This window comes from Microtus pennsylvanicus, chromosome 12 (assembly GCF_037038515.1).
Source record: "Microtus pennsylvanicus isolate mMicPen1 chromosome 12, mMicPen1.hap1, whole genome shotgun sequence".
Classification (NCBI taxonomy): domain Eukaryota; kingdom Metazoa; phylum Chordata; class Mammalia; order Rodentia; family Cricetidae; genus Microtus; species Microtus pennsylvanicus.
This window is the reverse complement of record NC_134590.1, coordinates 65,625,940-65,770,054: the sequence shown is the minus strand read 5'-3', so window position 1 is coordinate 65,770,054 and position 144,115 is coordinate 65,625,940. Positions and strand designations below refer to the sequence as shown.

Below are 144,115 nucleotides of genomic sequence, written 5' to 3'. Positions count from 1 at the left end.
TTGCTGCTGTAACAAACCCACCGTGCCGCCAGGATGTAAAAACAGTGGCATATGCAATTACACACACTGTGGAATACTTCATGATAACGAACAGCTGTGTTACTGGCTTACGTCTTACAGCCTGTGGGTACCACACCCAGGGCCTCCCATGGGCTGGACAAGTGTTCTACCATGGAACCATATCTCCAGATGCTCACTTTTTTTTTGTTAACTTTTCATTTTAAGACAGGTCTCACTAAATTGCCCCAGCTAGCCTTGGACTTGTAATCCTCCTGCCTTGGTGCCCTGAGTCGCTGGGATCACAGATATGTGCCAGCATAGTCAGCCTGGATTGCCTTTTTCTTCCTGGCTTTAGGATCATTACATATTGGAGTTGTGGACTTAGAAAGTTTTGGTTTTAGTGTGCTGGTGTGAAAATAATACCCACTGAGTAGCAACTGCTCTCTTCCAAATGTTAGACACTCCTGCGCTAGCGATGTGAGTATGAAACTCTCAGTCATTTTATACAGGTCCCAATATTGTGATATTTTTATTTATGCTTTAATAAATAAAGCTTGCCTAAAAACCAGGAAAGCAAAGCAGCCAAGCTACTAGAGAAGTCTTACCTCCACCAAGGCAGGATGACCGCAGACTAAGCAGCTAGCGCCTCTCTTTCCTCCCATTTTATATTCCCTCTAGTGCTGGGATTAACAGTGTGAGGCACCACCACCTGGGTTTGTTTCTGCATTGATCTTGTATAGCCCAGGATGGACTTGAACTCACAGAGATCCATCTGCCTCTGTCTCCCAAATCCTGGGATTAAAGGTGTGTGCCACTACTGCCTGACCTCTCGTGGTTTAACTTTGCTCTTCTGATATTCAGGCAAGCTCTATTTATTAAAACATAAATAAAATATCACTATATCCCAGGCATCCACATAACATGAGGGAAACCAACCATGCATTAAATACATTTTTGATTTAGGGTATTTTCAACCTAAAATAGATTTCCTGAGACATAGCCCCGCTATGAGACGAGAACACTGGTGTCTTCGTTTGTTACAAAGCGATGTCATTCTCCCAGCCTGCCATTCTGCACTCTGCTTTGCCACACAAACCTCCCTGTATCCAGCTGGCTTCTTGATCTGTCTTACAAACTGGGAGCAGTAGGAAGACTGGAAGACAGGAGGCCGGTAGGAGCGCTCGTCCCTGTTTTCCTTGGCGTTCCAGTCAATTCCCATGAAGACAGCCTGGTGGCAGTTTTCAACCCCTTGCAGCCATTGCTGTCTTAGTTAGGGTTGCTTCTGCTGTGAAGAGACACCACAACCACAGCAACTCTTTGCATTAATTGGGGCTGGCTTACAGTTTCAGAGGTTTAACCCATTATTGTCATAGCGGAGAATCATGGCGGCACACAGGCAGACATGGTGCTGGGGAAGGAGCTGAGAGTTCTACATCTGGATCCCCAGGCAGCAGAAGGAGACTGTACGCCACACTGAGAATAGCTTGAGCATATGGAACCTCAAAGCCTGGCCCCAACAGTGACATACTTCTTCCAACAAGGCCATACCTGCTCCAACAAGGAGTACTGGCACTCCTAATAGTGCCACTCCCTATGGGCCAACCATTCAAACACGAGTCAAACCACCACAAACACCATTGCAACCCAGGATAATACCAGTCAGGCTCTACCTGACATAGTCAGAATCACAGTCTTCCAAAGGGGACCAGTTCCTAATCCTCGGAACCCTTTGAATACGCTGTTTTACAATGCAGAAGAGACTGTAGCGATGATCGAGCAAGGTGCTGGAGACAGGAAACTATTTGACCAATCTCACTGCAGCCTTAGCATAGAGATGATGTAGCGGCCCAGAGAGGAGCCCCACGCAAGGACTCTGGGGGCCATCTTTGGAGATGAGGAGGCGAGCAAGCCAGGAAACAGCAGCTTTGTGAAGGGGGTGGTCCTCTGGCAGCTTCAGCAAAGGCTCATAGCCTGGTCAAACATTTGGGTTTTTTCCCTTAGAATGGCTGTTGCGGTACGAGGGAGCAGCGTTAGAACACTGCACAGAGTTTTAGTTAGACACTGCCATTAACTAGGTGACTTTGTGGACAGGACCCCTTTCTGGGCTTTAATTCCTCACTCGCTGTGTGGGCACTATCGTCTCAGAGTGGGCATAAGACACCCCCACCCTGTAGGGTTTTACGCAGGACAACGGAATCACACTTGGGCTGCCGTGTAGAACAGGATGGGCTCTTGCTTCTTATCTGCAAACCTTAGGCAGTATTTTCAGGTCGAGATGCTCTCCCCACCCTGCTCATTTCTTAGTCGGAATCCTTCTATACCTGGTGTCCCCCATAAAACACAGCTAGCGACACTGCAAACAATTTGGACCTGGGAGGCACGTTTCTCGTCCACGTGCTCCCAGGGAGAGGTCTACACAAGGACATCACACACGCGCCCAGAATGAGTCTCAGCACTAAAACACCACTTCAGTGGGGAGTAAGTGGGCCACTCGACATTCATCTGAGACTCAAGCCTTCTCTTGATGATGGAGTTTATCTCCAAGCCTGGAGATGTGTATGATTACGCACTATGGGGCGTGTTTTCCCCGGTTCTGAAAGGTTCTGAGCAGCCTGAAGTGCAGGGGTGGAATGTAGCTGCCTGAGAAACAGACCTCATATCTTGGGGCTCTAGTCACCCTCCAGCAACTCGGAAGCCCCCCAGCTTCCTTCTCACTGCCAGACACCGTGCCCTGGGTGCCCACTCTCACCGCTTTGCTGTGGAAGTGAAGAGTGGCAGCCTGCTTTTCTGTCTCAAGGTTCTTCCTTAGAAAGCGGCAATTAAGTATTATGAAAATAAAAGGTTTTTGTTGAATAAAAGGTTTTGTTTGAAGATCTGTTCCCATTTCACAGTTTAAAATAATTTTTGAGGAAAACACCCTAATGTATCTATTACCACTTATGGGGAAATTGGAGAACAGAATGTTCCCGACTTTGACAGAGTCAAACCAGTGGGTCTAAGTAGTACAGAAATTTCCCAAATCATTTACAGACAAATTTCAGGGGCTGGCTGGGGAGATGTGCTGGCGGTTCAAAGACTTGCTCCTGCAGCAGTTCCGCTCCTAAAACTACACTGGGTCACTCAGGACACCTGATGGCTCGCAGGTGACGTGAACACAGTAAGTGGGGTGTGGTGGGGACAGTGTTTGAGACAGGACACAAGTGGCCTTTCTACACCTGTGCTTTATAACTGGATATGGAACACACAGAAGAACACACGAATTCTAGCTGTGCCACCAGGTGATCAGCGGGCCTAGGAATGTCGGGAGAGAGGTCACCTTGAGACCGACTCTGCCGTGCTGTGCTTTTGTCTACCCGCTGTTCGGAACACGGTCTCCGATGGAAGAAAAGACTACAGGAAAAGACGTCCTGTGTACCAAAGTCACCGAACCTGGAAAATGTCATGGAGGGAAGGGAACGGAGGAAAACCTGGGCTGTACTCGGCATGCAGACTCCACTCCGCATTTAATTTCTTCTCCAGCCACGCACGGAAGCAGCAGCCAAGGAAGCAAGGCAGAGCTGGGGTCAACGTGCCACAAGGGGAGACATCAGTGCTTCTCTGAGACTCGGGAAGGTCACGAGGTCCAAGCTGTTTTCCTAATGATTCTGACCTGCTATTTGTCTTTTCATTTGCTTTCCCCCAGGTACATACTGGAGTTTCCAAAGGCTGATTAATATGAGGTTGTAAGGAATTAAATCAGACGCAGGCTTTGAACGCAGCTGTCTTCTTTTAAGCCCGACATTAAAGAAAGCTTAAAGAAGGGCAACACTGTCTCCCTTCTCACCAAGGGAATCAGAGTACCGGTTTGCTCAGGAATAGTTTTGATTTTGGTTTCAGAGACAGCCTTGTGACTAGCCCAGGCTGGCTTAGAATGCAAACCTGCCTCTGCTTCTCAGATGCTGGGAACACAAGCACGCGCCAGTGAGGCTTGATGGTTTTATTATCATTATTAAGAAAATAGAGTTATTTTTCATAAAGACATTATTTACATAATATGTAATGAATTTAATAGTATTTTAATGACCTAATATTTTAAAATTTCTTTTTTTTTTAAATATTTATTTATTATGTATACAATATTCTGTCTGTGTGTATGCCTGAAGGCCAGAAGAGGGCGCCAGACCTTTTTACAGATGGTTGTGAGCCACCATGTGGTTGCTGGGAATTGAACTCAGGACCTTTGGAAGAGCAGGCAATGCTCTTAACCACTGAGCCATCTCTCCAGCCCCTAAAATTTCTCTTTCAATTCCTAAAGTGCTAAAATTTGATAGACAGAAATAAAAAAAATAGGCCTTTGGGGATCCTCAGCAATTTGTTTAACTTAAAGTTTTAAAAACATTGTCTTATAGGGCTGTGTATGGTGGCACACACCTTTAATCCCAGCACTTGGGAGACACAGGCAGGGGGATCTCTATGAGTTCAAGGCTAGTCTGGTCTACATAGCCAGTTCCAGGTGGCAGACAGAGTTACATAGTGATACCTTGTCTCATAAAACTTGGCACACAGTTTATATATAGTAAAGTACACAACTCTTAGACATACGCCTTATTTTTAACATATACGCACATGGCATAACCTGGGCCCGAGGAACAGGTCACTGCTGCCGCTTCAGAAGGGCGCCTGCGTCCTACCGAGTCAATGCCCAGTCCACCAGAGGTGACCAGTCCACCAGAGGTGACCAGTCTGATATGTATCTCTACATATTAATTTGGCTTAGTTTCTAATGGCTTATGAATCAAACCGTATAGTATATATTTCAGGGTTTCTAGCCAAACCATCATCCATTTTTGAGATAGCATCTTGCTAAATTGCCTAGGCTGGCCTTGAACTTGAGATCTCTTGACCCAGTCTTCTGTGTCGGTGGGGCTTCAGGTGTGTGCAGTGCACACAGTTGTCTGTATTGTTCTGTGGTTTTCTTTTGGGGGTTGGTAGGAGGCTGACTCCAAGGCATGGTTCAGGATGTGCCCCGCCAGGAGCTAGACCAGCCCCGTATCTGGCTTTTCCCCCAGCATGTTTTCGAGATTCATCTGCGCTCTGTATATTAGTAGTCCATTTCTTTTATTACTGCTAATCATATTACATTATATGGCTACATCACAAACTGTTTTATTTTCCTCTTGATACATATTTGGATTTTGTCTAATTTTAGTCAATTAAAGAGCTGCCATGAACATTTTTGTGGGAGTCTCTCGGTGGGTAATGCACTAATTTTTACTTATTGATTTGAAGGAGTTTTGTTTTTTTTTTAATTTTGTATATGAATTCTTTAACAGTCCATAGCTGGTCTATTTTTCTTTCCTTTCTTCGAGACAAGCTCTCACAATGTGGCTTGTGGCTGACCTGCAATTCAGAGTTTAGCTGCATCTCGCACTGTAGGGCTGGATGTTTACTGCCACGGTCACATGACTGACTGGACACAGCTCACTGCTCTGCCCCATCTCAACACAGCACTGCACTATACATTGCTATTCTAGAAAAAGATACAAAGTCTGATTTCTACTAGAATTCAAAGCTTTGGGCATCTGCTGGGGCTGCTGGGACATATCTCCCCTATATTATCAGGGGGTGGGGGTGGGACTGTACATATCAGAGTCTTTCTCTGAGTTTTTTTCTTTATTCCTCTACCCTTGACCCAGAGGTAAACCCTATTTTGATCTGAACCTTAGGGCAAACACTGAAATCTGATGGGCAAGTCTGCCTTCTTTTCTTTTCTTTTGTTTTCTTCTCTTTCTTTCTTTCTTTTTTTTTTTTTGAGACAGGGTTTCTCTGTAGCTTTGGAGCCTGTCCTGGAACTAGCTCTTGTAGACCAGGCCTCAAAATCACAGAGATATACCTGCCTCTGCCTCCCACATGCTGGGATTAAAGGTGTGCGCCACCAGCTCCCAGCTGTCGGCCAACATTTTTGACAGTATGCAACCACCACGCCGCCTCTCTTCACACACACTTGGGCTCAGTCATTGCTAAGACTATGAAGGTGTCCAAACAGCAAAAGGTCTGAGGACTTCTGATGTCTAAAGCCAGGTGCCAGAATTAATCCCAGGCCCAGCCACGTATTCTCGGTGGGATGTTAGCAATTAATTCATTGTTCCAGGTTTCTGTTTCCTCATCTCTAAATTGAGCTAATAACAATACCTATAATATGGAACTTTTGATTGTCAAATATTAAGCATTACATGATGTCTTTGTGTTGGTTAAATAGGACAGACATACAAAATCCACTGGACTTCTCCACTACAAAGAATGATTGCAAGTTGAAGTGAAAAAAGAATAGTGATTGCAGCCCCAGCCAGCGGACAGTATCTAGGTCTTAGTTAAACAGAACACGCACAAGACCTGCACAATGAGAATTACAAACCACTGCTGAGCGGAACTGGAGACGACCTGAATACGTGGGAAATAATCCATGCTCATGGATTAAAAGGCTTGAATTATTAAGATGTTAAATGGTCCCAATTGATCTAAAGATTCAATGCAATCCCAACAGGTAATTTTGCAGAGATTGACAAGTTGGTTCTAAAATTATAGTGAAAAAACAAAGTCAAATCAATCTGAAAAATAGAACAAAATCAGACAAGTTAAATCACACACTTTCAAGACTTACTGTAAAACCATGGGAATCAAAATCAGGAAAAGCATAAAGGCAGACATATAGATTAGTAGAACTGTACATAGGACAAAAATGGCCCACACATTCAGGGACAATTAGTCCTACAAAGGTGCCAATATAAGTGGGAGAAAGGAAAGTCTCCTGTTTCGTATTCTGACACAGGGTTTCTCTGTGTAATAGTCCTGGCTGTCCTGAAATATAGAGATCCGCCTGCCTCTGCCTCCTGAGTGCTGAGATTAAAGGCATGCACACACCCATCGAAAGGAAAGTCTTTAAATAGCCGCTGCTGGAAAAATAACACATCCATTCGCAGAAGCTACCCTGGGCTCTGGCCCTTACCTTGGGTCAAGGTGACCAGAACGCAAGTGCTTGAAGAGTGAAATGTTCTTACTCAAACTAGAGCCTGCTCAGCCCAAGACATCGTCAGGAAAATGAAAGCAGAAGCCACACACTGGGAGAAGCACCTGGAAACAGCAGGGCACCACGGCCTGGGATCCTAGACTCTGAGGGCTACGTCAGGCAAGAGGACTGCACATAGTGATTCCAGGTCACCCCGGACTCAGAAGGCAAGCCGTGTTTGGGGTAAAGGGCTGGTGCTCAGACCACGAACAGCCTCATAACAAGAGGTGTGCACCTATAACCCCAACACTAAGGAGACAAAGCACAAGACTGCCAACAGCAGCAAGCCAAAGAAAAAAGGCAGACATAAAAGAGCTCATACCATATAATTCCAATGCCATAGTGGCAGAAACAAGACAGTGGCACCAGGGGCTACTGATACTGTTGAGAAGGGTCTGGAGAGAAAAACTGGAGAAAGAGGTTAACGGGGGCGGGGGTACAGGTGAAAGGTGAAGACTCTTGAGGTAGCGAGTAAAGAAAAATAAATCATATGCTTAAAGCGGGAAGCTGCTAAAACTTCTGATAAGGGCAAACTCTTGACAGAGTTGAAGTACGAGGAAGCCCGTGCTGGCTTTGATGCCTCCAATAGCAAACACAACGGTGCAGAAGGGGAGGTGGTGAGTCGCCACAGAAGGCGCTGGAGGTGAGGTTCAACAGTGCCTCTGCTTCAGGTATCCACGGGTGGCTTCAGAGCAAACGCCCTCAGGTGTGTGTGTGTGGCAGGTGGGGGTGGGGGGCGGTATGGCAGAATGCTGTGCTGAGAGAAACTAGAAGCAGCAAGAAGGCTAAGAGACCAACCCACATGCAGGCATTCTACTGAGATTTGGGGAGCTGGGGAGGTTGATGCTGAGGTCTGAACCTACCCGCCTTGGAATCCTTGGACTTTTGGAGCATGTGGAAAGTGACATTCTGTTAGGACCAACTTATACACGCTGAGAGTGCTGAGTGACAGGAGGTCACACACTGCCATGGGCCTGGCAGGCTGGCCGCGTCAGCATAAGCAGCTTAGAGCAGGAATGCAGGAATGGTCCCCAGGATGAGGTAATTTGCTAGTGGACTCGGAAAATGTGGCTATGCTCACAGTTAAATCACAATGAAAGGCTAGAGATCAGGACATAAAGGGAAAAGGTGCATGGGGCAAAGTCCAGGAGAAATCAGGAGTGAGCATCCAGCTGCTGTTCCAGAGAGAGTACGTCTCTCAGCAGTGCTGTCCAAAGTGCCATGAAGGAGGAGGCTCTCGTAAGCTCCAGGGTCCAGGACTTTTATCGCAGTTCAGTCACACACTTAGACAGACCTCTGTTGAATGACCAGTGCGCACAGAAATCAAACTGATATAACGAGGCCTAGGATCTCCGGCACATAAAAACAGCTTATCACTGTAGGTCTCGGCATAATTCCTCGGCCCAAGGCTCCAGGCAGATAAAAGACTGTAGGCAGGATATTCAAAGCTTCAGAGCCCTTCCTCCGCCGCCGTTCTCTTGTAAATGTGCAGTCTGAGTAGCTCGAAGTTGCTTATTTAACTCTTCACTGCACAGACCATCAAGACTTTTGAATTAGGGCACATGCACAGGAATACAGTCATGTGTATATAAATGCAACACTCTACAAATGCAGCCTCTGCCTCCCTGTCTCCTCTGTCTTCCTCTGTCTCTCTCTCATATATGCATATACATGTACAAACACAGCAGTGGGGGACCACATGTACCCCAAGCTGACCTCTCACTCACTCTGTAGCTGAGGAGGACCTTGAAATCCTGATCCTCCCGCCTCTGTCTTCCCAGTGCTGAGGTTACAGGCACGAGCCACCATACCTGGCTTATATCTCATATTTCGTGTGTATTTTTTTCTAGGTAGGATTTCACAGCTTCTCTCATATAATCAGCACACCACAATTCCAAAAAGTTAAGAATCTAGATTGAGGTTGGCAAGATAATGGACTAGAAAGTCATAGGTCATAGACCATAGACCGACTTTATATCACAATATACAGTTTATAAAGATTTAACAAAAACTCCAGGAACTAACTGAAAGTCACCAAACCCAACAAAGTACGTAGGAAAGAACGAATAGGTAAGTCTCCATGGCTTTCACAGTCTTCTACGAGCCAGACAGCGCTGTGTGACCAGGAAAGGTGCCCAGTTCTTGTTTCTTCTTTTGGAAGGAAAGAATGGAAAGTGTGCCAACTTTCTGTCTTTCTGGGAATCTTCCCAAGGACTGGTTTTTATCTTGTCTGATTCTAGTTGTAACTAGTAAAGTCCAGGAGCCCCTGGGAACAAAGGAGGCTCCTGGTGGCTTTGTGCTCAGCAGAGAACCTACCTACCCATTTGCAGTACTGCATGTAGACACCAGAGGGAGCGAGAAGCTCGAATTTGCAGAACCTCCCACAACGGGGACAGGTACGGACAGAGAAGAAGCTCCAGAGAAAACCAGAGAGGCACAAGGAGTCCCTACCTGGGCCCACAGTGGAAGTCTGTGAAGACTAGGTCAAGTGTTTCTTCAAATGCTTATGTGCCATCAAAATAACACTGCATACAGTATAACGGGGAAACACAGCCCAAAGGACCAAGATAAATCTCCTAAGATCTACTGTCTCTAACACATAATTCAAAAGACTTGTTTGAAAAGAGCTCAGTGAACTATAGGAGAACTGAGTCAACCAATGGAAATACAGATACCAGTGCAAGACTTAAATGAGAATATCAACAAAAGGGGACACCACAGACAGGAACCAGACAGACATCCGGGCCCTGACGACTGCAATAGCTGAAGTGAAGACCGCACTAGATGGGATCGGCAGCAGCGTCCAGCAGGTAGTGGCCTCCAAGAAAGTCACTGGATGGCCAAGTAGAGAAGCATGCCACTTCTCACTGCTGGAACCAAAACACCCACTGAAATTTCAGCCGAAGGGAGGATGGTGTATTGTCTCTGCGTGCATATGCTTGCAGGAGACCTAGTCTACTGTGGTGGGAAGGCATGGTGGACCACGGCAATTCTTATGGGGTGGCACCACCAGGAAGAGGGCATCCTGGCACTTCCCAAGCTTTCTCCTCTTCCCCATGGGAGGGCACCACCTGCATTCTGGGACTTGTCCTCTCAATCCCCTCTGGAAATTCCCTCACAGATAAACCCAGGGCCTTCCTGCACTGTCTTCTAGGTTTCTTGTGGATTTTTTTTCCCATTTGTTTTTGTTTTTTAAAGACAGACTGAGCACGTGGCCCTAGCTCGCCTAAAACTTGCTAGACAGACTAGGTTGGCCTTGGAGTGGGAATCCTGCTTCCTACCCCTGAGTGCTGAGATTACACACACACACACACACACACACACACACACACACACACACATATCGCCACACCCTGCTTTTCTTGGTGATTCTAAATCTAAGCAAGTAGACAGTGCAGAGTGAGTTCAAGGCCAGCCTAAGCTAAGTACCCCAGTGAAACTAGGTCTCAAACATTAAAAGTCAGATGGTAAAGCATTTCTACACAAGCATGAGGACCTTAGTTCAGATCCCAAAACCACCGATAAAAAGCTGGGTACAGTGGCATGCACCTTTAATCCTAGCACTGGGGAGCCGGCTGCAGGAAGAGTCTTCCATCCCAGCAGCTTGCTAGCTGGCCAGGCAGGCACTGAGTGGGTGGATACCCTGTGTCAAAACAAAAGGAGAGGAGTACTTGAGGAAGACATCTGACCTCAACCTCTGGCTTCCACATACGTGCGCGTGCGCACACAGACACAAAAGTATAAAAGGCCTGGGAATATAGCTCTGCAATCAGTGCTGGCTTTGAATGTACAAAGCCCTAGGTTTAGTCTTCAGAAGTGCAAAAACAAACGACTACCTAAAAAATAATAATAAACAACTCAAATAGGACATTTATGATATTTCTTTTAGAAGATAAATCTTACTATGCCGAGTTTGAATACATCCCAGAAAGTTGCTTGGATAGTTTTTAGGATTCTCCCAACAACAAAAACGTGTCAGTTCAACATGTCTCATGTCTAGGCACTCTTCATAAGAAAGTGTGGCAGAACAAGCTATTAGAAGGCAGAGCTCTCCTCCTGAGCCTCCCCTTCTTGCCACAGCATACCCTTCCGCGCTGAGTGCTGGCAGGCATGGCGCTAACGAGTCCCTGGCACATTTGAAAGCACAGTTCTTGGGATTGGGAAGATAGTCCAGTTCAGTAAGGCGACTGCCACACAAGCACCCCAGTTCCGTCCCCAGAACCCACATAAAAAATTCAGGCGTGACATGTATGCCTGTAACCCCAGTGTTGGACAGCAGAGACAGGCAGCTTCCCTGTTAGTCAACCAGCCTAGCCTAACCAGAGTCCCAGACCAATGAGAGACCTTGTCTGAGTAAACAAAGGAGGTGGCTCCTGAGGAATGGACGACACCTGAGATGGACCCCTGGTCTCTGCATACATATACACACAAAGGCACCCACGTGAACACACTCACACCTGAGATGGACCCCTGGTCTTTGTATACATATACACACAAAGGCACCCACGTGAACACACTCACACCTGAGATGGACCCCTGGTCTCTGCATACATATACACACAAAGGCACCCACGTGAACACACTCACACCTGAGATGGACCCCTGGTCTCTGCATACATATACACACAAGGGCGCCCACGTGAACACACTCACACCTGAGATGGACCCCTGGTCTCTGCATACATATACACACAAGGGCACCCACCAGCTTTCCGGGAAGACGACTGCCCATCCAGCAAACATCCGAATAACGCCTTTGTCACGACCTTTTCCTCCCACTGGAACGTGAAGTTGGTAATTTGCCTGTGATGGCTCATAGTTCCAGCTGTTTAGCTTCCTTCCTGGCAGTGAGGAACTAATGTCGTTCTCTAATCAGAGATGATCTTTAAGGAGCCTGCTTCACATTTCTTGCATGATTATGTTCTGCCTATGCTGCGATCTTAAGAATTTTACGTCTTAAATTACAGCCTCTCTCAATCGGAGACTATAAATTTAATTATCACCTGTTAAGAGTGAATTAAGGAAAGCAAAGAAATCTCCCAGGGCTGAGGCTGCAATATGGCCTTACTGGAGCTCTAAACCACCTTTTGGTAACTGCCATCTTCTGTTACCTGTGCTATTCTTGGTTTCAAACTGGAAAGCCAGTTTCAAAACTATTTTTTTTATTTGAAATTTTCCACATTAAGGGATGATCATTAAGAAGAATAACATCATTTTACATGTCCCCAAAACTTGATACTCAGTGGAAAACAGAACCAAGTAGCCAAATATTTCTATAATGCTGGAGTACTCAGCGTTTGCCTTGATGCCATTTCTTAGTCCTGGGCACTCAAGCAGGCAGCAGAGCAGCCTGTCACTCAGCGCCCGTCACTTCCTGTTCCAGCTCATTAGACCTGGCTTTCCTAGAAGCAGACAAGCCACATGGAGAGCTCTGCCAGTCAGAAATCGGCCCCCAAGGAGGCAGGGGTTGATATGCACCTCTGAGCGGGCATGAAGGCCACAATAAATTGCCACTTACACAGGAAGCCATGTTTTGTAGGTTGACAGGGTGAAGGCAGAAGGAGCAGGCATTTGTGTTTAGACCTTACAGTTGGGAGTTTGTTTCATATCGATCGGCTTCTCTTTAGCTGCCAGAGGATGAAGAGAGTTCAGAAGTTCAGCCAAGTTGGCAATCATAGATATATATCGTACATACATATGTATGTATAATTGCATATATAGATGTACACATACATATCTCTCTCTCTATACACACACATATATCTATATTGAAGTTTTTCTCTCTCTCTAAAGGAAAGAAATCCCAAGTAATCTAACAATGTAGTCAGTTTCATTCAGAACTTCGGATCTCACAAGCAATTTGCTTCTCTTTCTTTACTGCTAAAACTCCTGCCGGGCGGTGGTGGCGCACGCCTTTAATCCCAGCACTCGGGAGGCAGAGGCAGGTGGATCTCTGTGAGTTCGAGGCCAGCCTGGTCTACAAGAGCTAGTTCCGGGACAGGCACCAAAACTACAGAGAAATCCTGTCTAGGAAAAAAACAAAACAAAACAAAACAAAATAAAACTCCTAGGACTCCAGAATCACCTCATAAATTCACCCAAACCTCGAGGGCTCTCGCTCCAAGCCACACAGCCACTTACTTTAGCTTTCCAGTGCCATGGCTAAAATACTGGAGAGAAACAACTCGGGGACGTACTTTGGCTCATCATTTCTTTTTTTTTTTTTGGTGCCGTGACTCGGATACGAACCGTGGCTCATCATTTCAGCTGTCTGGTTGGCGCTTTTGTTTCTCAGCCCGAGGGGAAGTAGTGCATCACAGCGAGGACCATGCAGTCTGCTCACCTCACTGCTACTGGAAAGGAAAGAAGCAGAAGCAGAGCTAAATCCACCCCACAGTGACCGTCCTCCCTCCCTCCTTCCCTCCTTCCCTCCTTCCCTCCTTCCCTCCCTCCCTACCTCCCTCCCTCCCTCCCTCCCTTCCACCTGTCCTTGCCTCCTAAAAGTTTTACCAACAGTGACAGGCTGGCAACCAAGCTTTTAGTAGATGGAGAACATTTAAGATTCAAACCACAACACTACTGAATGCTCCCATGGAAACCAAAATAAAATAACATCCCAACAGAAATGAGAGCGTTTGAAGCGATACAGCTGGCACGGAAGGGCCACATTCACCTTAACCTTGTCGAGGAAGAAAACACAGATGAGAGGGGTTTGTCCACTCAGCTCTGCTCCTAAGCGAGCGAGACCCTTGAGATGGCAGAGGCTTCATTTAGCTTTCGGGAGCATGCTGCCATCCGTCGACACTGGGAAGAGCTCATGCCATCTTTTCTCTCTTGGTTCTCAAGTGGGGGTAAAATGCCTGCTGTTATCGGGGTGACACGAGCTAGTCATCACCCAAGAAAGGGACCGTGCGCGCTCTCCTAAAACGCCTTTCTCTGCCATTTGGACAGCGCCTGTGGAAGGTTTTTCTTCTTTGCCCCACGTCACACCCTTCTGCCCCATCACTATATACAAACTATGTTCTGGGTTTCCAATGTGTTTGCAGCTCCCCCTTTCTCACCAAGCTCTAAACTTCCCAGCCCAGGGTCTGAGTCATCCTCTCCCACAGCCCCACAGCTAATCAGCCGGCTTGCAGAGGAAGGACCCGCGACAGTACCAGCAGCAGGACTGGAGGCTGAGGTGATGACAGCCATCCTATGAAGGTTGGAAGCAAACATGTTAATAACTCCCCCTTCCTATCTGGCGGCTAACCTCTGCCCTCTGGATTTGGTATCAGTTCTGTACACTGAGAGGGACATGCCTCTAGAGATGTCATCCTCTTTGGGATATAGTTTGTCTGCAATATGATGTCTACTGTGATAGCCCTCAAATGGTTCCCCAGATTAAACTAAATGTAACGTGCAGCTTCGCCTGGTCTAAGTAGCAACCTTTTGGTAACTAGCTGCTCTTCCTGTGGTACAGTATGCCATCACAGGCCTTGGGAGAAGACTTTAAGACCCCATGCGATTCTGCTAATGCCTTTAATCCCAGCACTCAGGAGGCGGAGACAGGTGGATCTTTGAATTCAAAGCTAGCCTGGTCTACAGATTGAGTTCCAGGACAGTCAGAGCTACACAGAGAAACCCTATCTCCAAAAAACCAAAACCAAATAAAACCAAACAACAACAAAAAAACAATTCCCCCAAACCACAACAACCAAAATATAAAAAACAAACCAACCCTCGTCAGCATGCAAGGGGAAGATTCTGACTAGCGACTGAGGGATGAGTCAAAGGAGACAAAGGCTCCAAGCAGGAAAGGTTGGGCGGTGAAGTCCTCTCAGATAGGATTTCTCCCACTTCTCTTTTCATGTTTCACACGCCATTTTACTTCCAGACGTCAGAACGTAAACAACTGCCGATTTCTGACAAAGATAAAAGTTCTGAGAATGTGGATGTTTCTACCTGTTGGTCAGTCTCTAAAGCGGTAAACACTTCCGTCCCAAAATGAACCACGTACTTTGCTTTGGTAGAGACAAATTCCAGTCTTTATTACTGAAAGGAAAGAAAAAAAGAGGAAGAAGCAGAACAGGAAGAGAAGGAAGAGGAGAGGGAAGAGAAAAGAGGAAAGGGAAAGAGGAGGAAGATGAGGAGCAGGTGTCGGTGGCAGGCACAAAATTGAGGGTATCATATTCCACTTTTGGGCTCCCTGGGTCATTAGCCTAGTGTGGACTTGATCTAAGAGCACCAAGCTCAAGCCTTTGGTAGACAAGAAGCACCTTGGTGGGGATTTCTGTTTAAGTTGCAGGTTGGGCTCACAGAAAAGTAATTAGAAACTAGCTTGGCTAGGGACAAGAAAAAGCCTTGCAACGAGAGATGGGAGCCAAGGGTTGTGCTTGCAATCTGCTCTCCTAACAAGCCCAGGGACCAAGAACAAATACTTAAACCCTCATCTGTGAAGCAAAGGAGGAGACGAGGATGGTTTCTAAGGCTTCCCCGAGCACAGCCAATTTTGATTATCTAAACATTTTTCCTTAAGTCGGTGATCAGTTCATTCAATTATCTACTTGTATGCCTTCAATGAACATGATGCAAGAAGTAAAATTAACATCCCCTCAAGAGTTTAGCAGCAGTGGGCACCAGGCAGGCTTTACTCACGACAGCTGCTTATCCATCCACTCACGTTCCACATGGAATTCCAAGGAGCCAGCAGTGGGAAAGAAGAGAAACGCTGATGACACGATTAGGAGGAAGAGAGGGCCAGTTACTGTGTCATCTCACTGATGGTGCAATATTTATTTCTTTGGGGATATGGGGGTTTAGCTGAGGGCTGCATGCTGAAGAGGCAGGTGTTCTACTGAGCTATATACCTACACTGCCTCTCCCACCCACCCGCCCATCCATCTGTCTATCTATTGGCGGGACCTTACTTACTAAACTACTCAAAGTAGTTCTCCTGCCTCAGCCTTCCAAATGGCTGAGAATTATAGGCACCCACCACAACCCCTGGCTCACCAATATTTGCCAAGTGCCTACCATTTGCCAGGGACTATACTGAATATTGGAGGACAGGTCCTCTGATGAAACTTGTTATCTCATGCACATCCTAGATAGAAAGGACAGGTTAACAAGGAAATGAAACCCATATTAAGTTCTGGGAAGAAAACAAAACAATAAAAGTGAGAAAAAAATAACTGAATATGATAGACAGCCACTAGTGGAAAGGCAAGGAGGAAGGTCTTTGATCAAGGTGGTGGTTGGCTGAGCTCAGACTGCAAGGTAGATGACAATTAGAATAGTGGCCTGGTTACACACACACATACGTACATACACACACACACACACACACACACACACACACACACACACTGGTCTAATTGACAGAAGCCAGCATCATCCTCTAGGAGGGAACTTCAGCTGAGAGACTGGCCCGTGGGCAAGGCTGTGGAGTCACCCCTGGGTAGGCTGTTTTGGGTTGTGTAAGAAAGCAAGCTGAAACAGCAGTCCTCTGTGCTTTCTGCTTATCCTGCCTCTAGGCTCCTGCCCTGCTTGAGTTCCTGATTTCATTTCAAGACAGAGTGGAAGCCATGTTTGGTGAAACACACCCTTTTTTCCTCCACGTTGCTTTTGGTAATGAGGTCTGTATTACAGCAACAGAGAACAAACTGAGACAGACCCCAGCAGAGAGAGGAGGTTAATGGTCCAGTCAGGAAGCAAATTAATTTTGAGACTGGCAAGGGCTGTGGTTGGAACTTAAAAAGAAAACAAAAGGTTATTTCTGGAAAGTAAAGACCCAAGCAGAACTGAATTGAATGCGATTTTGCCCCTTAGGGGACTGCTGGCAATCTAGAAACCATTTTGATTGTCAAGATTGGAGAGAGGGGTACCACCGCTGAGGTTGAGAAAATCCCGACTATTTTAACCCAGATGGTGGTTTACTCATTATGTTTTAAACCCGTGTTCTTAAGAACCTCATTTTTTCCTTTCCCGTGGGGATAAAATAAGAAATATCAAGTATTTCATTCATTTACGGCCTTGGGAAATCCCACCACAGCGGTTTAAGGAACTTCGGATAGTTCTGGAAAGTTCCATAGTACACAGACAGGAAAGGTCTGGGGAGTCTTGGGTTAAGATAAGCGCAAAGTACGGTTAATATAGCCGTGTTTCAGTTAAACACCAACACAAAGAAGAATCCCAACGACGACGAGGTCAAAGCCGCCCTCCAGGACTGCAAAGCTCTGCTCCTGTGGAGTCCAGGCCTTTCGGGCTCTAGCCAGGGCACCACGGCACCAGCTCCACCCTCGGACCCCAGGGAACCCTGGTCTGGCGTCCTGGCCTGCAGCAGCCGCTCACTCACCTTGGCGGGCCAGCCGTACAGAAGCCCCGCCCCCTCACGTGGCCCCCACGCAGTCCCTGGGCGTTCCCCACGTGTTTTTCGGGGCACAGCACGTGGTCCCGCCCAGAACCAGGGTGGGCGGGAATCGCAGGGCTTATTTGCATATTCATGAGGTGGAGCTGCGCCTGAGGGGTGAACCTTGGAGAGTTGTCCCAAGAGACCTGCGGCCCTGCCCGGAAAGCGCCATTGGTTACTTGTAAGCCCGAGGGGCGGGTTTTCCTAGCAAAAGCCGTTGGCTGCAACTACTGGCTGAGGTGAAGGAGGCTGAGGCAAAGGAGCCTGAGGTGAAGGCCAAAGCCTCCGCTGTCTGTTCACACCCGAGGTGAAGGCCTGAAGGCCGAAGCCTCCCGGGGTCGCAGAGGAAGGCATTCGGGTGGGGTTCTGTGGTCTCCATGTTGAGACTTCTCTGTTGCTCTTTTTCCTTGAGAAGCCTGATTTGGAAGTATTTCGTGGAAGTGGAAAGCCCTCTAAGGAGAAGTAGAATCGGGGCCGAGAGCGGAGGAGGACCGGAAGCATCAGGTAACACGGTTTTCTACCCTGGATGGTGAAAATTTTCACACGTTAAAAACAAAGAGGAGAGAGCAGGGAGAACTAGACTGGTACACCTTGAGTTTCCACCATGAATAGCTCTTGGTAGTTTTAATTGGAACAGGAGACCATTATATTAAGTGAAATAAACCAGACCCAGAAAGATAAATATTATGTTTTCCCACATACTGGAACCTAGATTCATATATGGCATGGAATTTGGGTTGACACCTTATCCTTTTCCTCTGCCCTGTCCTCACTACTCCTGTGGTTGTTCCTGTGTTCCAGCACCAGTTTTTGAAGAGACTGTCCTTACAGCAGGCAGGCAGGCAGGCAGGCAGGCAGGCAGTCAGGCAGGCAGGCATGGTACTGAAACACTAGTCAGAACTTATATCTTGTTCTACAAACACAAGGTAGGATGGGGGAGGAAGAGGGAGGAGAGGGGAAAGAAGGAGGAGGAGAGAGAGGAGGGGTAGGGATGGGGAGAAGGAAGGGAGAGAGGAGAGAGAAGCATAGGGCACAAGTGCAAGAGAGTGAAATAGCTCCCATGAGACAGCAAGACAGCAAGTACTGGGAATGGCCTGACTATTTGAAACCTCAGACAGCCCAGCCCTCAGTGACACACCTCCTCCAACAAGGCCACACCTCCTGATCCTTCCCAAAGAGTTCCACCAGCTGGGGACCAAACATTTAACTATAGGAGCCGATATTCTCATTCTCACCCAAATTATCACAGATAATGAGTCAAAACAAAACAGGTATTCTCTGAGAGAGGATGATCTCTTAAGTTCATACTTCCTGGGGGCTCTGGGCTTGTGAGCTCAAAAATTAATTGGGTTGAACTTGGATAGGAGACCTCCATAAAACAGTCGTTCAAAGAGAGAGAAACAGCAATAACAGAGTAATTAGAAGTTAAAAGGATTTTGTCTGTTTTGAAAAATCATTTGGGTCTTTTTACTATCTTGAGATAAACTTCTAACCCCAGAAAGAGGCTATAATATTTAGAAACAAGGGAGTAAGTCATGTGCATGAAGTGAAACCAAAGGAGAATTTCATCTGGGGAGTCACTATTATAGTGCTCTTTTATTGGGTGTCCAACTTCCTGTGTTTTAGACTCTGGGAAACCAATGATTTCTTGGGATTTTGGTTTTCTAATCTACAAAGATAGGTATTTGAAATAAATTATATTTAATGTTCTCTAACTTAAAATTTTATCATTTTCCTGGAAAATTAATTCTTTTTCTAAAATACTTATTTTGTGTATATGCACATGTGTCTTTATGAGTTTATGTGCACATGTGTGTTTGGATGTCCATGGAAGCTGGAAGAGGGCAGAAGGACTACTTGGAGCTGAAGTTACAGCATGCAGTTGTGTGAGCCTAAAGTTAGGATTTAAACTCATGACTGAGCAATAAGTACCTCTTCACTGCTGTGCCATCTCTTTAGCCATTTTGCCCAAGCTCTTTCTGTTCCTATAGAGTTTCCTCATTGAGTCAGGAGATATTGAGTAACTAATTTTGTTGCAGAACTATAGTGATTCTAAGAATTAAAAATTCATCTAAACAAGACACAAAAGTCACAATATTATGTGATTTAACTAATGTTCAGTATATACAAAACAATAAACATGAAAAGTGGATTAGAATCCAAGTATATTGGCACATGATTGAAATCCCAACACTTAGGAGGCTGAGGCAGGAGGATCATGAATTTGAAACCTGCCTTGGTTGCATGGTAAGGCCTTGTCTCCAAAGCAAAACAAGTATATTTAGTGGTTACCAAGGACTGATAGAAGGCAAGAATGGGAAACCTCTAACAGATATGTGGCTTCTTTTCGAGGTGAAAAATTAGTGTTGATGATTACATGACTTGGTAAATACACTAAAACCCTTTGAATTGCACTTTTAAAAACCTTTAAAGCCAGGCTGTGGTGGCACATTCCTTTAATCCCAGCATTTGGGGAACAAAGGCAGGCGATCTCTGTGAGTTCAAGCCCTGCCTGGTCTGCCAAGGATTGCCAAGGCTACACACAGAGAGAAACTCTGTATCGAAAAAATCAAGCCAAAACATAAAACCCTTTAAAAATACCAAACACTTGGCGGAGGTGGTAATGGAAATCAGGGTTTCCTTGGGAAACTAAACTTATCAGTAGATAAGTTTTAAAGTAGAAGAGGGTGTTTCTGACCAGGAGAATATTGTTAAAGCCTGAAAGTCAGAGAGAGTAGAGGTTAACTATATACTAATGGCCAGTGCACAGAAGCACAAGGGAAATGACTGACGAGGTTGGGGAGGCATGAGGCAGGCAGATCTTAACCGTGGTGAAGAGTTTTTTCTGAGGACAGTGGGAGAGCTATGTAAGGACTGTAGTTTGGAAATAATATATAATCAAGGTTGTGATTAGAAAAGTCTGGCTGTAGTATGAGACAACAGAGATGGCAGAGTGAGCAATGGGTAGATGGGTTGTTGGAGGAATTCAGGCAGGATCTGAAGTAGAAATGTCACGCCTAGCATGGTGGCACACACTTGTAATCCCAGCACTTGAGAAGTGGAGGCAGCAGAACCACCTCAAGTTCAAGGCTGTCTGGGCTACATAGCAAATTCCAGGAAGTTGGGGCCATGTAGTGAGAGCCTATAAAAACAACAGTAGGGGCCTGGAGAGATGGCTCAGTGGTTAAGAGCACTGACTGCTCTTCCAGAGGAGCCAGGTTCAATTCCCAGCACCCACATGGCAGCTCACAACTGTCTGTAACTTCAGTTCTTGGGGAAATGATACCCTCACACCAGTGTACATTAAATAAATTATAAAAAAAAAACCCAGCAACAGCAGTAGCAGCATCAACACTAACCACAAAAGAAGACCCCCCCATAGAAGCTGACAACAATGTGGAGAAAGTGAGTAGTTGATACATTTGAGAACTACTAAGTTGACTGAACAAAGAAATAAGAAAAGAAGGCAGAGTTAAGTTATACATTTTCAGATTGAATTATTAAGTGTTTCATGATGTCATTTGGTAGGAAAGAGGTTTGAGGGGCAAGAATTCACATTTGGATGTGCTAAGGACATCAAAGTGGGGATTTGTCTAATGGACAGAATTGTAGGTCAGTAACTCCCAGAGTGACCTGGGTTGGGCATATACATATAAAAATCATTAGAATTGAAATAGTGATTGATATAATGTGAGTATATTTGTTTGCTCAGAGGATATGTTTAGAAATGAAAAAAAATAGAAGACAGTAGGACAGAAGCTTGGGGAATACTAAAATGCCAGAGGAAAGTAGGCCAGAGAAAAGACAGGAGGACCGTGGGAGGGAACTGCTAGTCTGGAGAAGCACCAGCCGCAGGCTAATGCCTTAGACTAGTAGGTGTTTTGTTCTGTTGTTTTTAAAGCAAGCATGCTTTGTGATGTTTAATGAAGCGTATATAAAAAGTGTTTCAAGTAACATTAATTTAATAAATTTAATCTTGAAATATCTGTGAAGTAGTCACTGTTCCATTTTTAATGTGCAGATGGAAAAATTGAGGCATATATCTTATCCAAGGTTACATAGTGAATTGCACACTGAGGGTTTGGAAAGTCCAGGTACTTAACCCCTGTTCTATGGTTCTACAGATGCATGCTGAATAAGACCTGAAAAGTTGGATCTATGTTTATGTTTACAAAAAAGAAATTAGATTGCAGAGGAATTAATTTAGCCAGAGTTATACAAATTTAGGTAGTAGAATCCAAATTTGAACACAGATTTCTGTTTTTTTAAATTTATTTATTTGCTACGTATACAATATTCTGTCTGTGTGTATGTCTGCAGGCCAGAAGAGGGCACCAGACCTCATTACAGATGGTTGTGAGCCACCATGTGGTTGCCAGGAATTGAACTCAGGACCTTTGGAAGAGCAGGCAGTACTCTTAACCACTGAGCCATCTCTCCAGCCCAGAACACAGATTTCTTAATTCCAAAGTCTATTTCTACTTTTCTTACATATCCATTTGTGTTCCATCAAACCAAATTTTGCTTGTTTTACAAATGTCTTTAATCCTTTCTCAGATGAAACAGCCCTGTATGTATTAGTTTTCAGTGATTTTAATTTAATCTGGGCCATCCATATATTCTAAAAATACAGGTGCATAATTGACTAATGGCTGTTTTTAAGTCTTGATTCTCTAGACATTCCAGAAATATATTATGATCTTACAGAAATTGTCTAAAATTCTACCAATGTAGGAAGTGATTTAAAAAAAAATTACTGGTATCTATTGCTTCCTCTTTAGGAGGTTATATTCTAATGGGTTAGAACTGGAACTTAAGCCCTTGTACCTACTTTTCTTTTCCTTCTTTCTTTTTTTAAAAGACATATTTATTTATGTATATGAGTGCTCTATTTCCATGTATGCCTACATGACATTTTAGATGGTTGTGAGTCACTTGTGTGGCTTCTGGGAATTGAACCCCAGTCCTCTGAAAGAGCACCCAGTGTCCTTAAATGCTGGGTCTTCTCTCAAGCCTGCCTTCCTTATTTCTTAAAATGTAAGGGAGGAAATGGTTGTGTTGGGTCAGACTTGACAGTTACATTCTGAAGACAACAAAAGAAAACAACCTTTAAGGACTACTCAAGAACCATCAGGTAGATTTCAGACTCATATAAAAATATTGTAATAGTGTCACCTAGTGCTGTTTTGAAGAAATAATTTAAGAGAAATTAAATAGTATCTGCTTATAGTCTCTATCACCACCTTGTGGCACTGTCTTCAAATAATTCTAACCTCTTATTTGTAAAAATCTTCCGGAGTCTTGCCTTAATTGCTAATATAACAGGTAACCGCCCTGGTGAGCCAGAGTGGAATTTCTTTAAATGGGTTATTACAAATAAGACCCAAATTGAAATAAAATTAAGATCTTCAGAAAGAAAATAGATTTACTTTTTAAAAAATTCCACTGAAAAATACACTTTTAATTCATAACTTTTAAAACTTTTTAAAATGATGATTTAGTCTTTGAGTATAAATTTGGGCCCCCCCAACTTCATCAACTTTTTAATTGTGATCTATTATTCATAATGTGTAATTAATCATGCGAGCCATTCTCAGTGCACAGTCTAGCAATGCTCAGCTGTCATGTGACAAATGCCAACCATTTACCATTTCCAAAATATTTCATCGTAGTGAATAGAACCCTCTGTCCTATTGAATTCCACCGCTCTGTCCCCACCTCAGCTCTGATAACCTCTGTTGTACTTTTTGTTTGCAGTTTTGTTTAATTTGTTGTAGGTACTCATATGTGAGATCATATATTTGTTCTTCTGTACCTGGCTTTGCTTTTAGTATTTTTTTAAACATAGTATTGTGCTTGCAAGGTTCCATTGTGGCATGTAATTTTATCCTTTTCTCTAGATTGAGTAGCCTATATATATATATTTCACATTTTTGTTTATCCATTCATCTATTCCCCACCCTCATGCCCCACCCTTTTTTATTTTTTTATATTTTTTTTATTGAGAAAAGGAAGAAAAAAAAAAAACAAGTTTCCACCTCCTCCCAGCCTCCCATTTCCCTCCCCCTCCTCCCATCCTTCTCCCCCTCCTCCCACTCCTCTTCCCCTCCCTCTCCAGTCCAAAGAGCAGTCAGGGTTCCCTGCCCTGTGGTAAGTCCTAGGTCCTCCCCCCTCTGTCCATATCTAGGAAGGTGAACATCCAAACTGGCTGGGCTCCCACAAAGCCAGCACATTGCGTAGGATCAAAACCCCGTGCCATTGTCCTTGGCTTCTCATCAGCCCTCATTGTTCGCCATGTTCAGAGAGTCCAGTTTTAACCCATGCTTTTTTCAGTCACAGTCCAGCTGGCCTTGGTGAGCTCCCAGTAGATCAGCTCCACTGTCTCAGTGGGTGGGTGCACCCCTCGTGGTCCCGACTTCTTTGCTCATGTTCTCCCTCCTTCTGCTCCTCATTGGGACCTTGGGAGCTCAGTCCAGTGCTCTAGTGTGGGTCTCTGTCTCTATCTCCATCCATCCCCAGATGAAGGTTCTATGATGATATGCAAGATATTCGTCTATATCTTGCTATAGGCTAGGGTCATTTCAGGTTCCCTATCCTCAGCTGCCCAAGGAACTAACTGGGGACCTCGGCTTGGGCTCCTGGGAGCCACTCTAGGTTCAAGTTTCTTGCCAACCCTAAGGTGGCTCCCTTAACTAAGAATTGTGCTTCCGTGCTCCCCTATCCAACCTTCCTTTATCCCAATCCTCCTTTTTCCCCTAGTTCCCCCCATTCTCTCCTTCTCCCTTTTCTCTCCCCATCTCCCCTTACCCCCATCCCATCTTTTTTTAAAAGATGAGGACTTGTGATGTTATCTAGGCTGACCTCAAACTCCTAGACTGAGCTGATTGCCTTAGCTTCCAGTGTCGCTGGGCCTACATGCCACTGCCCCTGGCTGTTTGTCCATTTGTCTATTGATCGACTTTTGGATTGTTTCCACCTTTTGACTGTGTGAAGAATGCTGCTATGAGAGTTGATGAACAAGTATTTGAGACCCTCCCTGCTTCTTCCCTTCCTTGTTTATTTCTTTTGGCTTTATACTTAGACATGATAATGCTGCATATTAGGGTAATTTGTTTAAGAATCGGAAGAACTTCATACTGTGTTCTGGGTTGCTTTACATCTGAACCAGCAATGTATAAAGATTTTAATTCTCCACCTCTTCACCAACACCTGTTAATTTCATTTTTTGAATAGGTTTTGAGTTTGTAAACAAATAAGAAGTTAGTCTAAGAAATGTTTTTGAGCCCTGCTATGCACAAGAAGACAGTTACTGTTTGAGGGAATAACAAAGGTAAATGAGATATATTGCATCGTTAGGGGACTTTCTTCTGAGAATGTATTTATGAATAAATAGATTATCTTATAGTTTTTTTGGGTGGTTGAAAAATTAATATAGAGACTTCATACCAGATTTAGAAAAAGCTTGTAGTGAAAGCTTAAATGATTGTTAAAATTGCTTGTCAAGTTATAATTGATTTATATAGCTCTAATTTGAAAAATTCAAAATAAGAATTTTTCTAATTCAGATTTTTATAATTTTTGATAGGGACAGGTAGAACTATTTTAGCTTCATTCTCCCTTTGTGTTTTCAAAATTGAGCTTGGTAAATTTCTCTTTAAACAGGAAAGTCTGGGAAACAGTCTATCCTTAAACTTACTTGACTTTAAGTTTTGATTTTAAAATCAGTTTCATCTTTGGAAAGACAAGATAGGAAGTATTATGTTAGGCCAAATCTCTAATTAATTTTTTAACAGGTTATAATTGTTGAAAGAATCCTGACTCACTCTCATGATGACTACTGCTCAGCTCGCTCACAACACCAGAACACTAGAAGCATCTAAGGTATTTGTTAAGAATTAAAAGAAAATCAATAATCACTTAGTAAGTTACTTAATTTAAAATTTCGTTAGCAGTGGTTTTATCAGTTAATTGGTACATAATACTCTGGGAAAGTATGTCTACATTTTAATGCCTAATGGGCAGGGGAATATTTGGAAAATTAAGACCAATTACAAAATGACTTACTGGGTGCTTATTTCATGTTTACTAGAGTAAAAGGAATCAGAAACAAAGAGATGTTTAAAGAGAATGGTCCTTCATTAGACATCTGCTTCCTGAGGCAATTAGGAAACTTGTGATGTAATTTTCAGAACTAAATAGGAGAGCACTGTGAGAAGCTTTGATGCTAAGAATCTGGGGGAGAATGTGTTAGTCACTTCCTGTGTGGTGACAGCATATGAAATAATAAACTTAAGAGGAAGAAGGGTTTATTTTGGCTCACAGTTTGAGAAGTTGATTCTATTGTTTTTGACTCAGTATCAAAGCAGAACATCATGGGGACATGCAGGGGAAAATACAGTAGAGCAAGGTGGCACACCCGTGGTGGCCAGGAATGGGGTGGGAGTGGGAGGAGACTCACTTGATAATCTAATGTCTTTTCATTAGATTCTACCTCTTAAAAGTTCTACTATCTCTCAGTAGCACAACAGGTTGATGACCATGTCTTCAATTTTGGAGGACATTTATGATTCAGACTTGACAGGCTACAGTATGTCAGGCTAGTTGCTGGATATGCCCAGGCTGATTTAGCATATCCCAGAACAGTCATTAATTCATCATTTATTTGTTTAGGTTCAATATATACTCTGTATGTAATAATGTATTGGTTTATGAGAAGATACAAAAAAATGATCCTTATCTTAGAAGTTTGTAATCTGATTAAGAAAAATAAGATTCATGTAATTAAGTTAATATACATATATGTATAAATATTTACATATATGTGAAGAAGAATGAGAGACCCCAGGAGAATTGTTGCAAGCTTGAGACCAGTTTTACTACATAGTGAGTTCTAGGTCACCTTAAGCCAGATTGAGATGCTGTCTCTACCTCAGAACCCATAAAAGAATACAGTAATTCAGACTGTAGCAATTTAGGGATTTTGTATACTCTGAAATGATGAAAAAGCTCATAGAGGAGAGAGAATTTCTTGAGGAAACATAACCTGTGCCTTGGCTCATAATAAATAAGCATGGCATGCTTTAGGGAAAGCTGCTTCTTCTGTAGTAAGACTCTCATGTTGGCCAGGGGATGGAAACAAAATGGAACAGGAAATTGGGGAACAGATTAATTTGGATCTTAAAATCTAGGCTAAAGAACTGATGCTTTATTCTGTACTCGGTGCCAAGTCAGAAGGTTTGTTTGGTTAGAAGAGTGAATATAGACTTGTTTCAAGGAATATTAAATTATAGGGGAGAGAGAGAGTGAGAAAAAGTTTGGAGTTGAAGGAGAAATCAGGCTTAAAGCAAGCAGTCATCTTTCTGGCTTTGCCCCAGTGTACTCCCCGCGGCAACACCGAATCTCATCTAGCTTCTTAATGTGTACTCCCTCCTGGGGGGGGGGATGTTGAGCTGGGTGTGTAAACTGCAGTCAGCATGGCAGGCATTTTTCTCACTCTAAATTAAACAAATTGACTTTTTTGCTTCGACTGTACCTTTGTTTGGGTTATATGAAGTGCTTTTCCCAGTAAATTTAAAGTGACAGTGTGGTTCTGTTATCTCATACTACAAACAATGATAATAACTACAGAAGTCAATATTTATTCAGCACTTAACTATGTGCTGGGCATTGTGCCAAGGGCATTATGTTATTATTCAATTAAATCTCTCAGAAAGGAAGAAACTGAGCAGGGCAGTGGTAGCACACACTTTTAGTCCTAGCACTCAGGAGGCAGAGGCAAGCGGATCTCTGAGTTCGAGGCCAGCCTGGTCTACAGACTGAGTTCCAGGTCAGCCAATGCTATACAGAGAAACCCTGTCTCAAAAAACAAAAAGAAGGAAAGAGAGAGAGAGAGAAAGAGAGAGAGAGAGAGAGAGAGAGAGAGAGAGAGAGAGAGAGAGAGAGAGAAGAACCTGAAGCTTGGAAAAGTAAAGTAACCAGCTTCTGGTCACACAACTTAGTAGTTAAATTGTCAGCAGCAACATGCTTTACTACCAAAACATGATAATGCTTTCTATTTCAAAGTATAGTATTTTCATATATTAGATATTTACAAAAACATGACCAGTAACATTTAAACTATTAGACTAGCTTAGGTAAAGGGAAATGTCCCTGGAGTAACAAAATTGCAGAGGCTTTTCCAGCCATTGGTCTTTCTTACTACAAATGGCCTTTTACTACCTGTATTTAATGTCTTTATACTTTCAAATTATTTAGCTTCACAAATGAGTTATTCCTATCACTTTGCCATTTTGGAGTGTTTTTGGTGAGTTATTTTGTGCATTCCATGTCAGTTATTACCCAATAACTTGAAACCCTAACTTCTCAGGATCTATAGGTTCAAAACCCCCATTTTTTTTTTATTTTCGAGACAGGGTTTCTCCATAGCTTTTGGTTCCTGTCCTGGAACTAGCTCTTGTAGATCAGGGTGGCCTTGAACTCACAGAGATCCGCCTGCCTCTGCCTCCCGAGTGCTGGGATTAAAGGCGTGCGCCACCACTGCCTGGCTTAAAACCCCCAATTTTGTTTTTATTTTTTAGAAGTATAGTACATAGTCAAAATTCACTATATAGTTCAGGTTGGGTATGAGCTCATAGTCCTTCTGCTGGATTACAGGTGTGAATAACCATGCCTGGCATCAAGTAAAATACCTTTAAACTAATCACTGAATATAATGTGATTTGTCAAAAACATAAAGTGATAACTCATTGTCATTATATAGACTACTAAAGATACATTCTTACATGTGGCAAAATCACATCTAGAATGTACAGATGGTGTGAGTGTGTGTCTTGTCCATTTGTCTCTATGTGTACTCATGCATGTATACTTTTTGGAAGTTCCTTTTTATCTGAAGATGTTTGTGGGTAGTAACTACTTCTAATTAACTTTATTAGAATTATTAGAAGTCCAGCTGTTGAGCTGTATAATATAGTAAAAGGACACTAGTAACTTGCCAACTTTATGATACGGTAAATCACTAGTTTTCTAGAAGTCCCTTTAGTGCCTATGACATATGTACATTTAGTTAAATGAGTTCTAAAGTCTTTTCAATTTAAAAATACTGTGCAGAGCTCCCCCAAATTAGACTAAATAAATTTTAATTTGATGAATGTTATTTTTCTATTGCCATGATAAGATACCATGACCAAGGCAGCTTATGGAAGGAAGAGTTTAGTGGGGGCTTACAGTTTCAGAGGATGAATCTGTGACCCTCATGGCTGGGAGCATATCAGTAGGCAGGTGTGGCACTGGAGCAGTAGTTAAGAGCTTATGTAGTGATATTTTATTTGTATTTTAATAAATAAAGCTTGCCTGAGGATCAGATTGCAAAGCTAAGCCACTAGAGGCCAGGGAATGGTGGCAACACCTTTAATCGTAGGACTCAGGAGACAGAGACATATTGATCTCTGTGAGTTCAAGGCTACCCTGGGTTACACAGGATTGATCCAGAAAAAGATCCAGAGGTGGTGGTTCACACCTTTAATCCCAGTGTTGGGGAGTCACACACCTCTAATCCCAGCATTAGGGAGGTGGAGACATGAGCAATATGGCTGGGCGGAGAGAGGACTATAAAGGGGAAGAGACAGGAACTCAGTGGATTGTGGAGTCTGAGGATTTGTGGAGACAGGATCTGAATATTTGGTAGAGGAAAAGGTTGGCTGCTTTACTTTTCTGATCTTAAGCTGATCTTAAGCTTGAACCCCAATATTTGTCTCTGGGTTTTTATTATTCATACTACAAGCTTACATTCTGATCAATAAGTATGAGACAGAGAGAGAGAGAGAGATGCACTCTAACTGGGAATGACCATAGGTTTTTGAAACCTCACAGCACACCCTCAATGATGTAACTCCTTCCACTAGGAACAAAGATTTCAAACGTGATCCTATAAGGGCAGTCTCATTTAAATCACCACATTGAGGAACTTGAAAGAGGGTTTATTACATTAATTTATTTATTAATTTTATTTATTGTGCATGTGTGCATGTGCCTATTTATATTATATTTATTTTTATGTGTACTGGCTATTATGTCAACTTAATATGTTAGAGTCATTAGAGAGTAGGGAGCCTCAATTAAGAAAATGCCTCTAGACACAAACTGAGGGAAGTCTGGAAATGGAAAATCTGGTGGATAAATGAACAGGAACTACAGATGCAAGCGAACCAACAGAATGCAAGAGATGGAAGAGAGAATCTCAGGCATTGAGGATACGATAGAGGAAACAGATTCATTGGTCAAGGAAAATGTTAAAAACAACAAATTCTTAACACAAAACATCCAGGAAATCTGGGGTACCATAAAAAGAAAAACCTAAGAATAATAAGGATAGAAGAAGAAGAATTCCAGCTCAGAGGCACAGAAAATATATTGGGTAAAATCATAGAAGAAAATTTTTCCTATCTAAAGGATATGCCTATGAAGGTATAAGAAGCTTACAGAACACCAAATAGATGACCCCCCCCCCAAAAAGTCCTCTCTCCATATACTAAAACACTGTAAACATACAGAATAAAAGGAAAAAGGCTAAGTAACATATAAAGGCAGACCTATCAGAATTATACCCGACTTCTCAATGGAAACTCTGAAAGCCAGAAGGTTCTGAACAGGCAGAAGGTTCTGCAGACCCTAAGAGACCATGGATGCCAACCCAGACTACTATACCCAGCAAAGCTCTTTGCTATCAACCACCAAGATGGAGAAAACAAGATATTCCATGACAAAAATCAGATTTAAATAATACTTATCTACAAATCCAGACCTACAGAAAGTGCTAGAAGAAAAACTCCAACCCAAGGAAGTTAGCTGTACTTGTGAAAACACAGGCAATATAAAACCTCACACCAGCAAATCCCGAAGAAAGGAAACACACACACACACACACACACTATCTTCACCACCACCAAAACCAAAAGTAACAGGAATTAACAATCACTGGTCATTAATATCTCTTACTACCAATGGACTCAATTCACCTCTAAAAGAACACAGGCTAACAGAATGGGTACAAAAACAGAATCCATCCTTCCACATATAAGAAACACACCTCGGCCGGGCAGTGGTGGCGCACGCCTTTAATCCCAGCACTCGGGAGGCAGAGGCAGGCGGATCTCTGTGAGTTCAAGACCAGCCTGGTCTACAAGAGCTAGTTCCAGGACAGGCTCCAAAACCACAGAGAAATCCTGTCTCGAAAAAACCAAAAAAAAAAAAAAAAAAAAAAAAAAAAAGAAACACACCTCAGTAGTCCTCATTGTCCGCTATGTTCAGCAAGTCCGGTTTTATCCCATGCTTTTTCAGATCCAGGCCAGCTGGCCTTGGTGAGTTCCCGATAGAACATCCCCATTGTCTCAGTGTGTGGGTGTACCCCTCGCGGTCCTGAGTTCCTTGCTCGTGCTCTCTCTCCTTCTTCTCCTGATTTGGACCTTGAGATTTCTGTCCGGTGCTCCAATGTGGCGGACAATGAGGACTACTGAGAACTCAAGAACAATGGCAATGGGTTTTTGATCCTACTGCACGTACTGGCTTTGGGGGAGCTTAGGCAGTTTGGATGCTCACCTTACTAAACCTGGATGGAGGTGGGCGGTCCTTGGACTTCCCACAGGTCAGGGAACCCTGATTGCTCTTCGAGCTGATGAGGGAGAGGGACTTGATTGGGGGAGGGGGAGGGAAATGGGAGGTGGTGGCGGGGAGGAGGCAGAAATCCTTAATAAATAAATAATTAAAACACACACACACACACACACACACCAACCTCAAAGACTGACATTACCACAGAGTAAAAGGTTGGGAAAATGGACCTAAGAAACTAGATGGTGTAGCTATCCTAATATCTAACAAAGTAGACTTCAAACTAAAATTAATCAAAAGAGATTAGAGAAAGACATTTTATATTCATCACAGGAAAACTCCTTACTTAAAGTCTCAATTCTGAACATCTATGCACCAAACACAAGGGCACCCACATTTAGAAATATTACTAAAGCTTAAATCACACATCAAAACCCACACTCTAATAGTGGGAGACTTCAACACCCTACTCCTACCAATGGACAAGTCAGCCACACAGAAACTTAACAGAGAAATAAGGAAATTTGTTGGGCAGTGGTGGCACATGCCTTTAATCCCAGCATTCAGGAGGCAGAGGCAGGTGGATCCCTGTGAATTCAATGCCAGCCTGGACTGCAGAGCAAGTACAGAACAGGTTCCAAAGCTACAAAGAAAAACCCTATCTCAAAAAACAAAACAAAACAAACAAAAAAATGTGGAGGGGGCTGGGGGGAACTAACAGATGTTAGACTTAAATGGACTTAATAGTTATCTATAGACCATTCCACCCAAACCTAAAAGATTATACTTTCTTCTCAGCACCTCATGGAACCTTCTCTAAAATTGACCACATACACGGTAACAAAGCAAACCTCAACAGATTAAAAAAAAAAAACTGGAATAACCCCTGTATCTTATCAGATCATCATGGCTTAAAGTTAGAATTCAACAACAACACTAATTGCAGAAAGTCTACAAACTCATGGAAATTGAACAATGCTCGACTGAATCATTACTGGGTCAAAGAAGAAATAAAGACTTCTAGAAGTCAATGAAAATGAAAGTACAACATACCCAAACTTATTGGATACCATGAAAGCAGTGCTAAGAGGAAAGTTCATAGCACTAAATGCCTACATAAAGAACATGGAGAAAGCTCACACTAGCAACTTAACAGCACACCTGGAAGCTCTAGAATAAAAAGAAGCAAACTCACCCAAGAGGTGTAGAGGCCAGGAAATAATCAAATTGAGGGCTGAAATCAGTAACATAGAAACAAAAAGAACAATACAAAGAATCAGTTCTTTGAGAAAATCAGAAAGATAGACAAACCCTTATCCAAACTAACCAAAAGGCAGAAAGAGAATATCCAAATTAGTAAAATCAGAAATGAAAAGGCGATATAACAACAGACACTGAGGAAATCCAGAGAATCATTAGGTCATGCTTCAAAAACCTGTACTCCACAAAATTGGAAAATGTAAAAATAAAATAAAAAGGACAATTTTCTGGATAGGTATCACATACCAAAATTAAATCAAGACCAGATAATCAATTTAAATAGACCTATAGCTCCTAAGGAAATAGAAGTCTCCCAACCAAAAAAAGCTCAGAGCCAGATAGTTTCAGCACAGAATTCTACCAGAATTTCAAAGAAAGTCTAATACCAATACTCCTCAAATTGTTCCACAGAATAGAAACAGAAGGAACATTGTCACTCTTTTTTATTTATTTATTTATTAAAGATTTCTGTCTCTTCCCCGCCACCGCCTCCCATTTCCCTCCCTCTCCCCCAGTCAAGTCCCCCTCCCTTGTCAGCCCAAAGAGCAATCAGGGTTCCTCCAAGGACCACCCACCTCCTTCCAGGTCTAGTAAGGTGAGCATCCAAACTGCCTAGGCTCTCCCAAAGCCAGTACGTGCAGTAGGATCAAAAACCCATTGCCATTGTTCTTGAGTTCTCAGTAGTCCTCATTGTCCGCTATGTTCAGCGAGTCCGGTTTTATCCCATGCTTTTTCAGACCCAGGCCAGCTGGCCTTGGTGAGTTCCCGATAGAACATCCCCATTGTCTCAGTGTGTGGGTGCACCCCTCGCGGTCCTGAGTTCCTTGCTCGTGCTCTCTCTCCTTCTGCTCCTGATTTGGACCTTGAGATTTCTGTCCGGTGCTCCAATGTGGGTCTCTGTCTCTGTCTCCTTTCATCGCCTGATGAAGGTTAATATTCAGGAGTATGCCTATATGTTTTTCTTTGGGTTCTCCTTCTTATTTAGCTTCTCTAGGATCACTAATTATAGGCTCAATGTCCTTTATTTATGGCTAGAAACCAAATATGAGTGAGTACATCCCATGTTCCTCTTTTTGGGTCTGTCTTACCTCACTCAGGATAGTGTGTCAAACTCTTTTTATGAGGCAACAGTTACCCTGATATCAAAACCACACAAAGACACAATTAAGGAAGAATTACAGACCAATCTTCCTCATGAACATTGATGCAAAAATACTGACAAACAGAATCCAAGAACACATCAAAAAAAATCATCCACCATGATCAAAAAGGCTTCATCCCAGAGATGCAAAGATGGTTTTTTTTTTTTTTTGGTTTTTCGAGACAGGGTTTCTCTGTGGCTTTGTAGCCTGTTCTGGAACTAGCTCTGTAGACCAGGCTGGTCTCAAACTCACAGAGATCCGCCTGCCTCTGCCTCCCGAGTGCTGGGATTAAAGGCGTGCGCCACCACCGCCCAGCACAAGGATGGTTTGACATATGAAAATTGGTCCATGTTATTCACCATGTAAATAAACTGAAAGTTAAAAAAACCCCACATGGTCACCTGTTAGATGCTGAAAAAGCCTTCAGCAAAATCCAACACTCCTTCATGATAAAGGTCTTGGAGAGATCAAGTATACAAGGAACATACCTAAACATAATAAAAGTAATATACAACAAGCCAACCGCCAACATCAAATTAAATGGAGAGAAATGCAAAGTGATTCCACTAAAATCAGGAATAAGACAAGGTTGTCTAATCTCTCCATTTCTATTCAATATAGTACTGAAAGTTCTAGCTAGAGCAATAAGACATCAAAAGGAGATTAAGGGGATACAAATTGGAAAGGAAGAAGTCAAACATTGAATATTTGCAGATGATATGATAGTGTACATAAGTGACCCCCAAAACTCTACCAGGGAACTCCTACAACTGATAAACACCTTCAGTAATGTAGTAGGATACAAGATTAACTAAAAAAAAAATCAGTAGCCCTCCTATATAAAAATGATAAACCGTCTGAGAAAGAAATCAGTAAAACATCACCCTTTGCAATAGCCACAAGTGAAAGACCTGTATGAGAAGAACTTTAAGTATTTAAAGAAAGAAGTTGAAGAAGATATCAGAAAGATCTACCATACTTATGGATAGGTAGGATCAACAGAATAAAAATGACAGTCTTACCAAAAGCAATCTACAGATTCAGTGCAATCCCCATCAAAATCCTTACACAATTCTTCACAGACCTCTAAAGAGCAATACTCAACTTTATATGGAAAAAGAAAAAACCCAATATAGCCCCCCAAAAAATAAGCTGTACAATAAAGGAACTTTTGGAGATATCACCATCCCTGGCTTCAATCTCTACTATAGAACTATAGTAATAAAAACAGTTTGGTATTGGCATAAAAACTGACAATGTGGATCAATGGAATCAAGTTGAATACCCTGATGTTAATCCATACACCTATGAACACCTGATTTTTGACAAATCAAAATTATACAATGGAAAAAAAGGAAAGCATCTTCAACCCATGGTGCTGGCATAACTGGATGTTGAAATGTAGAAGAATTTGGGCTGAAGAGATGGCTCCGTGGTTAAGACCATTGCCTGCTCTTCCGAAGGTCCTGACTTCAATTTCCGGCAACCACATAGTGGCTCACAGCCATCTGTAATGAGGTCTGGTGCAGACATACACACAGACAGAATATTGTATACATAATAAATAAATATTTTAAAAAATAAATGTAGAAGAATTCAAATAGGTCAATATCTATCCTCATACACAAAACTCAAGTTCAAACAGACCAAAGACCTCAACATAAATCTAATTACACTAAACTTGATAGAAGAGAAAGTGGGAAGTAGCCTTGAACAAATGGGCACAGGAGCCCACTCCTAAATATAACACCAGTAGCACAGACACTGAGAACAATTAATAAATGGGACTTCCTGAAACTTAGAAACTTCTGTAAGGCAAAGGACACGGTCAATAAGACAGAATGGCAGCCTACAGAATGGAAAAAGATCTTCACCAACCCCACATCAGACAGAGGACTGATCTCCAAAATATATAAAGACCTCAAGAAACTAGACATCAAAATACCAAATAATCCAATTCAAAAATGGGGTACAGATTCACAACAGAGGAATCTAAAATGGCTGAGAAGCACTTAAAGAAATGTTCAAAATCCTTAGCCATCAGGGAAATGCGATCAAAATGACTCTGAGATACCATCTTACATTTGTCAGAATGGCTAAGATCAAAAACAGCAATGAGAGCTTATGCTGAAGAGGTTGTGGAGTAAGAGGAGCACTCCTCTACTGCTAGTGGGAGTGCTATCTTGTATAGCCACTTTGGAAATCAGGATGGCAGTTTTCTCAGAAAACTGGGAATCGATCTTAATATCCAGCAATACCACTCTTGGACATATATCCAAAGGATGCTCACTGATACCACAAATACATTTGCTCAACTATGTTCATAGCAGCATTATTTGTAGTAGCCAAGACTTGGAAACAACCGAGATGCCCCTCGACCAAAGGATGGATGAGGAAGATTTGGTACATTTACACAATGGCATATTACTCAGCAGTAAAAAAAAAAAAAACAATAACGTCTTTAAATTTGCAGGCAAATGGATGGAACTAGAAAAAAACACTCTGGGTGAGGTAACCCAGACCAAGAAAGACAAACATGGTATGTAGTCATAAGTGGATATTGGACATGAAGCACAGTATAACCAGGCTACAATACACAACCCCAGAGAGGCTAGGTAAAAAGAAGGATCCTAAGAGGATCACACGTGGAGAGCCCCAGGAAGGGAAATAATTAAGATCTGTGTCACCTGGGAAGTAGAAGGGAGAGGATAGGAGATGGGAACATGAGGGCTCCAGATGGCCGAGGCGGGGGAGGGATGGAGAGGGGAAGCAATGAAAGAAATATCTTGATAGAGGGAGCCATTATGGGATTAGGGAGAAACCAGGTGCTAGAAAAATTCCCAGGAATCCACAAGGATGACCCCAGCTAAGACTCCTAAAAGTAATGGGGAGGTGCCTGAACTGGCCTTCCCCTATAATCAGACAACTATCCTAATTGTCATCACAGAACCTACATCCAGTAACTGGAAGCAGATGCAGTGATCCATAGCCAAGCACTGGGCCCAGCTCCTAGAGCTTAGTAGAAGAGAGGGAGGAGGGATCACATGAACAAGGGGGAATCAAGATCATGACTGGGAAAGCCACAGAGACAACTGACCTGAGCTAGTGGGAGCTCATGGACCCTGACACCCAGGGATCTGCATAGATTAAACTAAGCCCTCTGAATGTGGGTGACAGTTATTTGGCTTGATCTGTTGGGGGAGGGCCCTGACAGTGGGACCAGAACTTATCCTGGGTGCATGAAGTGACTTTTTGGACCTCATTCCCTGTGGAGGGATACCTTGCTCAGCCTAGATATATGGGGAAGGGGCTTGTTCCTGCCTCACCTTGGTATACCAGACTTTGTTACTCCACAAGGGAGGCCTTACCTCCTCTGAGGAGTGGATAGAGGTAGAATAGGGGAAGGTGGGGGTGGAAGAAGTGGGGAGGTGGAACTGGAACTAGTATATATTTTTTTAAAAAAAATTTAAAAATGCATCTCTAGCTGGGTGGTAGTGGCACACACCTTTAATCTCAGCACTCTGGAGGCAGAGCAAGGTGGATAAGTTTTAGCACAATCAGAACTGCAGAAGGGAACTCTGTCTTGAAAAATAATAAAAGAGGAGATTGGAGGGAATAAGGAGAAGAAGAAAAGAAGAAAACACTTCTGTAAGATTGGGCTGTAAGCAGACCTTAATTAGTAGACATTTTCTTAATTAGTGTTTGATAGGTTCTATAAGAAAGCAGGCTGAGCAAGCCACAAGGAGCAAGCCAGTAAGCATCACCCCTCCATGACCTGCATCAACTCCTGATTCCAGGATCCTGCCCTGCTTGAGTTCTTGTCCTAATTTCCTTCAGTGATGAAGAGTGATTTGGAAGCATAAGACAAGTAAACCCTTTCCTCCCCATGTTGGATTTGGTCATGGTGTTTCATCACAAAAGTAGAAACTCTAACTAAGAAGTTGAGTGAGGAGAGTGGGCAGTGTGCCGTGTGTGCTTGCATAGATCAGCTGCCGGCTTCCCAGTGAGTTTCTTTCCACTTTGTGGATCCTGGGGATGGAGCTAAGGCCATCAAGTGTGGTGCCCTTATACAAGGAACAATTTTGCTGGCCTGGAAACAGAAATTCTAGCGTGTTTATTTCTAAAGTTCTGATGACATACATTAGTGTAGTCTCATTCTAGTAACAACAGCTCGGAGAGCTTTTTCTGTCCCTACATTTTGGAATTTCCCTAACTTAACCAAATACATTGTATTATTTGGAGATTTTCTTTCAACAAAATGTTCTAGGGATGACTTGCTCTTAAGAAGAACTTTGTGAGCTTTTTAGGACTAGTACTTTGCCGTTTATAATCTTGGCAGGGCTCAGCAGTTCTCTAAAATATTTCTGGTAGTCCCAAAGACAGAATTAAAAAATATTTAATTAAAAATGAAAATTATTATCAAACTTTCATGGATCTACTGTTGCTTTAAAGATTAAATACAGCTTTTTTAGTATAGTGTCCTAGATTTGGGACATCTTGACTTCTGTTTGATTCTCTCCCATATCTACCCTTCTTAAACACTCAGCATTGGTTATCCTGATCTGACAGTCATGCCCCTGATATGACTACAACACTTCTGCCCCCTTGCCTGTACTAGTAGCATTCCTTGTCTTTGCCACTTGTCCGTAGGGCCCAGTGTAGTCTCACTTTCCCACAGCTTTCCTATTCAGGTAAACCACTGCTCCTGTCTTGCATGTGCAGCCTCTGCTCCTCTTGTCTTTCATGTGCAACCTTTAGTGTCTGTCTGTTCATTTGAAACCCAGTCTCTGCTCTTTTAGTCCAAGTCTTTTCTCTCTCTCCACCTGGGTTGTAAATTCCATTAGAGTACATACATTCTCTTTTGGTTTTCTTCTTTTATTATTTTTTTCCAGACAGTATTTCTCTGTGTATCCTTGTCTGTCCTAGAACTTGCTTTGTAATTGATGTTTTACAAATTAACAGAGTAATACATAACAAGTAAAACTACACATATGCACACATGCATGCAGACACAAACCAAAACAACAACAACAAAACCAAAAACCAAAGCAATAAATGATTGAAATAGGGACCATAGAAGCATTTTATAGACTTTATTCTATTTAATCCTCTATAAAGTAGGTTTTAGTATTACGTCTATTTACAGATAAAAGGATTGAGGTACAAGAGAGATGGATCAATGCAGAAGCAGGTACCTGCAACAATTTATTAGCAATAGAGTTTTATTGTAACACAATTACCTATTTACGGTGTCTGCATCTTCTTTTATATTGCAGAGAGAGAGTTAACTGCAGAACCTAAAATATTCACTATCTGGACATCAACTATACAAGGTTGCTGACCTCTGCTCAAATCATAAATCATGGTAGTAACACAATAATGATTTGGACCTGGCTGTTGGGATGCAGAGTCTGTGCCCTTAACCTCTTCGTCACACCTCCTCCCTCTTACCAGTCCACTCTCAAGCCACTCTCAAGTGACTAGGGCCTGTAACTTTACATTCTGCAAGTATGAGGGCCTGAGTTTGATCCTAGGCGTTGTGCACACTTGTAATCCCAGCACTGGGGAGGTGGAGACAGGTGGTCCCTGGTGCTTACTGGGATTCACCTAATTAGTGAATCCCAGGACAGTAAAAGACCTTGTAACAATAACAAAAAAAAAAAAAAAAAAACCCACACCTTAAGGGTAGCCTTTGGTGTCCACATGCATGTGTACATACATGGTTGTATAACTACATGTGTGTCCCTGCACACACAGGGGCATACACATAGCACAGAGAGAACTTTTCTTGCTTTTTTCATGCTTTTAAAAATTGTTTATAAAAGAGACAGTTTGGTGGTTTAGATATGGCATATGATGGAGGAAAGTCAAAGATGAATGAAATTCACAACCTGGTAACTGGAATAAATGATTTACTTGTCTAGGAATGAAACTGGGCAACATTCTTAGAGTAGCAGAGATAAATTGAATTTCAGGGTCTACAAAGCAGTATAGGAACAGATGTCCAGATATTAAAAGTGTAGGCAGAAAACATAAGTTGGAAATTGAAGTCTTCTACAGGCTATAACTGAAGCTGTGAGAAGACGTGAGATTATCCAAGAGAACTGTGAATAGAGGAGAGGATTGAAAACAGACTCCTGGGGAGGACAACTGGTTAAGAAAGAAAGAAAAAAGGAAAAAAAGAAGGAAAGAAGGAAGGAGTAAAGAGAGAGAAAGAGGGAGAGAGGGAGGGAAAGAAAGAAAGAAAAAAAGAAAGGAAGGAAGAAAGAAAAGAAAAATGGGCTGGGTGTAGTGGTGCACCCTTCAATCCCAGCCCTTGGGAGGCAGAGACAGGACCTTTGAGTTGGAGGTCAGCCTGATCTACAGAGTGAATTCTAAATTCCAGGCCAGCCAAGGCTACACAGGGAGACCTTATTCAAACAAACAAATGAGATTCGGGGTGGGGTGGAAGTCAGGTGTGTATGGATGGATGAGAGCTGAAATAGTTTTAGCAGGTAGAAGTTTAGCTCAGTAACAGGTTTTTGTTCAACATGGAACAAGGTTCTAGGTTTGATTCCCAGTTCTGCCAAAACAACAACAAAACAAAGTAGTGTTAAGGTAACTTGTGGGAGAAATACGGATACAGTGTAAAATGCTGCCAAGAAGCTACACATTGATATGGGATAGGAAGAAGCAGGGGTGAGATAGATGTACATAGTTACTTTGGAGAGAGCAGTGTAAATAAAATTCAGATTCCAGAGAAGCCTGAGGTGAGTGTGAAGTTATATAATTGTATGAGGTTATATAATTAGAGTAAAACTTCCTATTTTGCCTTAGGTCAATGGATCATTGAAATAAATTGTTTTAGTCCTGAATTATTTGAGTAATTGCCTGCCTTTCTGTTTTGCCTTGCTTGTGAGAAGATCTATTTTAACACAGTATCCAGAGCCCTGTTTTCTTTTGGATTGCTTATAAATGTATCAGATTTGAAATCTTAAAAGTCTTTCCATCTGACCTGTGGCAATTGTTTGGTGGGCTGAGTATAGTCATGAATACTGATTTATTTTCATCTTTGTTTTTCTTCCAGAGCACAATTTTCCCAGCCCTAATCACTAATGAACATGAGTCACTGATAATGGTGAAGAAACTTTTTGCTACTTCCATCTCATGTATAACATATTTGAGGGGCCTGTTCCCAGAGAGCTCTTATAGAGATCGCCATTTGGATGGTAAAGTGGAATTAAATGATTGTTTTGGCTAGTGTCCCTTTTCTACTTAGCAAGAGCAAACCTTCTCTCTTCCACAGAGTGCATTAATTCTAACTCAGGGGCATGTTCTTCAGAATCAATTTACTAATTCATTTTCCACTTCAATTTTGCTGTTTGTTTTGGTTTTACTTAAAGGAGCCATTCACTTCTAGCTAGCTATCAAATGAAAAAAGAAACACGTAGAGCTAAGTTTAGTAATTCTAAGCCATCCCTATAAAAGTCAGAACAAAAATCTGTCTTAATGGTGAAGATTTACATTATTTTGTGCCTCGGTTGAATTTGTCCTTTGAGGTATGCATTTTGCCCTGAGGAAGTTCAAAGGAATCCATTAAGAAACTTCTCCTTATTAACATATACAAATATGCCTGGGAGAGGCAAATCCATTTGTTGATTAGTATGGTTATTTAGACAGTTATTTTAATCAGTTATGTTATTTTTAAAATAGCCAGTCCTACCTCTTCATTTTATTATTATTATTATTATTATTATTATTATTATTATTATTATTATTGGTGTGTGTGTGTATTTCATATATAGACATATGCGACCATGGAGGTTAGAGGACCAATTTTAGTCAATCTGTCCTTTCATTGTGGTTTTCCCAGGAGTGAACTCACTCCTGTGTAGCAAGCACTTTTACCCACTGAGCCATCTCACTGGCCCCAAGTTCTTCAACTCTTACTTTTTCTGTTTCTTTGTGACCTTAAATTTACCCTATTATGACTTTATATTTCAAGCTGTATCTGGCTCCTTAGAATAAATTGTACCAGAGGCTCTTCAGTTTTTCAAAATCTTATGATTGTTTGAAAACCTGAGTTGTGGGTCGCATGTGGTGGTGTACATCTTTAATTCCAGCACTCAGGAAGAGGCAGGAAGAGCTCTGAGTTCAAGGTCAGTCTGGTTGATTACAGAATCCTAGCCCAACCAGGGCTACATAGATGACCCTGTCTTAAAAATACAAATCAAGCCAGATGTTGTGGTGCTCGCCTTTAATCCTGGCACTTGGGAGGCAGAGGTAGGTGGATCTCATGAGTTCGAGGCCAGCCTAGGCTACAAAGTGAATTCTAGGGCAGCCAGAGCTGTTTTGAGACAGAAATTTTGTCTCAAAAAACAAAACAAAACAAAAACAAACCCCAAATCAAAACAAAACAAAAACTAGCAAGATGGCTTAGCTGGTAAAGGTGTTTACCATTAAGCCTGATAACCTGAGTTCAGTCCCCAGAACTCACATAGTGGAAGGAGAAAACCAGCTCTCCAAGTTGTCCTCTTACCTCTCCATATGTGCTGTAGCACCAACTGGTAGGCTAGAGAGATGGCTCAGTAGTTAAAAGCACTCTTCCAGAGGACCTGGTTCAATTCCCAGCATGCACATGGTACATCACAACCATCGGTAACTCTAGCCCCAGGGGATGTAACACTCTGTTCTGGCTTCCCTAGCACCAGACACACATATGGTGTGCAGACATACATGCAGGTAAGGCACCCATACACATAAAGATAATAAAATAAAATTTTAAATAGCATTGTTATAACAAGATTAGTCTTGTTGGCTAATCACTAAAATGGGAACTATCATTTGGGAAATAAATATAGAGAACCACACATTTCCTTTTAAGATGCTACTTTTTCAAAATTTAATTTGAAATTTCTCATGTTTATATTTAATAATATACCATGACTTCATTCCAGTGTAATTTTCTTAGCAATATTGATTCACCAAATGAACACTAGTGAAATTCATGTTTGCTGTAAACACATAAGCTTGGTACTTGTAATCATGGCACCTTTCTTTGTGTTAATGACTTCTTTAAACTTATGGAATTGGATCTTACAGATCTGTTTACAGGTATCATATAATTAGCTTCCCCTCCTGTTTGGAACACAGAATTATAAAAGAAGGCATGCTTTGGGAAATTAAATACTTGTTATATATAAATTATTACTGTTGACAAAAAAAAAAGAAAAACACAGCTCTTAAGCTCAAAAGTTAAAAGAGGGCTGGGCAGTGGTGGCACACGCCTTTAATCCCAGCACTCAGGAGGCAGAGGCCCGTGGATCTTTGTGAGTTCAAGGCCAGCCTGGTCTCTAAGAGCTAGTTTCAGGACAGGCTCCAAAGCTACAGAGAAACCCTGTCTTGAAAAAAACAAAAACAAAACAAAAAAAGTTAAAAGAGATAGTTTATTCACGAGCCAAATATGAGCGATTAAAATTTATGTTGCTGCCAAAGCCAAATTCCATGTTCTAGTATGGAAGTAGTTTCATGAATTTCTTATAGTAACAGAAAAAGAAAGTCACTAATCAAGGCACTTTTCAAACACTTTTATGGTAGGGGGTATAGCGAAGTGGGGGAAATCTCTGCTTATCAGCCTTAGGTGCTGTCTGCTGACAGTTTCAGCTTTTATGTTGGTGTAAGCTAGCAAGTCTGTCAGTACATTCCCCAAAAGACTCACCTAATATACCCAAGGATGTTAGCTCATAAACATGTAGGCAATAAATGGGTATTAAGGGGACTAGTGACAGCAGAAGATATTTGTAGTTAGACTCTGGACCAGCAACATTCCAAGCTTTCCACAATCATTGAAGTTTTAACCAGTCAGCCTTGTAAAGGGCAGCTTCTTTCTAGGAGTTTTGGCTCATACTTCTGTAGGCATGGAGACAAAATCATTTTTCATAGTTTCATTTTTTATGACTTATAGTAGAAGTGAGTCTTCCTCAATGTTTTTGTATTTAAAGTGACACGTCACAAAAATGTTCATATGTAGGTGGAATTTTTCATTGGGACCGCTGGCCAGCTCCCAAATAACCACATAGAGACTTATTATTAATTATATATGATCACCCTATAGCTTAGCCTTATTACTAACTAGCTCTTTCAACTTAATTTAACCCATATTTCTTATCTACACTCTACTACGTGGTGGTACTTTTTTTTTTAGCACAGCATGTTTATCTTGCTTCTCTCCTCATCCTCTGAGACTCTGCCCTCCTTCTTCCCTGCACCCTTTTGGTCTGAAAGTACTGCCTAACTTCTCTGCCTGCCTAGCTATTGGCCAGTCAGCTATTTATTAACCAATGAGAATATTACCTATTCACTGTGTACAGAAAGATTGTTCCATATTCCATGTTTGTACAACACTCTTCTTTTTTAATAATTTCTAAGTATTTGTCAAATTAGGATAATTTTCATATCCCTCAACAATAGTGGAAGTGATGTTAACTTTAGTATAGGAAAACAATATTAAAAGATGAAAGACGGAAAGCTGGTGAGATGGCTCATCAGATATAAATGTACTTGCTGCCAAAGGTAATGATAATAAATTCAATCTCTGAGACCAACACATCATGAGAAGAGATTCCGGTAAGTTGTTTAACTGCTACACATGCAACGTGGCCCATGCTTTTGCACTTGTACATACATATACAAAAATCCATAAATTAATAAATATTTCAAAATTCAAGAAGCTCCTGTTAAATCATATATGAGTCAATGATTTTATACTAATTTTAACCCGAAATTGTAATGTCTTTCTTTTCTTTCCTGTTATGGAAAAGTAGTTATATTTCACATGGAAATGCTTGAGAATAATATGTGCATTTGTGTTTAATTTTTTTCATTGAGAGGGAAAGAAATAATAAAGAATTAAATTTGGACTATGTTTAAATTGTCAGTTGAGATTTATCTCAGTGATAGCTTAGATTACTTAGAAGGAAACAATGAAGTAATAGAAACCAACTTTGCAATAAACTCGGCTGGGCTACACTGTAGAATGGGAAGTCTGCCAAAGTGCTTCCAAAATTTGTACTGAGATAATTATTAACATAGAATTTATTTTTAAAGTAGGTATTTAGAAATTTAAAAATGTATCTGGTAGTGGTGGTAAATACCTTAATCCGAGCTTTCAGGAGGCAGAGGCAGGTGGCTCTCTGTGAGTTTGAGGCCAGCCTGGACTATAGAGTGAGTTCCAGGACAGCCAAGGCTACACAGAGAAACCATGTCTTGAAAAACTAGAGAGAGAGAGAGAGAGAGAGAGAGAGAGAGAGAGAGAGAGAGAGAGAGAGAGAGAGAGAGAGAGAGAAATATGCAGGAAATGCACTATTTGGCATGGATTTTTCAGTATAACAGTTGCGTTTTTATTTTTTTAGACCTCAGTTTAAAAATTCTCCGGGAAGACAAAAAGTGCCCTGGGTCATTACATATTATTAAATGGTAAGCAAATTCTGTAAAATTTGAACAACATTTTTTGTCATGGCTGAAATTACCCATAAGACTTTATTTTGTAAAATAATTTCCTTAAACCACTTTTCTTAGTCCTCTTTCCTGGAAAACATAGCAGCTTTCAGTATTATTTTAAACTATTGATTTAGTTTTAGAAGAAAATGGACTTGTATGAAGAAAAAAATTCTAAATTTGATTATTCATCATAGGTATATCTATCATTGTGGTGACAGGAAGAGAAAAGACTCTGCTTCAGAACTGCTTGTCTATTTTTATAATATTCCATTAATATATGGAAAAGTATTGGGAGAATTAAAATGTGGCTAAACAGAAAAGGCAAGATGATTGTTAATTTATATACTTCAAAATAGAAGTGTAAACTAATTATATACTTGGATTTATTTTTTGGCTGTTCATGTGGTCCAAAGTGACATTGGATATTTATTTCTTAACAGGATTCAAGGTTGTTTTGATGCTTTGGAGAAGAGATACGTAAGAATGTTTTAAAATTTACATCAGGATTAAAGACTGTCTTTTAACCTTTAAAAAAGTTTACAAAGTGTTTAGACTTTGTATCTTGTAGTGTTTAACAGTGTAACAGTGCCTACCTTTGTATTCACCAGTCAACTCTCTTTTATTTTGTCTTTGTTGTCCCAGTGATGTCTCCCTTAACATCAATTAGAAACGAAAGTTCCATTCTTCTCTTTTATATACTCATATCTTTTTAACCACAAAATTTCCTCTGAAGTCACTGGACAAGATCCACAGGATGTGGGTTTGGGAAGACAACAATCTGGTAGCACATTGAATATGTTCATAATAGTGGCAATTCAGTTTGCAGAAGGGAAAGGAAAAAATAGTTAAATAATGGATTTTTACTCTATTTTATTCTATTCTATAACTCATGTAAAAGTGATTTTTTAAAAACACAGCTCAAATTTTACATACATATGATCTCTCATGCTTCCCTAGACAATTATGAAGAGCGTGAAAAACGAAGGCTCTAGGCCTGGTTGAAGAGATCAGATGCATATAAATGAAACTGCTGCCTTTATGCTCCTTCACTTTTCCTTGTGTCTTTACTCTTCAGCTCCAATTTAAGAACTGTTGGGGTGACTAAGCTTTTATTTAATTATTTAGTGTAGTTATACATTCCCTCTCTTGAATGAAGTTACTATTCATGATTTATTCCATGTTGACCTAGAGGATATACAGAGATATACAAAGATAAGACAGATAAGGGAAGGGCTTATAGACTGTGACAAAAGGTGAGTAGCGCCCATGTGAGTGTTGATGGTTAGCAGTTACACACTTGCCCAGCTGTACCTGTTGCTAAACTATTGGCCAGTACTTCTGTATGAATGGGAAGTTGCTTTTTGGTGTCCTAGTGTGAATTCCTACCAACACTTTCCTCCTTGCCCCACCAGAGTTTCTTTTGAGACTTCCCAGACTTCTGTAAAGGTCACCAATTAAAGAGTCTAAAAGTTGTTCATGGAACCCAACTCGAGAGTTAAGTTTGCACCCTTTCTGATTGGTCAGTACTTTTGTCATATTGGACTTGATGTTTTCCATGTCAGTTTGATAACTTAAAAATGCAGAGAGATTTTGACATCACCTTATCACAGTACAAGTAACAAGCAGTACTACTCCTAACTGTGCATGCCAAAGGAAAGATGGAGAATCTATGCATCAGGAAAACAGAACAATAGAGGGGCTCAACCCAGCAGAGAAATTTAAGGGGAATCTTTATAAGAAAGAATCTTTGGGGATGAGTACAGGACGGCTTCACACATCCTAGTCTAGTGCTGTGCCTGCAAACTATATCTCTAGCTTAAGAAGAAATGACTATTGATCTTTGAGCCTCTGAGCACTTGGACAAGTTGAGAACGGGTTGAGGGTCATCACAGGATTAATTAGCATCATATCCTGGATGTTCATCATCCAGAGGCATTACAATGTAAGCAGGCATTCTTGGGCTAGAGAGATAGCTCAGTGGTTAGGAATACTTGTTGCTCTTGCAGAGGACCAGAATTCAATTTCTAGCCCCCACATGGTGATTCATAACCATCCATCTAATTCCTTGGCTCTAAGAGTCACACACATGGTGCACATACATGTATGCAGACAAAAGATTCATGCTCATAAAAATAAATTTAAAAATAATAATACTAAAAAAGATCAGCATTCTATAGTCAGTCTGAGGTGAATCCTGATTTTGTTATTTATATCTTTGTGACTTTGGGCAAGCAACCTACCACAGTATCTTATTTTTTCAACAAAAAATGTGACATAACAGAACCTACCTTGTGAAAGTTATTTTTGAAATGGAGTGATTTAGAGGCAGGCAGGATGGCTCAGCAGATAAAGGTACTTGTCACACAAGCCTGCGACCTACTGATCCTTGGAATGTATGTAAAAATGGAGAAAATTGACTCCACCAAGTTGTCCTCTGACTTTTACATTCTATGGAATGTGTACTTCAGACACTTGAATTTTACACACATATACAGAAATAATAAATGAAACTTTTAAATTAAAAAATATTGAGTGAGTTAATAATAGAAAACAGTAGTTGAACTGTTCTGGGAACATGAAAACACAAACTCTGGGGCTGGAGAGTTGGCTTAATAGTTAAGAATACTGGTTGCTCTTTCAGAGGACCAGCGTCCAGCACCCAGCTCACTAGCATCTGTAACTAGTTTCAGGGGACCTGACACCCTCTTATGGCCTTTGTGGGCACTGCATGCAATACTGCACAGATATACATGCAGACAAGAACATACACACAAGTTAATATGTCTTAAAAAAATTAAAGAATAGGCAAAACCTTAGATACAGTTGTGTCCAATCCACAGTCTGTGGGCCGTGTGGCTCAGGATAACTATGAATGTGGTCCAATTCAAATTTGTAAACAGTTAAAACATCAGACAGTTGTAGTTTTTTTGTAATTCAGTTACATGGTTTTCCAGTGTGCACTTTGTAGATGACAATGTCATTTCACAGTATCAAAAGGTGGAATTGCCTGATGGACTCTTAAATAGTATTGACATTATTTTTGATTGCTAGTGTTTTATAACTTTTCTCATATGATCTTATTGCAGGGAGTATATAAAATTAAGTAGTTCAGTGGGAGATTGGGGCAGAAAGATCATGATCAAGGCTATCCAGGCTATGAAACAAGACTCTGTTTCTTTAAAAACAAAAAAATGTAGTTTCAAGTTTTGATTAACTAGAGCCCTTGGAAGATGTCCTATTGAAGACCATGATATTACTAATTATAAAACTCTGGGTACTTTTTATTTTATGGTAAATTTGAATTCTTTTTTTTTAAATTTGAATTCTTTAAAATAAGCATGTGTATATTAAAATAATTCTTATAAAAAGGAATTATATAATTTTTCTCCTTATTTTCACTCTCATCTTGTACAATCCTGCCCACTTTCCACACTACATTCTTTCAGAAACTGAAGTCTGATCATGTTATTATTTATGCCTAAAAATTTTCCGAGAATTTTAAAATAAAGTATAAAGTCCTTCAAATAATCAAGGAGGCTGAATGATTCCTGTTTTCCTTTCCAAAATAGCCCCTCACTCCCATGTTTGAGCTACATAGAGACTCCAGAGCATGTCAGTTACTTTATCTTTGCAATACTGTTCCTCTTTCTTGAAAAATTCTGTCCCAGACCCCATGTGTATGTCCTGCCTAGCTCCAGTTTTTCCTTTTTTTCCTGCAGCTAAAATTGTCCCCATCTGGTGTTCTCCTTACACCTTGTATTGTTTCTTCACAGAAAAAAAACCCAACCATGAATGTAATAGTGTATCCATGTGATTTTTTCTTATTGTCTCCCTTGCATGTTTCTTGAGATCAGTGATCAGATTTTTAATGTATAATTAAAAAATTATTACATTTTATAATGTAATAAATGATTAATAGTTTTACTATGTGGCTATGAAAATCAGTTATATACAAAAATAGCCACATGGTGGCACTAAAGAGTTTTAGTCAATTGCTATGGAATTAATGGTCCTCAAATTTTATATTTTAGGTTTAAAAGTTTATCATAGACTTGATTGTATATATGTCTATATATTTAAAAATTTGCTAAAGCTGAGAAAATGTCTTTATAGTTGTGTGGAATATAGAGAGATAAGAATTCGTAAGATATAACAGACTTTCTAATATTTTTAACTTGTTAGATTAGTTTTAAAAGTACTTTTAAGAGATTCTTGTGGTATATTTTGATCAATAATGAATTGTTTTGCATATAGTTGGTTCCCAATTTAGAAAAATAACAGCTCTTTTTGGTATCCTTCTTCTGTCCCAGTAAAGACAGTGTTTGTAATAGACATTGTTTGAATGAGTGAAATTATTAGTTCCTTTTTCTGTCCCTCTGAATATTTTCCCACCCAAGTGTTTGGAACCTCTCTGAAGTAATATTTGAATTAGTCTCCATCAGAAATGACAATACAATAGTACAACCATATAATAACGCAGTTTTCTTTTCTCTTGAAGCTTCACATGGCAGTGCTAACAGTAAGTACATACATGAAGACTAAATCTCTGACTCTGCATTGACTTTTGGCAAGTGAAGCATTTAGACAGCAATCTTTCTCTTTCTCCCTTTTTGAGATTTATGGCATTTTAACATTTAAAAATTGAATATATCAATCAGGAGGGGTGGCACATGCCTTTAATCCCAACACTCAAGAAGCAGAGGCAGGCAGATCTCTGTGAGTTCAAAATCAGTTTGGTTTACAGAGTGAGTTCCAGAACAGCCAGAACTACACAGAAAAACCCTGTCTCAAAAAAACAAAAACAAGGAAAAAAATTGGATATATCAGAGCTTTAATAAGATATTATAAATATTCAGTATATTTCTTTGACATATTACATGAGAGAACATATAGAATATACCATTATTGACACAATTTCGTTTTTTTAGTTATGTAACAGATTTAAAGTTTATTGTTTTTAAGTTTTTTTGGACTTTTTTTTGAAATTTTATATACCCATGGGTATAAAATGATGGTAGAAAATTGAGATACCATTGATAATATATATTAATTAACTATTTTATAGCTCAGTCATATCTGTAATTTTACTTACGGATACTTTACATCAATTTTAAGGAACTTTCTTGAGGGATGGAGAGATGGCTCAGAGGTCAAGAGCACTGACTGTTCTTCCAGAGGTCTTGAGTTTAATTCCCAACAACCGCATGGTGGCTCACAACCATTTATAAGATCTGGTGTTCTCTTCTGCTGTGCAGGCACACATGCAGCAAAACACTGTATAGTTTAGTAAATCTTAAAAAAGAAACTTTCTCATATTTAGTGTTCATAGATCTAAAGATTCTGTGTTCTTGCTGGGTGTGGTGGCACATGCTTTTAATTCTAGAACTTGGAGGCAGAGGTAGAATTAGAGGACAGCCAGGTCTGCAGAGTTCTAGGACAGCCAGGGATACACAGAGAAACCCTGGCTTGAAAAACACAAACAAAAGATTCTGTGTTCTTAATAAAATAAGGGTTAATCCTATCTCTAGCTTGAAATATGCCCAGGTAGTACTCAGTTAACAGCACAAATTGAACCCTTTACATAGACAGTGTATTGAATGAGCAGTAATCTAGTAAATTTTGGAAATTAAGTACTCTATATTTTCTCTTAAACAGCTGTACACAAATCCCAAGGAACCTGAGGTAAGATGGTAATATATGTATCATATATAGGTATGTTTATCTGAGTTGAGGCTGTAGATTGTTACTAGACAACCACAGGAACAGAGCAGTTTATTGTGAACTTTATATTTTATTGTATGTGGAACTAGTCTTTTATTATGTAATTTTTTTAGAAACTGTGTAAGAGTGTTAGAAAAAAAACAACATTGATTAGAGCTGAGACTTTTCTGTAACATTTCAACATTAATATAAATGTTCAATGACCATACTTTATCTATTTTAATTATTTCTTTTTATGATCTTTTGGAAAAATAAAAGATTCGGAATAATTCTGAGCTCTTTACCACCAGAATTCTCCTTGTTGATGTTTTGACAGACTTTGAGAACATTAGTTCGTTCGTCCTTCCTTCCTTCCTTCCTTCCTTCCTTCCTTCCTTCCTTCCTTCCTTCCTTCCTTCCTTCCTTTTTTAATTTAATTTAATTTTTTTTTTAAGGCAGGGTTCCTCTGTGTAGCCCTGGTTGTCCTGGAACTTGCTCTGTAGACCAGGCTGGCCTTGAACTCACAGAGATCTACCTGCCACTGCCTCCCAAGTGCTGGTATTAAAGTTGCACACCACCTCCACACTGGGCTTGAGAGCATTAGTCTTTATTCCTATCTTTAGATTCTCCAACTTGCTTAGTGATTCCTAAACTTCGCTGGCCTGCTGGTATTCAAGTCTTTTGTGAAAGCCTCTTTGACTCACTGTAATAACTTCTATCTTTTCTAAAGTTCTTCCCAGAAGAGCTCCATAGTTTAACCCTCTCAGTTGATTCATATATTTCCTAAGACTATTTGGAGTTCTTGAGGATAAGGGTGTTTGTTGTTTTCTACCTTTCAGAGTGCATAGAACAGCCTTAAACACGTGTTACTGCGCCACTGTCATGACTTTTGTACCTGTGACACAGAGATGGAGCGAGAAAGCCCTTTGGCTTTTCATTCTGTTTTGTCTCTCTCCTAGCTTTTTTTTTCTTTTTTTCCCCCTTGCTTTGAATGTTCCTTCTCTAAGCCAGTGGATTTAGTTTAACTGGTGATATTCAAGACTAAATTGTTTTTAAGTCCTTAGTATTTTCTTTTTGCAAGATTACAAATAACCATATAAGTAAAGGGGAAATGGCTGCACACAAGTAAGTGTGTAGCAATTCCTTAATGGCCAAATTGGTCTTAGGTTCTGCTTCCTGAATCTCTTTCCCCAACCCTCTGTTTTTAGAATTCACTGTGTAGCTGAGGATCACCTTGAACTTTAGATCCTCCTGCCTCCACCAAATGCCTTAGTTGTTTATGTGAGTGTGTTGAGATTACAAGGCACCACATGCCTGGTTTTCTCCGTCTTAGAGATGGAACCTGGTCTTTGTGTATGCTTGATACCAGCTGAGCTCCATCCGACCCCTAAATTTTCTCCAAGATCTCTATGACTCAACAAAAATACTTTGAATACTTAACCAGTTATACACTATAGTAGCAATCCCTAAGTACTAGGTTTTCATGGCACACTTCTCATTACTAAAAAATGATAGAGTAGTTGAGTCTTTAAAAAAAATGGAAGCTGGGCAGTGGTGGCACACGCCTTTAATCCCAGCACTTGGGAGGCAGAGGCAGGCAGATCTCTGTGAGTTCAAGGCCAGCCTGGTCTCTAAGAGCTAGTTCCAGGACAGGCTCCAAAGCTACAGAGAAACCCTGTCTTGAAAAACAAAAAATAAAAAGTAAAACAAACAAAAATAAAAATAAAATAAAAAACTTCAAACACCACAGGTTAATTTAAAAACAAAACAAACCAACTTAAAACAAAGCATTTGTATTAGTTACTTTTCTGTTGACATGATAAAACAGTCACCAAGAGAACTTAGAGAAAGTTTTTTTGGGCTTACAGTTTTTGAGAAATGAGTTCCTTTTGGCAGGGAGGAACAAGGAACAAGCATGGCAGCGGGAACAGTAAGCTGAGAGCTTACAACTTCAACCATAAACACAAAGCAGAGAGAGCAAACTGGAAGAGGCAATGAGATTATAAACTACCAAAGTCCACCCCCAATGGTACATTTCCTTCAGCAAGGTTCCTCCTGAAGGTTCCACACATTTCTAAACAATTCCACCAACTGGGGACCAAGTGTTTAAATACCTAAGATTATAAGGGACATTTCTCATTCAAATCACCATAGCAATGATGATTACAGTATCACTACTACAATAGTTCTACAGTGTTCTTGGCTACTGCTTAATATCAAGGCACTGAGAAAATTGTGTAGCTCTCTGATCTCATTCTCATAAATACTCATGAAACAACATTTTCAGATAAACAGTCTCTGGCATTTATTGATACTGTGCCAAAAGTTTGAGTCATACCCCTGAAAGGATAACCTTCCATAAACAAAATGGCATAAAATAAAACTATTCTTATTTATTTGGGAAAAAAATAGACTTTACACATGGTGCTAAAATTAACAGCACTCCTGAGAAGAATGGATCATAGTACAATAATTGAACCATAGATTAAATCCCAATGTGTTTAGTTGAGAAGTAACAGAAGGAGGGTAAGTGCACACAGTTGTGGTCATTTGTACAGAAGTGGGGTAAGTGCACACAGTTGTGGTACATTTGTACAGAAGTAGGATAAGTGTGCACAGTTGTACATTTGTACAGAAGTAGGATAAGTGCACACAGTTGTGGTACATTTGTACAGAAGTAGGATAAGTGTGCACAGTCGTGGTACATTTGTACAGAAGTAGGATAAGTGTGCACAGTTGTGGTACATTTGTACAGAAGTAGGATAAGTGTGCACAGTTGTACATTTGTACAGAAGTAGGATAAGTGTGCACAGTTGTGGTACATTTGTACAGAAGTAGGGTAAGTGTGCACAGTTGTGGTACATTTGTACAGAAGTAGGATAAGTGTGCACAGTTGTACATTTGTACAGAAGTAGGATAAGTGCACACAGTTGTGGTACATTTGTACAGAAGTAGGATAAGTGTGCACAGTTGTGGTACATTTGTACAGAAGTAGGATAAGTGTGCACAGTTGTACATTTGTACAGAAGTAGGATAAGTGTGCACAGTTGTACATTTGTACAGAAGTAGGATAAGTGTGCACAGTTGTGGTACATTTGTACAGAAGTAGGATAAGTGTGCACAGTTGTGGTACATTTGTACAGAAGTAGGATAAGTGTGCACAGTTGTACATTTGTACAGAAGTAGGATAAGTGCACACAGTTGTGGTACATTTGTACAAAAGTAGGGTAAGTGCGCAGAGTTGTGGTACATTTGTACAGAAGTAGGATAAGTGTGCACAGTTGTACATTTGTACAGAAGTAGGATAAGTGTGCACAGTTGTACATTTGTACAGAAGTAGGATAAGTGTGCACAGTTGTGGTACATTTGTACAGAAATAGGATAAGTGCGCACAGTTGTGGTACATTTGTACAGAAGTAGGATAAGTGCACATAGTTGTGGTATATTTGTACAGAAGTAGGATAAGTGTGCACAGTTGTACATTTGTACAGAAGTAGGATAAGTGTGCACAGTTGTGGTACATTTGTACAGAAGTAGGATAAGTGTGCACAGTTGTACATTTGTACAGAAGTAGGATAAGTGTGCACAGTTGTGGTACATTTGTACACAAGTAGGATAAGTGTGCACAGTTGTGGTACATTTGTACACAAGTAGGATAAGTGCACACAGTTGTGGTACATTTGTACAGAAGTAGGATAAGTGTGCACAGTTGTGGTACATTTGTACAGAAGTAGGATAAGTGTGCACAGTTGTACATTTGTACAGAAGTAGGATAAGTGCACACAGTTGTGGTACATTTGTACAGAAGTAGGATAAGTGCACACAGTTGTGGTACATTTGTACAGAAGTAGGATAAGTGTGCACAGTTGTACATTTGTACAGAAGTAGGATAAGTGTGCACAGTTGTGGTACATTTGTACACAAGTAGGATAAGTGTGCACAGTTGTGGTACATTTGTACACAAGTAGGATAAGTGCACACAGTTGTGGTACATTTGTACAGAAGTAGGATAAGTGTGCACAGTTGTGGTACATTTGTACAGAAGTAGGATAAGTGTGCACAGTTGTGGTACATTTGTACAGAAGTAGGATAAGTGTGCACAGTTGTGGTACATTTGTACAGAAGTAGGATAAGTGTGCACAATTGTGGTACATTTGTACAGAAGTAGGGTAAGTGTGCACATTCGTGGTACATTTGTACAGAAGTAGGATAAGTGTGCACAGTTGTGGTACATTTGTACAGAAGTAGGATAAGTGTGCACAGTTGTGGTACATTTGTACACAAGTAGGATAAGTGCACACAGTTGTGGTACATTTGTACAGAAGTAGGATAAGTGTGCACAGTTGTGGTACATTTGTACAGAAGTAGGATAAGTGTGCACAGTTGTACATTTGTACAGAAGTAGGATAAGTGTGCACAGTCGTGGTACATTTGTACAGAAGTAGGATAAGTGTGCACAGTTGTGGTACATTTGTACAGAAGTAGGATAAGTGTGCACAGTTGTACATTTGTACAGAAGTAGGGTAAGTGTGCACAGTTGTACATTTGTACAGAAGTAGGATAAGTGTGCACAGTTGTACATTTGTACAGAAGTAGGATAAGTGTGCACAGTTGTACATTTGTACAGAAGTAGGATAAGTGTGCACAGTTGTGGTACATTTGTACAGAGGTAGGATAAGTGTGCACAGTTGTACATTTGTACAGAAGTAGGATAAGTGTGCACAGTTGTACATTTGTACAGAAGTAGGATAAGTGTGCACAGTTGTGGTACATTTGTACAGAAGTAGGATAAGTGTGCACAGTTGTACATTTGTACAGAAGTAGGATAAGTGTGCACAGTTGTGGTACATTTGTACAGAAGTAGGATAAGTGTGCACAGTTGTACATTTGTACAGAAGTAGGATAAGTGCACACAGTTGTGGTACATTTGTACAGAAGTAGGATAAGTGCACACAGTTGTGGTACATTTGTACAAAAGTAGGGTAAGTGCGCAGAGTTGTGGTACATTTGTACAGAAGTAGGATAAGTGTGCACAGTTGTACATTTGTACAGAAGTAGGATAAGTGTGCACAGTTGTACATTTGTACAGAAGTAGGATAAGTGTGCACAGTTGTGGTACATTTGTGCAGAAGTAGGATAAGTGCGCACAGTTGTGGTACATTTGTACAGAAGTAGGATAAGTGTGCACAGTTGTGGTACATTTGTACAGAAGTAGGATAAGTGTGCACAGTTGTACATTTGTACAGAAGTAGGATAAGTGTGCACAGTTGTGGTACATTTGTACAGAAGTAGGATAAGTGCACACAGTTGTGGTACATTTGTACAGAAGTAGGATAAGTCTGCACAGTTGTACATTTGTACAGAAGTAGGATAAGTGCACACAGTTGTGGTACATTTGTACAGAAGTAGGATAAGTGCACACAGCTGTGGTACATTTGTACAGAAGTAGGATAAGTGCACACAGTTGTGGTACATTTGTACAGAAGTAGGATAAGTGTGCACAGTTGTGGTACATTTGTACAGAAGTAGGGTAAGTGTGCACAGTTGTACATTTGTACAGAAGTAGGGTAAGTGTGCACAGTTGTACGTTTGTACAGAAGTAGGGTAAGTGTGCACAGTTGTGGTACATTTGTACAGAAGTAGGATAAGTGTGCACAGTTGTGGTACATTTGTACAGAAGTAGGATAAGTGTGCACAGTTGTGGTACATTTGTACAGAAGTAGGATAAGTGTGCACAGTTGTACATTTGTACAGAAGTAGGATAAGTGTGCACAGTTGTACATTTGTACAGAAGTAGGATAAGTGTGCACAGTTGTACATTTGTACAGAAGTAGGATAAGTGTGCACAGTTGTGGTACATTTGTACAGAAGTAGGATAAGTGTGCACAGTTGTACATTTGTACAGAAGTAGGATAAGTGCGCACAGTTGTGGTACATTTGTACAGAAGTAGGATAAGTGTGCACAGTTGTACATTTGTACAGAAGTAGGATAAGTGTGCACAGTTGTGGTACATTTGTACAGAAGTAGGATAAGTGCACACAGTTGTGGTACATTTGTACAGAAGTAGGATAAGTGTGCACAGTCGTGGTACATTTGTACAGAAGTAGGATAAGTGCACACAGTTGTGGTACATTTGTACAGAAGTAGGATAAGTGTGCACAGTTGTGGTACATTTGTACAGAAGTAGGATAAGTGTGCACAGTTGTACATTTGTACAGAAGTAGGATAAGTGTGCACAGTTGTACATTTGTACAGAAGTAGGATAAGTGTGCACAGTTGTACATTTGTACAGAAGTAGGATAAGTGTGCACAGTTGTGGTACATTTGTACAGAAGTAGGATAAGTGTGCACAGTTGTACATTTGTACAGAAGTAGGATAAGTGTGCACAGTTGTGGTACATTTGTACAGAAGTAGGATAAGTGTGCACAGTTGTGGTACATTTGTACAGAAGTAGGATAAGTGTGCACAATTGTGGTACATTTGTACAGAAGTAGGATAAGTGTGCACAGTTGTACATTTGTACAGAAGTAGGATAAGTGTGCACAGTTGTGGTACATTTGTACAGAAGTAGGATAAGTGTGCACAGTTGTACATTTGTACAGAAGTAGGATAAGTGTGCACAGTTGTGGTACATTTGTAGAGAAGTAGGATAAGTGTGCACAGTTGTGGTACATTTGTACAGAAGTAGGATAAGTGTGCACAGTTGTGGTACATTTGTACAGAAGTAGGATAAGTGTGCACAGTTGTACATTTGTACAGAAGTAGGATAAGTGTGCACAGTTGTGGTACATTTGTACAGAAGTAGGATAAGTGTGCACAGTTGTGGTACATTTGCACTCACAGTTTTGTTCTGATTGCTTTCTTTAGAGAGATAACTTAAGCCAGGCAGTGGTGCACACGCCTTTAATCCCAGCACTCAGGAGGCAGAGACAGGTGGATCTCTGTGAGTTCGAGGCCAGTCTGGTCTACAAGAGCCAGTTCCATTGCAGCTAGGACTGTTAGACCGAGAAACCCTGTCTCAAAAAATGAAAACAATTTCAAAACAAAACAAAAAAGAGATAACCTAAGAAAAGTAACTAAATTAATATAAAGTGATAATGAGCTTTTTTTCTACAAGCACAGACTGAAATGTAGGAGAATATTAATAAGGCACATAAGCTAAATAAGTCTTAAATTGTTATAAATCATTAAGAACTATGTGTATGAATTTTGTGAGACTAGCAATCTTACTGTTTTATTATAGTCCTCAGAGTTGAACTCAACCCTGGCTTTTTTTTTAAAACATTATTTTGAGTTTGGGTATCTCTTTATGTTATCCTGGTCAGCCTTAAATTGTGATTCCCTGCCTTAGCATACTGATTAGCTGGGGATGCAAGTATGTGTAATCTATACCTGGCCTAATTTGTACTTTCAAAAACCTCTTGGCTGGACAACAGAGAATAAAGATCACACGGATTTGTGATCCACTTTGGAGACAGACTCGAGAAGTCTTTCCAGTGGATTTGAATGTAGAGTGAGAAGCAGCCTGAGTATGTTTGAAATTATCAAGAATTACACTTTTAAATAATTATTCTTTAAATTTGCATGCATTTGTGTCTACTTGTCTGTATGTGCATCATGTGTGTGCAGTGCCCTTAGATGCCAGAAGTGGGTGTCAGGTCTCCAGAACTGATACAGGTGCTGGGAATTGAACCCAACTTCTTTGTAAGAGTAATAAGTGTTTTTAACCAGAGCCTTCTCTCTGCCCTTGCGATTAACATCTTTTGTAAAGCAGTTATACATCTCTACAGTAAAACAATCAGTTTAGGAGTCACATAATAAAAAATTACCAACTACTTAAAGGTCCATTTTATTTACAAAATACATTCTCATGGTATGAAGAGGCTAGAGTTGATTAGAAATGTGGGCAGGCAAGAAGAATAGGCATTGTTTGTTTAACAATTACACTTCCCACTGGCTAAGAGGACACTGTGTATCTAGCCCATCCAGAGGGAACCTGTTGCTTTTAGGCACCTGCAGCTATGTCTAATCTGACCCATCTCTTCTATTGTATTCACAAAACAGCCTTCTGAGCTTCCTTTGATTTTTTTCAAATAGGCTAACCAGTAAAAGCAATTCTCTTTTAAAATTAACTTATTACAATCAGTCTTTTTGGTTCAGGCAATATGAGCTAATTTCCCAGGACCTGCTCACCTGTGATTAAGTTGTATGCCAAAGTATAAGATCAGCAGATCTATGAGACCAAATCATAGAGAAAGGTAACAGGAACACTAACGCTGTTCTTGGTTACGCTAACATCCTCAATTCCACATTGTCAAGGATTTATTCTGAACCAGATGAATGAAGGTCATATTCTGTGTTCTGATTTTGACTTATACTCTATCTGCCTTTAGCACCTTCAGCTCTCTCTACAAACTATAAAATTATCTGAGTGAAACATTTATTTTTAAGCGTAAATCTTTTAAATTAATTTTTATTTTATTTATCCATGTATATGTGCTTTCGCACAGCAAGAGCGGGGAGAACAGAGGACAACTTTCAGGAGTCAGTTCTTCCACTGTAGGTCCCTGGATTAAAAATTGGGTCATCAGGCTTGAACTGTAAACACTTTTTAAAAAAATTATTATGCCAGGGCAGGGAACCCTGACTGCTCTTTGGACTGGAGAGGGAGGGGGAGAGGAGTGGGGGGAAGGGGAGAGGGGTGGGAGGAGGGGGAGAAGAGTGGGAGGAGGGGGAGAAGAGTGGGAGGAGGGGGAGAAGAGTGGGAGGAGGGGGAGGGAAAGGGGAGGCTGGGAGGAGGTGGAAATTTGTTTTTTTTTCCTTTATTCTTTTATCAATAAAAAAAAAATTATTATGCATAGTGTTCTGTCTGCAGGTCTGCCTGCAGGCCAGAAGAGGGCACCAGATCTCATTACTGATGTCAAGAGCCACTATGTGGTTGCTGGGAATTGAACTCAGGACCTCTGGAAGAATAGCCAGTGCTGTTAACCTCTGAGCCATGTCACCAGCCTGAACCAGTTTAATAACAAGAACTAGTTTATTTTCAATAGTATATATTTCTTATGAGGAAATTTGTTCCTGTATTCTACCAAACCCTTAAGAGCAGATAGCAGTAATAGTTTTTAGTGCAGGAAATAAGACTTGATGCCATAAGCCATAGTTCCTTTTTCCATTTTTTAAATCTTTGTTGCCATTCACTCCTTCCCTAAATTACCACAGTGACTTTCTAGCTGTTCTTATGACTTCTCTGTCTGTATTCCTTCCTTTCTCCCTCCTTCCTTACCTCCCTTCCTTCCTTTTTCCTTCTCTCCCTCCCACCCTCCCTTTCTTTTCCTTTTCTTGAGACATGGTCTCTCTATGTATCCCTGGCTGTCCTGGAACATGCTGTGTAAACCAGGCTAGCTCCAAACTCACAGAGATCTGCCTTCCTTTGCCTTCCAAATGCTGGAATTAAAGGCACATGCCACTACACCTGGTCCTTTCCTGTCTGTCATAATCACTGCTCTTTTGCTTTGAAGCAACATCATGACCAAGGTAACTCTTGTAAGAAAAAAGCATTTAATTGGGGCTTGTTTACATTTGCAGAGGTTTGGTCTGCTATCATCATGGTGAGGGGCATGTCAGAATGCAAGGAGGTGCTGGAGCAGTAGTTGATAGCTACATTCTGATCTGTAGGCCAAGAGGGGGTGGGGAGATACAGACAGACACTGGGCCTGGTATCACTGGTGACACACTTCCTTCAACAAGGTCACACCTCCTAACCTTTCTAATCCTTTCAAATAATTCCACTCCCTCACTGGTGACTAAGCATTCAAACATATGAGTCTATGAGGGCCATTTTTATTCAAACCAACATACTGTCTGTATTCTTAACGCATACAGATGATCAGGTCTTGGGATCTCTGACCTGTTTAAACCTTCAATAGACTTTGATGATCTTAGAATAAAATTCAAAATCCTTACTGCTGCAAACAGTTTCACAACCACACCTCTTTTGGACTCTAAAAAAATACATTCTCTCTCAATTAAGAGCTCTTGCATTACTGCTCTGTCTACCCAAGGCACTACCCCACGTGTCTGTATATGACTGACATGTCATGAGGCTCATCTCAAAATACCACATCTTCAGGCAAGTCTTCCTTGACCCCTCTGAATCTAGCACTTCTTTCTCTATTTTGTACTCCTACCACCGCTTTATATTGTTCATAACACTTATTTTATCTGAAATTATCTTTTCTTTGTTTATGAGCTAGAATCTTTGTAGATTCGGTGGGAAAAAAAATCTTTTCTGCCTTGTTCACCTTCTAGCTCAAAGTAGACATTTGATAAAATATTCATTACATGACTGAATAATTCCTCAACTGGTAAAATTTAATGGAAATATTTGCTACCTAACTTAATTTTAGCTGAGAGGAGGGAGATTAAGTTATCATTACTCCTGGATAAAGTAATGCTGTGAAACATTTGGAGGAAGCATCAATGAAATGTTCCTTTTTATCAGGTAAAAATGTGGTTTTGTTTCACAATTAACCTCTTTCTCTGTTCTCTTTGTTTTTTCTAGAAAGTAACTGAGATATACCAATTCAAATTCAAATACACAGAAAAGGGAACCACTATGGACTTTGACAGGTAGAATCTAATTGTTTAATGAACTCAAGAAATGTATAGGAGTAAAGTAAAATAAGTTTCTATATGGCCAGAGGAAAGCCTTAAATCATTTTCTCATAAACCTTATAAACCCCACTATTATGAGTAGAAATGATAATAGTTGTTTTAACATTTGAAGTCTATAGACTAAGTGAAGTCATGCCTCTGAGGACACGTGCACTCATGTGTACATACCAACATGCAGACACACCTACACATAACCAAAAATAACAATAAATAAATATTGAAAAACAAACAACACATAATTAAAATATATTAATAAGGCTATCAACATGATGTTAGGAAAAGAACCTATATGACTGTCTCTGGCTATTGTTTCAGTGGCTCTGTTGGTATTAATCTGTTGGCTCTGTTGATCTTTTTCATCTTTAATGTTGGCAGATTAATTTGCCTACATATACTATCATCTGGTTATCCATACACATACCATTTTCTGTGTGCCACTCTTTGGGAAACTCATATGCACTGTGTTTCCCTATCAAGTCTTAAAATCCATGTTTTAGATCCAATAACAAGTCAAAGAGCAAAACCAAGGAAGACCCTTGTGCACATGGAATGTTTGTTAAGGAGCAACATTCTTCTCTCAGAAGCTTTTGACTTCAGATCAGTCAACAGGCATGGTGAACTAAGGACTGCTGATGAAATGTAGTAGAAGTAGATGAAATAGATACTGTAAAAAGACGGGTAGAAAAGGGCTTCCAATAAGGGAGATAGATACCCTGAAAGAAACAATTCTGAAGAAAAAAAATTGGCAAAAATGCTACCTTTTCTCTAGTTCTCCTGGAGAGCTGAGGGTTTCTCTCCAGTACTGTCGTAGGGTTTCTATTGCTGTGAAGAGACACCATGACCATGGCAACTCATATAAATGAAACATTTAATTGGGGTGACTCACAGTTTCAGAAGTTCAGTCCATTGTCATCATGATGGGGAACATGGTAGCATGCAGGTAGACATGGTGCTGAGTAGTAGCTGAGAGTCCTAAATCTTAATCTTGCAAGCAACAGGAAGATGACTGAGACACTGAGCAGTATCTTGAGCATAGGAAACCTCAAAGCTCACTCCCACAGTGACACACTTCCTCCAACAAGGCCACACCCACTCCAACAAAGCCACACCTCCTAATAGTGCCACTCCCTATGAGATTATGGGGGCCAATTACGTTTGAACTACCACAAATACTTCCTTAATTTTCCTCTCATATTTGAGACTTGCAGAAAGTACTCAGATATAAGAGGAAAAGTCAGTTCCAGAAAGGAGATTAAAAGTATTAGCCGTGGGCGGTGGTGGCGCATGCCTTTAATCCCAGCACTTGGGAGGCAGAGGCAGGCATATCTCTGTGAGTTCGAGACCAGCCTGGTCTACAAGAGTTAATTCCAGGACAGGCTCCAAAACCACAGAGAAACCTTGTCTCGAAAAACCAATAAAATAAAATAAAAGTATCAGCCACATTTAACTAGTATTTATATACTATTTTCTTGGAGGCATTGTCTCATGTGGCTCAGGCTGACCTTGAACTTAACATGTGGCAAGGTTTGCTCTTCAAAGCCCAGCTGCAAACCTTGTATTTCACACTCTCCCCCACCACAAACAGTTGCTCTTACTCTCCAAAACTTCAATATACATATTTTTTTTTTTTTTTTTTTTTTTTGGGCATTCAGTCAGTGTTTTATTTCTATCGGATACATTTCCACCGAGTTACAGTGTTGTTTGACCCTCATCTTTGTCGAGACTCCTTGCCAGCACTGGAGGCATTGGCTACTCACTCAGAATCAGTGTAGTACACATGTGTTGTGCCCAGAACCACATTCAAGAAAACATCAAACCATGGGACCAGTGTGAGCCGCTTGCTTTTAGTAACACTCACCTGTGGACTACCTAATTCATAAGAACGGAGTGTTATACTCTGAACCTTCCCAGAGTTGTAAAGACAGGTGAATGGCTACCTAAACTCACACAAACTTGAGCAAATCAATCAGGTTTTTGAAATTACACCAATCTGGTTTTTCAAAAATAATTTTTTTATGTCACACAGTATACTTTTTTTTTTTAATTGGAAATTATTGTTATTTATTTATTTATTTATTTATTTATTTTTTTAAATGGTTCTAGAAATTTTATTAGCTAAATACATAGCCCAGTACATGTGAAGCAATGTAAAAACATAGTCACTCAGAGTAGAGACAATCATTGTTGAATGCTGTTACAGATATGTAGCCAGCCCTGGTACATAACACATTTGATATTTCTACATATTTTTAGCAACCAGATTAACCTTTTTTGTTTGTTTTAAGGACACATGTTGAAAGGTTAACAGTAAAGCAAATAGGTAAATCTTTCTGATATTAAGGAAATGAGAAGTTAATATATAGCATATATATATGATGCAATGATAGAATGATTGCTTAAATGAGGGTCCTGAATATGATCTGATGTTTCCTTGGGCCCCATGGGTTATTATGTTTATATTCCTTCATTCTGACTGATTAAAAATCCTAGTAGACAAAACTTGTAGTTGTTGGAAATTGATAGAGGAGCTAAAATATCTACTTAATATATGTTTATACTGTGATTTCTCACTTTCTCCAAAAATCAGGGAAAGACCTAACAGTTTAATTACTTGGATGATTTTTCATTGCTTAGTGCCAATATGTTCAAGGTACTGCAAATAAATTGCAGTTGTAGCTCGTCCTTGAAGGTACTTAAATGTGAGACTAATTGGGAAGAAATGGTTGGAGGGAAATTAAGATTTTTAATTAGAAGATAATTAGCCCAACTCTCACTCATTTATTAGTTCAGCAAATTTTACTAGGTAGCTAGAGACCAAGCCTAGTGGTGTGGAAATGAGTTAGCCATTCATAGTCTATATGGGGACAAATAATTTTTCTGAGGGGAAGATGAAGAGTATAGGGAAGACTTGAAGAGATGAGATGGCACATGAGCTGGATAGGTGCAGCAGGGCATCAGCACAGTACAGCTGACGTGAATAGCATCTGCAAATACATGTGGGCGTAGCTTCAGGGGAGGGTAGAGGTGAAAATAATTAGTTGTATGTACACCATTTCTTTTATTTGATTGTGTGATGGAGGTAATAGAAGAGTTTTAAGCAAGAAGGTGACATGAACAGAGACTCTCCTATTGGGAGTATTAATTTATGGAGAATGTCTTGCAGTGTAGACAAAAAGAAATAAGAATAGATGCTTTAGCAATCCATGCAAGAATGAGGAGGGGATTTCTTTGAGAGACAATCATATGGTAGATAAGTGTAGCACTAGTGACTGATTCATGTTTGGAGAGCTGCAGAAATGTCCATAAACTTATCTCCCAAATGGGCTAACTGACCTAGAATAGGTGCAAACGATTTGACTGAGGTCATTCAGCTGGTTAACAGCGCAACTGATACTCAATGCTAGGTCACCTAATTACAAGCCCATTATTCTCTTTACTATGAGATGTGGCTATTTGAAAGCCAAAATTTTAAAATGATCATATTTAAAATGCCTTAGGGGTGTTTGTTATTCAGAAATCCTTTGCATGTACATTACAGAAAGTACTATCATTCCGTTAAGTTACCTCTTAAAAATTGTCTACAAAAATATCCTCATGTTTAATTTATTAGGTGACATAGTCAATAGTTGTATTGTTTTGGAGTATATTGTAAATACTATATATGGTTGAAAGTACCACTTTTCTGTGATTATAGTAGTAGTACAAGCTTCGAAAGTGGAACAAACAGTGATGATATTAAGAAGGCCTGTACCCTACTAATCCGTCAATTGTATATACTGATGCAGAACCTTGGACCCCTTCCTAATGATGTTATACTTACCATGAGACTCCATTATTATAATTCAGGTAGGTAAAGACTTTTGGTCAAATTCCTTCTTAAGTACTAAAGTGATGCTGTCTATAAGTAGAAGGATTTTATAAGCATTCAAAAGATGTTTGTATTATATGTGAAGTATTACTGTCACTTGTTCTATTGAAACTTAATTTTTTCTGCCCTTTCTGCAGTGACACCATATGATTACCAACCCCCTGGTTTTAAAGAAGGGGGTAACTCACACTTCCTGCTGTTTGATGGGGAGCCTGTGAGCCTTCGCATGGGCTCAGTCTCCTCTGGCTTTCACAGCATGAAAGTAAAAGTTACAACCGAGGCCACCAGAATGCTTGATGGGGAGAATAGTCCCACTCAGGAGAACGGCACTACCGAGATAGCCCATCAGGGTCTTGACTGTGATGAGGAAGAAGAGGACGGCAGCAACCAAGTAAGGCCAAGTTTTAGTGCTCCTTCACTGCTTCACTTAAACACAGTTGACATTTTCAGTGTGGATTCAGGTCATGTCACAGTAACAGAGTCCAGCGGAGCATGGCGTGTATGAAAACTGAAACAAAACTAGCCTCTGACGTCAAGGACTTTTTTTTTTTTTTACTAAAAAGTCTTCCAGAAGGAAATACATGTTTCTTATTGTCTAGCAATAAGAAAAAAATCCCAGTGTGCTTTATTTTTTTTAAAGGTACCTATATATTTATTTTTTTTCACATTTCAAAAGTAACATATTTTTAGTACTTAAAATATTTTAAGTATCTGGCAAGTTTATACTCAATAAAAGTATACATTAACTCTTGATTACTGTAGGGGCAAAGGCAAGAATAAGAGAAGTTCAAGACCATCCTAAACTATATAATATGTCTAAGGTCAACCTGGGCTATCTGAGACCATCTTTTAGAAAGCCAAAAGGAAAAAAAAAGAGATTTTCTTTTTTTTCTCTTTTGCCAAATAAATGTAAGCAGGACAGTCTGACAGGGGAAACTGTATTTACAAGGATCTAGATTTTGTGGTAACTTGGTTAATTCAGTTTCCTCTCTTAGTGATCTAGTTATGTTAGAGAATTTAGTAGGTTATGTCCTATTGACATTTTCCTACTAAGTATTTCTATTGTTTTTCTTCCTAGAAAGTATTCACAATTATACACATATTCACACAAATACATAGAACATTTACCTTAAAACCAACAAAAGGTTTTTGAGAAAGTTCTTTCTGTATAGCTCTGATGGTTCTTTGTAATTTCACTCTCTATGAGAATGTAAATATATAGAAGTAATCAAAATCAAGTACTCTGTGATCTCTGTCTTTTGCTTGACTGTCAAAAATGTGATTTTATTACTGTGCATATTTTTTTCATTTCCAGTGGTGTGACCTACTCTCTTGTTTGTTTTTTAAATTTTTGTTGTTATTGAGACAGAATCTTGCTATGTAGCCCTGATTGACCTGGAACTTGCACTATAGACCAGGCTGGCCTAGAACTCATGGACATCTACCTGCTTTTACCTCTCTAGTGCTGGGATTAAGTGTTTGTTTTATAACACTCAGATTGGCCCTTGTTTTTGTTTATTGAAACAGAATCTGTGTTGCCTAACCTAATCTCATTTTCCTAACTTCAAATGATCCCTGGGTCTGTGGAGATATGCGTTAGCCTCTCATGTAGTGGAACCAGAAATAGGTGTCACTAACCCTGACTAGTATTTTACTAGTTTTTCTTCCTTCCTTCCTCTCCCCTCCCTGCCCCTTTTGTTAAGATCTCCCGCATCTAGATATTGTAGTCTAGCTGGCCCGAAACTCTTTTTGTTGTTGTTGTTTGTTTTTTTGTTTTGTTTTGTTTTGGAGCCAGGGTTTCTCTGTGGTTTTGGAGCCTGTCCTGGAACTAGCTCTTGTAGACCAGGCTGGTCTCGAACTCACAGAGATCCGCCTGCCTCTGCCTCCCGAGTGCTGGGATTAAAAAGGTGTGTACTGCTTTTATATGCACACTTCCTGGTACACATGCAGGAGTGTCTATAGGAAATATACTAGCTTAGTCACTGTTGACTGTAAAGAGACAACATGAAGTGTCTCTGTGACAAGATAGCATTTAATTGGGGGCTTGTGTGCAGTTCCAGAAGGTTAATCCATTATCATCATGACAAGGTGCATTGCAGCGTTCAGGCAGACTCTGGAACAGTGTCTGAGAGCTACATCCTGATCCATAAAGAGAAAGAGACTAAGCCTCGAATGGGCTTTTGAAACCACAAAACCTATCCCTAGTGACACACTTCTTCCAACAAGGTCCTACCTCCTAATTGGTCTGATTCTTCTCAAATAATGCCACTCCCTGATGTATAAGCATACAATATATGAGCCTATGGGGGTCATTCTTTTCAAACCACCACAGACTTGCACATTTTCAACTTTGATAAAAAGCACAAAATAGTGCTGTACCTGTATTTATTGTACCAACAGTGGAAGAGAGATCTTGTATTCTTGCAGGTACTTATTATTGTTTGAATTTATGTTTTTTGTAGTCTGCTTGACATGCTAACACTGCATGATTTTAGCATATTTCCTTTTTTTGAGGGGTGCAATGAACTTTATTGATGGTATTCAAGAGAGTAGGGCTCCCTAAGCCCCCTCCTGCTATTCTGGGGGTCTGGGATGGAAACTGTGAGGGAGATGCTCAGTGTTAAGGGTTAGTTAGGACAGGGACTGCTCAGCAGCCGAGGACCTCTCTCTTGCTGTGTCCTTGCTGGGATGGGTGGTCCAGGGCAGGCTTCTTACTCCTTGGAGGCCATGTAGGCCATGAGGTCCACCACTCTGTTGCTGTAGCCAAATTCATTGTTGTACCAGAAAATGAGCTTTACAAAGTTGTCATTGAGAGCAATGCCAGCCCCAGCATCGAAGGTGGAAGAGTGGGAGTCACTGTTAAAGTCACAGGAGACGACCTGGTCCTCAGTGTAGCCCAGGATGCCCTTTAGTGGGCCCTCAGATGCCTGCTTCACCACCTTCTTGATGTCATCATACTTGGCAGCTTTCTCCAGGCGGCATGTCAGATCCACGACGGACACATTGGGGGTAGGAACGCAGAAGGCCATGCCCGTGAGCTTCCCGTTCAGCTCTGGGATGACTTTTCCCACAGCCTTGGCAGCGCCAGTGGACGCAGGGATGATGTTCTGGGCAGCACCACGGCCATCTCGCCACAGCTTCCCAGAGGGGCCATCCACAGTCTTCTGGGTTGCCGTGATGGCATGGACTGTTGTCATGAGTCCTTCCACGATGCCAAAGTTGTCATGGATGACCTTGGCCAAGGGGGCTAAGCATTTGGTGGTGCAGGAAGCGTTGCTGACAATCTTGAGGGAATTGTCATACTTGTCATGGTTCACACCCATCACAAACATGGGGGCATCGGCAGAAGGGGCGGAGATGATGACCCTCTTAGCCTCACCCTTCAAGTGGGCCCCAGCCTTCTCCATGGTGGTGAAGACACCAGTAGACTCCACAACATACTCGGCGCCGGCATCCCCCCATTTGATGTTGGCGGGATCTCGCTCCTGGAAGATGGTGATGGCCTTCCCGTTGATGACAAGCTTCCCATTCTCAGCCTTAACTGTGCCTTTGAACTTGCCATGGGTGGAGTCATACTGGAACATGTAGACCATGTAGTTGAGGTCGATGAAAGGGTCATTGATGGCAACAATGTCCACTTTGCCAGAAGTGAAGGCAGCCCTGGTAACCAGGCGTCCAATACGGCCAAATCCGTTCACTCCGACTTTCACCATCGTGTCTCTGGAACGAGGCTGGCACTGCACGAAAAGAAGCGGCTGTCTCCAGAACAGGGAGGAGCAGAGAGCCTAGCATATTTCCTTATTGCTGACACTCGAGCATCTTTTCATTAGTCATCCTAATTTTCTGGCGCATATGAGTTATCTTTCTTCATTGATGTAAAAATGTTTGGGAGGTTAGAGTGATAGCTCAGTGGCTAACACTGTATACTGCTCTTCCAGAGTACCTGAATTCAGTTCGCAGCACCCACGTCAGGTGGCTCACAACTGCCTGTAACTCTAGCTCCAAAGGGACTCATTGTCTAGCCTTTGAGGGTACCTGTCTTCATGCGCATGTGCACATGCACACACACAGATACACATAATTAAAAGAAAAAAATTCTTATAATCATTTTTTTACTTAGTAGTGTTGTAATTATTTGTCTACATGTGTGGCTTGTCTTCTCACTGTCTTTAGGAGGCCTTTGGGAAAGAAAAGCTGTTTATTTAATGTAGACTCTTCTGATACCCTTAAGAAATCCTTCTCTATTTAAGATGATGAATAATAATCTAATATATATGCTTCTTGAAGTTTATTTTATTTATGATATGAGATAGATCAGACCTCTTGACAGTTTTAAGTCAAAGTATTATATACATGCAGAAAAATTTATATCTCAGTAAATACCCACAAACTGAACAGTTGTGTTGGGAAATGGGTGAGGCAAGCAAGATGTCTAGGAAGGTAGGTATACTCACCACTATACCACCAACATAAAACATGTCCAGGGAGTTGGATGCCCTCAAGTGCCAAAAATGAGAGCCTCCTTAAATTGTGCTTCTTGGATTATTGCTAGTCTCACCATGTCTTGGCACTACTGAATAATCTGATAATAACATCAGTCACATCAAAAAGTAGGGTACCTCCTGCTTAGAAAGAGTTTTAACCTCACAGTTGCTATGCTAGTTAACAAGAACATTGCCATCCTTCCTTCTGCTAGCAGATATTTGTTCATTTTATTGCTGGTGTACATTTGAATATGCTTCAACTTGGGGTCATTGGGACCAGTACTTCTGAGACTTATGGAACATGTTTTTCAGTCAGATACACACACATTTCTAGTGGAAGTCAGATTGATAGGAGTAGAACTGCTAGGCCAAAGGATATGTGTGCAGTTAGCTTTGATAGGTAGTGAAAAGCAGCTTCCAAAGCGCTTTTGCCAAGTTACATTCCTTCATGTAGCTGCGGCCATGTCACATCTTCATCTCCTTTGGCTATTTCCATCACTTTTTCCAGGTACGTTTTGTATACTGAGTATGTTTTATCTTGTTAGTGATAAGCATTCTGGTGAGTATGCAGGATATGGTGAGGTGCAGGGTATGGTGAGTATGCAGGATATGGTGAGGTGCAGGGTATGGTGAGTATGCAGGGTATGGTGAGGTGCAGGGTATGGTGAGGTGCAGGGTATGGTGAGGTGCAGGGTATGGTGAGTATGCAGGGTATGGTGAGTATGCAGGATATGGTGAGGTGCAGGGTATGGTGAGGTGCAGGGTATGGTGAGGTGCAGGGTATGGTGAGGTGCAGGGTATGGTGAGTATGCAGGGTATGGTGAGTATGCAGGGTATGGTGAGGTGCAGGGTATGGTGAGGTGCAGGGTATGGTGAGGTGCAGGGTATGGTGAGGTGCAGGGTATGGTGAAGTGCAGGGTATGGTGAGTATGCAGGGTATGGTGAGGTGCAGGGTATGGTGAGTATGCAGTGGTATGGTGAGTATGCAGGGTATGGTGAGTATGCAGGGTATGGTGAGGTGCAGGGTATGGTGAGTATGCAGGGTATGGTGAGGTGCAGGGTATGGTGAGTATGCAGGGTATGGTGAGTATGCAGTGGTATGGTGAGTATGCAGGGTATGGTGAGGTGCAGGGTATGGTGAGGTGCAGGGTATGGTGAGTATGCAGGGTATGGTGAGTATGCAGGGTATGGTGAGTATGCAGGGTATGGTGAGTATGCAGTGGTATGGTGAGTATGCAGGGTATGGTGAGGTGCAGGGTATGGTGAGTATGCAGGGTATGGTGAGTATGCAGGGTATGGTGAGGTGCAGGGTATGGTGAGTATGCAGGGTATGGTGAGGTGCAGGGTATGGTGAGGTGCAGGGTATGGTGAGGTGCAGGGTATGGTGAGGTGCAGGGTATGGTGAGGTGCAGGGTATGGTGAGTATGCAGGGTATGGTGAGGTGCAGGGTATGGTGAGTATGCAGGGTATGGTGAGTATGCAGGGTATGGTGAGGTGCAGGGTATGGTGAGTATGCAGGGTATGGTGAGTATGCAGGGTATGGTGAGGTGCAGGGTATGGTGAGTATGCAGGGTATGGTGAGGTGCAGGGTATGGTGAGTATGCAGGGTATGGTGAGTATGCAGGGTATGGTGAGTATGCAGGGTATGGTGAGTATGCAGGGTATGGTGAGTATGCAGGGTATGGTGAGGTGCAGGGTATGGTGAGGTGCAGGGTATGGTGAGTATGCAGGGTATGGTGAGGTGCAGGGTATGGTGAGGTGCAGGGTATGGTGAGGTGCAGGGTATGGTGAGTATGCAGGGTATGGTGAAGTGCAGGGTATGGTGAGTATGCAGGGTATGGTGAGTATGCAGGGTATGGTGAGGTGCAGGGTATGGTGAGGTGCAGGGTATGGTGAGTATGCAGTGGTATGGTGAGTATGCAGGGTATGGTGAGTATGCAGGGTATGGTGAGGTGCAGGGTATGGTGAGTATGCAGGGTATGGTGAGGTGCAGGGTATGGTGAGTATGCAGGGTATGGTGAGTATGCAGGGTATGGTGAGGTGCAGGGTATGGTGAGTATGCAGGGTATGGTGAGTATGCAGGGTATGGTGAGTATGCAGGGTATGGTGAGGTGCAGGGTATGGTGAGTATGCAGGGTATGGTGAGTATGCAGGGTATGGTGAGGTGCAGGGTATGGTGAGGTGCAGGGTATGGTGAGTATGCAGGGTATGGTGAGTATGCAGTGGTATGGTGAGTATGCAGGGTATGGTGAGTATGCAGGGTATGGTGAGGTGCAGGGTATGGTGAGTATGCAGGGTATGGTGAGGTGCAGGGTATGGTGAGTATGCAGGGTATGGTGAGGTGCAGGGTATGGTGAGTATGCAGGGTATGGTGAGGTACAGGGTATGGTGAGGTGCAGGGTATGGTGAGTATGCAGGGTATGGTGAGTATGCAGGGTATGGTGAGTATGCAGGGTATGGTGAGTATGCAGTGGTATGGTGAGTATGCAGGGTATGGTGAGGTGCAGGGTATGGTGAGGTGCAGGGTATGGTGAGTATGCAGGGTATGGTGAGTATGCAGGGTATGGTGAGTATGCAGGGTATGGTGAGGTGCAGGGTATGGTGAGTATGCAGGGTATGGTGAGGTGCAGTGGTATGGTGAGGTGCAGGGTATGGTGAGGTGCAGGGTATGGCGAGGTGCAGGGTATGGTGAGTATGCAGGGTATGGTGAGGTGCAGGGTATGGTGAGGTGCAGTGGTATGGTGAGGTGCAGCGGTATGTTGTTGTGACTTTAATGTTCATTTTCCTTTCATACTGAATAGTGAAAATTAGCACATTTGTCTGACTTACTGATATGTAGGAATTATACAGAAACATTGTACATAGACGTAATTTGCCAAACATGTGTTGTAAAATCTTATTTACCTTTATAAATTTATTTTTAACTGTTTTGTAGAGATGTTTTATGAACAGTTCTTTTTAAAAGAAATATAAAACTATCTCTTGACCACTGTTCACCATTATTTACAATAAAGTACATAATACGCAATTGAATGGCATTTGGTACTATAAGATTATTTTCTTGACTTCTGTTTAACCAGTAATCCAAGTATTGGAAAGTTACTCAGGGTAAAAAAAAATGTGTGGATCAGTAATTTATATTAACAAAATTTTGAGCAGAATTTTTTAATAAAAAAAATCCAATTTGTTAGTCTTTTCAGATACAGTCAGCATCTTAGAATACTGCTTATGAAATGTTTGTTTAGGAAACTTAGACAGAAATCCAGTGCCTTCTTTTGGGCATTGTGGGCACCACCCACTCATATATACACAGAAAAAAATACTTAAAGAAAATAAATACTTGTTTACTCCAGAGTTCACAGAGATCTACTCTCTATGACTTTCACTAAAAGGGAGGGGACAGTAACTACAGGGAAAGAAGTAGTTTGTTCTTTGTTTATTGGGGGGTAGAGTCCTTCCATAGTAGAGTATGTGTTGAGCACCCTCGAGGAACTGGCTTCAGTTTGCCCCAGTACTGGAATAGAGGTTGAGAGGAACAGAAATAAAATCACCATAAATATTTATGTGTGTATATATACATACATACTTATGTATATACATATGAACACATATGAACATATAGGTGTCTGACCATGTGGAGTTATTTATGGATGCTCACAATTTAGAAATGTATTATGTTTCTGTAGTTGTTTCTTTTTTTTGTATCAAGTGCTATTTATTTGAGTCCCATTTTTTTTATTATACATGCCCCAAAATCAGTATTTTTATCAATCTTTTCAAAAAGTCATCTTTTGTTTTGTTTTTGAGGCAGTTTTCTCTGTGTAGCCTTGACAATTCCAGAACTCGCAGACCAGGCTGACCTCAGGTTCAAAGACTGACCTATCTCTGCTTCCATAGTGCTGAGATTAAAGGTGTGTGTCATGACCCACCTGGCTAAAAAGTCATGTTTTGATTGTGCTGTTCATATCTGTTGCTTCTGTTTTCTACTTAGCTCATGGTTTCTTTTATCTTTGTCTTCTCTGACTTCACATTGATCTTTCCATCAATGTACAGACCTGTATACTACAGGTTATTCATTTTAGTATATAGCACTGCATGTGTACAGATTCCTCGTAGTTCCATCCGTGTATAGACCTGCATACCCATCTTAGTCACTGTGAAGAGACACCATGACCAAGGCAACTCTTATAAAAAGAAAGCATTTAATTGGGGCTTGCTTACAGTTTCAGAGGGTTAGTCCATTATTATCTTGACAGGGAGTAGCTGAGAGCTACATCCTGGTTTGCAAACAGAGAGGACTCTGGACCTGGCATGGGCTCTTTGAAACCTCAAAGTCCATGTGACCACAGTGACACACTTCCTCCAACAAGGCCACACTGCCTAATACCTCTATCCTTTAAAATAATGCCACTCCCGATAACTAAACATGCGCGTGTGTGCACGTGCACACACACACTCAAATCTAGAGTCTCCATATGAGTGAATACATGGCATTTGTTTTTCTGAGTCTGTAATTTGCTTAGCATAAAATACTCCAGTTATATGAGCCAATGGGAGCCATTCTTATTCAAACTACCACAGTACCATAGTACCATCAACGTACAGACTTGTATTACATACAGATCTGTCGTATTCCTCTTCAAATAGAATTTCAATGTCTGACCAAACATCTTTTTCCTCTCATGCTTTTTATCTGTGGCACTATCATTCTTCCGAGCAGCCTTCCCAAGAACATATTCAATCTTTATTTTCTCCTTGCACCGCATATCCTTTTGGATATGTTTCAGTCTGATTATGCTTTGAAATACTTCTCAAGCCTTGCCCTACCACAGCTGTGCTGACTGAACTGTGTGAGGCATTCTTAGTGTCAGATACCTACAGATCCTGATTGGGTCTCTTAACATTCAGTCTGTCTTTAGGAGGGCCAGAAAATGAAATTAATTAAAATAATTAAATGGTAATTATCATTTTCACATACTTCAAGTGTATTTTTTATGTAGTTTCTGTGGCATAAGGATACAGTGGATGAAAATAGCAGTTGTGAGCAGAGCAGATAGGTGGGGAAGAGGTTGATTTTGGCTCAATAGAACTCTTTGGTTAGTTTTGCTGTTGAGAACGGAATCCAGGCCTTGTACATGCTAGGTTTATGTTCTACTACTGAACTTTATCCATAGTCTGAAAAAAACTTTTTGTTTGTTTGTTTGTTTGTTTGTTTGTTGAGACAGGGTTTCTCTGTGTAACAGTTCTGACTGTCCTGGAACTCACTCTGTAAACCAGGCTGATCTTGAACTCACAGAGATCCACCTGCCTCTGCCTCCCAAGTGCTGGGATGAAAGGCGTGCGGCATCACAACCTGGCTGAAAGAACTTTTTAAACAATACAATTAGCAACATTAAAGTATTTTAAAAATTCAAATCTTTTAGTTGTTCTACTGACCTATCAAAACAAATTTTACTTTTGTTTGCCCCATCCTTTCCAATATTTTCCAATGGATAGACTTATTTGTATATTACTTCAATCATGGCATATATAGTTTTATTTAGCACTGATGTTACATGTCCTACCCTAGTCTTTATATATGAAGTTCACTGAATTTGTTGGTTCATTTGAATTTTCTGCTATTTCTCATTTTAAAATATTTAGGCTGGCATACTTGACTGTTAAATGTTCTCCAGTACTGTGTATTTTACGGGCTTGGTTTGCAGGCAGGCATTACTGAGAACTGATGAAACCTTTTAAGAGGTGGAACCTAGTAAGAGGTCCGTGGGTCACTGAGGCATGCCTTTGAAAATTATCCTCTTTTTTGCTTCCTGGTAATGAAGTGAACAATCTGTCCTGCCACATGCTCCCACTATGATGTACTCCTTGTCACAGGCCCAAAGTGGGACCAATCAGTCAGGTACTAGAGCCTCCAAAGCTGTAAATCAGAATCAACCATTTCTTAGTGACAGAGAGATAGGTTAATTCCTGATAATGGTATTATAATAGCATTGTAATAAATGCCTTTACAGGTGTGAAAGCTCCTTTCCTTATTTTCTATTGGATACACAGTGGCAGGAATGAAATTTACAGTTAAAATTTTTATAGCTCTTGAATGAATATTATCAAATCACTTTTCAGAAGCTTCTAGTTTTTCTGCATTCTGAGGATGGCTTACAACTGTTTGATAAATCTGACTGCCTTGTGATTCTGCTTACCTCCATTAATGCATACATAGATACATAGACTTATAAACATATACATACACTTTTTTGTTTGTTTTTCGAGACAGACTTTCTCCGTGAAGCAATCCTGGCTGACCTGGAACTCACTCTGTAGACCAGGCTGGCCTCGAACTCATAGAGATCCACCTGCCTCTGCCTCCCAGGTGCTAGGATTAAAGGACTGAGCCACCACCGTCCAGTTTCTAAAGACTGTTTTAAGTTAGAATTGACAGTTTTCACTTTTCCCAAGCACTGGGAATGACAGGCAGAATGCATCTTATAATTAATCCCAAAAGTTGTAGAAAGTTACATTGACAATAAAAGTAGGCCCATCATCACTTAGGAGGGATATTGATAGCCTAAGTAGAAGAATAATTTAAGAGACATTTGATATTGCTATAGTCTTTTCTACTCTAGTAGGGAAAGCTTATATCCATGCTGTAAAAATATCTGTAGACACTAATAAGTGTCCAGCTTTAGGAGGCATTTGAGTAAAATGTAATTGCCAGTTTCCCCTTATTAGGTACCTAGGTATTGGACAGGTGTTCCAAGTTGTAGAGGTGCTGAGTGGGTTTGAGCCTTATTTTATATGCAAATTTGATAGCAATAAACACTTTTTTTAAAGTAATTTCAGAAGTGCTTTTTCTATAGAGGTAGCCTTTTATTAGGTCCCTGGGGGCATGCCTTCTCTGGTGAGTGGCTTTATCCCAGTATTTAATAATATGCCTCTACAATCAGCCGTTTGTCCATCTGTGAAATAGCTTGCCTCATTGATAGATAATCCCCACTTATTCCATTTTTATATACTTGATCAAGAAGCATTCAGCATTTTGATTAGGTCAGGAAAATCTAGCACCAAGACTATTAGTTTATATAGTTTTGTGAGATCCTATGTTGTGAGCTTATGTTTTGCTACATTCTTTGCAATCTTATCTATAATATGCTATTATTTTGGCTTGCTAAAAATGCATCCTGTTCATGTTCCTTGTAATAAGTTATTTAATTTGTTTAGAGAGTTGAACTGTTGAAGAACCATTAATATTCTCTTCCAGAAGCCCATGGACTTGCAGTACTAGAAATGCTTACATCAAGTCTGTGTAGCTACTTAAGATCCTTTATTGGCCTAGTTGTAGGACCTGAGAAGGGCAAGGGAGCTCTGCTTTGGGGGCCAGGACATAAGGAGGAAGGGCACTTGCTTCTATGGTATCATGGCAGTCAACAACTGCACCATTGCTTAACCAACTTCTATAAAACTGCTGCCTTTAGTAAACAGTCAGCCTTAACTCTAATCAGAAGCATACCTTTCAAGTAGGACTGGCTGGGAAAGATTTGTCTAATGATCTCTACATATTTATAATCTTAGAGAAATCAAAGTTGGGAGTAGGGTAGTTGAATTTTAAGGTATTTATTTATTTCCAAAACAGGGTTTCTCTGTAGCTTTGGAGCCTGTCCTGGAACTAACTCCTGTAGACCAGGCTGGCCTCAAACTCACAGAGATCTGCCTTACTCTGCCTCCCAAATGCTGGGATTAAAGGCGTGTGCTACCACTGCCTGACTTGAATTTCAAGTTTTAACACACATGCAGGGCTTGATATTTTGTCAGTCTTCTGGCAAGTTAATGGTGCCCCTTGATTTCTGAAACTCTCTAAACTGGGCAAAGTTTCTGAACTTCATATCATATCTCAAAGTTAATTTGTAAACCTTTTAAACTGAAGTAGTTGTAGCTACTGCTCTTAAATAACCTAGCATTTCATACATAGAAAACATGAAAGGTTTAGTTGTTTGGAGACCTAACATGGAGGTGTATGACTTAGTCTGGTCTTCAGTTGGTCAAATGCCCTCTGACACTCTTTAGCCTAGCAAAGAGGTCTTCCTTACTCTTCCTTTAGAGCTTCTTACAAGAGGATATAATTTAGGGCCCATATTTAGCAGAAATCTTTCAAGCCTAGAAACCCTCAAACATGTCTTTTAGATTTGGATTTAGACTACAAAATATTAGCCTGCTTTCCATTGGGGCCTAGTGTGCAGACTTCTAGGGTAAGAATCCTACATGTTGGATTCTAAAAGGTAATCAGCAAGGAAATTAAAAGTCATTATGGTGCCCTGATATAGGCGCTTATACCTGTAACACTAGCACTTAGCAGGTTGAGAAAGGAGCAGGTTTGAGGCCAGCCTGATCCACAGAGCAAGTTCAGGTCAGCCATTGGTAGAGTGACTCTACCTGTCTTTGTCTGTCTATCTGTCTCTCTCTTTCTCTCTCTCTCTTTCACACACACACACACACACACACACACACACACACACACACACAAAGGATAAGAAAAATAAAAAGTAACTATGGTACAGTAGTCTGAATCTATCTTAGTGGTAGTATCAATAAGTCATTATCACTATATTATAATAGGATTCATTTTAAAGTTATAATGTCATTAGGTCTTGGGTATAGCATTACCAAACAGGTGGACTGTCCCTAAATTCCTAAGGCTACAAATCCAGGTATACTGGATAGTTTCTTGAATTTTGGAGTTCCTCCATTTAAAAATAAAGATAAACCATGTATCTGAGTAAAATAGTATGTAAAGTAATATGTGGTTTAATATTAAAATATTAAGCTTTTATTTGAATAAAGTCTAGAATTCTCGGACTATAAGATAGATGGGGAACAACAACTTCACTTATATCTCTAAGATCCTGTCATAGTGACGTTTTCTAGAGGACTTAATGGAAATTGGCATGGCTTAAATAAACTGGTGGCCAAGAATTTTTGTAGTAGGGTCTGTATTCCATGAAGGACTTTGGACTTAAGGGGCACTATCTTTTCTAAGAGTATTGGACCCAAAGTTTTAATTAGATATGACCGGGGGAAAGTTAAAATCATGCCCTCGGGTTGTGGTATCCCAGAGCATGAATTATGCTAAATCAAGTATTCCTTGAAAGATACTAAGAGGAGAACTTTTTCTCTTTAAAAAGGACTAGCCAATGAACACCCTGTTTTAGGGGCACCTCCAGCTGTGGCTTCCAGTTAATGAACTGCTTCTTCCTCATTTAGTCAGTAGATCCCTTCCTAACAGAGGGGTGGTGTGTCCCAGGACTCAAAATACATAAAGATATTGACTTGGAATCTAGGCGTGGTGGCACATACCTGTAATCCCAGCTGTGAGGCTTAATCAGGAGGATCAAGAGTTCAAGGCTAGTCTCTGATATATAATGTGGCGGCAGTGGCAGTTCTGAATATCAATTTCAAAAAGGCCAGTGAGCAAAATGAACAGATTCGGTATCAACAAAAGAGTCAGGTCCTTTTACCTATCACATGGAAAAACCTCCATAAGTAAACAAACAAATAAATGTTTTTTAAAAAGAAAAAAATAGCCAGACATATTGACACATGCCTTTAATTTCAGCTCTTCGGAGGCAGAGGTAGGCAAATCTCTGAGGTCAAGGCTAGCCTGGTCTATAGAATGAGTTCCAGGACAGTCAGGATTACACAGAGAAATCCTGTCAATAAAAGCCAGAAAAAAATAGAACTGGATTTTCATCCCTTTTCTATATGATCTCCTAAGCCTTGTAATAAGTTGGTTTCATTATGCACTTCTTTATACCCTTGGCAAAATACAGGTAAAAAAAAATGTTCTGTTTGTTCCCTGTGGGCATCACAACTGTGATCCCATTTAGGGTTTTTGTCTGTGTCTTAGTTACTGTTCTGTTGCTGTGAAGAGACACCATGACCAAGGCAGCTTATAAAAGAAAACATTTAACTGTGGTCTTGCTTACAGTTTCATAGGGTTAGTCTATTTCCATTATGTTGGGAAGCATCAGGCAGGCAAGCAGGCATGGTGCTGGAGCAAAGAGTTAATTGTAGATGGAAGTTTCTGCCCTGCTTGGTCCCGCAGCCATTCAGTCCCAAAGAAACAACAGAAGCTTATATTAATTATAAACTGTTTGGCCTATTAGCTCAGGCTTATGAAACACACAGAAGCTTATATTAATTATAAACTGTCTGGGCTATTAGTTCAGGCTTATGAAACACACAGAAGCTTATATTAATTATAAACTGTCTGGCCTATTAGCTCAGGCTTATTATTAACTAGATCTTACAACTTAAATTAACCCATAATTCTTATCTATGTTTAGCTATGTGGCTTGGTACTCTTTCTCAGTGCATCATTTTCATCTTGCTTCCTCTGCATCTGGGTGGCAACTATAGATTGAGTGTTTTCTCTTCCCAGAATTCTCCTAGTCTGGTCACCATGCCTATACTTCCTGCCTGGCTACTGGCCCATCAGTATTTTATAAACTAATACAACTGACAAATCTTTACAGGGTACAAGAGCATTATCACATAGCACTTCCTCTTGTTTTCTTTTCAAAACAAGGACTCTGAATCTGTTTTCCTTTCTTGAGCTTTTTTCCTGACCATTATCAATAACAACTTGTAACCAACATTCTAAACAAAGACAAACGTCCATAATTCATTTTTTTTAGGATTGTGGGTGTAGTTTTCTAGGCTACTTGCTGATGATTGGGGGCGCTGATAATCTTATAGGGATCTAAAGAAAATTTAAGATTATGATCAAGTCCTGACTAGAGTATTCTGTGAGCCTGGATCATCTTGGCTAGCAGTCTTGAGGCTGTTCTGGATGTGGAACTCAGAGAAAACTGCAGCAGAGCTGCTCTGAAATGTTGGATAATGTGTCATCTGTTCCTGCTGGAGATTTTCCAGTGGGTCTTCCTTGATCAAACCTGATTTTTCTTAACCAAGAGTGAATCCACAGCCTCTCATTTCCATGGAAACAAAAGCAAAACCTGTTCTCCAAAGTAACATATCTTTACTTAAAATTTGAAGTCAAGGCATTTTTAAAATATATATGTTGGATTAATCCAGTGGCATTCCTCAGCAGTCAAACAATTCAAAGACAACACAAACACATACAGTATCCAGATTTTCTGTGTATTTTCCATCTTTATGTGGCTTCAGTTTTTTTACTCTATTTCTTTTATTTTTATTTTTAATTTTTGCCTTTTAGGCAGGGCTTTTCTGTGTATCTTTGGCTGCCCTGTAACTTACTCTGTAGATCAGGCTGCTCTTGAACTCACAGAGATCCACCTGCCTTTATCTCCCAAGTGCTGTGATTAAAGGCATATGCTACCAAACCCAACTGCTCTCTTTTTTCTTTTTTTCTGACTGTCTTTAGACTTTCTTTATTCTTTTTCTTTTCTCTCCTAAGCCTACATATATTTTCAAACACACTGTTTAGAGTTTTTTTTTCATCTGAATCTGTCTTTACTGTATATCTCTCTTTTTCTGACCATGTGAGTCTTTAATTTGCTAAGCAATATGGCTAGGATAAACATCAAAGCTTTGGGACCTGGATCCACCCCACTCCTTGGCTTTCTGAGGGTCTAGCTTCATGGCAAAGATACTGGAAGGAGCCATATTTTTTTATCACAACTCAGTGAAGTTTTTAGGTCCATGCCACCACCAAGAAGAATGCTGGTGTCTGTTCATAAACACCATTTAAGTGTTTGGTGGCAGAGCCTCTTAAAAGAGCTGCAAGGTGTTTGCTGCTAACACTGAGTCAAGAAGCCTCTCATAAAGACTACACACTTGCCTCTAGCAAACATCCCACATAGAAAATGCTGCTACCAAGAAGCCGTACTTAACTCTATTCTTTTGTGTCTAGAATTCCTTCCCAAGATCTCTCAGATTTTATGTGGATATAGTTGCCCCACATTGCGTGCCATTTGTAATTAGAAGTTGCTGTCCCTCCTGGTCCTGCAGCCTTTCAGCCACAAAGAAACACACAGAGACTTATATTAATTAAAAGCTGTTTGATCTATTAGCTCAGGCTTATTATTAACTAGCTCTTACAACTTAAATTAACCCATAATTCTTATCTATGTTTATCCATGTGGCTTGGTACCTTTTCTCTTTTTTCTTCTGATTTTTCTTAACCCAGAATGAATTTTCTGTGGAAACAAAAGCAAAACCTCTTCTTCAAAGTAACATATCTTTTGGCTTAAAATTTGAAGTCAGGGCATTTTAAAAATATATGTTGGATGAATCTGGCAGCATTTATAATCAAATGTCTTCTAGCAGCTGTTGCTCCTTCCTCAGCAGTCATACAGTTCAAAGACAACACAAACACATACAGAATCCAGATTCTCTGTGTATTTTCCATCTTAATGTGGCTTTAATTTTTTTACTCTATTTCTTTAATTTTTATTTTTTGATTTTTTGAGACAGAGTTTCTCTGTGTATCTTTGGATGTCTTGGAAATCACTCTGTAGACCAGGCTGTCCTTGAACTCACAGAGATATGCCTGACTCTTCCTCCCAAGTGCTGGGATTAAAATTATGTGCCACCACACCCAATTTCTCTCTTTTCTTTTTTCTAAGGACTTTATCCTTTTCCTTTTCTCTCCCAGGACTACATATATTTTTAAACACACTGTACACCGTTTAGAGAGGTTTTTTTTTTTTTGGTCTGAATCTGCCTTTACTGTATATATCTTTTTCTGACTATGAGTCTTTAATTTGCTAAGTGATATGGCTAAGATTAAAGCCATGGCTTTGACGGCTGGATTTACCCCATTCCTTAGCTTTCTGAGTCTAGCTTCATGGCAGAGGTACTGGTGGGAGCCGTGTTTTTTGCCACAACTCTGTGGAGTTTCAAGGTCCCTGCCACCACCAAGAAGCATGCTATCAGCTATTCATAAACACCATTTAAGTGCTTTGTGGTAGAGCCTCTTAAAAGGGCTGCAAGGTTTTTGCAGCTAAAGCTGAGTCAGGAAGCCTCTCTTAAATGAGGCACACTTGCCTTAGCAAACAGAGCCCACCCAAGAAAGTGCTGCTACCAAGAAGCTGTGCTTCTCTCAGGTTTTATGTGGATGTAGTTGTCTATGATTCAAGGTAAACTTTATTGGCAGCCTTGGGAGTGTGAAAGTGTGATCTGAATATCCCACAACATCACAATTAATTTAGTCTTTATAGCAGTTATGCAGTAATGAACCAAAACTGTCATTACACATGCTAGGGGAAGAAATAGGAGAAGCTGTGAATTTTATTAATTCATCCTGGAACTTACTGTAATTGTGAAAGCTTGGCAAAGTTTTCTTTTCATGTCCTAAATATGAAATAGAGAAGAAGACATATACTCTAATAAAAGCTACCCCACCTTTCCAAGTAGATATATCCCTTAATGAGAAAATTCTAATAGTTGATTCCAGCTTTGTCCAAGAGTCCCATAGGAAAAGTAAGGACTAGCTTCTTGAGGAGTCTAGCAATGCAGAAGTGGACCAGTTCCACATGGAAGTAGTGGTAATAGAGAAAACACTGTGGGGGGGGCAAGATGTCAGGAGGCCCTAAATACAGCCATGGGCACAGGGTATAGAGTGTGTCAAATAGAATATAATATCTGTCTCTTCTGAAAGAAGTTTTTAAAATGGCATTTGTGAGCTATGTAGATGCTATGTTTTTTTTTTAATTTTTGGATCTTGGATGACTGAACATAAAAGTCTGTATGTACAGATTTCCCATTTTTCTTGTCTCTTACAGCAGCAGTTCAGGGAAAATGTCATTAGAATATAGAGAGATATTAAGAGGCCATCTTTTCTTGTCATTAAGACCATATTGAGCCACGTGTGGTGACATAATCCTTTAATCTCAACATTTGGGAGACAGGAACAGAAGGATCTCTGTGAACTTGAGGCCAGCCTGGTTTGCATATTGAATTCCAGGTCAGCCAGGGTTATATAGTGAAACTCTATCTATAAAAAACAAACAAAAAACACATATTGAGGCCAAGCAGTATTGCAAAAGACAGTTGTCTTCTTCTTTTTATTTATCTTTTGGAATAATTTCAGAGCCTCTATACCTAGGACTCCTATAAATGTAATGGTATAAAACCCAGGAATGATACTCCTCCCACATACTTACAAGCTATGTTTATAGATCTGTCCCAATTGGACAAGGGTAGCCTGAGACGGTACAGGCTGGATCTCTAAAGAATCTATTCTGATTCTCTATTTAGTTTTAAGGAAATCTAATAGGTATTGAGTCCATATATGTTATGTGTATCCATATGTGCGTGGATATCTTAGGGCTACAACTGTTATGAAACACCATGACTAAAAGCAGCTTGGGGAGGAAAGGGTTTATTTGCTTTTCACTTCCACATTGCTGTTCATTATCAAAGGAAGTCAGGACAGGAACTTGAAACAGAACAGAAACCTGGAGGCTGCAGCTGGTGCAGAGGCCCTGGAGGAATGCTGTTTTATATATATATATTAAAGATTTCTGCCTCCTCCCTGCCACCCCCTCCCATTTCCCTCCCCCTCCCTCAATCAAGTCCCCCTCCCTCGTCAGCCCAAAGAGCAATCAGGGTTCCCTGCCCTGTGGGAAGTCCAAGGACCACCGACCTCCATCCAGGTCTAGTAAGGTGAGCATCCAAACTGCCTAGGCTCCCACAAAGTTAGTTTGTGCAGTAGGATCAAAAACCCATTGCCATTGTTCTTGAGTTCTCAGTAGTCCTCATTGTCCGCTATGTTCAGCGAGTCCGGTTTTATCCCATGCTTTTTCAGACCCAGGCCAGCTGGCCTTGGTGAGTTCCCGATAGAACATCCCCATTGTCTCAGTGTGTGGGTGCACCCCTCACGGTCCTGAGTTCCTTGCTCGTGCTCTCTCTCCATCTGCTCCTGATTTGGACCTTGAGATTTCAGTCCGGTGCTCCAATGTGGGTCTCTGTCTCTGTCTCCTTTCATCGCTGTTTTACTGGCTTGCTTAGCCTGCTTTCTTATAGAACTGTGGGCCACCAGCCTATAAATCACTAATTAAGAAAATTCCCTACAGGCTTGCCTACAGAAGATCTTTTTTTTTTAATATTTTAAAGACTTATTTATTTATTAACATGTACATGCCAGAAGAGGGCACCAGATCTCACTATAGATGATTGTGAGCCACCATGTGGTTGCTGGGAATTGAACTCAGGACCTTTGGAAGAGCAGGCAATGCTCTTAACCGTTGAGCCATCGCTCCATCCCCCCCCCCAGCAGATCTTATGAAGGCAGTGAGGCTCTATCCCCTCAAATGACTCTAGCCTGTATCAAGTTGACCTAAAACCTAGCCAGCAGAGTGAGTATTTGTATGTGTTGATGTGTGTGCCCAGAACTGGTGTGTGTCTTCCTTGGCTGCTCTCCATTTTATTGACTGAGCAGTATTTCTCAGTTGCACTCAAAGATTGCCAACCAACTAGTTTAGCTAGGTGCCTCAGGAGATTCACGGTCTGCCTTCTGGAAACTGGAATTACAGATGGACCACATTCCTAGCTTTTACAATGTGTTTCAGGTCCACACTTCGGTCCTCATGCTTGTGCAGAAAACAGTTTATTCCCTGAGTCTTCTCTCCAGTCCACAGCTAAGGAGTCTTAAATGTGAGCCTAGCCTTATAGGCAGAGCCAGCTCTCTGACCCAAAAGATGCTAATTTTTGTGCCAGTTCTCATCAAAACCTAAATCACGGTCCAATTTATATACAAGGTTAAAACAGCAAATGAGGTGTTTGAGGTGGTAGGTGGCTTTCTAGAGAGATGATGCAAGTGTAGCTGAGATAGTAGTACCATGTTCAATAAGATTGGCCTAGCTCTGAAAGGACTCACTTGGGCCATCAGAGTAGAACAAGAGAATTTCCCCAAAAAACAAAGTACAGAGGGTAGGGGCACAGACAGGTTTGTCTAAAGGGCTCCAAGACAGATGGGAGCAGTGTGGAAAGAAGGAAAGGAGAAGAAGAGAAAAATAAACCACACTAAATAAATAACAACTAAACACGACAGAAGATTTGAACCTGTCAGATGACATACTAACCACTTGTTGATTTTTCAACTAGGAGGGCTGACCCTGTGGAGGTCTTCTTATGGGACCAGCATCTTAAATGAGGGCTAAGAGGAAAAGATAAAAGAAACTTAAACCCTGATGCAGTTGGACTCTAGAAACTTCACCAGGTCCCAGTAATGGCATATTCCACTGCCCGACTGCCACTTACAAGTACAGGGAAGAGTAAAAAAGAGGGAATTTCTGCCTGCAGGGATGGAAGAACTGACAGAGTCGGTGACTCCCAGAGACAGCATACTGGTTATGATCACTCTGGAGAAGGGAACTTCAGGCAGCTGCTCAGTTGTTGGTGGAAATCATGTTTGGGGGCTCCAAGTTGAACAACTCTTGCATACCCTCATACTTCTCTGCAGGGCTCATAGGATCATATTGGACAAAAGGGAACTTTGATCCAGGAATTACAGAAATGACTGGGGTGGCGACAGTACACTGTCATGGAAAAGTTTAATTGAAAGCAAAGTGGGTAAGGGAATAGGAAATAGCTTTGTTTGTCTGAGATTCAAGCTGTCTGCTAACAAAGAAAAAAAATGGATTTTGTTAGGTGGTAAGGTAGTCTACTTTGTTAGGTAGATCATGAAGAAGGTGGGTTTTTAAATTTAATTTTTTTCTTTTTCTTTTTTCTTTCTTGAGACAGGGTTTCTCTGTGTAACAGCCCTAGCTGTCCTGGAACTAGCTTTGTAGACCAGGCTGGCCTCGAATTCACAGAGATCCGCCTGCCTCTGCCTCCTGAGTGCTGGGATTAAAGTTGTGCACCAGCAGTGCCCAGCTAGAGGGTGGTATTTTTAAAGAATCTCAACTTCTTGCTTTAAAGAGATTTTCATATAAGAGACAGTTCTGTGGCAATGTCATCGTAGATATTCTTATCCTGTGCCTGGTTTTCTTTTCTGTTAGTTGTGTCTCTTGTGATAAAAGAGAAAATGACAGGCACCTCTTGGTGGGTCACACATGTATACACTAAAGGCATGAGATTTCTGCTACATGTGCAGCAGTAAATCCTGTGAGCAGAGTGGTAGCTGCATGTGTTTTGTTGTGTTTTCATTTTACTTTGCCTCAGTGTTTTCTGCTTTCTTTCTGATATATTTGAATATTTCAGAGTATGTTGGTTGCAGATTTGGACAACACAAACTGTCTTTGATGGGGAGACAAAAAGAGAATTGGGTGGGAAGGGAAGCAGAGGGTGAATAGATCTGGGAAGATTTTAGGAAAGGGGAGTATAGTCAAAACTCTTTGTATGAAATTCTCAATGAACTAATTTTTAAAAAGGAGTATGTTGATTACTTGCTTTTGTTTATTTGTTTGTTTGTTTTGCAGAACTGGGAATTGAACCCAGGGACTTCTGTGTGCTTGGCAAGTATTATATCTACTATTGAACAATATCTCCAGCCTTGATTGTCTGTATTTTAATTTTTTATATTTAGTGTGTGTGTGTGTGTGTGTGTGTGTGTGTGTGTGTGTGTTTAAAGGTCAGAGAACAACTTCCAGGAGTCTGTTCTTTTCTTCTACCATGTGTGTTTCAGTGATCAAATTTAGGTCATCAAGATTGAAGGCAAGCACCTTTACCTGTTGAGCCATCTCTCCAACCCAATTTAATTTTTATATAAGACTAGATGACACTCTGTATTTAGGCCAAGCTGGCCTAAAACTTATGGTGTAGCCTAAGATGCCTTCAAACTCATAATCTTTTTTTCTTCAGCTTCTCATGCTAGGATTACAGATACATGGGGCCATTTCCTCATTGGAGTTAATCACCACATATTTTTTAATGTCCCATATTTTATTCTTTATTGGTTTCTAATTTCATTCAGTTGTAGTTAGAGAACTGCTTTATTTCTATTTTTAAAATTTTATCCAAGTTTGTTTTAAAAAATACCAAGCTTACAGTTGATGCTGGAAGATGTCTTACATTATGATATTGAGGGTTTTCTCTTCAGTTACTTAGTCATCCTACTCATTACTGAAACTGGAGTAGACACACACACACACACACACACACACACACACACACACACCAATTTATCATTGTCAGCTTCAACTACATACTAGTTTAATTCCAGTGAGATATTTCAGTGTTACCCTTACATAGACCCCGTACTCTTCTTCTTTTGTGGTATTATTGCTTTATATACTTTAGACTGGTTAAAGTTAAAAGTACAACCATTGTTATAATTATTACTTTTCTACCTGTAGCCATAGCCATTTTCCCAGCTAAGTGCAACTTTTCCCCAGTGCCTCTTTTTTCTTTAATGTCTGTGTCTGTGTGTATGTATATGTACGGTGTGTGTGTGTGTGTGTGTGTGTGTGTGTGTGTGTGTGCAGATTCATGTGTGCCGTGGCACTTGTGTGGAGGTCAAGGATGGTATTGGATGTCAGTCCCTTCTTTTACTTGATTTAAGGTGAGGTCTCTAGTCATTTGATGCTGTGTACACCAGGCCAGTGGTTTACAGTCTTCTGGGAATTCTATCTCCTCCCGGGCACTGTAGGAGCTCTGGGATAGCAGGTTTGGGGCTGCCATTTCCAGCTTTATATGGGTTCTGGGGTTAGAATGCAAGCCCTCATGCTTACACAGTAGACATTTTGCCTTCTGGGCCATCTTCCTATCCCCCAGTATCTCTTTTTCTCATTCGTTAATTTTAATTAGCATACAAAATAACAGGTTTTGCTGTGACTTTTTGTTTTTTTTTTTTTTTTTTTTGGTTTTTCGAGACAGGGTTTCTCTGTAGCCTTGGTGCCTGTCCCGGAACTAGCTCTTGTAGACCAGGCTGGCCTCGAACTCAGAGAGATCCGCCTGCCTCTGCCTCCCGAGTGCTGAGATTAAAGGCGTGTGCCACCCACCGCCCGGTTTTGCTGTGACATTTTTATAAATGTCTATCATTGTGCTTTGCTCATATTCCCCCTCTTGCCCTCCTTGCCTCCCCTTAGTCTTTTTGCTAGGCTTTCTCCTCCAAAATAGTCACTTTCTGCTTTTCTGTCACGACTGCTCTGCATTTGAGAAAAAAAATAAAAACAAATGATATTTACCCTTTCTGAGACCAACTTATTTAACACGATGATTTCCCTCCTTCCTTCCTAAACAACCTCCTAAACAAGACCATCTAGGGACCAGCTGTCCAAACATATGAACCTGTGTGGGCATTTCACATTTATACCAGAACAGTGCTAGGTGGAGTGGGGGCAGTAGACTCAGATCTTCCTTACTTGCATATCATATCATGGAGGCACTCACTGCCAAGGCAAAAAAGGGGCTGCAGAATTTCAGTGATGCTGTACACAGAGCTCATCCATGTGGGTTGGGTGAAAGAAGGATGCCTCCATATGACTGTACTGTCTTGGCTCTTATGGCCAGCAGTACGTATTTGAGAATAAAGTAAATGTTGATGTTTCTTGGGTATGATGATAGCCCTCAGTGTTAGAGTTTAGCAGCAAGAGCCTCTGTTCTTGGTTGAGCTAGTCAGCAATGGAATAGAGCAGAATAAAGTCTCATTGAACTGAGATGGTGGGGGAAATGGTCTTAGTTCAAATATCTTACATTTTTGTTATTCTTAGCAATTTCTAGTAGCTATTCTTGAATAAAAACCTCTTCATTTGTTGTATTACTCAGGGTGCTTCAAGAGACTTTATTTTATTAATACAGGATCTCTCTATGAAGCTGAAACAGCATTAAATATGTGATTCTTATGTAGAGCTCAATAAAAATCAATAAAAAAATGTGATTCGCTTGCCTCGGGACTAGGATGACATGCATGTGTTTCCAAGTACGACTGAGACTTTATTAAAAACAGTGTTATTTCAGCTTTGCTGGAGCAGTCTATGGAGTTCCTTACATGGATACTCAAGAAGCTGACGACCTCTTATACAATATTTTGCAAAAGAAAACTGTAGAGATAGAAAATTTATTTGAAAGCTGAATCGGAGGCCTAAGAACAAAAGAGTTGGTTAATAGAACTGACTTTGGTAGTTAATGTGTATGCATTTATCAAAATTCACAGATGGTTTTTATTTTATGCAGATTAGACCTCAATAAGATAAATTAAAACAAAGCTATTATGAGTGTGATCACAGATTTAAAGAAAAGCATGATATAATGAGGAAAGAAAATATGAAATGTTTGTTTTTAAGGAGAGAAGCACAAAATGAACCACAGATCTGACAGATACCATATTTGCAACTTGAAAACATCACTGGATAGGTTTAGCAGATAAGAGGCCATAATAGGTCAGTGAATTTGAATTGTACAACAAGAGAAACTTAGTTGACACATAGTGAAGAAAACAAAACAAAAGTCCAAAATAATCGTGTCTTAGTGCTTTGTGAGGTGACATCAGCATTTATGAACATGTACTTACTACATGATGTAGCAGTTTTTATTCTTGGTATTTAGCAAAGGAAATGAAAGCACATAATTGTATAAAAGCTTTTATGTGCACATTCATTACAAGTCTATTTATAATAACTTCAAACTGGAATCAACCCAAATGTCAGTAGTACATCAAAGAATAAGCAAATTTTGATGTCTTTGGAAAATGAATTATTGCTTGCAATAAAAAACAACTGATACAGGCAATTTTTATGAATTTTATACGTTAGCCAAACAAAAGAACACATTTGTATAACTTAAAAGAAGTAAACTCTGATTAGCTAAGTGGTGCACTCCTTTAATCCCAGCTCTTGGGAGGCAGAGGCAGGCAGATCTCTGACTTTAAGACAAGCCTGGTCTACACAATGAGTTCAAGGATGAGCCAGAGCTAAACAGTGAGACCTTATTTAAAATATGTATATAAATAAAAACAAACTGATTTATAATGAGAGGGAGCAAATCCATATTTGTCTGGGTTGGTTGATGAGATGACATAAGGGAACATTTTTAGAATGATGAATGTTCTATATCTTCATTGTGCTATGATTACCATTTATCGAAACAGAAAAATATATACACTTAAAATAGATGCATTTAATTGTGCATTTCTTTGTGGTTTTTCTTATGACCATGGAATTTGTTTTGAGACAGGGTCTCACTGTGTAACTCTGGCTGGTGTAACTCTCTGTGTACACTAGTTGACCTTGAACTCACAGATCCACCTGCCTACAGTTGAATGTGAAAAGGGAGTTATTCATAGTATTTTCATTTTAAAAAATTGATTTATTATTTATGTGTGTGTGTTGAGAACATATGCACATGTGTGTGGTGCCTGAAGAGGCAGGAAGAGGCTATCTGACCCTCTGGGGCTGGAGTAACGGGCATTTGTAAGCCAACTGCTATGAGTGCTGGGAGCTAAATCTGGGTCCTCTGGAAGAGCAACAAATGACCTTAACCCCTAATTCATAGTATTATGATTAAAGTTTTATTTATAATTGTTCTAAATTAGGAATAACCTGAATGTCCCTCAGAGAAGGATTGATTCAATAAATTTTGCTAGAGCAATAAAATAATGGCTTCAGTCTATTGATGTTTGTGTTTGCACATCTGACAAACTCTTGCTTGTAGCTACTGTGTTAGACAGTATGCTTATGAAAACTCCCATCATCATAGAAGGTTCTGGTACACAATGCTGGTCAAATTCTCCCAATCGCAAACATCAGTTTCATCTTTGATCAGCATCTAAGGTTTTCTGGCTGGTACTGTTCTCATCCTAAAACCATCCTTTGTCAGCTTTCAGGGAATTCTTTGCCGATATTGGGTATCTTGTTTCCTGCTCTTGGATTTGTCCCACATTTTGGTGGTGCATATTTTCTCGTTACCTACTTAAAGATAACTGAACAGAGCTCAGGGCCTCTGGAAGGGCAACCACTGCTCTTAGCTGTTGAAGCATCTCTCCAGCCCAGCTATTGTCTTCTTATGCTTTCTGTCCTTACAAGTTTTTGCCTTTGAAATTTATCACATTCTGGTGAAGTTTTCCTGTTTTGTTTTGTTTTATTTTGTTTTGTTTTTCAAGACAAGGTTTCTCTGTGTTGCCCTGGATGTCCTGGAACTCACTTTGTAGACCAGGATGACTTTGAACTCACGGAGATTTTCCTACCTTTGCCTGTGGAATGCTGGGAGTGTGCTCTAGTGAGGTTTGTAAAGGAAATGTCAATTCATCATTTCGGTTCAGAAAATACTTCAAGAAATAGTTAGAGAACATAGTAGTGGAAGATTTTTATGTATTTTTATCTGAAGAATGAATAAATATATAAATATGTTTTGTACAGGATTTAAGAATTGCCAAAGACTAAATAAAATTTTATATTAAAAAGACTTCAAAATAGTGTAAAAGTTCTACAAATATATTTAGAGAATAAGCCTGAATGACCTGAAGAGAAACTATTAATACATTGTGCTACATTTGGAAATAAGTATCTCAGCTTGGTAGAAGGCCACTGGATATAAACTAGATTGTCTTAAAACTTTGAGCTGGATGGTGGCAGCACACACATTTAATCCCAGCACTCAGGAGGCAGAAACAGGCAGATTTCTGTGAGTTCAAGGCCAGCCTGGTCTACAGAGCAAGTTTCAGAACAGACTCCAAAGATACACAGAGAAACCCTATCTCAGAAAAACAAAACAAACAAGCAAACAAAAACTTTGGCTTTAAAAGTTTTCTCATTCAGAATTTTCTGAGAGCTTATCAGAACAACTCTAAGCTTAATTTTGGAAAAAAAAATCTTAAAAACAATTTCCTATTGATTTATAAGGACAGAGAGGTCAAATTCTTCCATTTACTTTTGTATCATAAACCTGAAATTATTCAAAAGTTAGACTTTGAAATTCTCAGAGAAGAGGAACATAAGGGAAATTTGAAGACACTGATCTAAGATTCAGTAGGTAAAACAAGAAATGTAGCCTGCAGCCAGCCCTGGTTACCCCTGTTCTAGCTGTCGTCCTGTTTCCTTCCCTGCCTTACAGATTCCTTCTAAACTGGCTCCTCCTTACCAGTTCTTCCATGCAGAAAATGAGCTGCTTCTTGCATGTCTACTTTTGTAGCCGTTTTCTTCAAACTAAAGCAATTTTTTAAATTAAAAAGTCCTATAATCTTTGCTCCTGTTCCATTCTTCTGGAACTACTGTATGATATTGATTATGTTCTTTTTGAAACATCCCTTATTTCTGGAATTATAGGCTTCTCGTTTCCTTTTCATTTGTCTGACTTTGCATACATTTCTCTTTTGCTTCTGTTCTTCCCTACCTCCATCTGAGGGAGTGCTTGATTTACTAGATTGAAGTCGGTCACTTTGTCCCAGATGTTTATTTCTGCATCTTTAAGCTGTTATTCAGCATTTCTCCCTGTCTGTCCCACTGCCACGTTAAATTCAGTATGCACATCAGTTTTTTCACTACCACCCATCCCCTTCCACACCCAGAACACATTTTCCTGCCCAATATCCCTGGCTCTCAGTGTCTCAAATTTTCCCCCAAGCCTTTAGTTTCCAGTGTGATCTTACAGAAAAAATGTGAGTCCAAACATTCATCTACTCCCGTGTGAATTGTTTCCTTTGCCTCCAGACCCTCTACAGCTTCCTCACCGCCATCTGATCTGCTTTAACTTAACTATAACTTTGATTGTATCACTTCTCAAATCAACAAGTCTCATGGCTCCCATTTCCTACTACATCAAGTCTAAACACCTCTACCCAGCTTTCAGGCTGCTCCTAATCTGGTTCCACCCTACCTGTTTTCTTTTTCACTATTGCCCAACATATTCTCCTTCCTGGAGTCAGGTTGGTTTCTTACTGGCATGAGAAAATAGTCAAGCTCATTTATGCTTCCTTATTTTAACAAATGTATTTTATCTTGTCCAAAATGTCCTTTTTACTACATATACAAACTATTTCCACCTTGAATGTTATTTCCTTAAGGTCTTGTATGTACTTCTCTGCTTTCTGTTCTTTTTAACCCATCTTAATCGGGCTTTCATCTCCACAGCTCCATTATCTAGTCCTCAGTTCTTTTCATTTTCCTATCGTTATTCACTTCTTGCCCTAGTTTCATTTCTGTTGCTGTGATAAAATACCCTGACAGAAAACAGCTGAGGGGAGAAACCAGTTACATACAGGCCACAGTCTGTCGTTGTGGGGAAGTCACGGCGGCATCACATCTACAGTCTCGAGCAGAGAGAAAATGAATGCACACATGTTCCCTTGTTTGGTGCTCAACTTGATTTCTCTACTCCTAATAGGATTCAGGAACCCCTGCCTAGGAAATAGCACTACCCACAGTGGACTGGTGTAGTGATAAGGCAAGCAGGCCTGCTTTTCGTCCCACCTGGCTCCCGCCCAGTTTGCTTAGCCCCAGGATAATTACACAGAAACTGTATTCATTTAAACACTGCCTGGCCCATTAGTTCTAGCCTCTTATTGGCTAATTCTCACATCTTGATTAACCCATTTCTAATAATCTGTGTAGCACCACGAGGTGGTGGCTTACAGGGAAGATTCTAACCTGCGTCCATCTCGGAGAGGAGAGCTATGGCATCTGCCTCATTGCCTTCTTCCTCCCAGCATTCTGTTCTGTCTACTCCGCCTATCTAAATTCTGCCCTATCAAAAAGCCAAGGCAGTTTCTTTTTTTTTAACCTTTTTTTTATTGATAAAAGGACAATAAAGAAAGAAAAAAAACAAATTTCCACCTCCTCCCAGCCTCCCATTTCCCTCCCCCTCCTCCCACTCTTCTCCCCCTCCTCCCACTCTTCTCCCCCTCCTCCCACCCCTCTCCCCTTACCCCCACTCCTCTCCCCCTCCCTCTCCAGTCCAAAGAGCAGTCAGGGTTCCCTGTCCTGTGGTAAGTCCTAGGTCCTCCCCCCTCCGTCCATATCTAGGAAGGTGAACATCCAAACTGGCTAGGCTCCCACCAAGCCAGCAGATTGCGTAGGATCAAAACCACGTGCCATTGTCTTTGGCGTCTCATCAGCCCTCATTGTTCGCCATGTTCAGAGAGTCCAGTTTTATCCCATGCTTTTTTGGTAGCAGTCCAGCTGGCCTTGGTGAGCTTCCAGTAGATCAGCTCCACTGTCTCAGTGGGTGGGTGCACCCCTAGTGGTCCCGACTTCTTTGCTCATGTTCTCCCTCCTTCTGCTCCTCATTGGGACCTTGGGAGCTCAGTCCATGCTCCAGTGTGGGTCTCTGTCTCTATCTCCATCCGTCGCCAGATGAAAGTTCTAGGATGATATGCAAGATATTCATCAGTATTGCTCTAGGATAGGGTCATTTCAGGTTCCCTATCCTCAGCTGCCTAAGGAACTAACTGGGGACCTCAGCTTGGGCACCTGGGAGCCCCTCTAATGTCAATTCTCCTGCCCACCCTAAAGTGGGTCCCTTAACTAAGAATTGTGGTTCCGTGCTCCCCTATCCAACCTTCCTTTATCCCGATCCTCCTGTTTCCCCAAGTCCCCCCTCCTTCCCTTCTACCTTTTCTCTCCCCATCTCCCCTTACCCCCATCCCACCCCACCCCCAAGATCCCACTTTTCTCCCCGGCAATTTTGTCTACTTCCCTTATCCAAGAGGATGAAAATAACACATAGACAGATGACCCTCCTACCTCAGACTGGAGCCTCCCCTACTAATTAACTGAAACATTCACACTGCCTAAGTCAATGATGACAGTCCCTGAGACTGCTTTCCCAGGTGATTCTAGGTTCTATCAAGTTGACAATTAAAGATAACATCACACTTCTTCAGTCCTTTGCTTTCCAGTAAATAATACCATCTTTCATCTAGTTCCTTCAGTCAAAGACCTGGGAGTCATCCTGCTTAACTCATAACTCACATCTAGTTCATCAGGAAATCCCCTGAGCTTTCCATTCAAGATATATTTTAAATCAAACCAATTCTAGCTACTGCCAGTCAAGCAAATAGTACATAACATCTCTGTAATGATCTCTCTGCCTTTATTTTTGACCTTGCATGGTTTAGTTGACCTAAAACATCCAGAATTGTCTTTTAAAGATGTCTATGGTCTTAAAAGACATTTCTGATAGGCTCCAGTCCAGACTATAACTTTACATCCTTCCAATTTCTTCTCATTGTCTCCAATTTGTTTGGCACTGTGCTTTTTTGTTTGTTTGTTTTTGTTTTTTGAGACAGGGTTTCTCTGGGTAGCCCTAGCCATCCTGGAACTCACTCTGTACACCAGGTTGAATTTACAGAGATCTGCGTGCTCCTGACTGCTAGGATTAAAGGCATGCACCACCACTGCCCTAACTAGTGCTGTACCTTTTTACACCTGACTTGTGCATGTACTTATCACAGAGCAGTCGGTAGCTAGGTTAGAAAAGAGTAAGTGTCTTCATTTTCCAAAATATTTGTCAAAAAATGTGTGTAACAAAAAAGACAAGTCCTTTTCCTAAAAATGTTTTCCTTAAAAAGTCAACATTTTTCTATTTACTTTTATTTTGAAATAATGCCATGTTTATAGAGAAATTGCAAGTTTATCCCAAATCAGGTTTTTAGTTTTTTTTTCTTGAACAATTTGCTTTATCACTCCTGAAAACTTAAGCAATTCCCAGAAATAGGACCATTCTTCTACATAGTCACAACAGAACCATCAAAGCTAGAAATAAACTTCTATGGATTACTTTTATTTGACCCAAGTTTTTCCAATTATCCTAATGTTCTTTATTGCAAAAGGATTCAGGTCAGATTCCTGGTGGTTCATTTAGTTGTTAAATGTCTTAAGCATCCTTTAGTTGGGAACAGGTCTTCAGTCTTTCCTTGACCATCCTGATACTGGCATGCTTTAACAGCACAAACTTAACTGCTCATTCATTATGCATTCAGCTGGTGTTTCCTCAGGATTAGTTTCAGGGTATGTGTGTTTTTTAAATATCCCAGAAGCAGTGTTGAATAGTCACTATTTCCTTCAAGTGACAAATGATTTTGATTTGTCCCATTGTTAATATGTTTACTTGGTAATTTGATTAAGGTGGTATCTGCCAGGCTTCTCTATAACAAAGTCAGTCTTTTTTGTTTTTTAATTTTTTGCAACTGATCAGTACGTGGAAGTGCTCTGAAACTCTGTACATTATCTCTATGTTCATCAAACTTCTCATTTATTCATTTATATCAGTATGAATTCATGAGTCTTTATTTTATCCACTGCTGACTATTTTTATGCTCAGATCATCTCTGAGATTTGGTAGTGATTGATTATCCTACCAGGAAGGCTTAAGTGTTTTCCTAATTTTTTTAGGTTTTTTTTATTATTTTTTTAATTTATTTATTTATTAAAGATTTGTCTCTTCCCCGCCACCACCTCCCATTTCCCTCCCCCTCCCCCAACTTAGTACCCCCCCCCCAGCCCGAAAAGCAATCAGGGTTCCCTGTCCTGTGGGAAGTCCAAGGAACCCCCACCTCCATCTAGGTCTAGTAAGTTGAGCATCCAAACTGCCTAGGCTCCCACAAAGCCAGTGCGTGCAGTAGGATCAGAAACCCATTGCCATTGTTCTTGAGTTCTCAGTAGTCCTCATTGTCTGCTATGTTCAGAGAGTCCGGTAGTGTCCCAGGCTTTTCCAGACCCAGGCCAGCTGGTCTTGGTGAGTTCCCAGTATAACATCCCCATTGTCTCAGTGTGTGGGTGCACCCCTCGCGGTCCTGAGTTCCTTGCTCATGCTCTCTCTCCTTCTGCTCTAGATTTGGACCTTGAGATTTCAGTCCTGTGCTCCAATGTGGGTCTCTGTCTCTGTCTCCTTTCATCGCTTGCTGAAGGTTAATATTCAGGAGGATGCCTATATGTTTTTCTTTGGGTTCTCCTTATTTAGCTTCTCTAGGATCACTAATTATAGGCTTAATGTCCTTGGTTTATGGCTAGAAACCAAATATGAGTGAGTACATCCCATGTTCCTCTTTTTGGGTCTGGCTTACCTCACTCAGGATAGTGTTTTCTATTTCCATCCATTTGCATGCAAAATTCAAGAAGTCCTTGTTTTTTATTGCTGAGTAGTATTCTAATATGTATATATTCCATACTTTCTTCATCCATTCTTCCATTGAAGGGCATCTAGGTTATTTCCAGGTTCTGGCTATCACAAACAATGCTGCTATGAACATTTAGAGCATATACTTTTGTTGTATGATAAGGCCTCTCTTGGGTATATTCCCAAGAGTGGTATTGCTGGGTCCAGGGGTAAGTTGATCCCGAATTTCCTGAGAAACCGCCACACTGCTTTCCAAAGTGGTTGCACAAGTTTGCATTCCCACCAGCAATGGATGAGTGTACCCCTTTCTCCACAACCTCTCCAACAAAGGCTATCATTGGTGTTTTTTATTTTAGCCATTCTGAAAGGTGTAAGATGGTATCTTAAAGTTGTCTTGATTTGCATTTCCCTGATCGCTAAGGAAGTTGAGCATGACCTTAAGTGTCTTTTGGCCATTTGAAGTTCTTCTGTTGAGAATTCTCTGTTCAGCTCAATGCCCCATTTTATAATTGGGTTGATTAGCCTTTTACGGTCTAGTTTCTTGAGATCTTTATATATTTTGGAGATCAGACCTTTGACAGTTGCGGGGTTGGTGAAGATCTTCTCCCAGTTAGTGGGTTGCATTTTTGTCTTAGTGACAGTGTCCTTTGCTTTACAGAAGCTTCTCAGTCTCAGGAGGTCCCATTTATTCAATGAGGTCCTTAATGTCTGTGCTGCTGGGGTTATACGTAAGAAGTGGTCTCCTGTGCCCATGTGTTGTAGAGTACTTCCCACTTGCTCTTCTATCAGGTTCAGTGTGTTCGGACTGATAGTGAGGTCTTTAATCCATTTGGACTTGAGTTTTGTGCATGGTGATAGATATGGATCTATTTTCATTCTTCTACAGGTTAACATCCAGTTTTGCCAGCACAATTTGTTGAAGATGCTCTCTTTTTTCCAATGTATACTTTTAGCTCCTTTATCGAAAATCAGGTGTTCATAGGTTTATGGGTTAATGACAGGGTCTTCTATTCGATTCCATTGGTCGACTTCTCTGTTTTTATGCCAATACCAAGCTGTTTTTAATACTGTAGCTCTGTAGTAGAGTTTGAAGTCAGGGATGGTAATGCCTCCAGATGCTCCTTTGTTGTATAAGATTGTTTTGGCTATCCTGGGTTTTTTGTTTTTCCATATAAAGTTGATTATTGTCTTCTCCAGATCTGTGAAGAATTTTGATGGGATTTTGATGGGGATTGCATTGAATCTATAGATTGCTTTTGGTAGAATTGCCATTTTTACTATGTTGATCCTCCCAATCCAGGAGCAAGGAAGATCTTTCCATTTTTTGGTGTCCTCTTCAATTTCTTTCTTCAAAGACTTAAAGTTCTTGTCAAATAGATCTTTCACATCCTTGGTCAGAGTTACCCCAAGTTATTTTATGCTATTTGTGGCTGTCGTGAAAGGTGATGCTTCTCTAATTTCCCTCTCTCTTTCCTTATCCTTAGTGTATAGGAAGGCCACTGATTTTTTGGAGTTGATCTTGTATCCTGCCACATTACTAAAGGTGTTTATCAGCTGTAGGAGTTCTTTGGTAGAGTTTTTGGGGTCGCTTATGTATACTATCATATCATCTGCAAATAACGAGAGCTTAACTTCTTCTTTTCCGATACGAATCCCCTTGATCCCTTTGTGTTGTCTTATTGCTATTGCTAGAACTTCAAGCACTATATTGAAGAGGTATGGCAAGAGTGGACAGCCTTGTCGTGTTCCTGATTTTAGTGGGATGGCTTTGAGTTTTTCTCCATTTAACTTAATGTTAGCTGTCGGCTTGCTGTAAATAGCTTTTATTATATTTAGGTATGACCCTTGTATCCCTAATCTCTCCAAGACTTTTATCATAAAGGGGTGTTGAATTTTGTCAAATGCTTTTTCAGCATCTAATGAAATGATCATATGGTTTTTTTCTTTCATTTTATTTATATGGTGAATTACATTGATAGATTTGCGTATGTTGAACCAGCCTGCATCTCTGGGATGAAGCCTACTTGTTCATAATGGATAATTTTTCTAATGTGTTCTTGGATTCGGTTTGCCAGTATTTTATTGAGAATTTTTGCGTCGATATTCATGAGTGAGATAGGCCTGTAATTTTCCTTCTTGGTTGGGTCTTTGTGTGGTTTTGGTATCAGGGTAACTGTAGCTTCATAAAAGGAATTTGGCAATGACTCTTCTGTTTCTATATTGTGAAATACATTAAGGAGTATAGGTATTAGCTCTTCTTGGAAGTTCTGGTAGAATTCTGCATTGAAACCATCTGGTCCTGGGCTTTTTTTGGAAGGTAGATTTTTGATAACGGTTTCTAGTTCTTCGCAACTAACAGGTCTATTTAGATCGTTCACCTGGTTTTGGTTTAGCTTTGGTATGTGGTACTTATCTTAAAAAATGTCCATTTCTTTTGCATTTTCTAGTTTTGTGGCATACAGGCTTTTGTAGTAAGATCTAATGAGTCTCTGAATTTCCTCTGTGTCTGTAGTTATGTCCCCCTTTTCATTTCTGATCTTATTTATTTGCGTGTTCTCTCTCTGTCATTTAATTAGTTTGGATAGGGGTTTGTCGATCTTGTTGATTTTCTCCAAGAACCAACTTTTTGTTTCATTGATTCTTTGGACTGTTTTCTGCGTTTCTATTTTGTTGATTTCCGCCCTCAGTTTGATTATTTCCAGTCTTCTACTCCTCCTGGGCGTGTCTGCTTCTTTTTTTTTCTAAAGCTTTCAGGTATGCTGTTAAGTCTCCGATGTATGCTTTCTCTGTTTTCTTTAAGTGGGCACTTAGTGCTATGAACTTTCCTCTTAGCACTGATTTCATAGTGGCCCATAGGTTTGAGTATGTTGTTCCTTTATTTTCATTAAATTCAAGGAAGACTTTAATTTCTTTCTTGATTTCTTCCTTGACCCAGGTGTGGTTCAGTAGTTGACTGTTCAGTTTCCATGAGTTTGTCGGCTTTCTGGAGGTAGGATTGTTGTTGAATTCTAACTTTAATCCATAGTGATCTGATAAGACACAGGTGGACACTGATATTTTTTTGTATCTGTGGAGGTTTTCTTTGTTTCCGAGTATGTGGTCAATTTTCGAGAAGGTTCCATGGGCTGCAGAGAAGAAGGTATATTCTTTCCTATTTGGGTGGAATGTTCTATAGATGTCTGTTAAGTCCATTTGCTTCATTACCTCCAGTAGTTCTCTTACTTCTCTATTAGGTTTCTGTCTGATTGACCTGTCCATTGCTGAGAGAGGTGTATTGAAGTCTCCTACTACTAGTGTGTGTGGTTTGATGTCTGCCTTGAGTTTTAGTAATATTTCTTTTACATACGTGGGTGCTTTTATATTAGGGGCGTAAATATTCAGGATTGAGACATCATTCTGACAAATTGTTCCTGTTATGAGTATAAAGTGTCCATCTCGATCTCTTCTGATTGATTTTAGTTTGAAGTCAGTTTTGTTAGAAATTAATATGGTCACACCTGCTTTTTTCTTAGGACCATTTGCTTGAAAGACCTTTTCCCAACCCTTTACTCTGAGTAGATGCCTGTCTTTGTGGTTGAGATGTGTTTCTTGCAAACAGCAGAATGTTAGATCCTGTTTTCGTATCCAATCTCTTAGCCTGTGCCTTTTTATAGGTGAATTGAGACCATTAATATTAAGTGATATTAATGACCAGTGGTTGTTTACGCCGGATATTCTTATTGTTTTTGGAAGTAGAATTTGTGTGTCTCCCTTCTTTGAGTTGTGCTAGTTAAGGGTCGCTAGATGCCTGAGTTATTGTAGGCAGTGTTGGCAATGTTGGATTCCTTGGGTTGCAGTTTTCCTTCTATTACTTTCTGTAGGGCTGGATTCGTGGCTACGTATTGTTTAAATTTGTTCTTATCCTGGAATGTCTTGTTTTCTCCATTTATAGTGAACAAAAGCTTGGCTGGGTACAGTAGTCTGGGCTTGCATCCATGGTCTCTTAGCTTCTGCAGTACTTCTATCCAGGACCTTCTGGCTTTCATTGTTTCCATAGAGAAATCAGGTGTAAGTCTGATCGGTTTACCTTTATAAGTTACCTGGCCTTTTTCCTTTGCAGCTCTTAGTATTCTTTCTTTAACCTGTATATTTTGTGTTTTGATTATTATATGGCGAGGGGATGTTTTCCTTTGATCCAGTCTGTTTGGTGTTCTGTATGCTTCTTGAATATTCAAAGGAATATCTTTCTTTATGTTGGGAAAGTTTTCTTCCATAATTTTGTTCAAAATATTTTCTGGGCCTTTGAGCTGTGACTCTTCTCCTTCTTCTATTCCTATTATTCTTAGATTTGGTCTTTTTATTGTGTCCCATAATTCCTGAATGTTTTGTGATGAGAATTTGTTGGCTTTGCAGTTTTCTTTGATCAGAGTGTTTATTTTCTCTATGGTGTCCTCAGAATCTGAGATTCTTTGTTCTATTTCTTGTATTCTATTGATTATGCTTGTTTCTGTAGGCTCTGCTCGTTGACCTAGATTTTCCATATCCAGCTGGTCCTCAGTTTGTGTTTTCTTCCTTGCTTCCATTTCAGTTTTCAATTCTTGAACTGTTTCCATTACCTGTTTGGTTGTTCTTTCTTGGTTTCCCAGGGTATTATGTACGTATTTACTCATTTCTTCAAATTTTTGGTTATACTTCTCTTCCATTTCTATAAGGGCATTTTTCACATGTTGTTTAAGGGACTCTATTGCTTTCATAAAGTCAATTTTTTCCACTTTTTCTGTGTTATGGTGTTGGAGACCTTCTGTTGTAAGATCATTGGGTTCTGGTGTTTTCATGTTGTTTTTCAGATTATTGGGTGAATTCTTTCCTTGGTGCCTGCCCATCTCCTCCTATCGATGCTATCTAAGGGGTCTGTTAAAACTGGTTCAGGTTTCCCTGCTGGCCAGGGGCTCCTCTTACAAAATGCCCTTGCTCTGTTTCCTGGTTCCTGCCGGGGGCCAAGATCCCTCTCACCCCTCAGAAGGGTCTTCAGGATTAGGACCCTTTGCCAGGGACCTCCCCAACCAAAGGCCTACTGCTTTGATTTAATTGTAGTGGGGCGATCTGTTCTCAGTGTTGCGCATGGTCCCTGTAGCCTGCTTCTGCTGCTGGGACGGTTCCCGCCGCCAGCAGCCTGTGTCCTCTGCTGCTGCTCCGGTCCCAGCCGGTCCCAGTCGGTCCCCGCCGGCTGAGCAGGGCGTCCTCGTCTGCCTTCCGCCGCCCGGTATTCCAGCCGCCTTCCTAATTTTTTTTTTTTTTAGTACTTCCTTACATCAGGCTTAACAAGCTGTCCCAGATTTATAGTTTACCTGTTCCAGTCCCAGAATCAGCCACTTCTCTGAAACCCCTGGGTTTGTAGTGGTTTCTTTTAGTAGCAAAGCTGTGGGCTTTTTCAGTGGACAGATATTGAGAATACATGTCAGTGCACAAATGCATGAATACAAACACACACCCACACCTATGTTTATGTATCTGTGTGGAAGTCCTTGATTTCATACTGCCAACTCAGTGAGAAAGATCTATAAAGATCATTCTGGCTTTCTCACTTTTCATATTTGTAATTTTTTTTATCAGTGAGGGCTTGGGCTCCGTCAGTCCATAACATGTTTAGTTAGTGCCCTGGAATGTAACCAAGTTCCTATCTTCACTTTTCATACACATTCACATATACCTGTATCACTCCCTCCCACCCCAGGACTCTTGACTCTCCACGCAAACTGCTTCTCACCCCACTTGATCTTTGATACTTTACAATAAGCCTTTTCTTTATGTAGATGAATTCTACAAAGGAATCCTAAACCTGGTCATGTTCTGACACCCAACCTCCTTGCACCAATCCTGTCTTCCTTGTGAATCCTCTATATATTGCTTGGGCTCCATTCTCTTCATGCAGTTGCTTAGACACACCTCACATCTGCTTCAGAACTGAGCTGATAAAGATTAGAAAGAGGAAGAAGAATTAAGGTCAATGTTTTATTTAGAAATTATATCTTTACTATGTTGAGAAGGCTATACCCTTTCTGTTCACTTTACCTTAAAATTTTTTTTCTGTGCTTACCAACAATCTGTCCAAAATACCATACTAGTTAGTAAAAAGTGAAGCCATTGAAAGAACAGCTAACTAGAATAAATGTAGAGGCAAAGCAGCCAAATAAAAGGCTCGTTTTGTATTTTTTCATCTTCTGTTAAATGTTGTGGTATTACAACAGTCTCAGCATTACTATTGAGAGATAATGATTATGTTTATGAACCTCAAATCTTGAAGATCTGATGCCTGAAGCTTTTGGAATACAATTCATTTTATCTTTCAAGACTGAGAAATGCAAATATTTTACATAATAACATTACTATCATTCAGTATACCACAAGATTTTACAAAGCAATGCCTATGTTGAATTGACTGTTCCTTGGAATGTTAAAATTAAAGTATCTGCAAGATAACCCTGATAACCTTACCATAGAAATAAATGAGGAGGAGTCAGTGTCCTGCAGTCAAAGACATTAAACTCTTAGACATTACAGTTAGCCCAGGAAAACAGCTAACACCCTTAAGTTTGCCTCCAAATATTTTCAGTATATAAGCCAACCATTCCAAGAAGCTTTCTCATTCCTATACTTACTCCAAGGTTTCCTTGTGTGAATCATAAATTAGTCTTTACTCTAAGTCAGAATAATGATAAGAATTTTGTTGAGCCAAACTCCTACTGCATTGCTTGGAAACCCTAAATCAGTGATTCTCAGTCTGTGGGTCTTGACCCCTTTGGGGTTGAATGACTCTTTCACAGGGGTCACCTAAGACCATTGGAAAACACACACATATATATGTTATAATCCATAACAGTAGCAAAATTAAAGTTATGAAGTAGCAACAAAATAATCTTATGGTTGGGGGTCACCACAAACATGAGGAACTGTACTAAAGGGTCACAGCATTAAGAAGGTTGAGAACCACTGCCCTATGCTGTGGAAGTGTTGTCTTGGCTACACCTTTCTCCTTTATGGAATCAACATTCCCCACATGTATCCTCTTGGAGCCATGAAGAAGGAAAACTGGCTCTGTGATTTTTTTTTTCTCCAACCAGGTGGCTCATATTGTCTGGGCAGTCTACTTATGAGGGCCTTAAAAGATTGCTTGGTGGGTATTTGAGCACATTCTACAGAACTGCTGATGACCTCATGTACCAAAGAAACCAGGTCTCACATTGTGGACCAAGCCTAAATATTATAACTTTATATTTATGGTAGAGTCTGTTTTCCGAGGAACTCCAACCTCTTTACAGACATTATGTCATTAATCCTCAAAGCATCCCTGGTTGCAACATGGCAAATATGAGTCTCTTTCCTTTTTTATTTTTTCTGTGTGGAAACTTGCAAGTCAGTTATGGAACCCAGCTCCCAGATTCTTACCTTATATCCTATAACATGAAAAGAGCCAGAGGACTAACTTTTCACAATGTCTCTTGCTTCTTGGTGGGATTTAAAAGGATGTCTCTGTTTGAATGCTGTCTGGTATTTGGTGTCTCCAGTTTCAGTTCTCCTCTCAGAATTTTCTTCATTGTGGGTTCAGCATGCTCAAGCATGTGTAGTTTACCTCCACTGTTGTAATATGGGAAGAGTAGAAGTTTGCAGCTGGGATTTAAAATGAGAAACTTTACAATAGGACGTGGACTTTCACTTGCCACTCAGAGATCCCTTACACTCTCATCCCCCAAATAAAGTTAATTTTAAGTCACCATCCCAACTCAGAGTGTATTTCATTTTATAGTCGTCTTATGTTCAACAAAATCAGATAATGTTCAACTAGGTGCAACTAATCTGTATTGAATGTTCAACGTATACTAGCCTTTATGTCAAACATTTGCAAACATAAGATCTTATTTACATATGTAATATTGCATGAAAACTTTTTAAGTCCTACATATGTGAAAATACTCACCTAGAGTCACACGGGAGTGGTACATGACTTTAATTCCCGTACTCAGAAGGCAAAGGCAGGTGGATCTTACAAGTTTGAGGCCACCCTGGTCTATGAAGTGAGTTCCAGGACAACCAGGGCTACATAGAGAAACCTGTCTCCAAAAATGAAAACAAAAACAAAACAAAACAAAAACAAAAATCACCCAGTGTAAAACAATCAAAACTGAGGGCCATCGAGATGGCTCAGCAGGTGAAGGCATGCTACCAAGTTAACTCAATCCCTGGAGCCCACCTGGTGAAAGAATAGCACTGACTCCTATAAGTTCTCCTCTGACCTCCACATAAACAGCATGCAACACACACACACACACACACACACACACACACACACACACACACCCCACACATTTTAAAAGAGGTGCTATAGCACTATCTCCTGAGATATATCTCCCTTCTCCAAAGAACTCCCTCAGTTAACTTTTCATTACCTTAGTGGAAATCTCAAGGGTAACTTTTCACAAAAATTTGAGTAAATTATAAAAATTTCCCGGAGTTAGATCTATACCCACAAAGTCAAAACTCAAAAGGTCAGTTGCAGTGCAATTAGTGGAAATCATGGAGAAGAGAAAGGAGCACAGCCGACACTAAGGCTAAGTATTTCTTCATCTCACTTGGATAGATAACTTCTGAGCAGGATTATTAGAACTCAGAATTGTGAACTATAGTGGCAAAAAATCGTATCTCATCCCATTTTAAAACTGTTGTGTATCCTAATGTCACGTTCTTAGTACTTGGGTGGCTTTGGGCGTGGTACTAGATTGAGAGACAGTAGGTAAAAATGAGAGATGCTCTTCTAAACTCTGGTGGAAACTTTCCAGTCTGCATCAGTAAATCCCGAAAGCCTCAGAGTCAAAATGTCACATGCCCTGCAACAATTCTGTTCCACTCAGCTCCCCAGTTATGCTAGATGTGAAATGGCCCTGCATCTAAATTGTGTTTAACTGGAAACTGAGCAGCCTAGACACATCATGGAAAATCTTTATAGGCTGGAAAACATATGTCACACTTTAGGTGTGTAATGTAGCTGTGTTCTGAAGCATTGCTGCATTGCAGTGAATATTCAACAGCCTTAGGTTTTAAAGAACTTTTCAAAATACTGCAAACAGTATTTCCTGTTATAGGAAATGCTAGACAAAGGGATTTTCTTTGTATGCCAAACAAAAACTTAGTGATGGGATTAGAATGTATTTTTAAAAACTGATGTTCAGGGCCAGGAGTGTGCTCAGTGGTAGGGTGCTTGTCTACTGTGTGTAAGGCCCTGGGTTTGATTCTCAAAAGTGCAAACAGCGGCAGCAGCAAAATAACGCTTATGTTTGCTCCAGCAGGATTCCATGCATGCTGTGATGATTCATCTTGCACACTTTGAGGGACACCTAAAACACAGAAATGTAACTGGGCATCTCTTGAGTAGAACAAGGTCTGGCAGCCCTAATTTTAACTAGACAGTAAAGCTTCAAAAATTCTCTGACATGCAGCTGAAGACCAGTAGTGGGTCTCTTATTGTTATTTCTACATTTGTGTGTTTGAAGTTTTCTTAGACTTTCCCCTTCCATGTTGATTACAAAAGACTTCCTTCCCAGTCTTTGCACACTGCTCTGGCATAGTCTCAGCTCAGTTTTCATGAGTCAGGGAAAACTTGTGCACTTTGAGGAGAATCTTGTCAGACATGTTCAGCCAGCTCCAGGCTAATTTATGAAGTCCTTCCCTCCATTCCTTGCCCTTCTGCATTCCTAAAGCATACTGCTTGTACTGTTTTTTAGCCCTTTCTTCATTTTATTTGTGTTAGATGTTGGTTAGAGTTTGTGGTTTCTAAGTCTTACTACCTTGAAATGCTCTAGTGTTAATCCCTGCCCTCTTGCTGCCGCCATGCCCTGCTTACCACCATAGCACTTAGCTAGGAAATTTGAGTCTTCTGCCTTTCTCTCCTTTACCTTCCCTTTTATTTCCTTTAGCTAGGGGAACCATGTGGTTGCTAGATGAGAAAAGTGAACCTTCCATCTCAGGGACCGAGAGTATCTCTGTTGACCCTCGGCCTTGCATATCTCACTGTAACGAGGTCTGATACAGTTTTACATTAACAGTTTGGAAAGACTAACATGAATTTTATATAGCAATTTTATTTTATTTATATTCAGTTTTTAATTGTGCAGATGACTTAAAAATGAGAACAGGTACTGATAGGTATTTTTGTATCCCCATAGTGGCTTTCTCCGCTGACACAATAAGCCAGATCAAGCTTACTTAAAAGTCCAGGTTTAATGAGCCAAGCACTCTTGAGTGACTCTCAAGACCCCCAGAGGTGAGGCGGGAGGGAGGAGGAAGATAAATCACTGGCAGGTCTAGGGACTGGAGTTTAAATACCCTGTCAGCATGGTCTTGAGCAGCTTCGTGGGAGGAGCCACTGCTTGGTGGGTTTCTGTGAGGGGCAAGGTTTAGAATGGAGGAAGCCCAAGCAGAACTCCCAACTAAATAGGTACTTTCTGCAAAGATTCATGAAAATGAAAATTTCAAGACATAAGTCTCTTACCAGGGTAACTGGGTAGGTAACTCCAGGATACAGACCCACTATAGACTTTTCCTAATTAGCTTTTGTGGTCATACTACGTGAATGCACTAGACATAGAAATAGATAAATAATACAAAAATTTAAACAGGAAATTAAATAGATCCCAACAAACTTAATGGCAGAAAACTCATTGATTATATAGGAAGTGGTTTAAATGTATTAATAAATTTGATCAAGAAAAAAGTATAATTGTTTTAATTTTGTATTAGGAACGTCTTTTTAAATATTTTTGAGTATTTTTTCCAATTTTGGGATATATGTAGTTGACAGAATCTCACTATGTAGCCCCAGCTAGCTTGGATCTGGCCTGGAAGTTACAGAGATTTACCTACCTTTGCCTCCTGAGTGCTGGGATTAAAGAAGTGGACTACCACACCCAGCTCTTTTTTTTTTTTAAAGACAGGATCTCACTGTATATCCCAGTCTTGCCTGGAACTCAGGATCCTCCTGCCTCTGCTTTCTGAGAGCTAGGATCAGGAGGTGAGCTACCTAGACTGGCTTTCATTTTGTGTCAAAAACTGTGATATGAATGTTGAACGTGGGCTCTGAAGAGATGGCTCAGCAGTTAAGAGCACTGGCTGCTGTTGCAGACGACCCAGGTTCAGTTTCCAGCACCAACATGGTGTCTCACAACTGTCTGCAATTTTAGTTCCAAGAAATCCAGTGCTCTCTTCTGGCCTCGATGAGTACTAGTATACATACAGGCAGGCAGGCAGAACACTCACACACAAAAATAAAAATAAATAAATCCTTTTTTTAAAAATTAAGTTTAGGACTAGTGAGATGGCTTGGCAGGTAAAGGTGCTTTCCACCAAGCCTGACGACCTGAATTCAAACCCTGAGACCCACAAAGTAGAAAAAAAGAATCTACTCTTGCATGGTGTCCACTGAACTCCACAAGAGCATTTTGATATATCCTCTACCACCAATCAATAAATATAATTTAATATTTTTAAAAAGAATATTGTTGGGCTGGAGAGATGACTCAGAGGTTAAGAGCATTGCCTGCTCTTCCAAAGGTCCTGAGTTCAATTCCCAGCAACCACATGGTGGCTCACAACCATCTGTAATGGGGTCTGGTGCCCTCTTCTGGTCTGCTAGCATACACACAAACAGAATATTGTATTCATAATAAATAAATAAATATTTTTAAAAAAAGAATATTGTTTAGGTGCCTACTCCTCTTTTGACAGTTGTCTTCAGCCTTTCTTCTTTCTCTCTGAGACAGAGTCTTGATATGTGGTACTGGCTGTCATGAAACTCCCTGTGTAGACTGGTTGGCCTCAAACTCACAGTGATCTGGCTGGCATTGTCTCCTGAGTGCTGAGGTCAAAGGTGTGTGCCACCACCCAACCCTCTTCTTTTGTTAGAAGAGTCAACAAATGTATATCAGATGTGATACATCTAATAACGTCATCGTTATCATTCATTGCCTGAAGGTTTCTTCTATTCATACTACAATCCAAACACAAACTTTTTCTTTTTTTATAACTACTTAAGTATGTGTGTGTGAGAGCTTTTATGCTTTGTGTGTCCATCTTTACCATCAGAATGCAAAATGAATTACTTAGTTATTTGAAAGTAGAGAGATAATTTTTATTTGTTTTTTGTTTTATTTTGTTTTTCAAGACAGGGTTTCTCGCTGGGCAGTGGTGGTGCACGCCTTTAATCCCAGCACTCGGGACGCAGAGGCAGGCGGATCTCTGTGAGTTTGAGGCCAGCCTGGTCTACAAGAGCTAGTTCCAGGACAGAAACCAAAAAATTACGGAGAAACCCTGTCTCAAAAAAATAAAAAATAAAAAGACAGGATTTCTCTGTGTAGTCCTGTAACTCTCTCCATAGACCAGTCTGGCCTCAAACTCACAGAGATCCATCTTCCACCAGCCTCTGCCTCCCTAGCGCTGAGATTAAAGGCATATGCTACCACTGCCTGGTTTTTAAAAAAAAAAAATGACTTATATTGAAAAGTATCTAGTAATGTTTTAGAATAAGTTATGATTTTTAAAAGTAAACTAAATAGCTGGGCAATGGTGGTATACACCTTTAATCCCATCACTCAGGAGGCAGAGGCACGCAGATCTCTGTGAGTTCAAGGCCGGCCTGGTCTACAAGAGCTAGTTCCAGGACAGGCTCCAAAACTACAGAGAAACCCTGTCTCGAAAAACAAAAACAAACAAACAAACAAACCGGGCAGTGGTGGTACACATTTTTAATCCCAGCACTTGGGAGGCAGAGGCAGGCGGATCTCTGTGAATTCAAAGCCAGCCTGGTCTACAAGAGCTAGTTCCGAACATGCTCCAAAGCTATAGAGAAACCGCGTCTCAAAAAACCAAAAAATAAAATATAAAATAAAGTAAAAAAGAAAGAAAACAGGTTGAACCTGCCATGAGGAACCAGTGAACCAGTAAGCACTCCTCCATGGTCTCTGCAATCAGCTCTTGCCTTCAGGTTTCTGCCCTGTTTGAGTTTCTGTACTGACTTCCTTCAATGATGAACAGTGATTTGGAAGTGTAAGCCAAATAAATCTTTTTTTTTCCCCCAGATAGCTCTTTTTCCTTCAGGTGTGGTGTTTCAGTACAGCAGTAGAAACCCTGACTAGGACAGACATGTAGATTGCTTCCACTTTGGCTATTGTGAGTTATACTATAAATGGTGTGCACATATCAGATGGTAGAGAAAGGCTCCACTATGAGCTATGCCATTATACCCCATTATAAATTTTAGAATAGTCCTATTTTTATTTATGTAAGAAACATTATTGGGCTTTTTTTCATTGTTTATTAGGGAGGAGGCCATGACACATATGTATAACTTAGAGGACAACTTTTGGCAGTCAGTCCTTTCCTTCCACCTTGTTGGTTCCAGGGATTGGACCAAGGTCATCAGGTGCAGCGGCAAAGCCTTTATCTGCTGAGCCATCTCACTTAATAATGAGCAATCCCATTATTGGAATTTTGAAAGAAGTTGCTTTGAATCTATGGTATTGACATTGTTAATATCAAGTCTTACAACCCTTGAATGTGGATGTATTTCCATTGTTTCATTGATATATTTTTATAAGAAACTCTTCCCACTAGGCATGGTGATGCACACCTTTTATCCCAGTAGTGGGGAGGCAGAGGCAGGGGGATGTCTGTGAGTTTGAGGTCAACCAGGTCTACAGAGTGAGTTTCAGGACAGCCAGCCTATATAGAAGAAAGAAGAGGAGAAGAAAGACAAAGAGAAAGAGGAGGAGGGAGAGAAGAAAAGATAAGGGAAAACACTCAATGCTAAAGTTATAATCAAAATATTCTATATTTACTTCTAACACTTTTTTGTGTTTTGTGTTTTGTTTTTCAAGACAGGGTTTCTCTGTATCGCGTTGGCTGTCCTGTAACTCACTCTGTAGACCAGGTTGGCCTCAAACTCACAGAGATACAACTGCCCCTGCCTCCCAAGTGCTAGGATTAAAGGCATGCGCCACCACTGCCCAGCTTAATTTTTTTAATTTGCTTTTTTTAAAAAAAAAATTGACTTTTTAAGCTATCTGAATTTTTTTCTAGTAGGAAGACTTTCCCTGTATTGATAACCACTCAAACAGTCTACTCTGCCCTGACAAAACTGTAATGTCATATTCTTAGACACAAGTAGATGCTTTACAGTTGTTATTCTGTTAATCTATTCTTGTGACATTGTTACCATTCTCTAATTCTCACTTTGTGGTTTGTCTTGGCATGTGGAAGTTTAGCTCTTTCCCTTTATAATTCTCCTCTTTAAATGTTTCTACAGTAGTCTCTTTCTTCTGTATGGTTATTAGAATCCATGTAACAAGGTCCAACATGCATATTATTGGAATTTTGGTCAGGATTAGTTAATATAATAATTCCTTTTGGGAACAATTGTTTTTACAGTAATCTTCATGTCTTAAGGAATCTTATTTATTTGTATCTATATCTCTGCTACCGCTGTGATCCTTAGGAAGCTCTGCATGTATGCTGTACTCGGACAGCCTCTACAGAGCAGCTCTTTGCAGAACTGTAGCCAGTGGTCTTCTTTGACTTGTGCCATAGCACTGCACCCTCCCTGTGTGCTCACCAGTGTCTTCGCTGTTCATGTCCCTCCATGTTCCCTCTTTTAAGCACACGTATGATCATCTAAACCCACCTGGGTAATTAAGACTGCGCTCTCCATCTTTAGATTGTTAATGACATCAGCATCTCTGTACTTCCCTTTCCCACATAAAGGAACAGTCACACATTTCAGGGCTTAGGAGATAGACACCTCTTGGGACCCAGTTTTTAGCCTGCCAAGGAATGCAGTGTCACTGGAGCGTCTTGAGGCAATGAGAGTGATTGCAACTGTCAGTCACCGGATGACTTGTACATGTGAGATCCTGTTTTTTTGTTTTCTTTTGTCTTGTTTTGTTTTGTTTTTAGGCATTCTATCTGTGCCATTCCATTTACTCATTACAAGAATGCTGTGTACACCATTTTGATGACAGGGAAATGATGAACAGAAATTTAAGAGTCATAAGGAAAACTTGGGTTTAAAATAAGAGTAGTAATTCTGTTTCATCTGTGTTTAGGTCACAGTAGACTATGCTCAAGAAAGGAGTGATCCCCTGTAGCAGCCTGGAAGCCCTAACATAGAGTTCTGATGACCTCTCCTAAAATGCCCTACCTTTGTTTCCCTCCTTTTGGATTGAAGGAGTAAATTATAAGGAACACTGAGTTTGATATCAGGAGACCTGGATTATATTTACTAAATGTGTGAAGTAGATAGGATATGCCTTGTCAATCCTCTGATCGTCAGTCTCCACATCTGTAAAAGAGGAATTTTCTAGTTTTCTTTCTGTGGTAAATACCATAACCAAAAGGAAAGGATTTATTTCAGCTTACAGGTTACAATCCATCATCAAATGAAGCCATGGCCAGAGCTGGAGGCAGAAACTGAATCAGATACCACAGAGAAATGCTACCTACTAGCTTGCTTCCTCTGGCTTATATAACTACTGTTTACTTTTTAGATTTATTTATTTGTACTCAATGTGTATGGGTGTTTTGGCCTGCCTATATGTCTGTGCATATGTGTGTAGTACCTAGGGAGTTCAGAAGAGGGTGTCATATCCTCTGAAACTGGAGTTATAGATGGTTGTGAGCCATGTGGATGCTGGGAATCAAACCCAAGTTCTCTGGAAGAGCAGCCAGTGCTTTTAACCACTGAGCACACAGCTAATTTTCTTATATAGCTAAAGCTTACATTCCTGGAGATGGTACTGCCCATAGAAGACTGGGTATTCCTACTTCAATTAGCAGAAAGAAAATACCCCCTGCCACAGACATGCACACAGGCCAGTCTGAAGGAGATAATCTCAAAATTGTGGTTCCCTTACAATTTGTGTCAAGTTGAAAAAAAGCAACACAAGGAATAAGGATATAAACAAAGGGAAACACTTATTCATTGCTGGTGGGAGTGCAAACTGGTACAGCCACTATGGACATCAGTGTGGAAGTTCCTCAGAAAGCTAGAAATCTGCCCCATGATTCAGCTATACCATTCTTGTATCTACTCCCAAAAGGATTCTATATCTTACTATAGAGATACTTAGCTCATCCAGGACCATTGCTGCTGCATTCACAATAGCCAGGAAATGGAAACAGGAGGGAATATGAGGAAAGATAAGGAATACTAGAAACTTTTGAAACAAGGTGTAAGTAAACCTACTATGGTAGAAGCTTCCTAAAATAGATGCATAAACACATATAAAAGGAGTTAAAACTAAGGAATGGATAAAATGTGGTACATTTTAACAATGGACTTTTTAAATTTGTACTTAAATTTATATAATACATTTTGATTATATTATTTTCTCTTCCCCAACTCCTCTGAGATCCTGTACCCAACTGCATGTATTTATTCTTTAAAAGCAAACACACACACACACACACACACACACACACACACACACACACACACAAAATGGAACCTGGAAGAATATTGGTTTTGCCATTGGAGAAAACTAATTTTCTTTTTGTCAACAGGTATCAATTGCAAGCAGCTTCTTGGCTAGAGGTGGGTCTTTGTGTCCACTTCTCCTTCTCAGTGCTGGTATTTTGCACAATGAAATGTTGTTTGACTGCTAAAAATGAAATCACAAAATTCACAAGTAGTAGATAGAGCTGAAAATCATCATTTTTACTAAAGTGACCCAGACACAGAAAGACAAATGCTGAATGACTTCTCTCGTTTGTGGATGTTATCTTTTGAATCTTCAAATATCTATGTCTCATTTGGAATACTCACAAAGGTCAGGAAGCTAATAATGAGACATGGAAGGCTTCTAAGGGAGGAGGATAGAATGTAGTTGGGGGGCAGTTCCAAGGGGAGGGGAGATAGACTGCAATGATATGAAAGGAGTAATATGGAACAGGAAAGGCTAAATATGGTGGGGGTGGGAGGACAGAGAAGGAATATGGATAAAGATTAACACTGAAGACTTTTGGAAGAATCATAAGGAAACCTACTACTGTAGATGCTTCCTAAAATAAATACATACACATATATAAAAATAGTTAAAAGACTTACTCTATGCCAGGGCAATAATGCTCCTACTAGATACCACAGGCTAAGAAAAAGCACATTGCTAGATGTTAGTTTCCTCTTAAAAGTTGTTAAGAGTGTTCCACTTTTGTAGTTGTTAGCTAGCAAGGGTACATAGAATCCCAAACATTACAGGTTCTTGCCAGTACTCTTGGTTACCTTCCAGAACTTGATGGTAAGGCCATATTGCTGAAGACACTGTGTACTTGTGTCATGGATCATAGAGAAATCAAACTGGTACAGACCTGAGATCTTCATCCGTATTGGCTAGCTTTCATCGTGCTGGAAGGCACTCCACGTGCTACTGGAGGAGAAAAGTGAACATCAGGTTTACTCAGCTGTTGTGGCCTAGAGAGACATGCTCACTGGTACAATAAATGACCTGAATGTCATGGGAGTAGCCACTTTTTTTCTTGCATTTAAGGCTCATTCCACAAGATGAAATCCATACCTGGCACCATTATGGAAGCTAAAATCTGTAGCTAAAAAGGTCACAGGTCCTAAGGGAGAACCCACCACCATCATTCTGCTAAATAGACATAATATTAAACTAGCTCCTAAGGACTTGTCCTTATACCCATGGATTCATCATATTTCAACCCTCATCAGAGAAACTTCTCTCAGGGGATGACAGAAGTCAAGGTGCAGAGAATGAGAGACTGGAATGCTCAGCACTAAATGAGGCATTACATCACATCCCCTCCTCCCAAGGCTCCGGGGTCATTGCAGAAGATGGAGTGAACAGATGTGAGGTGGTTTGAATAAGAAAAGCCCCTGTAGGCTCATATATTTGAAAGCTTAGTCACCAGGGAGTGGAACTCTGGAAGAATTAGAAGGATTAGAAAGTGTGGCCTTGTTGGAGGAAGTATGTCATTGGGGGTGGGCTTTGAGGTTTCAAAAACCTATGCCAGGCTGAGTCTCTCTCCCTGCTGCCTTTACATCAGGATGTAGAACTCCCAGCTCCTTCTCCAGCTCCATATCTGCCTGTGTACGTCCATGCTTTCTGCCATGATGATAGTGTAAGAGAGCCCCCAATTAAATGTTCTTTTAGAAGAGTTGCCTTGGTCATGGTGTCTCTTCACAGCACTAGAACAGGTTGTGAGAGTCAGAGGTTACAGATGACTTCAAGGATGTTTTCTGGATATGACAGAGCAGTTGCGCATGTGAACTGAAATCATTTGTGCATGCATAAGTCCTAGACAAAATCCCGGCACTGAGAGGGATTAAAACGTGAAGTCTTATGTCTAAGATATTGACCATAGATAGCTTCTAGGAGAAGAATCAGTTTTCTTCAAGGATGTGACTCCTAATAGATTGGCCACCGCAGTGGATGGCCACACACCCAAGAGTATATGGGCAGCACACATTAGACTTGGAGAGAGAGAGAGAGAGAGAGAGAGAGAGAGAGAGAGAGAGAGAGAGAGAGAAGAGAAGAGAAGAGAAGAGAAGAGAAGAGAAGAGAAGAGAAGAGAAGAGAAGAGAAGAGAAGAGAGAGAACACAGATTTGTGTGGGCAGGGAGAGGGGATTGGTCTGGGAACCAAAGGTAAAAATGACCAAATAACATTGAATCAAATTCCCAAACAACTAAAAAAATTTTAAAACCTAATTAAGAACTCAAACAACTGGCCAATAAATAGTCTAATAAACAGTTTACAAAAGATGATAATACAAATGGTAAATAACCATATGGTGGTATAAAATGTCTAGTTGGGACATTGTCTCTGCCATTATATGGTGATTTCATTTAACTTTATATTATATATAGGAAGCTTCTATGGTAGTGGGCGACCATATGACTTCAAAAGCTCTGCTGTTAGTTATCTCTCCCCATATTCCCCTCTTTACCCTGCCTTTTATTTCTTCCCCCATTTACTCCTAGCTTCCCATTCATTCATTCATTTATTTATTTATTTTGGCTTTTCAAGACAGGGTTTGCTACCTAATCTGTGTGATCATTCTAATTGAAATACACATATCCAAAGCTTAAAAGCTAACCTACACCTATAAAAAAATCATTTGTTTTGGGGTGTCTGGGTTACCTTACTGGGGTTGATTGTTTCTAGCCCCATTCATTTACCTGCAAATTTCATTTTTCTTACCAGCTGAATAACAGCACATTTTGCTGATGCATCGCATTTTCGTTATCCATTCATCAGCTGATAGATACCAGGTTGCTCCCAACTCTAGCTATTGTGAATAGAGCAACGGACAAGGATGAGCAAGTGTCACTGCAGTAAGATGGAGAGTCCTTTGGAAAGACACTCAAGAGTAGGATAGCTTGATCTTGTAGTAGATTAATTTCAACTTTTTGATAAACCTCTACACTGATTTCCATAGTGCCTGAACCAGTGAGCACTCCCACCAGCAGTGAATCAGTGAGTGTTCCCTTTTCTCCACACTCTTACCACCAATTTCTGCCATTTGTTTTATTAATCTTGGCCATTCAACTGGAGAAAGATGAAATCTTAAATTAGTTTTGATTTTCATTTCCCTGATGAATAATGATGCTGAACTTTTTAATAGTGTTTTTCAGTCATTTGTGTTTTATCTGATGAGAACTCTCTATTTAGATCTATACCCCATTTTTATTTATTTATTTATTTTATTTATTTATTTATTTTTTTGGATTTTTCAAGACAGGGTTTCTCCATAGCTTTTGGTTCCTGTCCTGGAACTAGCTCTTGTAGACCAGGCTGGCCTCGAACTCACAGAGATCCGCCTGCCTCTGCCTCCCAAGTGCTGGGATGAAAGGCGTGTGCCACCACTACCCGGCATATACCCCATTTTTAATTGGGTTATTTGTTTTGTTTTTCAGTCCCTTGTACATTCTAGAGATACTAGCCCTCTATCAAGTGTATAGTTGGTGAAGATTTTTCCCCATTTGGTAGTCTGATGCTTTGAATGATGGTGCCCTTTGCTGTACAGAAACTGGGCCTTTCATGGTCTTAGTATGAGGGTAACAGTGGCTTCATAGAAAGAATTTGTAAATGGTTCTTCAGTTTGTAATTTGCAGAATAATTTGAGGAGGATTGGCATTAGTTCTTTTTGAAGTTTGGTAGTATTCTTTGCAGAATCCATCTGGCCCTGAGATTTTTAGTGTTGATTACTTCTATTTCACTTGGGGTTATAAGTATGTATAATTGTTTACTTTTTTATTATATATCAAGAAATTCATCTTTTTCTTTTAGGTTTTACAGTTTGATGAAATGTAGATTTTTAAAGTATATCCTTATGCTTCTCAGAATGTCCTTGGTGTCTCTTGTACTGTCTGCCTTTATATCTTTTATTGTTCTGATTTGGATTCTCTTTCTGTATCTTTTGGATGGAGCAAAGAGTTGGATCATGTTTTCTATGTCTTTTTATTAGGGAATTGAGATAGTTATTATTGAGAGTTAATATTGAGCAGAGCAGTGTGTATTAATTTCTGTTATTTTGTTGTGGTGGTATGTTTGCCCCCTCCTCTTTTTTTTTGATTATTTGTTCTGTGATTACTTGTTGTTTATGTCCTATTGGGTGTTGTTAACCTTTTCTTTGGATTAAAGTTTTCCTTCTAGTGCCTTCTGTAAAATTTGATTGGTGGGCAGAAATTGATTAAATTTATCTTTAATCACGAAGCTTATTTTCTTTCTCCATCAATTGTAATGGGAAGCTTAGCTGGGTATAGTAGTATGGGTTGTCATCTGTGGTCTTTGAAAACTCATAAGACATATGTCTAGGCCCCTTTGGTGTTCAAAGTCTCCACTGGAAAGTCAAGTGTTATTCTAATGAGCCTGCCTTTTTCCCTTGCAGGTTTTAAAATCCTTTCTTTCTTCTGTACATTTAGTGTTTTGAATATTATGTGTTGTGAGAAGTTTCATTTCTGGTTCTATTTGGTGTTTTCTATACCTCTTATGCCTTATTGAGTATCTCTTTATATTGGGGAAATTTTTTTCTATGCTGTTATTTAAATTGTTTTATGCTTTTGACCTGATTTTCTTCTTCCTCTATTATCTACAGGTTTAGTCTTTTCATAGTGTCCCATGTTTCCTGGATGTTTTGTGCCTGAACTTTTTTTAGATTTAACATTTTCTTTGACTGAGACACCTATTTCTTCTACTTTGTCTCCAAGACTTGAAAGTTTCTTTTCTATGACTTTTAATCTCTTAGTGAGGCTTCCCTGTGAGGTTTTTGCTAGGTTTCCTGAGATTTTCATTTTGAGTTTTATTTAAGTTTGTCCTTTAGCGATTCTATTTCTTTGTTGAGTTCTATTTTTATGTATTTATGTTGTTTTCATATTTAATTTTCATGGTCTTCATCAAGACATTTATTTGTCATATTGTTAAGGTCCTTGAACATATTCCTAATAGCTATTTTGAAGTTCTTGTCTTGTGCTTCAGCTAAATCACTTTTATTGGGGACTGTTACAATATAGTTGCTGTCTTCTGGGGAGGTATATTGTCTTGGTTGTTCATCCTGCCTGGTCCTGTAGCTGCTTTTAAAATAACCACTCAGAGGCTTGATATTAATTTCAAATGTTTGGCTGATGGCTCAGGCTTATTAGTAGCTAGCTCTTACATTTAAATTAACCCATTTCTATTTATCAAAGTATTGCCATATGGCCATAGCATTACTTGTCTGCTGGGATGTTGTTCCTTTGGCAGCTGGAAGGTGTCTCCCAGATTCCACTTTTCCTCTCCTGTATCTCTGCTTGCATTTCCCACCTGGCTCCATCCTGCCTTGTCATAGACCAAAGAAACTTATTTATCAACCAATGAAATCAACACATATTCATAGCGTGCAGAAAGATATCCCACAGCACTAGAATCTAGACATCTGTAGTTATGTTTGAGGTGTTTCTTGATGTAGATATATGGTCTTACCATCGATGGGTGGGTAGCCTTTGATGGATGGGTTTCTATCCTTGGTTGCTGTTGCCCCAATCAGGGTCCCAGTCAAGTGTATCAGCAATAGGTGTCCCCGAGTCCCAGCCAAGTATGGCAGCTGTGAGTCTTTGTTAGACAAAGCAGTTCTGCAGATTCCCAGGGAGTCACAAAGGAATGGGGATGGGCTAGAAAGAAAGGTTGAAAGGGGCAGCAAGGAAGAACTAGGGAACCCTAACTCCATACCAAGAGGCCAAGTCCAAAGGGGAAAGAGGTGAGCAGGGAGAGGGGGCCCAGGCAATCAGGCAGCAGCAGGTCTAAGAGTAGTATGCAGAGACTGGAATAGAGGAGGGGAAGGAGGATAAAGCCAAGGATGGGACTGTCAGTCCCTTATAGGGCACCAGTCTGTGGATTAATGTGGAGTCACGAAGGAATGGAGATGTGCTAGAAAGGGGTGGTAGGGAAAAACTAGGGGGACCTTGTGTTAGCACCAGGAGGCTAAGTGAGTCCCAGAGAGATGGAAGTAGGCTGGAAGTGATATATCTTAAAACTATCTGAGTCCTAAGTCACCTGAACATTATTTTCACAAGTCTTTTATTGCCTCCTTTGCCTGCATTCTTGTGTGATGCCGGACAGGGCCATAAGCCACCGCTCTCGGCTGACCACGGTCAACTGATATTCTATAGTGTAGTGTGCTGCTAAGCTGAGACATTCATTAGCTTGGGTGTTTTAAATACATTTTACCTTAGTATATTTTCAGCATAATAGCAGATTTGTCATAATAAAACTCCATGATCAATCAAGAAGTATCTGCATTGTAGGCAGAGGGCATATCTCCGTGAGTTAAGGGCCTACCCGATGGCAAGTTCTAGTCAAAGTGACCTGTTAAGAGGAAGAGGAGAAGGAAGAGGAAGAGAAAAATCTATAAATCCACTTTATCTCTTTTCTTCCAAATGTCAGAAAACACTCTCCCTTCCTTTGTCTGAATACTTCTTTCAGTGTGTCCTGCTGGTACAGTCTCCTCTACCACTTATTTCACTTTTACGGGTGTCTTTCTTTGGGATATCTCATCTCCCACTCAGAATCTTGAAAATGCACTCGGTTTTTTCCCACCCATCCTAGTCACCCTGTTCACAGCTCCTATACCCTTAGCTGTCTCTGTCTCTCACCGTGGTCAGTAGCGCTACCAGACACAGCTACTTTGTCCTTTTTTCATTCTTTGCTTTTCCATCCTTGTGCTGGTTCCAGTGAACAGGTAGGTCCAAGTAGGGCTTAAGTTTAGGCTTTCATTCTCACCTTACCCTTCTGGCCTGTCAGTATTCCCCCGGTAACCTTGCTACTACTCTTGCTTTTGCAGATCACTTCTCCTTTGAAGTAGTGCCATTGCTTCTCAGCTCAACCTCTCCCATCACCCTTCACAATACTGACCTAGATATCTGTCTAAACTGATGAGCTTTGGGAACCATTTGTCTACACACCATTTCAGGGTGTTTGCAGTCCATTGCCCTCATCCCTTCCTGTGCTTGTGTTCCTTCTGTCTAGAATGTCACCTTTGCAACCCTCTTTCCTGTGCCATTTGTCTGGTGAGTGTCTGTCTACTTGTAATTCTTAGTTCAAGCTTTATGTCTCCAGAAGAAAAATGATTAAGATCTTTTTGGAACATTTTGTTGTTGTTTTATTTTTGTTTTTCGAGACAGGGTTTCTCTGTGTAACAGCCCAGTCTGTCCTGGAACTAGCTCTGTAGACCAGGCTGGCTTGAACAGAGATCTGCCTGCTTCTGTCTCTTGAGTGCTGGGATTAAAAGTGTGCGCCAACACTGTCCGGCCTTAAACATGGCTGTTATATTATCCATCCTGTCTGTTTTTCCTCCCAGGATCTCTTTAAGGACATAGGGTGCATTTTGATCACCTTTGGCTCTATAGTACTTAGCACAGTGTCTGCAACAGAAAGAGTTCTCAAACAGCGTTTATCAGATTCAGTCATTATAAAACTTTACTTATTTAGACAGGGTTTCACTATGTAGCTCTAGCTGTCCTGAAACAGGTTATGTAGGCCCTGGCTTTGAACTCACAGATATCTGCCTTTCTAGGGACAGTGGTTCTGGAATTAAAGACATATACCCACCACACCTGAGTTCATTGTGAGACTTTTACCTTAGGGAACATGAAAAGATAATTTATATAACAGCTTCTTGAGGTAAATGCAATTATCTAGTTAAAGCGCTATGAAGAATACACATTAATCTCCTAAATAAAACTAGTCTTGGTTCAGAATCCTTTTCTGAATATCAAGAAATTAAACAAATGAACAAAGCTTTCCTAAGGCCCCGTAACACATCGGCATTTCCATAGCTCCCCTGAAGTTAGAGATAAGTGTTCTCTGTAAGCATTTGCCTTGACACTGTACATTCATTATAATGTTAACACGACCTACTTGTATGCTAATATCATTTATTTTTAAATTACTGTTAATCTTTTCATGATGCCAGAAAGATAAATGGGAGAAGAATCAAACTGATATCAATGCTGCAACTTCCTTATAGGGGCACAAACTCTGGACTATAGAACTTATTAACTTGGGAAATGACAGAGAATTTGTAGTTAAGGCTTGGTTATGAATTCACACCAGAGAAATAACATTTTATAGAAAAAACATTTTTTGCCAAATCTGACCTGAATAATGAGTTTAGAGTAAACAAAATTCATTGCATTCTCACCCAAAGCATGTAAAGTTCTCTGTATTTCCTGCATGCCTGGAACAGCCCATCCCTTGGTTCCCCATGCAGGTCTACATCCTGATGCAGGGCAATTACCGTGGCCTGAACTGCTCTCTCTTGCATATGGAAATATATCGTTTTCTTTCCAAAGCCTGAAAGACCTGGCTCCAGTTGGCTGACACCTGGAGATTATTTGATAAGTTAATTTATACTAACATAATATTGAGTAATAATTGGAGGATATATAAAACCTAGCCCTGAGAGCTGCTCTTATAGAGGGACATTTCTCACTGTCCCATATACTTTTCTTGTCTTTTTTTTTCTTTCCTTGTTTTTTTTATAACTCAGCAACTTTAAATCTGCTGAACTCTGTTGCAAGTGACCTCTCCTTTGTCTCTGCCACCTGCAGCCTGGCAAACGGCTGCCCATTCTTCACGACACAAATCAGTATCTTTCCTCTGTTCTCCTTATTCCCCAGGCTCTTGGCTTTCATAAAGTTTTATTGTTTTTTTTTTATTGATTCACTTTTCAGATGACTTCTACTCGGACCAATCCAGTGCACCCAGTAGTCTGGGTCCTGATCTGGGGTCCTGATCACCCTTTACTCTCAGCGGCACTTGATAATGCCGACCACCCCCTTTCTATTTTCTCCATCTCCTTTTCAGCATCGCTCTCCCCTGGGTTTCTTGACAGTCTGCTGGCAGTTTCCTCCCTCGGTCTTGTTTATTGGCTCCTTTTACCGGCTAATTTCCAAATGTTGGGATTCCTTAAGGCTGTGTCCTGATCCCTTTTCCTTCTCACGCTCTGCTCTCCTAATAAGCAAACACTTCCACACCCAGGGCCTTAATTATTCAGGCAGCTGACTCTCAGATTTACATCTCTAAATCAGAGTTTTCTCCTGATACTCAAACCTCTGCTTATTTCTGTTCAATATGTCCCTGTGGAAATTTTGTAGGTACTCTCTCTATTCTCACCAGGTTTAAAATCCCCATTGTTTTTAGTTTAGAGAATATCACCTTCGTTTATACATTAAGCAAACTAGAAGCCTATGGTTATTGCTGATGTTCCAAATCTCTTTTACCATCACATGCAGCGACCAATCTTCTGGCTTCTAATTATTTATCTCAAGTTTGACTTCTGTACATCTCCACTGCCACTCAAGTTATCACCTGATCACAACAGTATGCAGGTCCATCATCTTGCACTCACTTGATGCCTCTGCTACATTTCTACATTGCAAACATGGTGCTGTTTGAAGATTCATTCATTCTTTTTTATATGTATTTATTTATTATGTATACAGTGTTCTGTCTGTGTGTATGTCTGCAGGCCAGAAAAGGGCACCAGGCCTTATTACAGATGGTTGTGAGCCACCATGTGGTTGCCGGGAATTGAACTCAGGACCTTTGGAAGAGCAGGCAATGCTCTTAACCACTGAGCCATCTCTCCAGCCCAGATTCATTCATTCTTTAGTCTCTTATACATTCAGGGCACTTCCTAGATGTTGCTGATTCAAATGTGACAAAAACGGCATGTTTCTAATCTAGAATTCTATAGATTGTATGTTTGGTGAAACCTAACTTGATTGGGATTGTGTTTGTTTAAATAAAGCAAACTATTTTTCTTTGCTTTCACACCTCAACACAAGACTTCTCCCCCTTTTCTGTGTATGTGTGTACATTATATGTGTGTATGTGTTCATATGTGTTCCAGGATACATGTATATGTATGTGTGCCTCTCTGTGTGTGCACATGCATGCTAAAAGTCAATATCTGGTGCCTTCCTCAGTTACTCTCCAATTTATTTTTTGAGACAGTGTCATTAGGACCTGGAGCTCACCAGTTCAGCCAGACTGGCAGACCATTGAGCTCCAGCAATCCACCTTTCTTTGACCCTCACCCAGAACTGGGGTTATAGATGTTACTACTGTACCCCGCTTTTACATGAGTGCTTGGAGACATGAACTCAGGACTTTATGCTTGAGCAGCAGGTACTTTACCCACTAAGCCATCTCCCAGCTCCAATGCAGAAGACTGTTGTGACTTGAAAGGTATGAGGATTTCTCTTCACCAAAAAGCAAGCTATCATTTCTGCTTGTTCTAACCAATCTGGTGTCCTCTAACTCAATTCCATTCTGACACTGTCTATGTAAAGTGAATCCTGAGCCCCCAAGCACACACACTTCAGATACCAGTTGCAAGGTACAGATACTTCTTTTTCCTGTGCCCCTGACCCATTGGCACAATTTATGATTCCCACAGCTCCCTGAAGTTCAAATAATTTGTTTGAATGGCTCATAGAATTCATGGGGACACACTATGTTTATAAAGGGTATTAGAAGGTGCACATGGTGGAGTATAGGAGAAGGGGCACAAAGCTTGCATGTTCTCTATGGGTCAGGAACCTCAAGGGCTCATTTGGGAATATAATGCTAACAGACTAGATGAAGGAGACTATTATGTCTTCGTTCAGTCTTGTTGACCTCTCTATGCAGCTTCCAGTTATGAGACAGATCACTGTCTGAAATGAAGATAATATCTACTGTTATTTACCTATCATCTACTATCAGAAAAAGGTCAGAGAAAGACGGAAGATTTGAGTTTCTGTGGCATGCCTTGAGGCATTAATTAGTAGCTAGAAACTAGAAAACTAGATATATGTCTGTAGTGATATCACAGGGATGGACAAAATTTCTTTGGTGAAATAATTTTTCATCAGAGTCAGAACCTACAAGTGAAGATATAAGAAAAAGTATTTTAGGATGAAGTATCACATGCAAAGGACTAGAATCAAAAGGGAGCGGGGTATGAAATCAAAGCACAAGGTTGCATTTCAGACATGACCAGAGAAGTGAGGAGATACTCACTCAAGGGGTCCAGTAAGCTCTCACCTGGCCTGCCAAAGTGTGTAGCACTGTGAACACTTTCCTGAGGAAACAGGAGTTGTAAAGAAGCATTACTTCCAAGCAGACAGCCAAACTGAAGTGATGCCATTGGAAATTACTAAGCCAAAAAGTAATGTAATCAGATTACACAATCCATGGGACAGGGACTTTTATCACTCTTGTTCACTTAGATTTGTGTCATAGACAGTAATTGCTGAAAGGATGGATGTCTGTTTGGATAATATAGCATTGTATTATATTGTAATCATGTGCTTAATGACTCTTCACAAAGCTTAATCCTGAAAATTGATTTGATTATTTTCTTTATATTACTAGATATATTATTCTAGTGCCTGGCTAAAACATCAGTTTCAAAGACTGGGAGATATCTCATTCAGTACAAGTCTTGTCAAACACAGACCTTAGTCTAATCCCCAGAACCCACTTGTTAAATAATAATAATAATAATAATAAAAGCCATACATGGTGTATGTGCTTATAATCCCAGGACTCAGGAGGCAGAAATGGGCAGATCCCTATAGGACTTGCTGATCAGCCAGACAAGCCTAATCAATAAGCTTTAGGCCAGTAAGAGACCCTGCCTCAAAGACAAACAAGATGGATGGTACATATACACACACATACATGTATACCTCCAAAAACACAAATGCACACACACACTCAGTTGGTCAATTTCAGTATTGCATGTGTCCATTCCATTCAGGGATTAATTAAAGGGTTCCTGCTTGAGGCTAGAAACTAAGAATGCAAAGATGACTAAAATATTGTTTCTTATCACAAGGACTGGGAGGAAGACTGGTAAGAAGGACTGGTAATTCTTTGTAGTAAATGTTACAAAGGGGTAAGAACACAGTACAGCTGTCGGGATGGCAAGGAAGATAGTAGAAGCTGTAGGGCTACCATGTGCCAGATGAAAGGAAGAGAAAATAATAGGACTGAGCATAAAGGCAGAGTCTGAAGGGAGAGAAGGGCACATTTGGAGATCTGCATGAGGGCAAGTGGAAGCTGTAGAGAAGGGCCGAGGCAGGAAAACACTGAGCTTCATCCTGGTGAGTGGGGACTTGTTAGGAGTGAATAATGATACAGAAGAATGACTGGTCAGATGAGATGGATACAACACTGCTTATATTGAAGACTGAAGAGTAGGTTAGCCAAACAGCAACTGTAAATGGGAAGAAATGACATTGGCCTGCACTAAATTAGATATAGTAGAAAGACACAGATGGGTGGAAAATTTTTTCATATAATATATTCTGATCATGCATTCCCCTCCCCCTTCCTCCCCACTTCCCTAACCATTCAACTCAAAGTCCGTCCTTTCTTTAGATAACAAACCAAAAAACAAACACACATACAAAACCACAGAAACACAAAATCAGAAATCATAATATATAAGCAAAAAACCAACCAGACAAAAAATAGCTCAAAGCAGTATGAGACAAAAAGTTTATAAAAATGCCATCGAGTTTGTTTTTGTTGGCCACACAGATGGATTTGAGCACTGTTAAGATAAAATCAACAGGATTTAATATATCAGAGTGAGAATGACAAGGTGGCCATGGTTGAATCACAATTTTTTTTTAATTTAGGGTTCTTTTTTTAGATTGGAATATGATTGTGTCATTTCTTCCTCCAGACGTTCTCTTGCCCCATTCGCTCTCTTTCAAATTCATGCTGTCTTTTTCTTTGCCATTAGGCACATGAATGCATGGTGGGGTGTGAGGGTGTGGGGGTATGTGTGTGGGGTGATAGAGTCTTAAATATATAAAGACAGCTTGATCAGTACATATAATGTTACTTGTATGTGTGTTTTCAGGGATGACCATTTGGTATTGGATAACCAGTTGGTGTACTCTTCCCTGGGGAAGACTATTTCTCCCACTCAGTATCCCTTAGTAACCTTTAGTTCATTGCCTAGGGTTGAGGCCTCATGAGCTTTTCCCCAATCTCAGACTTTTAACTTGAATACCTTAGGTGTAAACAAAGATTGGAAGAAGGCTTATAGAAGCAGGTGATGAATTCCAATCTAAGACATAGTATGGTTGGGTTTTCTTTGGAATGACTATGTAGAGACTTATAGTGGGCTGTTAGATATACATGCAAGTGTGGGGTTTAGAAGAGATCTACATTGAACGCTTAACTATAGGGGCTTGCTGCTTATGAAATGTAATTGATTCCAGGAGATAATAAAGTCACTGGGGTGGGGGATAGAAAACAGAAAAGACAGTTAAAGAGAAAAAGATGGAACAATATTCAAATAAAAAGCATTTTTAAGGCAATGAATATACAGGGAAGTATAACAGTCATTTACAAAGAAAAGACCTTTCACAATGCTATCTAAATACTGCAGATCGGGTGGCTGTCTTATCTGTGCATAAGGCAAATCCTGTTCTTAGGCTTCTTAAGCAGAGAATGTTACTAAATTAACAATGGAAACTAGTGAAGTACTGCACAGCAGAAAGTGAGTTTTTTCAGGCCCATGTGAATTTTGTGATTTAAGTTTTATTCTCTATGAGACACTGAAGTCCAAGGTGGCCTTAAATTTACAATAATCCTACAATCTTTCAAGAACTGGGGTTAGAGATATGAGCCAACATGCTTAGCTAAGAAACACCTTAAGAACTACTGTATGTTTAAAAATACAGCAAGGCTAGAGATGTGGCTCAGGTTCAATACATCAGCTAGCTGTAGTGATATACACCTGAAATGTCAAAACTTGGGAGATGGAGACAAGAGGATGAGAAATTAAAGCCATCCTGTGAGGCTTGATCATTTCGGTCAGCAGTCTTGAGGTTGTTCTGGACGTAGAACTCAGACATATGGGCCATCAGGAAATGCTGTGGGACAATGGTCTTGTACTTTGTAAAGATTTGTCACTTGTATTTTAATAAAACACTGATTGGCCAGTAGCCAGGCAGGAAGGATAGGAGGGGCGACCAGGCAGGGAATAGAGGTGGGGTGATGAGAACAGGCAAATTCTGGGAAGAGGAAAGATGCAGTCTGCAGTTATCACCCAGACCAAGAGGAAGCAAGATGGGACTGCCTCACTCATAAAGTTACCAAGCCACATGGCCCAAGAATAATGGGCCAATTTAAGATGTAAGAATTAGTTAATAAGAAGCCTGAGCTAACAGACCAATCAGTTTATCATTAATGTAAATTTCTGTGTGTTTCTTTGGGGCTGAATGGCTACGGGATAGGGCAGGGCAGCAATCTCTGTCAACAGTTATACTGTATCAATAATAACCTGCATCTACTACAATAGAAAAGAGGGATAATGTTGGAGACTGAGAAGTCTGGCTTTAAAATATACTGGATTACATTTTCCTTCCACAGCACCAGAAGATGTGGGGGTGGGGGACGTTATTCCTTTCTAGCAGCTGAATAATATACAATGCCCTTTATACCTTTCTTGGAACTCCAGGCATCAGGGGTTGTCTGGCAGAACATATATACCTCCACTTACTCATTCAGTTGAGCAAAAATAAGCCCTAAGATCTTCACTAAAATTGTCTTATTGTTGATGATTAGTAATAATTCACTGATCAGCTCCCCTGTAATCAATAATATATCCTTTTCTGCAGCTGAAGGAGTCACTGTCCTTTGTAAGCCTTTGTCTAAACAGTTTCAGAAAAGACAAGGTTGTATTCTCTGCTAGTTGAAAAAGGGATTTACATTATGTCTGCCTCTAAGTAATCAGTGCCCTAGATCTCCCTTGACCCTTACTTGCACCTTGTTGGCCCCACACCTTGATCAACAACCCTTCCCTCAAGAGTTGGATGTGCTGAATTCACTAGAGAGAGCCAAGACACTGTCCCAGAAACTGGCTGCCTCCAGGGGACTTCAGTCCTGAAACTTGGAATGCCAAATTCTGATACTGGCAGCAGGGTTATGTGCCAGGCCAAACAAGACCACAGGAGAGCAGCAGGTTTGGATCCATTATGCACGCTTAGTCTTCCTGTCTTCTACATGTCTTGTGTAGATGTCACATCTCTGCTGAATTATACCTCTCTTTGGTAATTCTCACAGATTCAAAGAGTGAATTTTGTGCACATTGAGTCAAGTTTTGAAAGCTCCGGGAAGAAGAGGAAGGTCAGTGAGCCAGTGAAAATCCTCATCCCAAAAAGAAAATGAAACTTCGGTGCCTTTAACTACATCTGTTCTGCAAAAACATGTATGAAATAGTGTAACAGGAAAGTAAGTTTTTATCACCAAACTTTTTTTAAGTTTTTGCTCAACTTTTTTTATTCAGTTTACTAAGCTGCCAAACTGCTGAGAAGGACATGGGTTCAGTTTGCCAGAAGGAAACAAGATCACCAGGGCTTCTGTGGGATGGCATTCTCACAGCCAAGTTAGAGATGAGACAGACTTTGTATTTGCAAAAGAACCACAGCAGCTATTTTGAAAAGAAATACGTTGCTATTCTTAAAGAAGAGGGTTTTTCTTTACATAATTAAACTCTCCAGGTATCTGGACTACTAAGAGATATTCTGACTTGCTGTAACCTGTGTGTTGGAATCCTTCTATAGATTTATTAAAACTCGCACAGAATAGCATAGGATATGCATGGAGGTGATTAGCCAGACGTGATTTACATGTTGACTTCAATCACAAAGTTGACCAGCAGCATGTGGACCAAGATGTCCTCCCTGTGAAATTCCTCAGCTCTGGGCCTAGGCCCTGTTTTGTTGGCTAGTCCCAAACAGCTGACATGCAACAATTCAGGAGCTTGGTTCCCTTGTAAGACCTATGTTGAATATTTTCCAAAAAATATTTGAGTTTATCAGTCTGTAACTTGTAGGTGATTCTATTTGTCCTCTCCCTATTCTAGAAGAATTTTGATAGGCTTAACAATTAATGTGATATGAACAATAAATGAGTTAAAGAATTGTTATATGATTTATGTAACATTGAATTTAATAATTGAACTTAATAAATGGGATAGATAAGTATTAAATGTGTATGCTTTACATGTGTATGTGTGTGTGTTTTACTTGCCATGGTGTATGGGTGATAATCAGAGGACTACTTGTTAGAGTTGGTTCTCCCCTTCCATCATGTGGATTCTGGGGACTGAATTTAGGTCGTCAGGTTTGGCAGCAAGTGTCCTTATGCACTGAGCCATTCGCCAGGCCTGCAGGGCGTTCTCGTCGTATCTCACACTTGCTGCTCTTCTCACTTAGATCAGTATTTCTCCAAGGCAGTGTGGCTCTCCGCATTTGAGTGCTTATCACACAGTATGGTTTAACTGAACCTAACCAAACTGTCAGGGCTGAGTCCTGTGGAAAATTCTTAGGATTCTATCACAGAAGTTGAGATCATATGACCTTTGACAAAAGAGTATCTGTGGGCCGGATGTACCTTAGTCTGCAGAAGTCTGTGGTACAGAGGAAAGTCAAAGTAGCCTGCCTGTCTAGCACTGCCCTTTGCTGGACTTTCGTTTGTTTCTGAGGACATAGGGCTGAGTATCAATTGAAGCCTTAAACCTGAGTAAAGCACCAAGGACTGTGGTGGAAGAGGGGGTTGGATTTTCCCTGCCTAGTGTATTAAGTAGTTTCATGTAAGCCTGCTCTGCCACTAAAAGGAGCAGGAGGGGAAAGGTAATTGGGTTTATTATATCCTTGATAGAAGTGTAGCCTGAGTCATCATAATTTCTTTTAAGAGAATAACATAAGGAGATTTGCTGTCTAGTAGAGGGATTAGGTTTATTTTGTGTCTCTCCTGAGGGCAGATCCAAGACCAAATCTGTAAAAGCGTCAAGAGGTCAGTTTGGCTAAGAGTAAGGAAGAGCTCTTGAGCTGCGCAGGTCATCAGGATTTTGCAGGGGGCTGTCTCACAGTTGACGAGCTGAGTCACCACGAGCTGTGAACACACAGGGACTTCACATCTCGGGGGTCTTTGATTTACAGAGCAAATGAATTGTACAGAGTAATTAGTCAATCTGGATTTCAGAAGGAACCATTCTGTTTAAAAGAATTTAGTTCCCAATTTATGTTTACTTTTATTAGAAACTTAGCCTAAAATTGACAATGATCCTTAAAGTTTAAAAATTGTCTGTAGTGATCTGACTTTATCTTTCAATTCCCCCATTCTCAACTAAAGAGCTTCTCACTGCCGTTGGGTCCAGTGTGATTCTGATGCAGTGAAATACATGAGGTGGAAGAGAAGTTGCTGGATACCTGTCCTTGGTAGCCGCACAGGGAAGGGGCTCTATTATCAAGAAGATCTGAGAAACAAGAACGTGTAAAATAGCTGGCTAGTTATCAAGGACTGAAGACATTCAGTTTCATTCACTGAAAGATTTATTTAAAGGAAAGAAATCTTTTAGTCTTTCATTTCTGTCCCTAGCTGTCAGAAAATGAATAAATACAACTACATCAAAAACTAGAAGAAAAGGAAAAGAGGGAAGGAGGGAGAGAACGGTGGGGAAAGGAGCGGTGACACCATGAGAAGCCAGCTGCAGGGCAGGACGCCGCATTGTGCTCTGCTGGCCCTTCACTCACCCTGGCTGTGCTTGCTTCCTCAGCACAGTTACAAAGATTAGAAGACGATAGCTTGGAAACTGGGGCATTGTTAATCTAAAACTCATGTGGGGAAGTTTGACTTTGGCGAGTGGTTTGCTCTCTGTACAGAAATTAGTCTAGCTAAAAAGAAATAGGCTGGGCTCAGCGTTGCCTCTAGCCTTTGAAGCCAGGCACCAAAACCACACCTTCGTTTCCCCTCCTGCAGGTCCCTCTGGTGTCTAGGCTCTTTCACTCTCCAGCTCACATCTGCCAGGAAGAGGCTGGAAATGGTATCAGTGTCAAAGTTGCACTGAGATAAGTTCAAATTTCTGTGGTATTTAAAATTCTAGAAACATTAGAGCTCATTTTGAGTGTAACTGAGAATTGTTGATTTATGGCTTCAGAACCAACAGTATGAGATCTTCAGTGACTTCCACAGATTCTCATAGTAAAAGCAATGTTCAATTATAATGAATGTCATTTGGAAGGAAGCCCAAGTGACAGTCTAGCTCTGCACACGTGAGTGAATACCTAATCGTGTCCTCTTTGGAAAGTACTAGTTTGTTTCTGTGGTAACATGCTAACTGTGATTTGTATATTGAGGTCCTTGCTGAGATATGATACACAGTTTTCAGTATCCATAGACTACAAGGGTATAGTTGAGGGCATAATTGTTTTGTTTGTTGAAAACTTTTATTTTATTTTAAATGCCATGGTAAGGTTAAGCTTCTATCCCGAGAGTGAGACTTGAAAGGAGCTATAGAGCACAAGTGTTCCCACAGTGCCCAGCTGAGTGGACAGTGAGTGTCTCTGCAGATAGGACTTCACTTTGGGGGCACTCAAGGGTGCTCATGGTTGCTCTTTTTTGTTGTGTTTTAGTTTGGGGGTTTGTTTCCTTTTTGTTGTTGTTGTTGCTTTGTTTTTTTCTCTCTCTCTACGTAGATCTGACTGTCCTGAAACTTGCTATGTAGACCAGGCTGGCCTAGAACTCAGAGATCTGCCTGCCTCTGCCTCCCTGGTGCTAGGATTAAAGGCAGGCGCCCACATGCCCGCAGAGATTCCTTCTTGCGGGAGATGATGTCTTACAGGTGTCCCTGGCTCACTGTGTACAAAGTCAGGAAAACTGTCCTGATACCCAGCTGGGAATTGCATGGAAGATCTGCTCTAAAGGTAACCCTTTACAGTTAGGAAAATAGGCTGACCTATTCAGGGTCAGGATTTTTCTGTAATTCCAGTATGATACCTTTGAACCTTCAGTGAAGTCTCACTCAGTGTTCTAGACTGACCTCATCTTGACCCTGGTGTTCAGCTCTACAAGCCCTTCTCCCCAATGAGAGAGACAAGCTGAATGAAACAGCCAGAAACATCTGGAAGGCACTGAAGCACAGAAGCTTTCTTTAGGGGTCTCAGATACTTCAGAGCAGAAATCTAGTGTAAAAATGTCTTTGAAATGTTGACATCTGGTTCTTCCACACTCCTAAAAGCTGTAGAAGCTTGGTTCCATTTGGATGAATATTAACTGGATCCAAGATAAAACAGTTTCCCATCTTCCTTATAGAAAGCTAGTAAAGAAGAAGCCTGAGTTATCCAGGCCTGATAGTACACAGGAGTCTGAGGCTGGAAGACTGTGAGCTTAAGCCCAGTCTAAGCTACACAGCAAGACTCCATCTCAGAGAAAGAGGGAAGGAGGGAGGGAGAGAGAGAGAGAGGGAGAAGAAAAAAAGTAAGAAAGGAAGAAGAAAGAAAAAAATCACATGCCTAGGATACTAAATTCAAACCTGACTACTATTTTCTAGACAAGTTATTTTACCTCTCGATGAAGCAAGAAAATCAAGCAAACTGACAAGTAAGCATATAGCTAGGGCTCCATAGCTGCTCAATGTGTGTGTGTGTGCATGCGTGTGTGCATGTGTGTGTCTTCCTTAGTCTCTCGTCCACCTCATTTTTTGAGACAGGATCTCTTGCATACCTGGAGCTTGCAGATTCAGTTAAGCTAGCTAGACAACATGCTCCAGGAATCTGCCTGGTACACCTCCCCTACACTGGGATTACAGGCAAGTATCTATCTATACTGAGTATAATCTCTATATATCTAAAGAACCTGATTAGTCTAATTATAAATGACAAACTTTAGATGACTACTAATCTATATAATTCTCAATATCTATCTAACTTAAAGACTAAGACAATAAACAACTGTGTAACAAATGAGGATAATGCTGGAAATACAAACTCAGGTCCTCATGCTTATACAGCAAGCATTTGCTATTAAAACACTTTCTAAAGTCCTCAAATTGCTACTTTAAACTCTAGTGTGTCTTCAAGAACTGTGGGTCATCACGTCTTTTTTTCCCCTACTAATCATCTTTTCTAAGCTTGGAGCTGACCCTTGATCCTGCCTGCTCCCGATGGCCATCTCCTTGCCCCTCTCCTCAGAATAGAAACTCCCTTTCCTTCAGGACAGTTTTTGGAAGGGAAGCAAGCTGCCCTCACACATTTTAAATAGAAGCTAAGAAAATGAACGTTCCCTAAGGACTGTGATATGAAAACAGACTGAATACACAAAAAGAGGAAAGTTTAAGGAGAGCTTTATTCCACCTTCAAACACTTAAAGAGAACCATAGACACATTGTGTTCCAGAGACCAGACAGAGAGCAGATGAAGGAAATGGAAGGGAGTGAGGGTTTCTCCTCTGTACTTCAGCAGAGTGTGTGGCACATGGAAGGCATGCAGCACTTCCTGGTTTATTAGCAATTAGAGCTGCCAGCTTCTGGCGGGAACGTGCTTCTAAACACAATTTCTAGGAAGTTGTTCCTTTGCATGCGAGTAGAAGAAGTTCAGTACTGAAATCCGCAGCTGCAAAGTTCTGTGACGCTTTGTATTAACGGTAGGATTTCAGCAGAGATTCTTGGAAACAGGAATACTTCAAGGTCCTGTCCCCAAAAGACAAAGTTTAAAACCGAGGTTCTAGAGTTCACAGCCTGGTTGGGCATGCTCTAGTAGTCCAAGTTATTGGGGTAAATTATTTATCTGCTCTCCCTATGCTTCCGTTTTTCTGTCTAAAATGAATCTTTTTCAGTTAAGTGAGTCCCCATACTATAGCAAAGCAAAAGACTGGATGGCATGCAGATTGTCATGTAACTGCTCAATAAATGTCAGTTACAGTGTATCATCTGACACTCTGGCTTCTTCTAAGCATTTTTTTCAACTTTTCAATATATTAAGGGGACTTTGTAGCCTTTGTAGCATAAGTAACCTGGACTTAGTTATTTTGCTAATCAAATGACAGCCTTGGGTGATATTAACCAACTCTTTGAATCTCCTCTGAGCAAGTTTTAATGCAACAAGCAGTAGGATCTCTGGCACATAGGTGATGAAACGCAGTCGCCCTGCTAATGTCTGGCAAGCAGTAGATACACAGTAAATATTTGTTTAATAAATTGATGAACTTGGCAGAGTTCTTATTATTTCCTACATTTTATTTGCTTGTTTGTGATTAGGTAATACAGTCACATGACTTAAAATTCAAAAGGAATAAAGAGATATCTATAAAAAGACATTGCTTTCCTGTCCTCTAATCATCTAGTTCCCTTCCCTAAAGGTAACTGGCATAACCACTTTCTCATATAGCTTTTCAGGGCTATTTTAGGCATAGACAAGCAAACATGCTTGCTTACGCACACTCATTTCTCTGTTTAAACAAATAGCATCATGCACTGATCTAGGCATGATTATTGAGGTGGCTGCAAATGTGGAGTGAGTGGGAACATGCAAGGAGGAATTAGAACAGAAGGCACTCAGAGACAGAAAAGTCGACCAGAGATCAGTAGCATTGATACGCATGTAGGGTGATCGGGGAAAGACTCATGTGAAGATTCTTTTCACTTACACTAGGATAACTATCAAGACATAAAGCATTTCTACCATGTTTTAAAGGAATACTCTCGTGTCCCTTAGCAAACTAGTCTACTTCACTGGGCTCACAGACCCAACCCTCTCCTTATTAGAGTACAGGACCTACTGACTTTGGGGGGACTTGTAAGCAGGGCTAATCACAGCATTGCTCCATGTGCTAATTCATTCAGTACTCTCATAAACTAATTGAGTAGCTAAGACAGAGAGAGATCACGTGGCCAGCGTAGCACAGCTAGTCAATACCAAAGTCATAACCGTGAGACCAGGGCAACTTTTAATCAAGAAGACACTCAGGCTCCAACACGACCTTGTTGCAGTTTAACAAAGGTATGTTTGGGGTGGGGGATCTTAGGTTAGTATCAGAAGAACTTGTTTACAACCTTCAAGTGCTAAAAGCAACCAACTGCCTTCCTATATAGGTGCTTGTCAGTGAACAGAATTTCACTTCATTTGTTACACACCAGCCTGGCTGCTTCTAAGAAATTATAAAATCTAGAACCACCTCTTTATGTTAAAGAACTGATGTGGTCAGGTCATTACTAAGAATGACAAGTATCTTTGCCTATCTATGGGTTCCATGCCATTCTGAAACCACAAGGAATGTGGTTAAATCCCCTGGTCATCCCTCAACAAAGATTTATCAGTTTCACTGTTGTCTCCAAAGAGCCTTCCTCTTGGACTAAGATGTTAGTTCATAGTGATGTCCAACAATGGGCCTTCCCTACAGAATAACCTATGAGAGGAATGAACTGCATTAATGTTAAGAAATGTCTCCTCAGGTGGAACAGTATCAGAAGGAATCCACTGAACTAAACTGTAATGGAGACAAGTTCCCGTCAAAGAAGTACTGATTTGTTATCATCTGTCCTGTGAGTGAGGGGCATGGTAGGTCATGACTGTAACCACAGCATTTGGGAAGCAGAGGCAGAAGGATTGCTACAAGTTTAAGAATAGCCTCATCTACAGAGGGCCACCCTGCCTCATATTTTTTTTTTCTTGTAGAGATACAGCCTACAAAAAACAGCATAGTTAAATGTGAATAGTGGGACCAATTTTCACTCTCAAGTGGGTTTTATTAAATATAGATCTGATTTTCCCAAGCATTTCAAGTGTTTTGTACCAAAGTTTGCTGTCTATTTGTATTCCCGGTTAACTCTGAGATACAATGTTAATACCATTTTTAAGTTAAAAAGATACTTCCAGTCAGCACAGAATGAACGAGAATGATATTAGAGTGCATGTGCACCTGCCAGCATTTCAGTTTTGAGAGAAGTGGTCTATCCCTGTATCTTAGCTCCAAAATGTGAAGTTTTCCTGCTTTCCACCCATAGTTATAACCAACCAGGTGGTAGAAGCATGAGCCCTGCTGAAAGTCTTCTCTGAGGCTGGTCTGACCTCTGCCTGGGCTCTCGGGCGGCTTAGAGGAGGGCTAGTTAGCTTCTGGGGAGAGCCTGAATACCCATCCATGAGTCCAAACGGAGCCTGGGTCACAAGAACCAGAGATGCTCAGACCGGCCAGTTCTCTGCTCCTCCTCTAGAGGCTCTGGGACGACTGCTGAGAAGTGAGATCCCTCTGAACCTAGTCACTGTTTAACTGGAACGCAGCCTTTGGTCTGCGGCTCTAGGAGCCACCGTTTTCTACTAATGCGATCCATTCCTAAGCATAGCATACCAAACAGTTGTCCTCGTGCTTTAGTTTGGTTTACCACCACTCTTTACGGCTCTGGGGCCCACATCTGTAACCCTAGCCCTCTGGAGGCTGGGGTAGGGGAATCATGAGTTCAAGACCAGCATGGGATATATAATCAGACTCTGTCTCAGAAATAAAATGAAATTTAAAAAAATAGGGGTGGAGTGGTGGGGCAGCCTATGGTGATGGCCCAGTGTGAAAAGTGACTGAGGTAGCAAGATGATGATACACCTTTCAATGCCCAGCAGTTGCTGGAGTGGACAAGCAACATAAACACCAACACGGCTCTTGCTTTAAAGAAGCAGTTCCCAACCTTTGGGGTCAAAGTAGCAGGTATCCTGTACATCAGATATTTATATTATGATTAATAAAAGTAGCAAAATTAATTATGAAGAATCAACTAAATAATTTTATGGTTGGGGTCTCCACATGAGGAACTGTAGGTATTAACGTGTCCCAGCACTAGGAAGGCTGAGAACCACTGCTCTAGCTCGTTAGTCTATAACACTTCTGACGGAAACTGTTCAGCCAATTCTGTAGTGAAAAGATGAACAACCAAAAGCTGTCAGGTATCAGTATTATTGTAATATTCCCTTTATCAAAACCCTGTGACTGAAATTTATAGGTAAGAATTTACAGTAAGCAGCAAGTACTTGGAAACTTGTCCGTTAAGGTTTCCTCTTACAGAACTTCTGCTGTGAGTTTTTTAACCCTCTACAGCTAAGAAAAAACGAAAACCCTTCGTAATTAGTTTCTAAGGAAATCATATAAAGGTCATGGTGCTAGCAGAGTTATAAGTTGATATTTCCAACAGGATGGAAGCCTCCAGAGGGGCATATGTAAATATCCATCAGCATCTATTTTCTCAGTTTATTTCCAAGAGCAAGAGTTAACTAAATCATTTTATAGTGACTTCATTTCCTGCTGCTCCCTCAAAACTGAGAATACAACAAATATTTGCATAGGTTTATTATTCACATTGAATCATGAATAATTCACTTTGTACAGACAGCTGGGTAAACAAGAGGTTTGGAGTTTCCTTTTCTATATTCCTTTTTCATTGGCTGGAAGGAAACTTCATTAGTACTGATTTCATCCGATTTCCAGTGATACCCTGGTGTTCCTCCCACGTGGAAGAACCCCATCTTTTGTGAGTTTTTTTTTCAATTTTTACTTCCTTCTCACAATCCTTAAGTTAGACCTTACCAACTTTATATTTTTGTTGCAAAATAAAAATGTGTTTCAGCCACTCAGTTCTACAGTCTGCAAGACAACAGAAAACATGTGTTTCCTCATTTTTCACACATTGGAGTCCTTTTACTGGATTTACTTTTACATGAATGCTCTCTTAGTAGTAAGAGCAACCCCTGCAAACTCCGTCAGCATTGTCACTGCATCCTGCATGTCTGCCTGTCAGTCGTGAACAATTTCACAACCACCTGACTGCCTCCCACAAGCTGGTTCTCATTTCCCTCTGCTCCTCCCAGGTCTACATGAGGAAGGGAAGCAAGTATTACAGAGCACAGGGTTGCCAAAGGCATTGCAACTTCTAAGAAAGGGGCAGACTTCACCAAAGGTCAAGGGTGTATCCATGACTGTGAACGTCACTAATCAAATGGTGACAGTAAACCTGTGGTTTAGGAGGGAATTATTAGGCTTTTCCGTAATTCACCGAGGACCAGATGATGGGAGTTATAGTATATCCTTGGGAAATCTCTGTTCTTTGTCCTTACCTGAAAACAACTGAGAGTTTATCCACCCACCAAAAGGTCACACATCTATCCTCAGTCTGTTTGTAGGGGACAAACATAGGTAGGTATAAGTTAATAACACACATCACAAAATATGAATGTCATAGAAATATATAGTGAGCATGCCAGAGAAATTAATCACAATTTGACTAAGCTAAAAATATCTTATTTAGTACAGTGCTTACCATGTGATAGGTGATATAAATATTAACTCTTTAATTATAACAACCTTTTGAGATAAGTTATAGCCCTTTATTCCCACTTAGAGATAGGAAATCAAGATACAGAGAAGTTGAGTAATTAAAGTCACCGCAGGAAATGGTACAGTGAGTATTTGAGCCCGGCAGTCTGGCTCCAAATACGTGCTTTTGATCACCATGCTCTGCATGAGAATAACACATGCTTATAGAAGAAAGCTTGGAAAAATAAGAAAAACATAAAAAAGAAACAAATTATCCATAATCCCCATCATCCATCTTAGTGTACTTCGCATGCACACACGCATATGTGTGTGTAAATATTTGATTTAGTGAGCTATATCTGTATACACTTTCTGATTTTTTCATTCATTATAATTTGTGAATATACTCTCACAGAAAGAGACTGATTTTACTGAATATTCATATCATTTTCTAAATAACTTACTTTGTTTCTTTTTGTGTGTGTGTGTGTGTGTGTGTGTACAGGTGTACTCACCTATGCATATCCATAACGGAGGCCAAGGTTGATGCTGGTATATTCCTCTATTGCTCTTGTTTTTTTACACAAGGTCTCTCATTGAACCTAAACTCACAGTTTCAGAGGCCAACAAGTCCCTGGGATCTGCCTGTTTCTACTACCACCCCATTGTCTAGGTTATAGACATGCTCCGCTATGCCCAGCTTTTACTTTGTGACTTTTTCCTTTGAAGTATTTTGCCTCCTGAACACTTCTTTTGGCTCAGTTTCTTATTTGTGAGGTAGGAGAAAGGTCAGTGTGCATGAAGAAAAATGTAGGCTAGTCAACAGGAAACTCAAAGTCCTTGATACAGCACAGTGGCCTCAGATTGTACCTTAGTGTGGCCGTTTTCTTTCTTTTATTGGTATTGATTGCAGTGATGATGATAACTGCTGGGGGTGGAGTCCATTTGCCTAGAAAATAAAGCTATTACTATATTACTGTTGCATTAAAGAGAAGGCTCTAAGGCCAAGACTGTTAGGTCATTGCTACCCTAGATCACAGCTTTTAGCCAAGTTATATTTCATCCTGTCTAGAGTCAGAAGGCAACAGCATAAGAGAGTGCTGACCTATCCTTAGAAGCAGCAAAAGAAAAAGACGTTTCCCTTGTTAATTGAATAACACTTGCTAATTTATTATTACTTGTTCCATTTTGAGTCATGGTTTTCCTGTATGTCCCTGGCTTGCCTCAAACAGTCTTCCTCCTGCCTCAGATCCTTATGTGCTTGGACTGCAGACACATACTGCCACTCCTGACTCTAATTAAAGAGACAAAGGTAAAAACAAAACAAACAACAACTCTCAGAAAAAGAAAAAAGCCAATGATGTCCATCTTTGGGGAAAAAGCAAAGAATGAAGGCTGCATCCCTGCGTTGCTTACCCATTCTCAGGTGGGCACATGGAGAGGCCAGGCAGGCATTCAAAGTGCTTCTCTGGGAATTACTCTCATATGCACATAAATTTCCACAGTAAGTACCTTTTGGAATTTGCAACCACTGAGTTGCTCTTTCTAACTGCATGTCCAATGTTCACACTTGAATTGTGCTACCAGAAAATCGGTGCATATTTTACTAAGTCAAGTCTTTTTCTTCTTGGAAACCAACACTAATAGTAGCTGTATATCCTCCTTTGTCCTATTATTTGTCCCTTTAAAACACTTTTTCCACTTCCCAGTCCCTGAAACCCTGGGAGTGATGCAAGAGGAGCAATTTGGGGTTTAGATGTGGGACCAGGCAGAGAAATGAAATTTATCTTTAGCCCTAAAACTAAGGCCAAATCTTGCAAGCAATGTTTTGAAAACAACCATACTTCTTTCTGTCTTTGTCTTCCCTTCTCGTGTGTGTGTGTGTGTGTGTGTGTCTCTCTGTGTGTGTGTGTGTGTGTTTGTGTGAAGGGGGAGGGGGGACAAAGCACTGGGGCAGAGGACTGATTAGCCATTCTGCCTCAGTCTTCTTCTGTTGAAGTTCACAACTCTGTCAGTCTTCAGACTCCAAAGTTGCTCCTCTCAGGCAAGAGCCAAAGTGTTGGGGATCAGTGACTGTCAAGCATAGTCCTTGCAGGGAAGATTGTAACAAGGCTCTGTTAGTTTAGCACAGGTTGATGCACTGCATGTTAACCTTTCGTCCAAGGACACACTGCATTTACAGTGGTGGTCCCATGAGACTGTATCACGTTCTGACATGGTTTCCAACTGAGAGTAAGAACACTCTGTGTTTGCACGATGATGAAATTGCCTAACCACACATTTCTCAGATTGCCTCCCTGTTAAGTGACACGAAACTCTACAGCTTACTCCATAGCCTGGAGAGCCTGAGCCAGCTGCCCCAGTCACGGTTTATGGAGGAGGCAGGGCCTAAGCTAATATTGCAGTGTGTGTCCTGTGGCTTGACTCTCCTCTCACCTTGAGTCTCCCTCCACACCTAGCCAGCTCTACTGTAGCCTCCGTAAAGCCTAGTCAAAGGGTCCAGTCGTTAGTTTTGGCCTCTGCCCTCTCCTGAGAAGCTCTGACCTGAAGCCCACTGTTATCTGCTACCTTGTGTCTTCACACCTTGCTTTCCATTCCTCCAGGACTCCCGAAGACCCCTCCATGCCTGCTGTCCTGGAACCTAGATACCTTTTCCCCACAGTTAAATTCATTTGCCCTACACCTTTTCTCTCTACATAGAGGCCAGTTTTGCTAAGAGACTGCAAACAGGCAATGACATACTATTGTAATATCCCAAAGCCCTAAGGATCACTAGTAGCTGTGTAAGCATGAGCAAGCCATTAGCCCTAAAAAGTCATCTGTGAATGGACAGAAATTAGGAGACAGTGAAATAATTTGGAATGCCATATATATCAAGTAATTTCCTCTTGCCCTCCAAATCACTTTTTTTTTGTTATTTTAGGTGTATGTTCTGCCTGTTTGTATGTGTACACTTTATGCATGCCTTATATCCTACAGGTCAGAAGAGGGTGTAGGACCTCCTGGAACTGGAGTTAAGGATGGTCGTAAGACGCTGTATAGGTCCTGGGAACTGAACCCAGCTCCTCTACAAGAGCAGCAAATGCTCTTAACCACAGAGTGATCTCTCCACACACACCCATTCTTTCTTAAAGCAAACTTGAGGGTATTGGACCCTTCTGCCCATATTCCTGACACACAGTCTATGAACCAGTCTCTTGGCTTCCAAACATGGGCATCAACACCTTTCCCAGACTGGGCTAGGGCTTGGATAGGACCTTTCTAGAGTATAAATCTGTGTAGGTTTATTCTCTGCCTAAAATCTGCTGCAGCTCCCAGAGTCGGGTTAGCATTGCTGAAGCACTGTATGTTCTGGCCTCTGCACCCATCTCTTGGCATATGCCAGCTCCCTTCTACCTCCTGTGTTTGGAGCAGGCTGGGCTCTTTTCCTACATCACTCTTTTCTGCTGGTGGCCTTTCCAACGTCAAGTAATTTTCGTAGATCTCAGTTTGATCATTATTTCCTTCTGGAAGCCTTTCTGATGTGGGTCAGAAATCCCCTCCTTTGTGCCCCTCTCCCACCCATCTCCTCATCTTGTACCCAGAACATAGTTCTGGCTGACTGGCCCCTCCTCTTGCCCTGTAAGCTCCCTGGGAAGAGGCAGCTAAAGAGGCGTCCTTGCCCTACCTCCTGCCTCAGGGCAAGTGAGGAAGAAGGGGTGAATGAATTCCTGGCACCTTTCCTGGAACATAGACAGTGCTCAATTATTTTTTAAGCATGTTACTCTTAAAAATATTTGCATTTCAAATTCCCCATGCTCTTTGCATTTCAAAACCCAGTCATCATTGCTTTGCTCTATATAAAAGAATAATTGGAAGAATAAGCTTAAACAAGAAATACAGTATTTCTAGCTGGTTGGTGGTAGTCACTGCCTTTAATCCCAGCACTCAGGAAGTAGAGGCACATGGGTCTCTGTGAGTTCGAGGCCAGCATGGTCTACAGAGCGAGTTCCAGGACAGCTAGGGCTGTTACACAGAGAAACCCTGTCTCAAAAAACAAAAGAAAAAAGAAAAAAAGAAAAGAAAAATACAGTATTTTTTTAATACAAAAAGGGAAAGGGAAGACTCTGGTAATGGCAATAATATTGTCACATGGTTAGCATTTGTCCTTCTGTGGCAGATTATAGGCATCCTAGTTGACGCTTAAAATACTTCTGTGACCTGGATTGGACTCACATTTCTGAGTATATTAATTTTAAGTCTAAAATTAAAAGCATCAGAAACCCTTGTGAGTTAGCTTAAGAGAAAAAAGAAAGATAGAGATACAATGGAGGTATCTCCTAGAGTCCAAGCATGTAATTGGTTTTTTGATAGAGGCTAGTGCTTTAGAAACCCAAGGTTTCTGGGAGGTTTATTTCTGCTTCCCTCCCCACACAGAATTTATTCTTTAACCTGTGGGAGTTAGTTCTCTCCTTCCACCATGGGTCCTGAGGATCAGGTAGTCGTGCCCGGCAGCAAGTGTCTCATCCATTCCCTCCTAGACCTTGTTTTTCCTTTTCTGGTACACTGTTCTCATTTCCTTTGGTTGCTGTGAGAAAGCACCTGGAGAGGGCTCATGTGGCTTGCACTTCCAGGACATAATCTATCACTGAGGGAAGATGGGACTGGAAGTGAAGCGGAAACCATGGGAGAATTCTACTTACCGGCTTGTTCTCTGGCTTGAGGCCTTCCTTACCCAGGCCAGGACCCCCTGCCTAGGAAATGACACTCACGGTGGGGTGGGCCCTCTCACATCAAGTGAGGCGATTAAGACAGCCACAGACTGTGCACATCTTTAATCCCAGCACTTGGGAGGCA

The 144,115-nt window shown here is 40.6% G+C and overlaps 1 protein-coding gene and 1 pseudogene across 1 annotated transcript; one reads left to right on the top strand and one right to left on the bottom strand.

Moving 5' to 3' along the window:
- Positions 1–35,812: 35,812 nt before the first annotated feature.
- On the top strand, positions 35,813–129,373 carry Hormad2 (HORMA domain containing 2). The gene is made up of 10 exons (XM_075942806.1): positions 35,813–35,848; positions 40,512–40,653; positions 44,836–44,899; positions 45,364–45,400; positions 49,422–49,442; positions 50,579–50,605; positions 61,187–61,254; positions 64,994–65,145; positions 65,305–65,558; positions 129,269–129,373. The coding sequence occupies exons 1-10, from the start codon at positions 35,813–35,815 to the stop codon at positions 129,371–129,373; spliced, it is 906 nt and encodes a 301-aa protein (XP_075798921.1).
- Positions 67,667–68,946, bottom strand: LOC142833059 (glyceraldehyde-3-phosphate dehydrogenase pseudogene; annotated as a pseudogene).
- Positions 129,374–144,115: the final 14,742 nt, after the last annotated feature.

What these genes read in the sequence shown, in the direction of transcription:
- Hormad2 (XM_075942806.1), top strand. Translation starts at nt 35,813, where the DNA reads ATGCCCCTCGACCAAAGGATGGATGAGGAAGATTTG. An exon ending in TAGAGATCGCCATTTGGATG is followed by an intron (nt 40,654 to 44,835) that starts GTAAAGTGGAAT and finishes TTATTTTTTTAG; the next exon opens with ACCTCAGTTTAAAAATTCTC. An exon ending in ACCACTATGGACTTTGACAG is followed by an intron (nt 61,255 to 64,993) that starts GTAGAATCTAAT and finishes CTGTGATTATAG; the next exon opens with TAGTAGTACAAGCTTCGAAA.